Here is a 144,179-nt window from a genome sequence, read left to right on the forward strand (position 1 = left end):
ATAGTGTGACCAAGAGAATGGTAAAAAAAAAAAAATAAATCTATACTTACCTTCTGATGGCCTCGCAGTCTTGCTTCGCTCGGTGCTGACTGCCGGCAGCTCGCGGTACACTGAAGGACCTGCCGACGTCAGCGTTGCGTGACCCGTCACATGACTATGACGTCAGCACAGGTCCTTCAGTCCATCACAATCTGCCGGCATGAGAGGAGGAGAGCACCGCGGGCCGTCAGAAGGTAAATATAACATTTATTTTATTCTTTTTTTTTTACAGGTTCTATGGTACCTGGGTCCAGAGGAGTCTCCTGTCCTCCACACCCGGGTACCATCCGCACATTGAAACGCATGGATTCTGCATGTACAGATGCAGTGATGCGGATTCCATGCGTTTCAATGCAAGTCAATGGCGGCGAAAACGCTGCGCTTCCGCAAAATAATTGGTAATGCTGCGGATTTTTCCGCAATGATAATCCGCAGTGGAAATTTCCGCAGCATGTGCACAGCACAGCGGATTATCATTGGGGGACATGGCAGACCTTCTACCAAGCGTTTTTTAAAGAGTTTCTCCAGCGTTTTTGCCACAGCGGAAACGATTAAAAAACGCATCGTCAGCACACAGCCTAATATGTATTGGGCCCCTAATGAGCCCCACATGTAACCATAAGTGCAGAGATCCAGGGATCCCACGTGCTGCCACCACTCACCAGATACTGGTAAACTCCTCACGCCAAACCACAATCCACCGGTCACTCGTACGAGACACCACTTATACTACAGAGACACTTTTGTTTCAGTATTTTATACATAAATGTATTTAATATTTACAAAAAGTAACAAATGACAGAAAATGTTCAAAAACAAGATAAAAACAATAAGGGGGTCAAACACTGAGCGATTCCTGGTGGTAGCGAGACCTCCACCAGCTCCAGGGATGAGGGCAGAGAGGTCACTCCAATGTCCGCTCTCCACCTCGTGATGGACCTTTATCTGGAGATGCTCTGGTGCGGGGAATGAGCCTCCTCCATACACCCATAGGGAGAGCACAAAACCTCCAATATATAAATACTGAGGCCCCAGCATGGAGGAGGCTGCACGGACAGAGACCTCCTCATCCACCGATACCAGACACCAATGATATATACAGAGGGCGAGGGGTCTGCACCGGAGCTAAAGCCCGAGCCACAGAGGGCGAGGGGTCTGCACCGGAGCTAAAGCCCGAGCCACAGAGGGCGAGGGGTCTGCACCGGAGCTAAAGCCCGAGCCACAGAGGGCGAGGGGTCTGCACCGGAGCTAAAGCCCGAGCCACAGAGGGCGAGCGCTCAGGAATCACCGAGGATGGCCCCCGGGGGGCAGAATGCATCAGAGTGTGGAGAGGGTCTGCACCGGAGCTAAAGCCCGAGCCACAGAGGGCGAGGGGTCTGCACCGGAGCTAAAGCTCGAGCCACAGAGGGCGAGCGCTCAGGAATCACCGAGGATGGCCCCCGGGGGGCAGAATGCATCAGAGGGTGGAGAGGGTCTGCACCGGCGCTAAAGCCCGAGCCACAGAGGGCGAGGCGTCTGCACCGGAGCTAAAGCCCGAGCCACAGAGGGCGAGCGCTCAGGAATCACCGAGGATGGCCCCCGGGGGGGAGAGTGTATCACAAGGGGTGGAGAGGGTCTGCACCGGAGCTAAAGCCCGAGCCACAGAGGGCGAGCGCGTGGAGAGGGTCAGCACGACCAGAACGGCAGCAGTCCAAATCCCCCAAGTGCAGTGAAATGGTGAAAAAGCACCATCCCGCCATTTTATGGCATTCATTGTATGGTAAAAATTACCCAACAGCGTGATCCTCCAGACCGGTGCGAGTACAGCGAGGCCACAATTATTTCATTTTCTTCATATTTTATTAGTTAAAAAAAAATCAAAACTTTAAAATAAAAAAAAATAAAAAAACACCCTATTTGGCCGCCACATATTTATTTTTTTCCGTTTCAGGATCTTTTTATAATTTATCAATTACATTTGCAGCGTTACCAAACAAGCTATTTGTTTTATTTTTACACTTTTTTTCTATTTACATTTTGGGGTTAAAATGTTATTTTTTATATTTTTAAAAATATTTTTCAATGTTTTTTTTTTTTTACACTTTTTTTTGGTCCTTTAGGAACTGAACATGCGATCACATGAAGGCTTATACACATCACTACTGTAGTATTGCAGTGTACAGTGTCATCACCAATCTGCTAGAAGGCCACAGGCTGGATGTGGATGATACCACGGAGTCCTCCAGAAGACCACGGCTGCCATGAAAACCTGTGATCATCAGGCCAGTGGCTGGTTGGGAAGAAAGTCCAGGGCCTGACAGCCGTCAGCTTAGCGGCCTTTGAAACACTGCTGTCATACTTGACCGCGGCATTTAAAGATGGAACACTGACGCGATCATAGCTGGCTCCGATCACATCTGATACTCTCGGATGCCGGTTGTGTAATGCAGCTGGCACCCGCATGGGGCAGAGCGGGCTCAGCTCCTGAGCCGACTCCATATAGTGACAGCGCTCGCCTGCTGTATATGTACGGTGGCTGCTGCCAAGCGATTGATAGTGTCGCACAGGAGAGGTTTGGGAGAATGGGAGAACACTTATAGCGACAGATCAGTGTCTGTGCAGCAAATGTGGATATGAATAAAATATCCTAATAATCACATTGTCTCCAGCAATAATTATACACATTATATTCTCACAGTCAGCTACATCATAGAACAGGAGCGAGGACGACTCCCCCGGGATGGCGAGGACGACTCCCCCGGGATGGCGAGGACGACTCCCCCGGGATGGCGAGGACGACTCCCCCGGGATGGCGAGGACGACTCCCCCGGGATGGCGAGGACGACTCCCCCGGGATGGCGAGGACGACTCCCCCGGGATGGCGAGGACGACTCCCCCGGGATGGCGAAGACGACTCCCCCGGGATGGCGAAGACGACTCCCCCGGGATGGCGAGGATGACTCTCCCGGGATGGCGAGGACGACTCCCTTGCAAATGGCGAGGGAACAGAGGACGACTTCCTTTCAATGGCGCAGTCACCAGAGACGAGTCTTGTTTTCGAGGCTGGGAGCGGAGGACGATTCCCGTGTGCTACAGATGCCACCAAAGTGCAGAAGTGCCGCCCAGGTGGATAGACTCCCATGACTTAGGGATCAGTCAGAATCCTCGGCAGGAATGATTGACACACGTCGGTTCTCAGTGTCCGTCTCACCTGACACATATTAGATTCCCGTGGAGGGGAGTGCCAGGTTTTCCTTCCGACCTCGATAGAATACAGAAGACTCCGGATAGGAGGTCCGGTCTTCTCCTCATGAGGACGCGTGGGGGAGTCCATCGCCCATATCACATTCTCAGCACATGATCACTATCCTCTGCAGCCCGAGTCCCGGATCACCGGCTCCGGTGCGGCCGTTACCACAGATTGCGGGAATCCTTCATAATTTATATTAAAAAAAAACAGCAACAAAATGGTTGAGATCAATGGTATAAAAGTATCCACGTAAAAATGTCACAAAGCGACGGAAGCAGAGAAACGTTCAGGGAATAAGTGCAGGAAGGCGCCCGCTCCCCGGCCGCTGGAGGCGATAAAATACATTGTGCTCCGGAATCTCCTTACAGGGGATAAACATGGCGAGACCCTCCAGGATAGAGACGATAGGAGCCTGGGGAGAAATGTCACAAATTATAACCAGCGAAAACATCAATGTCCCCCAACATAAGATCCATATCGTGATCTCCTCTGATCCTCTTACAGCTGCCATCAGAATTATCTGCCCCCCACCACCCACACAGGATACACCCCCATTGTAAATCCAGATTATTCTACCGACTCTTGCAGTCTCAGGAATATTCAACGCTTCATGACCAGCATCTTCAGTATTTAGTAGAGCCCCTCTGGCTGCTATGATCTGCTGCCCCTCTGGCTGTTATGATCTGCTGCCCCTCTGGCTGTTATGATCTGCTCCCCCTCTAGCTGCTATGACCTGCTGCCCCTCTGGCTGCTATGACCTGCAGCCCCTCTGGCTGCTATGACCTGCAGCCCCTCTGGCTGTTATGACCTGCTGCCCCTCTAGCTGCTATGACCTGCAGCCCTTCTGGCTGTTATGACCTGCTGCCCCTCTGGCTGTTATGACCTGCTGCCCCTCTGGCTGTTATGACCTGCTGCCCCTCTGGCTGTTATGACCTGCTGCCCCTCTGGCTGTTATGACCTGCTGCCCCTCTGGCTGTTATGACCTGCTGCCCCTCTGGCTGTTATGATCTGCTGCCCCTATGGCTGTTATGATCTGCTGCCCCTCTGGCTGTTATGATCTGCTGCCCCTCTGGCTGTTATGATCTGCTGCCCCTCTGGCTGTTATGATCTGCTGCCCTTCTGGCTGTTATGACCTGCTGCAGACATGTTGCTTTCCTGAGGAATATCAGCTCTCTCCTCATGGGTCATGGCTCTCAGGTCACTAAAATTCTTGGATTTTTACAAAATTTGTGCAATAATCTCTTCTCTTCACATTTTGTGTGAAAGGAGAAAATTCCAGAAGATACAGCAGCATCGAATGTTCCCAGAGATACCGCCGGGAGCAGAGGTCACATAGGAGCCCGGGCGACACTACCTGGACAAGGCAGGAAGAGGCGGTCACACGCTGAGGAGGCCGGTGCGCAATACCGCCAGTGACTGCAGAAGACCGGCAGCAGACCTGGTGGCAGCAAAAATGCTTTGCAAACCTTATCCCAGCATTTCTATGAGAATTTGGAAGATCTGTGCAGATGATCGGGAATTTTCCTGACAGGATTTCATGTGCGTTTAACTAAGCATCGCGTCCATTCTCTCTGCGGATTTGCCTGTGTTTTTCCTATGCAATGCATTGGAAAAAAATCCATCAAAAACGCGCTGAATTCCCGCAGCATTTCTGTTGCCAAGAGGTGCAGAACTTTGCGGAAACACTGCAGAAATTTCTGCAAGCAAATACTGATCGTGCGCACATTTCCTAAGGGCATGTTCACACACGTTGTGTTTTTATCTTCCGCTAACTTTTCTCTGGCAGGAAAACAGCGGCGTTAAAAATGCAGGTTTTGTTGCGGTTTTTTGTTGCGTTTTTTGACCACCCATTACTTCCTATGGGTGAAAAAATGCGGCAAAAACGCTGAAAGAAGTGACACGCTCTATTTTCCAAAACAACCAAGTCACAACATAAGTAGCAAAAAAAACCAACATGTGTGAACAGAGAATTCTAGTTTCTCATCGACTTTGCTGGTACTGCAAAACGCAGCTGAAAATTTGCATAAAAATCTGCTGCAAAATACGCTGCAAAACCCAAAGTGTGTGAACATACCCTAAGGAGTATACACTGGAGGTCTCCATGTCTGAACTCCAGGACGTCCCTTTTATTGATTCAAAACACAAGAAATGTCAACTCCAATGTGCTCAAACCTCAGAGATAATCACAGAGATTCTGGGACTCTGTGAAACAATGAAAAAAAGGAACGGTACAAGTCTATGGATCAGAGGAGCCTGGAGATGGAGCAAAGTAGCATCGGCTGGAAAGAACACCCTGTGTACAGTGAAGCATGACGGGGGCTCGGTGATGTCTACCGTGAAGCACAACGGGGGCTCGGTGATGTCTACCGTGAAGCATGACGGGGGCTCGGTGATGTCTACCGTGAAGCATGACGGGGGCTCGGTGATGTCTACCATGAAGCACGACGGGGGCTCTGTGATGTCTACCGTGAAGCATGACGGGGGCTCGGTGATGTCTACCGTGAAGCATGACGGGGGCTCGGTGATGTCTACCGTGAAGCATGACGGGGGCTCGGTGATGTCTACCGTGAAGCATGACGGGGGCTCGGTGATGTCTACCGTGAAGCATGACGGGGGCTCGGTGATGTCTACCGTGAAGCATGACGGGGGCTCGGTGATGTCTACCGTGAAGCATGACGGGGGCTCGGTGATGTCTACAGTGGAGCATGGTTGTGGTTAGGGTATATTAGTGACCTTGAGGCCACCCACTCCGCCATTATGACTAGAAAGAAACAGCAGCCCCCCTAATCTGCCTGATCCAGGACATGTACGCTACATCTCAAACACATCACCGGCGCCATCCTGAGGACAGAACCAGATTATCTGACACATTAATATAAAAGGGGATTAGGACGCGCAGATCACCGCATACAAGGATCTGGAGATCACAGGCTGTTTTGTCATCTCTTACCTTCTACATTTTCGATGTGTTGGTCTCATCTTCCTTTTCTGCAGAATCTTGAGGTTCTAGAAAGTGAAAGACACGAACAAGTCATAATATCTGGGAGTCTCGTGTGGGGTCTGCACTAATTCAGGGTTATCTTCCTACCATAATGCCTCATTATTTTACCATAAGCACCTTTCATACACAAAAGCCAGAAGGGTAGATACAGCGCAAAAGTCTTAGACAGGTGTAGAAAAAAGGCTGCAGACATAGAAGGGTTAATAGTTTATTTTTATCAATTAACAAAATACCACGTGAATGCAGAGAAATGTAAATCCCATCAGGATCTGGTGACTGCCCGTCGTCTCCCTCATCAATATCTCTGAATCACTCTCTGAATCCCTCCTCCCTCTTACAGACATAAATTCCTTACACGATGCAGATGCTGCTTTATAAAACACAACAGCTGCAGCTCTTCAATCGATCGCCCCCTCACAAATACCAAAGCTTGTACAATCAGCAGGCAACACTGGCACAAGAGCCTGACTAAAGAACTGAGACAGGCCTCCAGGGTTGCTGAACGGAGATGGAAAAGGTCCCACTACCACGAGCACTTCATCGCATTCAAACAGTCCCTCACTACTTTCAAGTCCACACTCACTACAGCAAAACAAAGCTACTTCTCATCTCTCATATCCTCCCTGTCTCACAACCCTAAACAGTTATTCAGTACTTTCAATTATCTCCTCCGCCCCCCAGCTCCTCCTCCCTCTCCACTCATCTCAGCTGAAGACTTTGCTTCATTCTTCAAGTAGAAGATTGACAACATAAGGCAAAGCTTTGGCCATAAGTCCCCACAGCCCCTTCTCATAACTACTCAGCTCTCCTCCCTCCTCCAAAACCAGCTTCTCTGCCATCATGGAAGATCAACTTTCTTCCTTACTCTCCAAATCACACCGAACCACCTTTGAACATGACCCAATTCTGTCCCTCCTCATCCCAAACTTTACCGCAGTTTTCATCCCAACACTAACACACCTCTTCAACCTGTCACTAACAAATGGCGTCTTCCCCTCATGCTTCAAACATGCCTCAATCACATCCATTCCCTAAAAGCCCTCCCTTGACCCATCCTCTCTGTCTAGCCATCGCCCCATATCACTTCTCCCCTATGCCTCCAAACTACAGGTCCTCCCACCTCTACTCCTGCTTCCTCTACTAACCGCCAAATCCAAGCGACACTACTCTGTCCTCCTCCTCCTGGACCTGTCATCTGCCTTCGACACAGTAGACCATTCCCTCTTACTACAGACTCTCTCATCTCTCGGCATCACAGACTTGGCCCTATCTTGGATCTCCTCATACATAACAGACAGGACATTCAGCGTCTCCCACTCTTATACCACCTCCTCGTTTCGCCTCCTATCTGTCGGTGTCCCCAAAGGTTCAGTTCTAGGTCCTCTGCTCTTCTCCATCTACACCTTTGGACTGGGACAGCTCATAGAGTCTCATGGCTTTCATTATCACCTCTATGCTGATGACACACAGATCTACCTCTCTGGACCTGATATCACCTCCTTACTAACCAGAGTCCCACAATGTCTGTCCGCCATCTCATCCTTCTCTGCTAGATTTCTAAAACTTAATAAGGATAAAATTGAATTCATCATCTTTCCACCATCTCACTCAACCCCCCACCTGACATATCCATCAACGTCAATGGCTGCCCACTCTCCCCAGTCCCTCAAGCTCGCTGCCTCGGGGTAACCCTGGACTCTGATCTCTCCTTCAAACCTCATATCCAAGCCCTTTCCACTTTCTGCCGACTCCAACTCAAAAATATCTCCTGGATCCGCACATTCCTAAACCATGAATCTGCAAAAATACTAGTGCACGCCCTCATCATCTCCCGCCTCGACTACTGCAACCTCCTGCTCTGTGGCCTCCCCTCTAACACTCTCGCACCCCTGCGATCTATCCTAAACTCTGCTGCCCGACTAATCCACCTGTCCCCCCGCTATTCCCCGGCCTCTCCTCTCTGTCAATCTCTTCACTGGCTCCCCATTGCCCAGAGACTCCAGTTCAAAACCCTAACCATGGCATACAAAGCCATTCACAACCTGTCTCCTCCATATATCTGTGACCTAGTCTCCCGGTACATACCTGCACGCAGCCTCCGATCCTCACAAGATCTCCTGCTCTACTCCCCTCTTATCTCCTCTTCCCACAATCACATACAAGATTTCTCCCGTACATCCTGGTGACCGCCCGTCTTCATCATCAGTATCTGTTGACCGCCCATCACCTCCATCATCAGTATCTGGTGACCGCCCATCATCTCCATCATCAGTATCTGGTGACTGCCCGTCCCCTCACTCAGCAGTATCTGGTGACCGCCCGTCACCTCCATCATCAGTATCTGGTGACAGCCCGTCGCCTCCATCATCAGTATCTGGTGACCGCCCGTCGCCTCTGTCCTCAGGTTTTGGTGACCGCCCGTCGCCTCCATCATCAGTATCTGGTGACCGCCCATCGCCTCTGTTCTCAGTATCTGGTGACTGCCTGTCCCCTCCATCATCAGTATCTGGTGACCGTCCGTCTTCATCATCAGTATGTGGTGACTGCCCGTCACCTCCATCATCAGTATCTGGTGACCGACTGTCACCTCCATCATCAGTATCTGGTGACCGCCCATCACCTCCATCATCAGTATCTGGTGACCGCCCGTCACCTCCATCATCAGTATCTGGTGACCGCCCGTCGCCTCTGTCCTCAGGTTCTGGTGTCCGCCCATCACCTCCATCATCAGTATCTGGTGACCGCCCATCGCCTCTGTTCTCAGTATCTGGTGACTGCCTGTCCCCTCCATCATCAGTATCTGGTGACCGCCTGTCCCCTCCATCATCAGTATCTGGTGACCGCCTGTCCCCTCCATCATCAGTATCTGGTGACCGCCTGTCCCCTCCATCATCAGTATCTGGTGGCCGCCCGTCACCTCCATCATCAGTATCTGGTGACCGCCCATCACCTCCATCATCAGTATCTGGTGACTGCCTGTCCCCTCCATCATCAGTATCTGGTGACTGCCTGTCCCCTCCATCATCAGTATCTGGTGACTGCCTGTCCCCTCCATCATCAGTATCTGGTGACCGCCTGTCCCCTCCATCATCAGTATCTGGTGACCGCCTGTCCCCTCCATCATCAGTATCTGGTGACCGCCCGTCTCCTCCATCATCAGTATCTGGTGACCGCCCGTCGCCTCCATCATCAGTATCTGGTGACCGCCCATCGCCTCTGTTCTCAGTATCTGGTGACTGCCTGTCCCCTCCATCATCAGTATCTGGTGACCGTCCGTCTTCATCATCAGTATGTGGTGACTGCCCGTCACCTCCATCATCAGTATCTGGTGACCGACTGTCACCTCCATCATCAGTATCTGGTGACCGCCCATCACCTCCATCATCAGTATCTGGTGACCGCCCGTCACCTCCATCATCAGTATCTGTTGACAGCCCGTCGCCTCCATCATCAGTATCTGGTGACCGCCCGTCGCCTCTGTCCTCAGGTTCTGGTGTCCGCCCATCACCTCCATCATCAGTATCTGGTGACCGCCCATCGCCTCTGTTCTCAGTATCTGGTGACTGCCTGTCCCCTCCATCATCAGTATCTGGTGACCGCCTGTCCCCTCCATCATCAGTATCTGGTGACCGCCTGTCCCCTCCATCATCAGTATCTGGTGACCGCCTGTCCCCTCCATCATCAGTATCTGGTGACCGCCTGTCCCCTCCATCATCAGTATCTGGTGGCCGCCCGTCACCTCCATCATCAGTATCTGGTGACCGCCCATCACCTCCATCATCAGTATCTGGTGACTGCCTGTCCCCTCCATCATCAGTATCTGGTGACTGCCTGTCCCCTCCATCATCAGTATCTGGTGACCGCCTGTCCCCTCCATCATCAGTATCTGGTGACTGCCTGTCCCCTCCATCATCAGTATCTGGTGACTGCCTGTCCCCTCCATCATCAGTATCTGGTGACCGCCTGTCCCCTCCATCATCAGTATCTGGTGACCGCCTGTCCCCTCCATCATCAGTATCTGGTGGCCGCCCGTCACCTCCATCATCAGTATCTGGTGACCGCCCATCACCTCCATCATCAGTATCTGGTGACTGCCTGTCCCCTCCATCATCAGTATCTGGTGACTGCCTGTCCCCTCCATCATCAGTATCTGGTGACCGCCTGTCCCCTCCATCATCAGTATCTGGTGACCGCCTGTCCCCTCCATCATCAGTATCTGGTGGCCGCCCGTCACCTCCATCATCAGTATCTGGTGACCGCCCTTCAACTTCATGACTTCTTCTGGTCACTTGCACAATCAGGGGATTTTGTGGATTATAGTGGGGTGTAAGAGGGGCCAATTACACCAAACAGTTAAGTGGAAACACAATCATTAACTGAAACAGAAATAATAGTGTAGGAGGCTTAACACTGGGTGAGGAACAGCCAAACTCTGCTACAACAGGTGAGGATGTGGAAGAAAGATTCATATCAAGAGTCATACACCATGACAACAACGAGCACCCCAACAAGACATAATGTAATTATACTGCATTAACGAGGACTCTCCGAGGCAAAGAGGTCACAGTAGACCGAGGTTTCAAGGGTTGTTCAAGCTCTGCTGCTGAATTTTGAGAGTAGACGCAGTAATCGGACAAGGAAACACAGTTCTCCGTAGACAAAAGGAAGGGGCAGATGTACAACCATAATGCGTGATCAGGAGACATAATCTTTCCCTCTCGATCCTAATCATAGCTTCAGAAATGAACTTATTTACATAAGTGTTTATCTCATTCTCGTAAAAGCATCAGGAGTCGTCCTGAAACCATCGTCGTTTCCTGCTGTGACCGACTCCGGAGCTCGATCACTCCACAGATGAATGGTTCTCAGGATGACGGCGCAGTCAGACGGCCATGTCACCTGGATCAAGATCAGACCGCAGTGCACGGACTGGCCGGCGGTTCACCAGACCCGAGCGTGACGGCTGCACAGGACTACATGGAGAGGTCACACTCAGGTCGGGAGAGCCACCGGCCAGTCCGTGCACTGCATCCTGGTCTCGCACCGATTTATATGGCCGTCTGACTGCGCCCTCATGTCGTACTGTCTCCTCTGGAGATTGAACCAGTCTTTCCCCAGGTGGAGGGAGCGCCCCTTGTCCTTTCAGGGGGTTTTACATAAAACAACTTTTGACCATATTTTTTACGCAGGCCGTTTATGGACTTGTAGAGGTTAATCATGTCGGCCCATCTCTTCTCAAGGCTGAGGAGCAGTGATGACGGTGGAGGTCCGGCAGGTCTGGAGAGCGGCACCATAATGAGGGTCTGCAGGAGCAGTGATGACGGTGGAGGTCCGGCAGGTCTGGAGAGCGGCACCATAATGAGGGTCTGCAGGAGCAGTGATGACGGTGGAGGTCCGGCAGGTCTGGAGAGCGGCACCATAATGAGGGTCTGCAGGAGCAGTGATGACAGTGGAGGTCCGGCAGGTCTGGAGAGCGGCACAATAATGAGGGTCTGCAGGAGCAGTGATGACAGGCGAGGTCCGGCAGGTCTGGAGAGCGGCACCATAATGAGGGTCTGCAGGAGCAGTGATGACGGCGGAGGTCCGGCAGGTCTGGAGAGCGGCACAATAATGAGGGTCTGCAGGAGCAGTGATGACGGTGGAGGTCCGGCAGGTCTGGAGAGCGGCACCATAATTAGGGTCTGCAGGAGCAGTGATGACGGTGGAGGTCCGGCAGGTCTGGAGAGCGGCACAATAATGAGGGTCTGCAGGAGCAGTGATGACGGTGGAGGTCCGGCAGGTCTGGAGAGCGGCACAATAATGAGGGTCTGCAGGAGCAGTGATGACGGTGGAGGTCCGGCAGGTCTGGAGAGCGGCACCATAATGAGGGTCTGCAGGAGCAGTGATGACGGTGGAGGTCCGGCAGGTCTGGAGAGCGGCACCATAATGAGGGTCTGCAGGAGCAGTGATGACGGTGGAGGTCCGGCACCATAATGAGGGTCTGCAGGAGCAGTGATGACGGTGGAGGTCCGGCAGGTCTGGAGAGCGGCACCATAATGAGGGTCTGCAGGAGCAGTGATGACGGTGGAGGTCCGGCAGGTCTGGAGAGCGGCACCATAATGAGGGTCTGCAGGAGCAGTGATGACAGTGGAGGTCCGGCAGGTCTGGAGAGCGGCACAATAATGAGGGTCTGCAGGAGCAGTGATGACGGTGGAGGTCCGGCAGGTCTGGAGAGCGGCACCATAATGAGGGTCTGCAGGAGCAGTGATGACGGTGGAGGTCCGGCAGGTCTGGAGAGCGGCACAATAATGAGGGTCTGCAGGAGCAGTGATGACGGTGGAGGTCCGGCAGGTCTGGAGAGCGGCACAATAATGAGGGTCTGCAGGAGCAGTGATGACGGTGGAGGTCCGGCAGGTCTGGAGAGCGGCACCATAATGAGGGTCTGCAGGAGCAGTGATGACGGTGGAGGTCCGGCAGGTCTGGAGAGCGGCACAATAATGAGGGTCTGCAGGAGCAGTGGTGACGGCGGAGGTCCGGCAGGTCTGGAGAGCGGCTCAACAATGAGGGTCTGCAGGAGCAGTGATGACGGTGGAGGTCCTGCAAGTATGGAGAGCGGCACCATAATGAGGGTCTGCAGGAGCAGTGATGACGGTGGAGGTCCGGCAGGTCTGGAGAGCGCCACAATAATGAGGGTCTGCAGGAGCAGTGATGACGGTGGAGGTCCGGCAGGTCTGGAGAGCGCCACAATAATGAGGGTCTGCAGGAGCAGTGATGACGGTGGAGGTCTGGCAGGTCTGGAGAGCGCCACAGTAATGATGGTCTGCAGGAGCAGTGATGACGGTAGAGGTCCGGCAGGTCTGGGGTTTTGGGCAGATACAATTGTGGATTAGGTCTGGATTAATGGTGTCCTCAAAGTTGAGAAATCCCGGCAGACACTGATCCATCATGTAATATCATCAGGAGGCGTCGGATTTATTCTGCAGCTGGACAACCACCCCCAACGTCCAGTCAGCGTCGTTAAGTATTGTCCTGGGGGTGATGATTTCTGAGCCCTGATCTCACATCATCCCGTCTGTCTGGGATCACATGAAGAGACAGAAGGATTCGCACAAGCCTCATACACAGAAGATCTGGGGTCAGGTCTCCAAGATGTTTGGAATAACGTCTATATATGAAGCTTCTTACCTTGCAGCATTTTCCACGCCTGCCTAAAACTTTTTCAAAGCACTGTATAATACACAGCCCGATGTCTGAACGGTATATAGGATATCCAGTGTATACACATGAGGGGGATTAGGACGCGCCGATCGCCGCATACGATGGGATGGAGATCGCAGGAGGGGATCACAACTCCCCACGTTTTCTTATACACAGGTTTATTTCCTTTGTTTGTTTTGGAACAGCACAAAAAACTAAGAAAAAAGAGGCAAATGGGACAAAATTATAAACAAAATCCCAAAAATGGCCGGACAAAACTGCCCCCTCCTTAACATTTGTTTGCGCCCTTTGGAATAAACTACTCCAGGTCTCATATGTGAAGACGTCTTCTCCCAACAGCAGCAATTGTAAGATCTCTGCGCAGGTGATCAATGGGATTTAGATCCGGACTCATTGCTGCCGGACTCTCCAGCGCTTTGTTTCCATCCATTTCTGGGGGCTTCTTGAAGTATGTTTGAGGTCATTGTCCTGCTGGAAGACTCATGACCTAGGACGCACACCCAGCTTTCTGACACTGGGCACTACATTGCCACCCAAAATGCTTTGGTAATCTTCAGATTTCATGATGCCATTCACACAGTCAAGGCCCCCAATGCCAGAGGCGGCAAAACAACCCCAAAACATCTGTGACCCTCCACCATATTTGACTGTAGGAACTGTGCTCTTTTCTTTGTAGACCTCATTCTGTTTTTGGTAAACAGTAGAATGATGTGCTTTACCACAAAGCTCTATCTTGGTCTGATCTGTCCACAAGATGCTTTCTCAGAAGAATTTTGGTTACTCAAATACATTTGGCAAACTGCAGTCTAGCTTTTTTATGTCTCTGTGTCAGCAGTGGGGTCCTCCGGGGTCTCCTGCCATAGCGTTTCATTTCATTCACATGTGGACGGATAGTTCGTGCTGACACTGATGCGCGCTGAGCCTGCAGGACAGCTTGAATTTCTTTGGATCTTGATTGGGGCTTATCCACCACCAGACTATCTTGCGGTGCAACCTTTCATCAATTTTTATCTGCTGTCCACGTCCAGGTAGATTAGCTACAGTGCCATGGGTTGTAACCATCTTGATTATGTTGTGCAACGTGGACAAAGGAACATCAAGATCTCTGGAGATAAACTTGTAACCTTGAGCTGTTCAACAATTTGGGTTCTCAAGTCCTCAGACAGTTCTCCACTCCTCATTCTGTTTTCCATACTTAGTGTGGCACACACAGACACACAATGCAAAGATTGAGTCAACTTCTCCCCTTTTATCTGGTTTCAGGTGTGATTTTCATATTGCCCACACCTGTTACTTGCCATAGGTGAGTGTGAACGAGCATCACGTGCTGGAAACAAAGTTGTTTACCCACAATTTTGGAAAGGTGCCAACAATTCTGTCCGGCCCATTTTTGGAGTTTTGTGTGAAATTATGTCCAATTTGCCTTTTTTTCTCAGTTTTTTTTGTGTTGTTCGAATACACACAAAGGAAATAATCATGTGTATAACAAAACGTGGGGAATTGTGATAATGTTCTGGGAGAAATACTTCATTTTCTGGAACAATTTGAAGGGTGCCCACACATTCGGCTGTGACTGTAGGGGGATTAGGACGTGCCGATCACCACATATAATAGGATGGGGATCGCTCGCTGTTTCACCGTCTCTCACCTTCCACATTTCCGTTCTTCTGGATTTTGGGCTCCTCTTCTTTTTGTGCAGAATCCTGAGCTCCTAGGAGGAGAAAGACAAGATAGGTGATAATGTCTGGGGGTCTCGTCTGGGGTCTGCACTTATACAGCCATAAAAATCGACAAGAAGCAACATGAACATAAACCCTGCTGTAAATAAATAAAAAGTGCATTTAAATAAAATAGGGCTCTTAGTATCACTGTTTTTGATCAAAAATAGTATATAAGCCATCCCACCACGACAAGGTGAACCCGTTCGGGATAGTCCTACACTGTCTAATATTAAAAACTTTACCATGTGTCAAAATTGACCTCTGTGTGAATAAGGGCAGACAAAGGACTGTGGCGTCCCTTCCTAGAGCTGGATTATACATTTAAAGCTTCCCTAGGCTGGTGTTCACAGTTTGGGACTCCGTCCTTTGTCTGCCTTTATCCACACACTGAGTCGCCCCGCTGCAGAGCCCGACGCGCGCCCCGCTGCAGAGCCAGACGTGCGCCCCGCGGCAGAACATGGCGATGAAATTTTTTTTTAAAGAAAAAAAGCATTTTTACTGTGTGATAGCAGCAAAACCTAAAAAAAAAAAACATAAATCTGGTATTGCTGTAATAGCACCGACCCAAAGAAATACTGCCTCATCACTTATACCGCACAGTGAACGATGGAAAAATAAAAATACGAACTATTCTTGTACTGCTGTCTATATGTTCATTCCACCTCACAAAAATCGGAATAAGGCTCGGCTCACATTTATCCTGCACTCTCCGCTGAGCGCTTACGTTGGGGTTTCCGTGTAAATTCTCCAAAACCGCAATTCAGACAAAAAAAAACAGATGGAGCCACTCACATGAGGCCGATGGAGTCCCTTTGGACTGGTCTCTGTTCCGGCGGCATCCCATCATTTAAGGGCTTTTTTTTAGCGCACAAGTGTGGACGACCACAGATCTGTGCACGCCTGATGGAGACCACCGGAGCAGAAGCCCAAAGTGTCTCCATCTGCCTCATTATGGTGGGTGGTTCCGTCTGAATCGCATTTTTGTGGGATTTACACAGAAACCCCGACGCAAATGCTCCGTGTAGAACAGAAGAAGGTGATTCAGTCTTATTCTGGAAGTGATCGAAAATTATATACCCCAAAATGTTACAAATAAAACTCTTAATTGATCCCGCACAAAACCAGCCCCCGCTCAGGTCCCTCATCTGTCACTGGTACTATAGGGGGTCCCACGTTACTTGTAGAACAAAGACTCTGGAAAAGCGACAGCTCACACCACCACAAATAAAATCCAGTGAATTCTGCGCTCCCAAATCCAAATGCCCCCTCCTTCTGAGCCCGACTGTGCCTAAACCACAGCTAGCGGCCACATGTTTGGCATTATTGTAGCGGGGAGAGCACTTAATTTACAGGATGTGTGTCACCAGGAGAAATGTATGGGGAGGCTACAATACATGGGCACTAAACTGGCATATTTGCAATTCTCCAGAATAAAGCCCTGCGTGGATGTTACATAATAGTCACCGCAACTGTAGAAAAATTCATTGAGATGTGTAATTTCTACAATGGGGTCACTTTGGGGGGTTTTCTGCTGATCTGGCACCTCAGGGGCTCCGCAAATGTCGTCCACAAACTATTCTACCAAAATCTATGATCCAAAAGCCAAATAGCGCTCGTTCCTTCTCCGCCCTAACGTATGGCCTAACAGTAATTTCTGATGACATATGAGGCATCATCGCGATGGGGAGAAATAGCATAACAAATTATGGGGTCCGTTATCTCTACATTTTCGTGAAAAAAAATGAAAATGTTCAATATGACGACCTAATGTTATCAAATTCTGTGTCGTACCTCTGGGTTCAAAATGCTCACTATAACCCTGGATAAAATCCTTGAGGGGTGTAGTTTCCAAAATGGGGACACTTGTGGGGGGTTTCCACTATTTAGGCACATCAGGGGCTCTTCAAACGCGACATGACACCCGCAGACCATTCCATCAAAGTCTGCGTTCCAAACGGCACTCGTTCCTTTCCAAGCCCTGCCGTGCACCCAAACAATAGTTGTCCCCTACATATGGGGTAACCCCGTACACAGGAGCAATTGCACAACAAATTTTGAGGTCCATTTTCTCTTGGCACCCTTGTGAAAATAAAAAAAATTGGGGCTAAAAGTTAATTTTTGTAGGAAAAATTATTTATTTTTTATTTTACCGGCTCTACTTTATAAACTTCTGTGAAGCACTTGGGGGTTCAAGGTGCTCAGCAGATATATAGATACATTCCTTGAGGGGTGTAGGTTCCAAAATGGGGTCACTTGTGGGGGGTTTCCACTGTTTAGGCACATCAGGGGCTCTTCAAACGCAATATGGCGTCCGCTCTCGATTACAGCCATTTTTGCATTCAAAAAGTCAAACGAGCTCTGCCGTGCGCCCAAACAGTGGTTTGCCCCCACATACGGGGTATTGGCGTGCTCAGTATAAATTGCTCAACAAATTTTGGGGTCTATTTTCTCTCGTCAGCCTTGTGAAAATAAAAAAAAATTGTATCAGAAGTAAACATTTTGTGAAAAAAAGTTAAATGTTCATTTTTTCCTTCCATGTTTCAGTTCCTGTGAAACACCTGAAGGGTTAAGAAACTTCTTGAATGCGGTTTTGAGCACCTTGAGGGGTGCAGTTTTTAGAATGGTGTCACTTTTGGGTATTTTCTGTCATATAGACCCCTCAACGTCACTTCAAACGTGAGGTGGTCAGTAAAAAAATGGTTTTGTAAATTTTGTTGGAAAAATGAGAAATCGCTGGTCAACTTTTAACCCTTATAAACTTCAAAAAAAAAAAATTTGGTTCAAAAATTGTGCTGATGTAAAGCAGACATGTGGGAAATGTTATTTATTAACTATTTTGTGTGACGTATCTCTCTGATGTAAGAATTTGAGCTTGAGAATTAAAGTTTTTTTCCAAATTTCTGATTTTTTTTCACAAATAAACAATTCATATTGAAGAAATATTTTCACTACCATGAAGTACGAGGAGATTGAGATCACACACTGTTTCACAGTCTCTCACCTTCTGAATTTTTGTTGTTCTGGATTTTGGGTTCCTCTTCAGTTTTTGCAGAATCCTGAGCTCCTAGGAGACGAAGGATGGGGATAAATTATAATATCTGAGGTCTGCACTTTTACTGCCTAAACTATGATGGAATCACTGACTGGGTGGATCAGGGAAATGCGGTAGATATACTATATCTCGATAAACTTGCATTTGATAAATTATCTCATACTATCCTTATTGAAAAAATGACCAAGTATGGGATTGACAAGGCGACGGTTAGGTGGATTCATAACTGGCTCAGTGATCGTACTCAGAGAGTGGTAATAAATCATTGCACATCCAATTAGAAAAGTGTTACAAGACGGGTACCACAAAGATCTGTCCTGGCCTCAGTGTTGTTCAACATTTTTATAAATGATCTAGATAAGGAAACTGAAGGTAAACTAATCACATTTGCAGATGATGCAAAGCTAGGAGGGATAGCTAATACTAGAGAAGACAGAGAAAGGATTCAGAAGGATCTAGATAAGCTTGGACAATGGGCAGTGACCAACAATAGTATGTAACAGGGAGAAATGCAAGATCCTACATCTGGGAAAGAAAAAGAAAAATTACATCTACAGAATGGGAGGAATAGAACGAAGCAACAGCACGTGTGAAAAAGACTTAGGTATACTAATAGATCATAGACTGCACATGAGTCAACAGTGTGATGCAGCAGCAAAAAAGGCAAATACAATTCTGGGATGTATTAACAGAAGCATAGAGTCTAGATCACGTGAAGTAATTATCCCCTCTACTCCTCCTTGGTTAGACCTCATCTGGATACTGTGTCCAGTTCTGGGAGGTATTAGGAGAAGCACAGAGTCTAGATCACGTGAAGTAATTATCCCCCTCTACTCCTCTTTGGTCAGACCTCATCTGGATACTCTGTCCAGTTCTGGGAAGTATTAGGAGAAGCATAGAGTCTAGATCACAAGAAGTAATTATCCCCCTCTACTCCTCCTTGGTCAGACCTCATCTGGATACTGTGCCCAGTTCTGGGAGGTATTAGGAGAAGCATAGAGTCTAGATCACGTGAAGTCATTATCCCCTCTACTCCTCCTTGGTCAGACCTCATCTGGATACTGTGTCCAGTTCTGGGAGGTATTAGGAGAAGCATAGAGTCTAGATCACGTGAAGTAATTATCCCCTCTACTCCTCCTTGGTCAGACCTCATCTGGATACTGTGTCCAGTTCTGGGAGGTATTAGGAGAAGCATAGAGTCTAGATCACGTGAAGTCATTATTCCCTCTACTCCTCCTTGGTCAGACCTCATCTGGATACTGTGTCCAGTTCTGGGAGGTATTAGGAGAAGCATAGAGTCTAGATCACGTGAAGTAATTATCCCCTCTACTCCTCCTTGGTCAGACCTCATCTGGATACTGTGTCCAGTTCTGGGAGGTATTAGGAGAAGCATAGAGTCTAGATCACGTGAAGTAAATATCCCCCTCTACTCCTGCTTGGTCAGACCTCATCTGGATACTGTGTCCAGTTCTGGGAGGTATTAGGAGACGCATAGAGTCTAGATCACGTAAAGTAATTACCCCCTCTACTCCTCCTTGGTCAGACCTCATCTGGATACTGTGTCCAGTTCTGGGAGGTATTAGGAGAAGCATAGAGTCTAGATCACGTGAAGTCATTATCCCCCTCTACTCCTCCTTGGTCAGACCTCATCTGGATACTGTGCCCAATTCTGGGAGGTATTAGGCGAAGCATAGAGTTTAGATCACGTGAAGTAATTATCCCTCTCTACTCCTCCTTGGTCAGACCTCATCTGGAAACTGTGCCCAGTTCAGGGAGGTATTAGGAGAAGCATCGAGTCTAGATCACGTGAAGTCATTATCCCCCTCTACTCCTCCTTGGTCAGACCTCATCTGGATACGGTGTCCAGTTCTGGGAGGTATTAGGAGAAGCATAGAGTCTAGATCACGTGAAGTCATTATCCCCCTCTACTCCTCCTTGGTCAGACCTCATCTGGATACTGTGCCCAGTTCTGGGAGGTATTAGGCGAAGCATAGAGTCTAGATCACGTGAAGTAATTATCCCTCTCTACTCCTCCTTGGTCAGACCTCATCTGGATACTGTGTCCAGTTCTGGGAGGTATTAGGAGAAGCATGGAGTCTAGATCACGTGAAGTAATTATCCCCTCTACTCCTGCTTGGTCAGACCTCATCTGGATACTGTGTCCAGTTCTGGGAGGTATTAGGAGAAGCATAGAGTCTAGATCACGTGAAGTAATTACCCCCTCTACTCCTCCTTGGTCAGACCTCATCTGGATACTGTGTCCAGTTCTGGGAGGTATTAGGAGAAGCATAGAGTCTAGATCACGTGAAGTAATTATCCCCTCTACTCCTCCTTGGTCAGACCTCATCTGGATACTGTGTCCAGTTCTGGGAGGTATTAGGAGAAGCATAGAGTCTAGATCACGTGAAGTAATTATCCCCTCTACTCCTCCTTGGTCAGACCTCATCTGGATACTGAGTCCAGTTCTGGGAGGTATTAGGAGAAGCATAGAGTCTAGATCACGTGAAGTAATTACCCCCTCTACTCCTCCTTGGTCAGACCTCATCTGGATACTGTGTCCAGTTCTGGGAGGTATTAGGAGAAGCATAGAGTCTAGATCACGTGAAGTAATTATCCCCCTCTACTCCTGCTTGGTCAGACCTCATCTGGATACTGAGTCCAGTTCTGGGAGGTATTAGGAGAAGCATAGAGTCTAGATCACGTGAAGTAATTATCCCCTCTACTCCTCCTTGGTCAGACCTCATCTGGATACTGAGTCCAGTTCTGGGAGGTATTAGGAGAAGCATAGAGTCTAGATCACGTGAAGTAATTATCCCCCTCTACTCCTGCTTGGTCAGACCTCATCTGGATACTGTGTCCAGTTCTGGGAGGTATTAGGAGAAGCATAGAGTCTAGATCACGTGAAGTAATTATCCCCCTCTACTCCTCCTTGGTCAGACCTCATCTGGATACTGTGTCCAGTTCTGGGAGGTATTAGGAGAAGCACAGAGTCTAGATCACGTGAAGTAATTATCCCTCTCTACTCCTCCTTGGTCAGACCTCATCTGGATACTGTGTCCAGTTCTGGGAGGTATTAGGAGAAGCATAGAGTCTAGATCACGTGAAGTAATTACCCCCTCTACTCCTCCTTGGTCAGACCTCATCTGGATACTGTGTCCAGTTCTGGGAGGTATTAGGAGAAGCATAGAGTCTAGATCACGTGAAGTAATTACCCCCTCTAGTCCTCCTTGGTCAGACCTCATCTGGATACTGTGCCCAGTTCTGGGAGGTATTAGGAGAAGCATAGAGTCTAGATCACGTGAAGTAATTATCCCCTCTACTCCTCCTTGGTCAGACCTCATCTGGATACTGTGTCCAGTTCTGGGAGGTATTAGGAGAAGCATAGAGTCTAGATCACGTGAAGTCATTATCCCCCTCTACTCCTCCTTGATCAGACCTCATCTGGATACTGTGCCCAGTTCTGGGAGGTATTAGGCGAAGCATAGAGTCTAGATCACGTGAAGTAATTATCCCTCTCTACTCCTCCTTGGTCAGACCTCATCTGGATACTGTGCCCAGTTCAGGGAGGTATTAGGAGAAGCATAGAGTCTAGATCACGTGAAGTCATTATCCCCTCTACTCCTGCTTGGTCAGACCTCATCTGGATACTGTGTCCAGTTCTGGGAGGTATTAGGAGAAGCATAGAGTCTAGATCACGTGAAGTAATTATCCCCCTCTACTACTCCTTGGTCAGACCTCATCTGGATACTGTGTCCAGTTCTGGGAGGTATTAGGAGAAGCACAGAGTCTAGATCACGTGAAGTAATTATCCCTCTCTACTCCTCCTTGGTCAGACCTCATCTGGATACTGTGTCCAGTTCTGGGAGGTATTAGGAGAAGCATAGAGTCTAGATCACGTGAAGTAATTACCCCCTCTACTCCTCCTTGGTCAGACCTCATCTGGATACTGTGTCCAGTTCTGGGAGGTATTAGGAGAAGCATGGAGTCTAGATCACGTGAAGTAATTATCCCCCTCTACTCCTCCTTGGTCAGACCTCATCTGGATACTGTGTCCAGTTCTGGGAGGTATTAGGAGAAGCATAGAGTCTAGATCACGTGAAGTAATTATCCCCCTCTACTCCTCCTTGGTCAGACCTCATCTGGATACTGTGTCCAGTTCTGGGAGGTATTAGGAGAAGCACAGAGTCTAGATCACGTGAAGTAATTATCCCTCTCTACTCCTCCTTGGTCAGACCTCATCTGGATACTGTGTCCAGTTCTGGGAGGTATTAGGAGAAGCATAGAGTCTAGATCACGTGAAGTAATTACCCCCTCTACTCCTCCTTGGTCAGACCTCATCTGGATACTGTGTCCAGTTCTGGGAGGTATTAGGAGAAACATGGAGTCTAGATCATGTGAAGTAATTATCCCCCTCTACTCCTCCTTGGTCAGACCTCATCTGGATACTGTGTCCAGTTCTGGGAGGTATTAGGAGAAGCATAGAGTCTAGATCACGTGAAGTAATTATCCCCTCTACTCCTCCTTGGTCAGAACTCATCTGGATACTGTGCCCAGTTCTGGGAGGTATTAGGAGAAGCATGGAGTCTAGATCACGTGAAGTAATTATCCCCCTCTACTCCTCCTTGGTCAGACCTCATCTGGATACTGTGTCCAGTTCTGGGAGGTATTAGGAGAAGCATAGAGTCTAGATCACGTGAAGTAATTATCCACCTCTACTCCTCCTTGGTCAGACCTCATCTGGATACTGTGTCCAGTTCTGGGAGGTATTAGGAGAAGCATAGAGTCTAGATCACGTGAAGTAATTATCCCCCTCTACTCCTCCTTGGTCAGACCTCATCTGGATACTGTGTCCAGTTCTGGGAGGTATTAGGAGAAGCATGGAGTCTAGATCATGTGAAGTAATTATCCCCCTCTACTCCTCCTTGGTCAGACCTCATCTGGATACTGTGTCCAGTTCTGGGAGGTATTAGGAGAAGCATAGAGTCTAGATCACGTGAAGTAATTATCCCCTCTACTCCTCCTTGGTCAGAACTCATCTGGATACTGTGCCCAGTTCTGGGAGGTATTAGGAGAAGCATGGAGTCTAGATCACGTGAAGTAATTATCCCCCTCTACTCCTCCTTGGTCAGACCTCATCTGGATACTGTGTCCAGTTCTGGGAGGTATTAGGAGAAGCATAGAGTCTAGATCACGTGAAGTCATTATCCCCTCTACTCCTCCTTGGTCAGACCTCATCTGGATACTGTGTCCAGTTCTGGGAGGTATTAGGAGAAGCATGGAGTCTAGATCACGTGAAGTAATTATCCCCCTCTACTCCTCCTTGGTCAGACCTCATCTGGATACTGTGTCCAGTTCTGGGAGGTATTAGGAGAAGCATAGAGTCTAGATCACGTGAAGTAATTATCCCCTCTACTCCTCCTTGGTCAGACCTCATCTGGATACTGTGTCCAGTTCTGGGAGGTATTAGGAGAAGCATGGAGTCTAGATCACGTGAAGTAATTATCCCCCTCTACTCCTCCTTGGTCAGACCTCATCTGGATACTGTGTCCAGTTCTGGGAGGTATTAGGAGAAGCATAGAGTCTAGATCACGTGAAGTAATTATCCCCTCTACTCCTCCTTGGTCAGACCTCATCTGGATACTGTGTCCAGTTCTGGGAGGTATTAGGAGAAGCATAGAGTCTAGATCACGTGAAGTAATTATCCTCCTCTACTCCTCCTTGGTCAGACCTCATCTGGATACTGTGTCCAGTTCTGGGAGGTATTAGGAGAAGCATAGAGTCTAGATCACGTGAAGTAATTATCCCCTCTACTCCTCCTTGGTCAGACCTCATCTGGATACTGTGTCCAGTTCTGGGAGGTATTAGGAGAAGCATAGAGTCTAGATCACGTGAAGTAATTATCCCCCTCTACTCCTCCTTGGTCAGACCTCATCTGGATACTGTGTCCAGTTCTGGGAGGTATTAGGAGAAGCATAGAGTCTAGATCACGTGAAGTAATTATCCCCCTCTACTCCTCCTTGGTCAGACCTCATCTGGATACTGTGTCCAGTTCTGGGAGGTATTAGGAGAAGCATAGAGTCTAGATCACGTGAAGTAATTATCCCCCTCTACTCCTCCTTGGTCAGACCTCATCTGGATACTGTTTCCAGTTCTGGGAGGTATTAGGAGAAGCATAGAGTCTAGATCACGTGAAGTCATTATCCCCCTCTACTCCTCCTTGGTCAGACCTCATCTGGATACTGTGTCCAGTTCTGGGAGGTATTAGGAGAAGCATAGAGTCTAGATCACGTGAAGTAATTATCCCCTCTACTCCTCCTTGGTCAGACCTCATCTGGATACTGTGTCCAGTTCTGGGAGGTATTAGGAGAAGCATAGAGTCTAGATCACGTGAAGTCATTATCCCCCTCTACTCCTCCTTGGTCAGACCTCATCTGGATACTGTTTCCAGTTCTGGGAGGTATTAGGAGAAGCATAGAGTCTAGATCACGTGAAGTCATTATCCCCCTCTACTCCTCCTTGGTCAGACCTCATCTGGATACTGTGCCCAGTTCTGGGAGGTATTAGGAGAAGCATAGAGTCTAGATCACGTGAAGTCATTATCCCCCTCTACTCCTCCTTGGTCAGACCTCATCTGGATACTGTGTCCAGTTCTGGGAGGTATTAGGAGAAGCATAGAGTCTAGATCACGTGAAGTCATTATCCCCTCTACTCCTCCTTGGTCAGACCTCATCTGGATACTGTGTCCAGTTCTGGGAGGTATTAGGAGAAGCATAGAGTCTAGATCACGTGAAGTCATTATCCCCTCTACTCCTCCTTGGTCAGACCTCATCTGGATACTGTGCCCAGTTCTGGGAGGTATTAGGCGAAGCATAGAGTCTAGATCACGTGAAGTAATTATCCCTCTCTACTCCTCCTTGGTCAGACCTCATCTGGATACTGTGCCCAGTTCAGGGAGGTATTAGGAGAAGCATAGAGTCTAGATCACGTGAAGTCATTATCCCCCTCTACTCCTCCTTGGTCAGACCTCATCTGGATACTGTGTCCAGTTCTGGGAGGTATTAGGAGAAGCATGGAGTCTAGATCACGTGAAGTAATTATCCCCTCTACTCCTGCTTGGTCAGACCTCATCTGGATACTGTGTCCAGTTCTGGGAGGTATTAGGAGAAGCATAGAGTCTAGATCACGTGAAGTAATTATCCTCCTCTACTCCTCCTTGGTCAGACCTCATCTGGATACTGTGTCCAGTTCTGGGAGGTATTAGGAGAAGCATAGAGTCTAGATCACGTGAAGTAATTATCCCCCTCTACTACTCCTTGGTCAGACCTCATCTGGATACTGTGTCCAGTTCTGGGAGGTATTAGGAGAAGCACAGAGTCTAGATCACGTGAAGTAATTATCCCTCTCTACTCCTCCTTGGTCAGACCTCATCTGGATACTGTGTCCAGTTCTGGGAGGTATTAGGAGAAGCATAGAGTCTAGATCACGTGAAGTAATTACCCCCTCTACTCCTCCTTGGTCAGACCTCATCTGGATACTGTGTCCAGTTCTGGGAGGTATTAGGAGAAGCATGGAGTCTAGATCACGTGAAGTAATTATCCCCCTCTACTCCTCCTTGGTCAGACCTCATCTGGATACTGTGTCCAGTTCTGGGAGGTATTAGGAGAAGCATAGAGTCTAGATCACGTGAAGTAATTATCCCCCTCTACTCCTCCTTGGTCAGACCTCATCTGGATACTGTGTCCAGTTCTGGGAGGTATTAGGAGAAGCACAGAGTCTAGATCACGTGAAGTAATTATCCCTCTCTACTCCTCCTTGGTCAGACCTCATCTGGATACTGTGTCCAGTTCTGGGAGGTATTAGGAGAAGCATAGAGTCTAGATCACGTGAAGTAATTACCCCCTCTACTCCTCCTTGGTCAGACCTCATCTGGATACTGTGTCCAGTTCTGGGAGGTATTAGGAGAAACATGGAGTCTAGATCATGTGAAGTAATTATCCCCCTCTACTCCTCCTTGGTCAGACCTCATCTGGATACTGTGTCCAGTTCTGGGAGGTATTAGGAGAAGCATAGAGTCTAGATCACGTGAAGTAATTATCCCCTCTACTCCTCCTTGGTCAGAACTCATCTGGATACTGTGCCCAGTTCTGGGAGGTATTAGGAGAAGCATGGAGTCTAGATCACGTGAAGTAATTATCCCCCTCTACTCCTCCTTGGTCAGACCTCATCTGGATACTGTGTCCAGTTCTGGGAGGTATTAGGAGAAGCATAGAGTCTAGATCACGTGAAGTAATTATCCACCTCTACTCCTCCTTGGTCAGACCTCATCTGGATACTGTGTCCAGTTCTGGGAGGTATTAGGAGAAGCATAGAGTCTAGATCACGTGAAGTAATTATCCCCCTCTACTCCTCCTTGGTCAGACCTCATCTGGATACTGTGTCCAGTTCTGGGAGGTATTAGGAGAAGCATGGAGTCTAGATCATGTGAAGTAATTATCCCCCTCTACTCCTCCTTGGTCAGACCTCATCTGGATACTGTGTCCAGTTCTGGGAGGTATTAGGAGAAGCATAGAGTCTAGATCACGTGAAGTAATTATCCCCTCTACTCCTCCTTGGTCAGAACTCATCTGGATACTGTGCCCAGTTCTGGGAGGTATTAGGAGAAGCATGGAGTCTAGATCACGTGAAGTAATTATCCCCCTCTACTCCTCCTTGGTCAGACCTCATCTGGATACTGTGTCCAGTTCTGGGAGGTATTAGGAGAAGCATAGAGTCTAGATCACGTGAAGTCATTATCCCCTCTACTCCTCCTTGGTCAGACCTCATCTGGATACTGTGTCCAGTTCTGGGAGGTATTAGGAGAAGCATGGAGTCTAGATCACGTGAAGTAATTATCCCCCTCTACTCCTCCTTGGTCAGACCTCATCTGGATACTGTGTCCAGTTCTGGGAGGTATTAGGAGAAGCATAGAGTCTAGATCACGTGAAGTAATTATCCCCTCTACTCCTCCTTGGTCAGACCTCATCTGGATACTGTGTCCAGTTCTGGGAGGTATTAGGAGAAGCATGGAGTCTAGATCACGTGAAGTAATTATCCCCCTCTACTCCTCCTTGGTCAGACCTCATCTGGATACTGTGTCCAGTTCTGGGAGGTATTAGGAGAAGCATAGAGTCTAGATCACGTGAAGTAATTATCCCCTCTACTCCTCCTTGGTCAGACCTCATCTGGATACTGTGTCCAGTTCTGGGAGGTATTAGGAGAAGCATAGAGTCTAGATCACGTGAAGTAATTATCCTCCTCTACTCCTCCTTGGTCAGACCTCATCTGGATACTGTGTCCAGTTCTGGGAGGTATTAGGAGAAGCATAGAGTCTAGATCACGTGAAGTAATTATCCCCTCTACTCCTCCTTGGTCAGACCTCATCTGGATACTGTGTCCAGTTCTGGGAGGTATTAGGAGAAGCATAGAGTCTAGATCACGTGAAGTAATTATCCCCCTCTACTCCTCCTTGGTCAGACCTCATCTGGATACTGTGTCCAGTTCTGGGAGGTATTAGGAGAAGCATAGAGTCTAGATCACGTGAAGTAATTATCCCCCTCTACTCCTCCTTGGTCAGACCTCATCTGGATACTGTGTCCAGTTCTGGGAGGTATTAGGAGAAGCATAGAGTCTAGATCACGTGAAGTAATTATCCCCCTCTACTCCTCCTTGGTCAGACCTCATCTGGATACTGTTTCCAGTTCTGGGAGGTATTAGGAGAAGCATAGAGTCTAGATCACGTGAAGTCATTATCCCCCTCTACTCCTCCTTGGTCAGACCTCATCTGGATACTGTGTCCAGTTCTGGGAGGTATTAGGAGAAGCATAGAGTCTAGATCACGTGAAGTAATTATCCCCTCTACTCCTCCTTGGTCAGACCTCATCTGGATACTGTGTCCAGTTCTGGGAGGTATTAGGAGAAGCATAGAGTCTAGATCACGTGAAGTCATTATCCCCCTCTACTCCTCCTTGGTCAGACCTCATCTGGATACTGTTTCCAGTTCTGGGAGGTATTAGGAGAAGCATAGAGTCTAGATCACGTGAAGTCATTATCCCCCTCTACTCCTCCTTGGTCAGACCTCATCTGGATACTGTGCCCAGTTCTGGGAGGTATTAGGAGAAGCATAGAGTCTAGATCACGTGAAGTCATTATCCCCCTCTACTCCTCCTTGGTCAGACCTCATCTGGATACTGTGTCCAGTTCTGGGAGGTATTAGGAGAAGCATAGAGTCTAGATCACGTGAAGTCATTATCCCCTCTACTCCTCCTTGGTCAGACCTCATCTGGATACTGTGTCCAGTTCTGGGAGGTATTAGGAGAAGCATAGAGTCTAGATCACGTGAAGTCATTATCCCCTCTACTCCTCCTTGGTCAGACCTCATCTGGATACTGTGCCCAGTTCTGGGAGGTATTAGGCGAAGCATAGAGTCTAGATCACGTGAAGTAATTATCCCTCTCTACTCCTCCTTGGTCAGACCTCATCTGGATACTGTGCCCAGTTCAGGGAGGTATTAGGAGAAGCATAGAGTCTAGATCACGTGAAGTCATTATCCCCCTCTACTCCTCCTTGGTCAGACCTCATCTGGATACTGTGTCCAGTTCTGGGAGGTATTAGGAGAAGCATGGAGTCTAGATCACGTGAAGTAATTATCCCCTCTACTCCTGCTTGGTCAGACCTCATCTGGATACTGTGTCCAGTTCTGGGAGGTATTAGGAGAAGCATAGAGTCTAGATCACGTGAAGTAATTATCCTCCTCTACTCCTCCTTGGTCAGACCTCATCTGGATACTGTGTCCAGTTCTGGGAGGTATTAGGAGAAGCATAGAGTCTAGATCACGTGAAGTAATTATCCCCCTCTACTCCTCCTTGGTCAGACCTCATCTGGATACTGTGTCCAGTTCTGGGAGGTATTAGGAGAAGCACAGAGTCTAGATCACGTGAAGTAATTATCCCTCTCTACTCCTCCTTGGTCAGACCTCATCTGGATACTGTGTCCAGTTCTGGGAGGTATTAGGAGAAGCATAGAGTCTAGATCACGTGAAGTAATTACCCCCTCTACTCCTCCTTGGTCAGACCTCATCTGGATACTGTGCCCAGTTCTGGGAGGTATTAGGAGAAGCATAGAGTCTAGATCACGTGAAGTAATTATCCCTCTCTACTCCTCCTTGGTCAGACCTCATCTGGATACTGTGTCCAGTTCTGGGAGGTATTAGGAGAAGCATAGAGTCTAGATCACGTGAAGTAATTATCCCCTCTACTCCTCCTTGGTCAGAACTCATCTGGATACTGTGCCCAGTTCTGGGAGGTATTAGGAGAAGCATGGAGTCTAGATCACGTGAAGTAATTATCCCCCTCTACTCCTCCTTGGTCAGACCTCATCTGGATACTGTGTCCAGTTCTGGGAGGTATTAGGAGAAGCATAGAGTCTAGATCACGTGAAGTAATTATCCCCCTCTACTCCTCCTTGGTCAGACCTCATCTGGATACTGTGTCCAGTTCTGGGAGGTATTAGGAGAAGCATAGAGTCTAGATCACGTGAAGTAATTATCCTCCTCTACTCCTCCTTGGTCAGACCTCATCTGGATACTGTGTCCAGTTCTGGGAGGTATTAGGAGAAGCATAGAGTCTAGATCACGTGAAGTAATTATCCCCTCTACTCCTCCTTGGTCAGACCTCATCTGGATACTGTGTCCAGTTCTGGGAGGTATTAGGAGAAGCATAGAGTCTAGATCACGTGAAGTAATTATCCCCCTCTACTCCTCCTTGGTCAGACCTCATCTGGATACTGTTTCCAGTTCTGGGAGGTATTAGGAGAAGCATAGAGTCTAGATCACGTGAAGTCATTATCCCCCTCTACTCCTCCTTGGTCAGACCTCATCTGGATACTGTGTCCAGTTCTGGGAGGTATTAGGAGAAGCATAGAGTCTAGATCACGTGAAGTAATTATCCCCTCTACTCCTCCTTGGTCAGACCTCATCTGGATACTGTGTCCAGTTCTGGGAGGTATTAGGAGAAGCATAGAGTCTAGATCACGTGAAGTAATTATCCCCTCTACTCCTCCTTGGTTAGACCTCACCTGGATACTGTGTCCAGTTCTGGGAGGTATTAGGAGAAGCATAGAGTCTAGATCACGTGAAGTCATTATCCCCTCTACTCCTCCTTGGTCAGACCTCATCTGGATACTGTGTCCAGTTCTGGGAGGTATTAGGAGAAGCATAGAGTCTAGATCACGTGAAGTAATTATCCCCTCTACTCCTCCTTGGTCAGACCTCATCTGGATGCTGTGTCCAGTTCTGGGAGGTATTAGGAGAAGCATAGAGTCTAGATCACGTGAAGTAATTATCCCCTCTACTCCTCCTTGGTCAGACCTCATCTGGATACTGTGTCCAGTTCTGGGAGGTATTAGGAGAAGCATAGAGTCTAGATCACGTTAAGTAATTATCCCCTCTACTCCTACTTGGTTAGACCTCACCTGGATACTGTGTCCAGTTCTGGGAGGTATTAGGAGAAGCATGGAGTCTAGATCACGTGAAGTAATTATCCCCCTCTACTCCTCCTTGGTCAGACCTCATCTGGATACTGTATCCAGTTCTGGGAGGTATTAGGAGAAGCATAGAGTCTAGATCACGTGAAGTAATTATCCCCCTCTACTCCTCCTTGGTCAGACCTCATCTGGATACTGTGTCCAGTTCTGGGAGGTATTAGGAGAAGCATAGAGTCTAGATCACGTGAAGTAATTATCCTCCTCTACTCCTCCTTGGTCAGACCTCATCTGGATACTGTGTCCAGTTCTGGGAGGTATTAGGAGAAGCATAGAGTCTAGATCACGTGAAGTAATTATCCCCTCTACTCCTCCTTGGTCAGACCTCATCTGGATACTGTGTCCAGTTCTGGGAGGTATTAGGAGAAGCATAGAGTCTAGATCACGTGAAGTCATTATCCCCCTCTACTCCTCCTTGGTCAGACCTCATCTGGATACTGTGTCCAGTTCTGGGAGGTATTAGGAGAAGCATAGAGTCTAGATCACGTGAAGTAATTATCCCCTCTACTCCTTGGTCAGACCTCATCTGGATACTGTGTCCAGTTCTGGGAGGTATTAGGAGAAGCATAGAGTCTAGATCACGTGAAGTAATTATCCCCCTCTACTCCTCCTTGGTTAGACCTCATCTGGATACTGTGTCCAGTTCTGGGAGGTATTAGGAGAAGCATGGAGTCTAGATCACGTGAAGTAATTATCCCCTCTACTCCTCCTTGGTCAGACCTCATCTGGATACTGTGTCCAGTTCTGGGAGGTATTAGGAGAAGCATAGAGTCTAGATCACGTGAAGTCATTATCCCCCTCTACTGCTCCTTGGTCAGACCTCATCTGGATACTGTGTCCAGTTCTGGGAGGTATTAGGAGAAGCATAGAGTCTAGATCACGTGAAGTAATTATCCCCCTCTACTCCTCCTTGGTCAGACCTCATCTGGATACTGTGTCCAGTTCTGGGAGGTATTAGGAGAAGCATAGAGTCTAGATCACGTGAAGTAATTATCCCCCTCTACTCCTCCTTGGTTAGACCTCATCTGGATACTGTGTCCAGTTCTGGGAGGTATTAGGAGAAGCATAGAGTCTAGATCACGTGAAGTAATTATCCCCTCTACTCCTCCTTGGTCAGACCTCATCTGGATACTGTGTCCAGTTCTGGGAGGTATTAGGAGAAGCATAGAGTCTAGATCACGTGAAGTAATTATCCCCTCTACTCCTACTTGGTCAGACCTCATCTGGATACTGTGCCCAGTTCTGGGAGGTATTAGGAGAAGCATAGAGTCTAGATCATGTGAAGTCATTATCCCTCTCTACTCCTCCTTGGTCAGACCTCATCTGGATACTGTGTCCAGTTCTGGGAGGTATTAGGAGAAGCATAGAGTCTAGATCACGTGAAGTAATTATCCCCTCTACTCCTCCTTGGTCAAACATCATCTGGATACTGCGTCCAGTTCTGGGAGGTATTAGGAGAAGCATAGAGTCTAGATCACGTGAAGTAATTATCCCCTCTACTCCTCCTTGGTCAGACCTCATCTGGATACTGCGTCCAGTTCTGGGCACCACAGTGTAAAAAGAGACATCAAAAATCTGGAGCAAGTTCTGTGGCCACAGTGTGCAGGCTACTAGGGAGAATGAATGGTCACTGCTCCCCACGCACGTCGTCCTGACGTGGGGAACAATGACTATTCCGGCACAGCAGATCAATGTGTGAGGGAGCATGGCAGGGACGCCACGTGCGGCTCACACAGTGAGATCCCTGTCGGCAGCAGAGCCGGATGCGGCACTGGAGGAGAGAGGAGGGGAGTAGGATTGTTTATTTTTTTTTGGGTGCAGGGTGAGAGGGATCCTGGAGGGGGGGCAAGCATACCAGGATGAGGGGGCCATACATACAGGGATGAAGGGTGCCATACATACCAGGAAGAGGGATGAAGGTGCCAAACATACTAGAAAGAGGGATGAGGGGGACATACATACCAGGATGGTGGATTGGGTGCAATGCATACCAGGATGGGAATGAGGGGGGCCATGCATACAAGGATGGTGGATTGGGGTGCCATGCATACCAGGATGGAGGATGAGGGGGCCATGCATACCAGGATGGTGGATTGGGTGCAATGCATACCAGGATGGGAATGAGGGGGGCCATGCATACAAGGATGGTGGATTGGGGTGCCATGCATACCAGGATGGAGGATGAGGGGGCCATGCATACCAGGATGGTGGATTGGGGTACCATGCATACCAGGATGGTGGATTGGGGTGCCATGCATACCAGGATGGTGGATTGTGGTGCCATGCATACCAGGATGGTGGATTGGGGTGCCATGCATACCAGGATGGTGGATTGGGGTGCCATGCATACCAGGATGGTGGACTGGGGTGCCATGCATACCAGGATGGTGGACTGGGGTGCCATGCATACCAGGATGGGGATGAGGGTGGCCATGCATACAAGGATGGTGGATTGGGGTGCCATGCATACCAGGATGGAGGATGAGGGGGCCATGCATACCAGGATGGTGGATTGGGGTACCATGCATACCAGGATGGTGGATTGGGGTGCCATGCATACCAGGATGGTGGATTGTGGTGCCATGCATACCAGGATGGTGGATTGGGGTGCCATGCATACCAGGATGGTGGATTGGGGTGCCATGCATACCAGGATGGTGGACTGGGGTGCCATGCATACCAGGATGGGGATGAGGGCCACTTATTACAGGAAGGAGGGGTCCATATACATACTAGGATGGGGGATATTAACATAATTGGGGGGCATTACCCATATAACAGTGTTAGCAGCAGACCCCTTCCCCCTTAACAGGGCATTATGACCACATTTTTTGCTTAAATTTTTTTTCTATTTTCCTCCTCTAAAACCTATGTGCATCTTATAGTCCGAAAAATACGATAATAGTAGTCTACAAATATCTGAAGGGCTGTCACACTGTAGAGGGATCATCTTTATTCTCATTTGCACAGGGAAAGACTAGAAGCAATGGGATGAAACTAAATGGGAGGAGACACAGATTAGATATTAGAAAAAACTTTTTGACAGTTAGGGTGATCAATGAGTGGAACAGGCTGCCACGAGAGGTGGTGAGTTCCCCGTCAATGGACGTCTTCAAACAGAGGCTGGACAGACATCTGTCTGAGATGGTTCAGTGACTCCAGCAGTGAGCAGGGGGTGGACACGAGGACCCTGGAGGTCCCTCCAACTAGAACATTTTATGATTAATCCCTCAGTATATCACCACCAGCGACTTCTATAGAGCAACAGCAAAGTAAAGGGAGGAATAAAAGCAGGAGGCCGCGAGGGGGGGCATGTGCGTGTGTGTATATATATATATTTATTAACCAATGAAGGCCTGGACTTGGAGTCATCCCCAAAATTAAAGAGGAAAAACGCACTACAGGCTGATCCAACTTTGATCTAATGTCCTTATAACAAGTCGCAATGAGGCTGAGTATTGTGTGTGGCCTCCACGTGCCTGTATGACCTCCCTACAACGCCTGGGCATGCTCGTGATGAGGCTGAGTATTGTGTGTGGCCTCCACGTGCCTGTATGACCTCCCTACAACGCCTGGGCATGCTCCTGATGAGGCTGAGTATTGTGTGTGGCCTCCACGTGCCTGTATGACCTCCCTACAACGCCTGGGCATGCTTCTGATGAGGCTGAGCATTGTGTCTGGCCTCCACGTGCCTGTATGACCCCCCTACAACGCCTGGGCATGCTCCTGATGAGGCTGAGTATTGTGTGAGGCCTCCACGTGCCTGTATGACCTCCCTACAACGCCTGGGCATACTCCTGATGAGGCTGAGTATTGTGTGTGGCCTCCACGTGCCTGTATGACCTCCCTACAACGCCTGGGCATGCTCCTGATGAGGCTGAGTATTGTGTGAGGCCTCCACGTGCCTGTATGACCTCCCTACAACGCCTGGGCATACTCCTGATGAGGCTGAGTATTGTGTGTGGCCTCCACGTGCCTGTATGACCTCCCTACAACGCCTGGGCATGCTCCTGATGAGGCTGAGTATTGTGTGTGGCCTCCACGTGCCTGTATGACCTCCCTACAACGCCTGGGCATGCTCCTGATGAGGCTGAGTATTGTGTGTGGCCTCCACGTGCCTGTATGACCTCCCTACAACGCCTGGGCATGCTCCTGATGAGGCTGAGTATTGTGTGTGGCCTCCACGTGCCTGTATGACCTCCCTACAACGCCTGGGCATGCTCCTGATGAGGCTGAGTATTGTGTGTGGCCTCCACGTGCCTGTATGACCTCCCTACAACGCCTGGGCATGCTCCTGATGAGGCTGAGTATTGTGTGTGGCCTCCACGTGCCTGTATGACCTCCCTACAACGCCTGGGCATGCTCCTGATGAGGCTGAGTATTGTGTGTGGCCTCCACGTGCCTGTATGACCTCCCTACAACGCCTGGGCATGCTCCTGATGAGGCTGAGTATTGTGTGTGGCCTCCACGTGCCTGTATGACCTCCCTACAACGCCTGGGTATGCTCCTGATGAGGCTGAGTATTGTGTGTGGCCTCCACGTGCCTGTATGACCTCCCTACAACGCCTGGGCATGCTCCTGATGAGGCTGAGTATTGTGTGAGGCCTCCACGTGCCTGTATGACCTCCCTACAACGCCTGGGCATACTCCTGATGAGGCTGAGTATTGTGTGTGGCCTCCACGTGCCTGTATGACCTCCCTACAACGCCTGGGCATGCTCCTGATGAGGCTGAGTATTGTGTGTGGCCTCCACGTGCCTGTATGACCTCCCTACAACGCCTGGGCATGCTCCTGATGAGGCTGAGTATTGTGTGTGGCCTCCACGTGCCTGTATGACCTCCCTACAATGCCTGGGCATGCTCCTGATGAGGCTGAGTATTGTGTGTGGCCTCCACGTGCCTGTATGACCTCCCTACAACGCCTGGGCATGCTCCTGATGAGGCTGAGTATTGTGTGTGGCCTCCACGTGCCTGTATGACCTCCCTACAACGCCTGGGCATGCTCCTGATGAGGCTGAGTATTGTGTGTGGCCTCCACGTGCCTGTATGACCTCCCTACAACGCCTGGGCATGCTCCTGATGAGGCTGAGTATTGTGTGTGGCCTCCACGTGCCTGTATGACCTCCCTACAACGCCTGGGCATGCTCCTGATGAGGCTGAGTATTGTGTGTGGCCTCCACGTGCCTGTATGACCTCCCTACAACGCCTGGACATGCTCCTGATGAGGCTGAGTATTGTGTGTGGCCTCCAAGTGCCTGTATGACCTCCCTACAACGCCTGGGCATGCTCCTGATGAGGCTGAGTATTGTGTGTGGCCTCCACGTGCCTGTATGACCTCCCTACAACGCCTGGGCATGCTCCTGATGAGGTTGAGTATTGTGTGTGGCCTCCACGTGCCTGTATGACCTCCCTACAACGCCTGGGCATGCTCCTGATGAGGCTGAGTATTGTGTGTGGCCTCCACGTGCCTGTATGACCCCCCTACAACGCCTGGGCATGCTCCTGATGAGGCTCAGTATTGTGTGTGGCCTCCACGTGCCTGTATGACCCCCCTACAACGCCTGGGCATGCTCCTGATGAGGCTGAGTATTGTGTGTGGCCTCCACGTGCCTGTATGACCTCCCTACAACGCCTGGGCATGCTCCTGATGAGGCTGAGTATTGTGTGTGGCCTCCACGTGCCTGTATGACCTCCCTACAACGCCTGGGCATGCTCCTGATGAGGCTGAGTATTGTGTGTGGCCTCCACGTGCCTGTATGACCTCCCTACAACGCCTGGGCATGCTCCTGATGAGGCTGAGTATTGTGTGTGGCCTCCACGTGCCTGTATGACCTCCCTACAACGCCTGGGCATGCTCCTGATGAGGCTGAGTATTGTGTGTGGCCTCCACGTGCCTGTATGACCTCCCTACAACGCCTGGGCATGCTCCTGATGAGGCTGAGTATTGTGTGTGGCCTCCACGTGCCTGTATGACCTCCCTACAACGCCTGGGCATGCTCCTGATGAGGCTGAGTATTGTGTGTGGCCTCCACGTGCCTGTATAACCTCCCTACAACGCCTGGGCATGCTCCTGATGAGGCTGAGTATTGTGTGTGGCCTCCACGTGCCTGTATGACCTCCCTACAACGCCTGGGCATGCTCCTGATGAGGCTGAGTATTGTGTGTGGCCTCGACGTGCCTGTATGACCTCCCTACAATGCCTGGGCATGCTCCTGATGAGGCTGAGTATTGTGTGTGGCCTCCACGTGCCTGTATGACCTCCCTACAATGCCTGGGCATGCTCCTGATGAGGCTGAGTATTGTGTGTGGCCTCCACGTGCCTGTATGACCTCCCTACAACGCCTGGGCATGCTCCTGATGAGGCTGAGTATTGTGTGTGGCCTCCACGTGCCTGTATGACCTCCCTACAACGCCTGGGTATGCTCCTGATGAGGCTGAGTATTGTGTGTGGCCTCCACGTGCCTGTATGACCTCCCTACAACGCCTGGGCATGCTCCTGATGAGGCTGAGTATTGTGTGAGGCCTCCACGTGCCTGTATGACCTTCCTACAACGCCTGGGCATACTCCTGATGAGGCTGAGTATTGTGTGTGGCCTCCACGTGCCTGTATGACCTCCCTACAACGCCTGGGCATGCTCCTGATGAGGCTGAGTATTGTGTGTGGCCTCCACGTGCCTGTATGACCTCCCTACAACGCCTGGGCATGCTCCTGATGAGGCTGAGTATTGTGTGTGGCCTCCACGTGCCTGTATGACCTCCCTACAATGCCTGGGCATGCTCCTGATGAGGCTGAGTATTGTGTGTGGCCTCCACGTGCCTGTATGACCTCCCTACAACGCCTGGGCATGCTCCTGATGAGGCTGAGTATTGTGTGTGGCCTCCACGTGCCTGTATGACCTCCCTACAACGCCTGGGCATGCTCCTGATGAGGCTGAGTATTGTGTGTGGCCTCCACGTGCCTGTATGACCTCCCTACAACGCCTGGGCATGCTCCTGATGAGGCTGAGTATTGTGTGTGGCCTCCACGTGCCTGTATGACCTCCCTACAACGCCTGGGCATGCTCCTGATGAGGCTGAGTATTGTGTGTGGCCTCCACGTGCCTGTATGACCTCCCTACAACGCCTGGGCATGCTCCTGATGACGCTGAGTATTGTGTGTGGCCTCCAAGTGCCTGTATGACCTCCCTACAACGCCTGGGCATGCTCCTGATGAGGCTGAGTATTGTGTGTGGCCTCCACGTGCCTGTATGACCTCCCTACAACGCCTGGGCATGCTCCTGATGAGGCTGAGTATTGTGTGTGGCCTCCAAGTGCCTGTATGACCTCCCTACAACGCCTGGGCATGCTCCTGATGAGGCTGAGTATTGTGTGTGGCCTCCACGTGCCTGTATGACCTCCCTACAACGCCTGGGCATGCTCCTGATGAGGCTGAGTATTGTGTGTGGCCTCCACGTGCCTGTATGACCTCCCTACAACGCCTGGGCATGCTCCTGATGAGGCTGAGTATTGTGTGTGGCCTCCACGTGCCTGTATGACCTCCCTACAACGCCTGGGCATGCTCCTGATGAGGCTGAGTATTGTGTGTGGCCTCCACGTGCCTGTATGACCTCCCTACAACGCCTGGGCATGCTCCTGATGAGGCTGAGTATTGTGTGTGGCCTCCACGTGCCTGTATGACCTCCCTACAACGCCTGGGCATGCTCCTGATGAGGCTGAGTATTGTGTGTGGCCTCCACGTGCCTGTATGACCTCCCTACAACGCCTGGGTATGCTCCTGATGAGGCTGAGTATTGTGTGTGGCCTCCACGTGCCTGTATGACCTCCCTACAACGCCTGGGCATGCTCCTGATGAGGCTGAGTATTGTGTGAGGCCTCCACGTGCCTGTATGACCTCCCTACAACGCCTGGGCATGCTCCTGATGAGGCTGAGTATTGTGTGTGGCCTCCACGTGCCTGTATGACCTCCCTAAAACGCCTGGGCATGCTCCTGATGAGGCTGAGTATTGTGTGTGGCCTCCACGTGCCTGTATGACCTCCCTACAACGCCTGGGCATGCTCCTGATGAGGCTGAGTATTGTGTGTGGCCTCCACGTGCCTGTATGACCTCCCTAAAACGCCTGGGCATGCTCCTGATGAGGCTGAGTATTGTGTGTGGCCTCCACGTGCCTGTATGACCTCCCTACAACGCCTGGGCATGCTCCTGATGAGGCTGAGTAATGTGTGTGGCCTCCACGTGCCTGTATGACCTCCCTACAACGCCTGGGCATGCTCCTGATGAGGCTGAGTATTGTGTGTGGCCTTCACGTGCCTGTATGACCTCCCTACAACGCCTGGGCATGCTCCTGATGAGGCTGAGTATTGTGTGTGACCTCCACGTGCCTGTATGACCTCCCTACAACACCTGGGAATGCTCCTGATGAGGCTGAGAATTGTGTGTGGCCTCCACGTGCCTGTATGACCTCCCTACAACGCCTGGGCTTGCTCCTGATGAGGCTGAGTATTGTGTGTGGCCTCCACGTGCCTGTATGACCTCCCTACAACGCCTGGGCATGCTCCTGATGAGGCTGAGTATTGTGTGTGGCCTCCACGTGCCTGTATGACCTCCCTACAAAGCCTGGGAATGCTCCTGATGAGGCTGACTATTGTGTGTGGCCTCCACATGCCTGTATGACCTCCATACAACGCCTGGGAATGCTCCTGGTGAGGCTGAGTATTGTGTGTGGCCTCCACGTGCCTGTATGACCTCCCTACAACGCCTGGGCATGCTCCTGATGAGGCTGAGTATTGTGTGTGGCCTCCACGTGCCTGTATGACCTCCCTACAACGCCTGGGCATGCTCCTGATGAGGCTGACTATTGTGTGTGGCCTCCACATGCCTGTATGACCTCCCTACAACGCCTGGGAATGCTCCTGGTGAGGCTGAGTATTGTGTGTGGCCTCCACGTGCCTGTATGACCTCCCTACAACGCGTGGGCATGCTCCTGATGAGGCTGAGTATTGTGTGTGGCCTCCACGTGCCTGTATGACTTCCCTACAACGCCTGGGCATGCTCCTGATGAGGCTGAGTATTGTGTGTGGCCTCCACGTGCCTGTATGACCTCCCTACAACGCCTGGGCATGCTCCTGATGAGGCTTAGTATTGTGTGTGGCCTCCACGTGCCTGTATGACCTCCCTACAACGCCTGGGCATGCTTCTGATGAGGCTGAATATTGTGTGTGGCCTCCACGTGCCTGTATGACCTCCCTACAATGCCTGGGCATGCTCCTGATGAGGCTGAGTAATGTGTGTGGCCTCCACGTGCCTGTATGACCTCCCTATAACGCCTGGGCATGCTCCTGATGAGGCTGAGTATTGTGTGTGGCCTCCACGTGCCTGTATGACCTCCCTACAACGCCTGGGCATGCTCCTGATGAGGCTGAGTATTGTGTGTGGCCTCCACGTGCCTGTATGACCTCCCTACAACACCTGGGCATGCTCCTGATGAGGCTGAGTATTGTGTGTGACCTCCACGTGCCTGTATGACCTCCCTACAACGCCTGGGCATGCTCCTGATGAGGCTGAGTATTGTGTGTGACCTCCACGTGCCTGTATGACCTCCCTACAACGCCTGGGCATGCTCCTGATGAGGATGAGTATTGTGTGTGGCCTCCACGTGCCTGTATGACCTCCCTACAATGCCTGGACATGCTCCTGATGAGGCTTAGTATTGTGTGTGGCCTCCACGTGCCTGTATGACCTCCCTACAACGCCTGGGCATGCTCCTGATGAGGCTGAGTATTGTGTGTGGCCTCCACGTGCCTGTATGACCTCCCTACAACGCCTGGGCATGCTCCTGATGAGGCTGAGTATTGTGTGTGGCCTCCACGTGCCTGTATGACCTCCCTACAACGCCTGGGCATGCTCCTGATGAGGCTGAGTATTGTGTGTGGCCTCCACGTGCCTGTATGACCTCCCTACAATGCTTGGGCATGCTCCTGATGAGGCTGAGTATTGTGTGTGGCCTCTACGTGCCTGTATGACCTCCCTACAACGCCTGGGCATGCTTCTGATGAGGCTGAATATTGTGTGTGGCCTACACGTGCCTGTATGACCTCCCTACAACGCCTGGGCATGCTCCTGATGAGGCTGAATATTGTGTGTGGCCTACACGTGCCTGTATGACCTCCCTACAACGCCTGGGCATGCTCCTGATGAGGCTGAATATTGTGTGTGGCCTACACGTGCCTGTATGACCTCCCTACAACGCCTGGGCATGCTTCTGATGAGGCTGAATATTGTGTGTGGCCTACACGTGCCTGTATGACCTCCCTACAACGCCTGGGCATGCTCCTGATGAGGCTGAATATTGTGTGTGGCCTCCACGTGCCTGTATGACCTCCCTACAATGCCTGGGCATGCTCCTGATGAGGCTGAGTATTGTGTGTGGCCTCCACGTGCCTGTATGACCTCCCTACAACGCCTGGGCATGCTCCTGATGAGGCTGAGTATTGTGTGTGGCCTCCACGTGCCTGTATGACCTCCCTACAACGCCTGGACATGCTCCTGATGAGGCTTAGTATTGTGTGTGGCCTCCACGTGCCTGTATGACCTCCCTACAACGCCTGGGCATGCTCCTGATGAGGCTGAGTATTGTGTGTGGCCACCACGTGCCTGTATGACCTCCCTACAACGCCTGGGCATGCTCCTGATGAGGCTGAGTATTGTGTGTGGCCTCCACGTGCCTGTATGACCTCCCTACAATGCTTGGGCATGCTCCTGATGAGGCTGAGTATTGTGTGTGGCCTCCACGTGCCTGTATGACCTCCCTACAACGCCTGGGCATGCTCCTGATGAGGCTGAGTATTGTGTGTGGCCTCCACGTGCCTCTATGATCTCCCTACAACGCCTGGGCATGCTTCTGATGAGGCTGAGCATTGTGTCTGGCCTCCACGTGCCTGTATGACCTCCCTACAACGCCTGCGCATGCTCCTGATGAGGCTGAGTATTGTGTGTGGCCTCCACGTGCCTGTATGACCTCCCTACAACGCCTGGGCATGCTCCTGATGAGGCTGAGTATTGTGTGTGGCCTCCACGTGCCTGTATGACCTCCATACAACGCCTGGGCATGCTCCTGATGAGGCTGAGTATTGTGTGTGGCCTCCACGTGCCTGTATGACCTCCCTACAACGCCTGGGAATGATCCTGATGAGGCTGAGTATTGTGTGTGGCCTCCACGTGCCTGTATGACCTCCCTACAACACCTGGGCATGCTCCTGATGAGGCTGAGTATTGTGTGTGGCCTCCACGTGCCTGTATGACCTCCATACAACGCCTGGGCATGCTCCTGATGAGGCTGAGTATTGTGTGTGGCCTCCACGTGCCTGTATGACCTCCCTACAACGCCTGGGAATGATCCTGATGAGGCTGAGTATTGTGTGTGGCCTCCACGTGCCTGTATGATCTCCCTACAACGCCTTGGCATGCTCCTGATGAGGCTGAGTATTGTGTGTGGCCTCCACGTGCCTGTATGACCTCCCTACAACGCCTGGGAATGATCCTGATGAGGCTGAGTATTGTGTGTGGCCTCCACGTGCCTGTATGATCTCCCTACAACGCCTTGGCATGCTCCTGATGAGGCTGAGTATTGTGTGTGGCCTCCACGTGCCTGTATGACCTCCCTACAACGCCTGGGCATGCTCCTGATGAGGCTGAGTATTGTGTGTGGCCTCCACGTGCCTGTATGATCTCCCTACAACGCCTGGGCATGCTCCTGATGAGGCTGAGTATTGTGTGTGGCCTCCACGTGCCTGTATGACCTCCCTACAACGCCTGGGCATGCTCCTGATGAGGCTGAGTATTGTGTGTGGCCTCCACGTGCCTGTATGACCTCCATACAACGCCTGGGCATGCTCCTGATGAGGCTGAGTATTGTGTGTGGCCTCCACGTGCCTGTATGACCTCCCTACAACGCCTGGGAATGATCCTGATGAGGCCGAGTATTGTGTGTGGCCTCCACGTGCCTGTATGATCTCCCTACAACGCCATGGCATGCTCCTGATGAGGCTGAGTATTGTGTGTGGCCTCCACGTGCCTGTATGACCTCCCTACAACGCCTGGGCATGCTCCTGATGAGGCTGAGTATTGTGTGTGGCCTCCACATGCCTGTATGACCTCCCTACAACGCCTGGGCATGCTCCTGATGAGGCTGAGTATTGTCTGTGGCCTCCACGTGCCTGTATGACCTCCCTACAACGCTTGGGCATGCTCCTGATGAGGCTGAGTATTGTGTGTGGCCTCCACGTGCCTGTATGACCTCCCTACAATGACTGGGCATGCTCCTGATGAGGCTGAGTATTGTGTGTGGCCTCCACGTGCCTGTATGACCTCCCTACAAAGCCTGGGCATGCTCCTGATGAGGCTGAGTATTTTGTGTGGCCTCCACGTGCCTGTATGACCTCCCTACAACGCCTGGGCATGCTCCTGATGAGGCTGAGTATTGTGTGTGACCTCCACGTGCCTGTATGATCTCCCTACAACGCCTGGGCATGCTCCTGATGAGGCTGATTATTGTGTGTGGCCTCCACGTGTCTGTATGACCTCCCTACTATGCCTGGGCATGCTCCTGATGAGGCTGAGTATTGTGTGTGGCCTCCACGTGCCTGTATGACCTCCCTACAACGCCTGGGCATGCTCCTGATGAGGCTGAGTATTGTGTGTGGCCTCCACGTGCCTGTATGACCTCCCTATAACGCCTGGACATGCTCCTGATGAGGCTGAGTATTGTGTGTGGCCTCCACGTGTCTGTATGACCTACCTACAACGCCTGGGCATGCTCCTGATGAGGCTGAGTATTGTGTGTGGCCTCCACGTGCCTGTATGACCTCCCTACCACGCCTGGGCATGCTCCTGATGAGGCTGAATATTGTGTGTGGCCTCCATGTGCCTGTATGACTTCCCTACAACGCCTGGGCATGCTCCTGATGAGGCTGAGTATTGTGTGTGGCCTCCACGTGCCTGTATGACCTCCCTACAACGCCTGGGCATGCTCCTGATGAGGCTCAGTATTGTGTGTGGCCTCCACGTGCCTGTATGACCTCCCTACAACGCCTGGGCATGCTCCTTATGAGGCTGAGTATTGTGTGTGGCCTCCACGTGCCTGTATGACCTCCCTACAACGCCTGGGCATGCTCCTGATGAGGCTGAGTATTGTGTGTGGCCTCCACGTGCCTGTATGACCTCCCTACAACGCCTGGGCATGCTCATGATGAGGCTGAGTATTGTGTGTGGCCTCCACGTGCCTGTATGACCTCCCTACAACGCCTGGGCATGCTCCTGATGAGGCTGAGTATTGTGTGTGGCCTCCACGTGCCTGTATGACCTCCCTACAACGCCTGGGCATGCTCATGATGAGGCTGAGTATTGTGTGTGGCCTCCACGTGCCTGTATGACCTCCCTACAACGCCTGGGCATGCTCCTGATGAGGATGAGTATTGTGTGTGGCCTCCACGTGCCTGTATGACCCCCCTACAACGCCTGGGCATGCTCCTGATGAGGCTGAGTATTGTGTGTGGCCTCCACGTGCCTGTATGACCTCCCTACAACACCTGGGCATGCTCCTGATGAGGCTGAGTAATGTGTGTGACCTCCACGTGCCTGTATGACCTCCCTACAACACCTGGGCATGCTCCTGATGAGGCTCAGTATTGTGTGTGACCTCCACGTGCCTGTATGACCTCCCTACAACGCCTGGGCATGCTCCTGATGAGGCTGAGTATTGTGTGTGGCCTCCACGTGCCTGTATGACCTCCCTACAACACCTGGGCTTGCTCCTGATGAGGCTGAGTATTGTGTGTGGCCTCCACGTGCCTGTATGACCTCCCTACAACGCCTGGGCATCCTCCTGATGAGGCTGAGTATTGTGTGTGGCCTCCACGTGCCTGTATGACCTCCCTACAACGCCTGGGCATGCTCCTGATGAGGCTGAGTATTGTGTGTGGCCTCCACGTGCCTGTATGACCTCCCTACAAAGCCTGGGAATGCTCCTGATGAGGCTGACTATTGTGTGTGGCCTCCACATGCCTGTATGACCTCCCTACAACGCCTGGGAATGCTCCTGGTGAGGCTGAGTATTGTGTGTGGCCTCCACGTGCCTGTATGACCTCCCTACAACGCCTGGGCTTGCTCCTGATGAGGCTGAGTATTGTGTGTGGCCTCCACGTGCCTGTATGACCTCCCTACAACGCCTGGGCATGCTCCTGATGAGGCTGAGTATTGTGTGTGGCCTCCACGTGCCTGTATGACCTCCCTACAACGCCTGGGCATGCTCCTGATGAGGCTGACTATTGTGTGTGGCCTCCACATGCCTGTATGACCTCCCTACAACGCCTGGGAATGCTCCTGGTGAGGCTGAGTATTGTGTGTGGCCTCCACGTGCCTGTATGACCTCCCTACAACGCCTGGGAATGCTCCTGATGAGGCTGACTATTGTGTGTGGCCTCCACATGCCTGTATGACCTCCCTACAACGCCTGGGAATGCTCCTGGTGAGGCTGAGTATTGTGTGTGGCCTCCACGTGCCTGTATGACCTCCCTACAACGCCTGGGCTTGCTCCTGATGAGGCTGAGTATTGTGTGTGGCCTCCACGTGCCTGTATGACCTCCCTACAATGCCTGGGCATGCTCCTGATGAGGCTGAGTATTGTGTGTGGCCTCCACGTGCCTGTATGACCTCCCTACAACGCCTGGGCATGCTCCTGATGAGGCTGACTATTGTGTGTGGCCTCCACATGCCTGTATGACCTCCCTACAACGCCTGGGAATGCTCCTGGTGAGGCTGAGTATTGTGTGTGGCCTCCACGTGCCTGTATGACCTCCCTACAACACCTGGGCATGCTCCTGATGAGGCTGAGTATTGTGTGTGACCTCCACGTGCCTGTATGACCTCCCTACAACACCTGGGCATGCTCCTGATGAGGCTGAGTATTGTGTGTGGCCTCCACGTGCCTGTATGACCTCCCTACAAAGCCTGGGAATGCTCCTGATGAGGCTGACTATTGTGTGTGGCCTCCACATGCCTGTATGACCTCCATACAACGCCTGGGAATGCTCCTGGTGAGGCTGAGTATTGTGTGTGGCCTCCACGTGCCTGTATGACCTCCCTTCAACGCCTGGGCATGCTCCTGATGAGGCTGAGTATTGTGTGTGGCCTCCACGTGCCTGTATGACCTCCCTAAAACGCCTGGGCATGCTCCTGATGAGGCTGAGTATTGTGTGTGGCCTCCACGTGCCTGTATGACCTCCCTACAACGAATGGGCATGCTCCTGATGAGGCTGAGTATTGTGTGTGACCTCCACGTGCCTGTATGACCTCCCTACAACGCCTGGGCATGCTCCTGATGAGGCTCAGTATTGTGTGTGGCCTCCACGTGCCTGTATGACCTCCCTACAACGCCTGGGCATGCTCCTGATGAGGCTGAGTATTGTGTGTGGCCTCCACGTGCCTGTATGACCTCCCTACAACACCTGGGCATGCTCCTGATGAGGCTGAGTATTGTGTGTGACCTCCACGTGCCTGTATGACCTCCCTACAACGCCTGGGCATGCTCCTGATGAGGCTGAGTATTGTGTGTGACCTCCACGTGCCTGTATGACCTCCCTACAACGCCTGGGCATGCTCCTGATGAGGATGAGTATTGTGTGTGGCCTCCACGTGCCTGTATGACCTCCCTACAATGCCTGGACATGCTCCTGATGAGGCTTAGTATTGTGTGTGGCCTCCACGTGCCTGTATGACCTCCCTACAACGCCTGGGCATGCTCCTGATGAGGCTGAGTATTGTGTGTGGCCTCCACGTGCCTGTATGACCTCCCTACAACGCCTGGGCATGCTCCTGATGAGGCTGAGTATTGTGTGTGGCCTCCACGTGCCTGTATGACCTCCCTACAACACCTGGGCATGCTCCTGATGAGGCTGAGTATTGTGTGTGGCCTCCACGTGCCTGTATGACCTCCCTACAATGCTTGGGCATGCTCCTGATGAGGCTGAGTATTGTGTGTGGCCTCCACGTGCCTGTATGACCTCCCTACAACGCCTGGGCATGCTTCTGATGAGGCTGAATATTGTGTGTGGCCTACACGTGCCTGTATGACCTCCCTACAACGCCTGGGCATGCTTCTGATGAGGCTGAGTATTGTGTGTGACCTCCACGTGCCTGTATGACCTCCCTACAACGCCTGGGCATGCTTCTGATGAGGCTGAATATTGTGTGTGGCCTCCACGTGCCTGTATGTCCTCCCTACAACGCCTGGGCATGCTTCTGATGAGGCTGAATATTGTGTGTGGCCTACACGTGCCTGTATGACCTCCCTACAACGCCTGGGCATGCTCCTGATGAGGCTGAATATTGTGTGTGGCCTCCACGTGCCTGTATGACCTCCCTACAATGCTTGGGCATGCTCCTGATGAGGCTTAGTATTGTGTGTGGCCTCCACGTGCCTGTATGACCTCCCTACAACGCCTGGGCATGCTCCTGATGAGGCTGAGTATTGTGTGTGGCCACCACGTGCCTGTATGACCTCCCTACAACGCCTGGGCATGCTCCTGATGAGGCTGAGTATTGTGTGTGGCCTCCACGTGCCTGTATGACCTCCCTACAATGCTTGGGCATGCTCCTGATGAGGCTGAGTATTGTGTGTGGCCTCCACGTGCCTGTATGACCTCCCTACAACGCCTGGGCATGCTCCTGATGAGGCTGAGTATTGTGTGTGGCCTCCACGTGCCTGTATGACCTCCCTACAACGCCTGGGCATGCTCCTGATGAGGCTGAGTATTGTGTGTGGCCTCCACGTGCCTCTATGATCTCCCTACAACGCCTGGGCATGCTTCTGATGAGGCTGAGCATTGTGTCTGGCCTCCTCGTGCCTGTATGACCTCCCTACAACGCCTGGGCATGCTCCTGATGAGGCTGAGTATTGTGTGTGGCCTCCACGTGCCTGTATGACCTCCATACAACGCCTGGGCATGCTCCTGATGAGGCTGAGTATTGTGTGTGGCCTCCACGTGCCTGTATGACCTCCCTACAACGCCTGGGAATGATCCTGATGAGGCTGAGTATTGTGTGTGGCCTCCACGTGCCTGTATGACCTCCCTACAACACCTGGGCATGCTCCTGATGAGGCTGAGTATTGTTTGTGGCCTCCACGTGCCTGTATGACCTCCATACAACGCCTGGGCATGCTCCTGATGAGGCTGAGTATTGTGTGTGGCCTCCACGTGCCTGTATGACCTCCCTACAACGCCTGGGAATGATCCTGATGAGGCTGAGTATTGTGTGTGGCCTCCACGTGCCTGTATGATCTCCCTACAACGCCTTGGCATGCTCCTGATGAGGCTGAGTATTGTGTGTGGCCTCCACGTGCCTGTATGACCTCCCTACAACGCCTGGGCATGCTCCTGATGAGGCTGAGTATTGTGTGTGGCCTCCACGTGCCTGTATGACCTCCATACAACGCCTGGGCATGCTCCTGATGAGGCTGAGTATTGTGTGTGGCCTCCACGTGCCTGTATGACCTCCCTACAACGCCTGGGAATGATCCTGATGAGGCCGAGTATTGTGTGTGGCCTCCACGTGCCTGTATGATCTCCCTACAACGCCTTGGCATGCTCCTGATGAGGCTGAGTATTGTGTGTGGCCTCCACGTGCCTGTATGACCTCCCTACAACGCCTGGGCATGCTCCTGATGAGGCTGAGTATTGTGTGTGGCCTCCACGTGCCTGTATGACCTCCCTACAACGCCTGGGCATGCTCCTGATGAGGCTGAGTATTGTGTGTGGCCTCCACATGCCTGTATGACCTCCCTACAACGCCTGGGCATGCTCCTGATGAGGCTGAGTATTGTCTGTGGCCTCCACGTGCCTGTATGACCTCCCTACAACGCTTGGCCATGCTCCTGATGAGGCTGAGTATTGTGTGTGGCCTCCACGTGCCTGTATGACCTCCCTACAATGACTGGGCATGCTCCTGATGAGGCTGAGTATTGTGTGTGGCCTCCACGTGCCTGTATGACCTCCCTACAACGCCTGGGCATGCTCCTGATGAGGCTGAGTATTTTGTGTGGCCTCCACGTGCCTGTATGACCTCCCTACAACGCCTGGGCATGCTCCTGATGAGGCTGAGTATTGTGTGTGACCTCCACGTGCCTGTATGATCTCCCTACAACGCCTGGGCATGCTCCTGATGAGGCTGATTATTGTGTGTGGCCTCCACGTGCCTGTATGACCTCCCTACTATGCCTGGGCATGCTCCTGATGAGGCTGAGTATTGTGTGTGGCCTCCACGTGCCTGTATGACCTCCCTACAACGCCTGGGCATGCTCCTGATGAGGCTGAGTATTGTGTGTGGCCTCCACGTGCCTGTATGACCTCCCTATAACGCCTGGACATGCTCCTGATGAGGCTGAGTATTGTGTGTGGCCTCCACGTGTCTGTATGACCTACCTACAACGCCTGGGCATGCTCCTGATGAGGCTGAGTATTGTGTGTGGCCTCCACGTGCCTGTATGACCTCCCTACAACGCCTGGGCATGCTCCTGATGAGGCTGAGTATTGTGTGTGGCCTCCATGTGCCTGTATGACTTCCCTACAACGCCTGGGCATGCTCCTGATGAGGCTGAGTATTGTGTGTGGCCTCCACGTGCCTGTATGACCTCCCTACAACGCCTGGGCATGCTCCTGATGAGGCTCAGTATTGTGTGTGGCCTCCACGTGCCTGTATGACCTCCCTACAACGCCTGGGCATGCTCCTTATGAGGCTGAGTATTGTGTGTGGCCTCCACGTGCCTGTATGACCTCCCTACAACGCCTGGGCATGCTCCTGATGAGGCTGAGTATTGTGTGTGGCCTCCACGTGCCTGTATGACCTCCCTCCAACGCCTGAGCATGCTCCTGATGAGGCTGAGTATTGTGTGTGGCCTCCACGTGCCTGTATGACCTCCCTACAACGCCTGGGCATGCTCATGATGAGGCTGAGTATTGTGTGTGGCCTCCACGTGCCTGTATGACCTCCCTACAACGCCTGGGCATGCTCATGATGAGGCTGAGTATTGTGTGTGGCCTCCACGTGCCTGTATGACCTCCCTACAACGCCTGGGCATGCTCCTGATGAGGATGAGTATTGTGTGTGGCCTCCACGTGCCTGTATGACCCCCCTACAACGCCTGGGCATGCTCCTGATGAGGCTCAGTATTGTGTGTGACCTCCACGTGCCTGTATGACCTCCCTACAACGCCTGGGCATGCTCCTGATGAGGCTGAGTATTGTGTGTGGCCTCCACGTGCCTGTATGACCTCCCTACAACACCTGGGCTTGCTCCTGATGAGGCTGAGTATTGTGTGTGGCCTCCACGTGCCTGTATGACCTCCCTACAACGCCTGGGCATCCTCCTGATGAGGCTGAGTATTGTGTGTGGCCTCCACGTGCCTGTATGACCTCCCTACAACGCCTGGGCATGCTCCTGATGAGGCTGAGTATTGTGTGTGGCCTACACGTGCCTGTATGACCTCCCTACAAAGCCTGGGAATGCTCCTGATGAGGCTGACTATTGTGTGTGGCCTCCACATGCCTGTATGACCTCCCTACAACGCCTGGGAATGCTCCTGGTGAGGCTGAGTATTGTGTGTGGCCTCCACGTGCCTGTATGACCTCCCTACAACGCCTGGGCTTGCTCCTGATGAGGCTGAGTATTGTGTGTGGCCTCCACGTGCCTGTATGACCTCCCTACAACGCCTGGGCATGCTCCTGATGAGGCTGAGTATTGTGTGTGGCCTCCACGTGCCTGTATGACCTCCCTACAACGCCTGGGCATGCTCCTGATGAGGCTGACTATTGTGTGTGGCCTCCACATGCCTGTATGACCTCCCTACAACGCCTGGGAATGCTCCTGGTGAGGCTGAGTATTGTGTGTGGCCTCCACGTGCCTGTATGACCTCCCTACAACGCCTGGGCATGCTCCTGATGAGGCTGAGTATTGTGTGTGGCCTCCACGTGCCTGTATGACCTCCCTACAACGCCTGGGCTTGCTCCTGATGAGGCTGAGTATTGTGTGTGGCCTCCACGTGCCTGTATGACCTCCCTACAACGCCTGGGCATGCTCCTGATGAGGCTGAGCATTGTGTGTGGCCTCCACGTGCCTGTATGACCTCCCTACAACGCCTGGGCATGCTCCTGATGAGGCTGAGTATTGTGTGTGGCCTCCACGTGCCTGTATGACCTCCCTACAACGCCTGGGCATGCTCCTGATGAGGCTGAGTATTGTGTGTGGCCTCCACATGCCTGTATGACCTCCCTACAACGCCTGGGAATGCTCCTGATGAGGCTGAGTATTGTGTGTGGCCTCCACGTGCCTGTATGACCTCCCTACAACGCCTGGGAATGCTCCTGATGAGGCTGAGTATTGTGTGTGGCCTCCACGTGCCTGTATGACCTCCCTACAACGCCTGGGCATGCTTCTGATGAGGCTGAGTATTGTGTGTGGCCTCCACGTGCCTGTATGACCTCCCTACAACGCCTGGGCATGCTCCTGATGAGGCTGAGTATTGTGTGTGGCCTCCACGTGCCTGTATGATCTCCCTACAACGCCTGGGCATGCTCCTGATGAGGCTGAGTATTGTGTGTGGCCTCCACGTGCCTGTATGACCTCCCTACAACGCCTGGGCATGCTCCTGATGAGGCTGAGTATTGTGTGTGGCCTCCACGTGCCTGTATGACCTCCCTACAACGCCTGGGCATGCTCCTGATGAGGCTGAGTATTGTGTGTGGCCTCCACGTGCCTGTATGACCTCCCTACAACGCCTGGGCATGCCGCTGATGAGGCTGAGTATTGTGTGTGGCCTCCACATGTCTGTATGACCTCCCTACAACGCCTGGGCATGCTCCTGATGAGGTTGCGGATGGTCTCCTGTGGGATCTCCTCCCAGACCTGGACTAAAGCATCCGCCAACTCCTGGACAGTCTGTGGTGCAACGTGATGTTGGTGGATGGAGGGAGACATGATGTCCCAGATGTGCTCAATCGGATTCAGGTCTGGGGAACGGGCGGCCAGTCCATAGCTTCAATGCCTTCATCTTGCAGGACCTGCTGACACACTCCAGCCACATGAGGTCTGGCATTGTCCTGCATTAGGAGGAACCCAGGGCCAACCGCACCAGCATATGGTCTCACAAAGGGTCTGAGGAGCTCATCTCGGTACCTAATGGCAGTCAGGCTACCTCTGGCGAGCACATGGAGGGCTGTGCGGCCCTCCAAAGAAATGCCACCCCACACCATTACTGACCCACTGCCAAACCGGTCATGCTGAAGGATGTTGCAGGCAGCAGATCGCTCTCCACGGCGTCTCCAGACTCTGTCACGTCTGTCACATGTGCTCAGTGTGAACCTGCTTTCATCTGTGAAGAGCACAGGGCATCAGTGGTGACTTTGCCAATCCTGGTGTTCTGTGGCAAATGCCAAGCGTCCTGCAAGGTGTTGGGCTGTGGCTGTGAGCACAACCCCCATCTGTGGACGTCGGGCCCTCATACCACCCTCATGGAGTCGGTTTCTAACCGTTTGTGCAGACACTGCACATTTGTGGCCTGCTGGAGGTCATTTTGCAGGGCTCTGGCAGTGCTCTTCCTGTTCCTCCTTGCACAAAGGCGGAGGTAGCGGTCCTGCTGCGGGGTTGTTGTTCTCCTACGGCCCCCTCCACGTCTCCTGGTGTACTGGCCTGTCTCCTGGTAGCGCCTCCAGCCTCTGGACAGAACCACTCCTTTATTGAGGGGGTCTTGATAATTGCCAATAATTTCCATCTATTGTCTGTTCCATTTGCACAACAGCAGGTGACATTGATTGTCAATCAGTGTTGCTTCCTAAGTGACAGTTTGATTTCACAGAAGTTTCATTTACTTGGAGTTATATTCTGTTGTTTAAGTGTTCCCTTTATTTTTGAGCAGTGTATATATATACTGTATATTATACGGTCTGATGGACGGAAGGGGGGTGTGTGCTTATTATAACATATGTGTGTATGATAGTATATATTGTTTCTTCCTCTATGACTTTCATTTTCCGTCCCCTTGTCCCTTGTTTTTTGCAGGACAAGTTGTGGTTATCGTCATTCGTACTGAAAAAAATGGCAAGAAATTCAGAGTGCGGTGAGAGAAGGGCAATTGCAGGTTTCTTTCTCACGGCCCTTATTGTGGGGTAACTGACGCCCCCGCAGATTCTCCAGCTCAGTGCGATTACAGCGAGACCAAACTTCGAGGGTTTTTACACATTTCAGTGCTTTAACACCTTCTAGCTGTTGTTGCTGTTCTCGCAGAGCCGGGTCTTTGACCTCTGCCGTGGATGCGGGGGGCCCGGCTTGCTTTGTCCGCGCGGAGCTGCAGTATACAGTGTGATGGACGTTGTGCCATGGGCCCAGCCCTGTGCTGCGGTGGTCTGGCTGCCATGGTAACCCAGTACGACCATTATGGGGGGGTGTGGGAGCCGATGCATGAGCTCATTAGCAATCACACTCATAAATGGCGCTGAGCTGCAGAGATCGGGCGTATGACACCGCTCCTGAGCGCGCCGCGTGCTCCCCGGCTGCGACGTACGGTTACGTCAGGGGGGCGTGAAACGGTTAAACGTGTTCAGCATTTACCCCAGAGGACGAATTTATGGGAAGTGGATTCTCTGCCGTCTCAAGGAGGATTAGGATCTATGAAACACTTTATAGAAATCTGCAGAAGAGCGACTGGATATGGGAGATCCAATATGGAGAGCGCCTCACACTGTCCTGCTGTGCAGAGCCGCTGGGGACCCCAGGAACAAGAGCGTTACACCCCCGGACAGCGGCTCCTCCAAAGGGTCAGGGTCCGGCCGTACAGCGCATAAAAAGGGGCAGCTCCCACCTCCCTCCCCCGGGGATCACAGAGCCATACATCCTGAGTCTTTGAGGGCAGCTGCAGACCACCCCCAGGGCTCCGCGCCGCACACCACCCCCGGGGCTCCGCGCCGCACACCACCCCCGGGGCTCCGCACCGCACACCACCCCCGGGGCTCCGCACCGCACACCACCCCCGGGGCTCCGCACCGCACACCACCCCCGGGGCTCCGCGCCGCACACCACCCCCGGGGCTCCGCTGGGTACACATATATGTATTTTTATCACTCCATTCCCCTATTTTCAGCTTTCTCCCCTTTCATGTTGGCCATTTCTAGCAGTCTTGGCTGTGAAGGGGACGGGCAGGCTCGGATGTGTGCAGGTCACAGAGGCAGTGAGAGTGGTGATGGGCCGGGGTCACACAGTCTCAGGGGTCTGTATTGAGGGTCTGGTCAGGGGTGTGAGGACTGGGTTCTGCATTATCTGACATACAGTTACAGGGGGCTTCTGGTCACCGCACTGCGGAGTGGTCCGGTCTATCAGACGCTCACCTGCTCCTTTTTCTACCTTCCGGTCCTGTCCGTCATTCTCAGGATCCTCAGGGTCTAGGAGGCGACAAACAGAGATAATTATTAGTTAAGTTACTGCAGGATCCAGCACCATCCACAGCACGGGAGACGGGCGGAGGCACAGGCCATCGCAAGCCCACCATCGCAGAAGGGACCTGGCTTAGCCAATATAATGCCGGCCAGCCCCCTCCACAGGCATCTGGGGTCACGTACTGACACAGGAAACGCTCTCCAGTGACTCTGCAGGCAGGGGGTGGAGCTTCCATCATGGGACCAAGTCTCTGAGTGCAGAGCTCCGTATAGCCCCGCCCACAACACTGACTGCAGAGCTCTGTATAGCCCTGCCCACACCCCTGACTGCAGAGCTCTGTATAGCCCCGCCCACACCACTGACTGCAGAGCTCTGTAGAGCCCCGCCCACAACACTGACTGCAGAGCTCTGAAGAGCCCCGCCCACAACACTGACTGCAGAGCTCTGAAGAGCCCCGCCCACAACACTGACTGCAGAGCTCTGTATAGCCCCGCCCACACCCCTGACTGCAGAGCTCTGTATAGCCCCGCCCACACCCCTGACTGCAGAGCTCTGTATAGCACCGCCCACACCACTGACTGCAGAGCTCTGTAGAGCCCCGCCCACAACACTGACTGCAGAGCTCTGTAGAGCCCCGCCCACAACACTGACTGCAGAGCTCTGTAGAGCCCCGCCCACACCACTGACTGCAGAGCTCTGTAGAGCCCCGCCCACACCACTGACAGCAGAGCTCTGTAGAGCCCCGCCCACAACACTGACAGCAGAGCTCTGTAGAGCCCCGCCCACAACACTGACTGCAGAGCTCTGTAGAGCCCCGCCCACAACACTGACTGCAGAGCTCTGTAGAGCCCCGTCCACAACACTGACTGCAGAGCTCTGTAGAGCCCCGCCCACAACACTGACTGCAGAGCTCTGTAGAACCCCGTCCACAACACTGACTGCAGAGCTCTGTATAGCCCTGCCCACACCCCTGACTGTAGAGCTCTGTATAGCCCCGCCCACACCACTGACTGCAGAGCTCTGTAGAGCCCCGCCACAACACTGACTGCAGAGCTCTGTAGAGCCCCGTCCACACCACTGACTGCAGAGCTCTGTATAGCCCCGCCCACACCACTGACAGCAGAGCTCTGTAGAGCCCCGCCCACAACACTGACTGCAGAGCTCTGTAGAGCCCCGCCCACAACACTGACTGCAGAGCTCTGTATAACCCCGTCCACACCCCTGACTGCAGGGCTCTGTATAGCCCCGCCCACACCACTGACTGCAGAGCTCTGTATAACCCCATCCACACCGACTGCAGAGCTCTGTATAGCTCCGCCCACAACACTGACTGCAGAGCTCTGTATAGCCCCGCCCACACCACTGACTGCAGAGCTCTGTATAGCCCCGCCCACACCACTGACTGCAGAGCTCTGTATAGCCCTGCCCACACCCCAGACTGGCAGCTGTCCGTATAGCCCCGCCCTCACATCCCTGGAGGTGTTTGAACATATCCTTTCATTGCCGATTTCTCCTGTAACTGGTATATTCGCCCCAGTTACAATGGAAATTCAGCCTCCTGCCAGCACTGCAGAGCCGAGCCGGTCATTAGGACCCAGCAGCTCCTGCTCGCTCCATCACCCAGTGATCACATGACTGCTGGGTCCGGAGGGAGAGGCACTGCCAGCACCTTCTATGCACTGTACAGATATGTGCTGCTCAGCGCTGTGTATACAGCCATCAGGAAGGCAGAGGTGGTGATAAACATGTCTGCCTTCTGTCTGACAGCCGGCCCTGCAGCCGACCCCCCCGCAGCCAAAGCTACCGCAGCCGACCCCCCGTGACCATCGCTCGCAGCCAACCCCCCCGCAGCCGAACCCACCGCAGCCGAACCCACAGCAACCTTCCCTTGCAGCCAACCCCCTGCAGCTCCACCATCACAGGCATGGAGCTTAATGTGACTGGCAAAACATCAGTGCACAAAGAAGTGCGGACCACCCGGACATGTAAAGTCTATGGGCCGCCGGACTGGTCAAAGGATGTTACTGTTGTAACAAGCGATCACCCACAGCAGGGGGGCGTATTAAACCGGACGACAAATGAGACCCCTCCAGCGACTGACTAGGCCCCTCCTAGCGACTGACGAGATCCCCCCCAGCGACTGAAGAGATCCCCCTCCAACCACTGACGAGACCCCCCCCAGCGACTGACAAGACACCCCCCCAGCGACTGAAGAGATCCCCCTCCAACCACTGACGAGACCCCCCCCAGCGAATGACGAGACCCCCCCAGCAACTGATGAGACCCCCCCCCAGCGACTGACGAGACCCCCCCGCGCAGCCTGAATAGCGACTTGTGTCAGCCACCTCCATTACTCACCTGTAGTCGGCACGCGCTGTCCATCCTGACCGCAAAGTCCCTGAAGAAGCTTCTCTAGAAACCAACAAAGGAGAAAGAAATCAGAAAATCTGGACGTGATCTCAGAGCCGGAGGGGCGACACCGGGACACCGGGGCAGCGAGACACCGAGACACCGGGACACCGAGACACCGGGACAGCGAGACAGCGGGACAGCGGGACAGCAGGACAGCAGGACAGCGGGACAGCGAGACAGCGGGACACCGAGACAGAGAGACACCGGGACAGCGAGACAGCGGGACACCGGGGCAGCGAGACACGCCTGCAGCCAATGAAGACGGACGTTTTATTATAGGGGCACTATCAGGCTATTAATGGGGTCCTAGGGCTGTTCACTACGGCAGCTCTACTACAGGGGCACAACCAGTCTATTACGGGGTTAATGGGGCCGCTCTATTATAGGGGCATTACCACTATTTTGGGGATACTATGGCAGGATATTTTTGAGGGGCACTGTCAAGCTACCATGGGGGTCCTGTTGCCCCTCATTATAGGGGCACTATGACTGGCTCTTGTACAGATGGTATATACAGTGCAGGGCAGATACGGGAGCTGTATACTCACTTTTATATAACACAAACAGCACAATGATGATGAGGATCAGCGTCACCAAGACGGCAATGAAGATGCGTAATCTCCAGTGATAGTCTGTGGGATAGAACAGATTAGTGATTAGCGATGAGATGAGACCCCCTTTTTGGGTTATTACCTTTATTCGGGGGTATAATGATATCCTGCAGGTCACGCTGCTCCTTCATCCTTGAATTTCATGACATTCACATATAATAGTGATACAGGCGATCGGGCGCGGAGATTTTTTGGAATCGCAGTAAAATCTATTGTTCGTTGCCGACATTGGGGGACGCAGGAACCATGGGTTATATGCTGCCACCTGGAGGCTGACACTGAGAATACATCTTAGAGAGCAGACTCCCCCACCAGCTGACACCCCGGGCAGCAGACGCCCCGCTATTCAGTTAGTGCAGCAGCCATGGGAGGACGTAAAGCGGTCCCTGCCATCCCTCAGGTTACTACCCAAGCAGCTGCCGTCCCCTTCTAAGGCTTTCATCCCTAGACGTAAAGGAAAGAGCTCCACAAAGAGATGGACAGAAGACTAAGTGGTGGCCGTATGGGAGAGAAGAACGGAAGAAGCCTGGAGGAGGATCGCTCAAACCGAGCCAGATCTTCCACATCGGCAGATGGAAACCAGAGAACAAGTGTAGCCCTAGAGGAGGTCTGACCTCTGCCGGAGCATAATGGGAAGACCCACAAGGCAACCGGACGTCCTAACGGACCTGCGAGCCACGGCAGAGGTGCACCACTTCAGCTATGTCAAATTGTGTAAGAATCTCTCCGGAAGAGGAGACTAAGTACCTAAAGGAAGAAGTAGGGAGAAGCCCAATCTCCTCATTAAGGAGAGAACCACCCTAAGGTGAAAGGATGAAGCTGAACACAAGGCCAGTCTGTCCTGGAGGAGGAGAGAGACAGGCGAGAGCCCCCTAGAGTGGTAAAAATCACCCTGCGAGAGAGTCCGGATGGAGAGACATCACTGACCAGGACCAAAGGAGAAGACTGAAGGATCTCCAAGACCAGAAGGAGGTCCTTGTTCCTTAATCCTAATCCATGAGGCCTGGAGCTTTCAGAACTGCGGACCCAGCGGTGCTGCCGCTAAATTAAAGTTGGGTAGAAGAGGAGACCATTGGGAAAGGTTTATCTGGATGCTATGGGTGGTGCCCCGGGCCCATGCAATGGAGAGCAGGAGCTCTGGACTCAGTCTGAAGAATCCTGAGATCAGCAGACATCAACATCGTCAGTCTAAACTAGAGGAGACTCCTGTCCTGATAGGGAACGACCAAGAGTCCTGACCTCCGACCTGACCTCTGACCTGTCACCTACAGGGGAAAGAAGGAAGTAGGCTTTAGCCTGTGTAATCAAGGCTAAGAGAGGTCCGCTCCTCACACCCATGTCTGTTTCCGAATCACTCCAAGTAAACTGTATACCCGGGTGTCGGCTGCCCGGGAGGACGCAGCTGTTTTTTATTTCTCAGATGTATTCTTAGTGTCAGCCTCCAGGTGGCAGCATATAACCCATGGCTCCTGTACGCCCAATGAAGGGACCCAGAAATATTGATCTTGTTCAAACTTTTCTATTTAAACCTAAATTTTAATTTGTGGGTGGAGCTTAATAGAAGGGGTGTGGCCATCAACCGCCCAACAAATCAACTACAATCTACCCCAGAAAGTGGCGTCAATTATAATCCGATGCACGGGGGCCTGAAGATGAGCAGCTGATGAAGTGGTGCGCTACACAACCACTGGGCTCATTACCCTCACAGTGGAAGCCTGGACTAACACCTCATTAATGGTTGCTGTGATCCTGAGCCCCCTCGGCCACCTCCGCACCTTGCTGTGATCCGGAGCCCCCTCAGCCACCTCCACACCTTGCTGGGATCCTGAGCCCCCTCAGCCACCTCCACACCTCGCTGTGATCCTGAGCCCCCTCGGCCACCTCCGCACCTTGCTGTGATCCTGAGCCCCCTCGACCACCTCCGCACCCTGCTGTGATCCTGAACCCCCTCGGCCACCTCCACACCTTGCTGGGATTCTGAGCCCCCTCAGCCACCTCCACACCTTGCTGGGATTCTGAGCCCCACCTCAGCCGCCTCCACACCTTGCTGGGATCCTGAGCCCCACCTCAGCCGCCTCCACACCTTGCTGGGATCCTGAGCCCCCTCAGCCACCTCCACACCTTGCTGGGATCCTGAGCCCCCTCAGCCACCTCCACACCTTGCTGTGATCCTGAGCCCCCTCGGCCACCTCCGCACCTTGCTGGGATCCTGAGCCCCCTCAGCCACCTCCACACCTTACTGTGATCCTGAGCCCCCTCGGCCACCTCCACACCTTGCTGGGATCCTGAGCCCCGTCGGCCACCTCCACACCTTGCTGGGATCCTGAGCCCCCTCCGCCACCTCCACACCTTGCTGGGAACCTGAGCCCCTCAGCCACCTCCACACCTTGCTAGAATCCTGAGCTCTCTCAGCCGCCTCCACACCTTGCTGGGATCCTGAGCCCCCTCAGCCACCTCCACACCTTGCTGGGAACCTGAGCCCCCTCAGCCACCTCCACACCTCGCTGTGATCCTGAGCCCCCTCAGCCACCTCCACATCTTGCTGGGATCCTGAGCCCCCTCAGCCACCTCCACACCTCGCTGTGATCCTGAGCCCCCTCAGTCACCTCCACACCTTGCTGGGATCCTGAGCCCCGTCGGCCACCTCCACACCTTGCTGGGACCCTGAGCCCCCTCAGCCACCTCCACACATTACTGTGATCCTGAGCCCCCTCAGCCACCTTCACACATTACTGTGATCCTGAGCCCCCTCAGCCACCTCCACACCTTGCTGGGATCCTGAGCCCCCTCAGCCACCTCCACACATTACTGTGATCCTGAGCCCCCTCAGCCACCTCCACACCTTGCTGGGATCCTGAACCCCCTCGGCCACCTCCACACCTTGCTGGGATCCTGAGCCCCCTCAGCCACCTCCACACCTTGCTGGGATCCTGAGCCCCCTCAGCCACCTCCACACCTTGCTGGGATCCTGAGCCCCCTCAGCCACCTCCACACCTTGCTGGGATCCTGAACCCCCTCGGCCACCTCCACACCTTGCTGGGATCCTGAACCCCCTCAGCCACCTCCACACCTTGCTGGGATCCTGAGCCCCCTCAGCCACCTCCACACCTTGCTGGGATCCTGAGCCCCCTCAGCCACCTCCACACCTTGCTGGGATCCTGAGCCCCCTCGGCCACCTCCGCACCTTGCTGTGATCCTGAACCCCCTCAGCCGCCTCCACACCTTGCTGTGATCCTGAGCCCCCTCAGCCAAATCCACACCTTGCTGTGATCCTGAGCCCCCTCAGCCACCTCCACACCTTGCTGTGATCCTGAGCCCCCTCAGCCACCTCCACACCTTGCTGTGATCCTGAGCCCCCTCGGCCACCTCCGCACCTTGCTGGGATCCTGAGCCCCCTCAGCCACCTCCACACCTTGCTGGGATCCTGAGCCCCCTCAGCCACCTCCACACCTTGCTGGGATCCTGAGCCCCCTCGGCCACCTCCACACCTTGCTGTGATCCTGAGCCCCCTCGGCCACCTCCACACCTTGCTGTGATCCTGAGCCCCCTCGGCCACCTCCACACCTTGCTGGGATCCTGAGCCCCGTCGGCCACCTCCACACCTTGCTGGGATCCTGAGCCCCCTCCGCCACCTCCACACCTTGCTGGGAACCTGAGCCCCCTCAGCCACTTCCACACCTTGCTGGGATCCTGAGCCCCCCCTCAGCCGCCTCCACACCTTGCTGGGATCCTGAGCCCCCTCAGCCACCTCCACACCTTGCTGGGAACCTGAGCCCCCTCAGCCACCTCCGCACCTTGCTGGGATCCTGAGCCCCCTCAGCCACCTCCACACCTCGCTGTGATCCTGAGCCCCCTCAGCCACCTCCACATCTTGCTGGGATCCTGAGCCCCCTCAACCACCTCCACACCTCGCTGTGATCCTGAGCCCCCTCAGTCACCTCCACACCTTGCTGGGATCCTGAGCCCCGTCGGCCACCTCCACACCTTGCTGGGACCCTGAGCCCCCTCAGCCACCTCCACACATTACTGTGATCCTGAGCCCCCTCAGCCACCTTCACACATTACTGTGATCCTGAGCCCCCTCAGCCACCTCCACACCTTGCTGGGATCCTGAGCCCCCTCAGCCACCTCCACACATTACTGTGATCCTGAGCCCCCTCAGCCACCTCCACACCTTGCTGGGAACTTGAGCCCCCTCAGCCACCTAAACACCTTGCTGGGATCCTGAGCCCAATCAGCCCCCTCCACACCTTGCTGGGATCCTGAGCCCCCTCAGCCACCTCCACACCTTGCTGGGAACCTGAGCCCCCTCAGCCACCTCCACACCTTGCTGGGATCCTGAGCCCCCTCAGCCACCTCCACACCTTGCTGGGAACCTGAGCCCCATCAGCCACCTCCACACCTTGCTGGGATCCTGAGCCCCCTCAGCCACCTCCACACCTTGCTGGGAACCTGAGCCCCCTCAGCCACCTCCGCACTTTGCTGGGATCCTGAGCCCCCTCAGCCACCTCCACACCTCGCTGTGATCCTGAGCCCCCTCAGCCACCTCCACACCTCGCTGTGATCCTGAGCCCCCTCAGCCACCTCCACACCTTGCTGGGATCCTGAGCCCCCTCAGCCACCTCCACACCTCGCTGTGATCCTGAGCCCCCTCAGCCACCTCCACATCTTGCTGGGATCCTGAGCCCCCTCAACCACCTCCACACCTCGCTGTGATCCTGAGCCCCCTCAGTCACCTCCACACCTTGCTGGGATCCTGAGCCCCGTCGGCCACCTCCACACCTTGCTGGGACCCTGAGCCCCCTCAGCCACCTCCACACATTACTGTGATCCTGAGCCCCCTCAGCCACCTTCACACATTACTGTGATCCTGAGCCCCCTCAGCCACCTCCACACCTTGCTGGGATCCTGAGCCCCCTCAGCCACCTCCACACATTACTGTGATCCTGAGCCCCCTCAGCCACCTCCACACCTTGCTGGGAACTTGAGCCCCCTCAGCCACCTAAACACCTTGCTGGGATGATCCTGAGCCCAATCAGCCCCCTCCACACCTTGCTGGGATCCTGAGCCCCCTCAGCCACCTCCACACCTTGCTGGGAACCTGAGCCCCCTCAGCCACCTCCACACCTTGCTGGGATCCTGAGCCCCCTCAGCCACCTCCACACCTTGCTGGGAACCTGAGCCCCATCAGCCACCTCCACACCTTGCTGGGATCCTGAGCCCCCTCAGCCACCTCCACACCTTGCTGGGAACCTGAGCCCCCTCAGCCACCTCCGCACTTTGCTGGGATCCTGAGCCCCCTCAGCCACCTCCACACCTCGCTGTGATCCTGAGCCCCCTCAGCCACCTCCACACCTCGCTGTGATCCTGAGCCCCCTCAGCCACCTCCACATCTTGCTGGGATCCTAAGCCCCCTCAGCCACCTCCACACCTCGCTGTGATCCTGAGCCCCCTCAGTCACCTCCACACCTTGCTGGGACCCTGAGCCCCCTCAGCCACCTCCACACATTACTATGATCCTGAGCCCCCTCAGCCACCTCCACACATTACTGTGATCCTGAGCCCCCTCAGCCACCTCCACACCTTGCTGGGATCCTGAGCCCCCTCAGCCACCTCCACACCTTGCTGGGAACCTGAGCCCCATCAGCCACCTCCACACCTTGCTGGGAACCTGAGCCCCATCAGCCACCTCCACACCTTGCTGGGATCCTGAGCCCAATCAGCCCCCTCCACACCTTGCTGGGATCCTGAGCCCCCTCAGCCACCTCCACACCTTGCTGGGAACCTGAGCCCCCTCAGCCACCTCCACACCTTGCTGGGATCCTGAGCCCCCTATGCCACCTCCACACCTTGCTGGGACCCTGAGCCCCCTCAGCCACCTCCACACATTACTGTGATCCTGAGCCCCCTCAGCCACCTTCACACATTACTGTGATCCTGAGCCCCCTCAGCCACCTCCACACCTTGCTGGGATCCTGAGCCCCCTCAGCCACCTCCACACATTACTGTGATCCTGAGCCCCCTCAGCCACCTCCACACCTTGCTGGGAACTTGAGCCCCCTCAGCCACCTAAACACCTTGCTGGGATCCTGAGCCCAATCAGCCCCCTCCACACCTTGCTGGGATCCTGAGCCCCCTCAGCCACCTCCACACCTTGCTGGGATCCTGAGCCCCCTCAGCCACCTCCACACCTTGCTGGGATCCTGAGCCCCCTCAGCCACCTCCACACCTTGCTGGGATCCTGAGCCCCCTCGGCCACCTCCGCACCTTGCTGTGATCCTGAACCCCCTCAGCCGCCTCCACACCTTGCTGTGATCCTGAGCCCCCTCAGCCAAATCCACACCTTGCTGTGATCCTGAGCCCCCTCAGCCACCTCCACACCTTGCTGTGATCCTGAGCCCCCTCAGCCACCTCCACACCTTGCTGTGATCCTGAGCCCCCTCAGCCACCTCCACACCTTGCTGGGATCCTGAGCCCCCTCGGCCACCTCCGCACCTTGCTGGGATCCTGAGCCCCCTCAGCCACCTCCACACCTTGCTGGGATCCTGAGCCCCCTCAGCCACCTCCACACCTTGCTGGGATCCTGAGCCCCCTCGGCCACCTCCACACCTTGCTGTGATCCTGAGCCCCCTCGGCCACCTCCACACCTTGCTGTGATCCTGAGCCCCCTCGGCCACCTCCACACCTTGCTGGGATCCTGAGCCCCGTCGGCCACCTCCACACCTTGCTGGGATCCTGAGCCCCCTCCGCCACCTCCACACCTTGCTGGGAACCTGAGCCCCCTCAGCCACATCCACACCTTGCTGGGATCCTGAGCCCCCCCTCAGCCGCCTCCACACCTTGCTGGGATCCTGAGCCCCCTCAGCCACCTCCACACCTTGCTGGGAACCTGAGCCCCCTCAGCCACCTCCGCACCTTGCTGGGATCCTGAGCCCCCTCAGCCACCTCCACACCTCGCTGTGATCCTGAGCCCCCTCAGCCACCTCCACATCTTGCTGGGATCCTGAGCCCCCTCAACCACCTCCACACCTCGCTGTGATCCTGAGCCCCCTCAGTCACCTCCACACCTTGCTGGGATCCTGAGCCCCGTCGGCCACCTCCACACCTTGCTGGGACCCTGAGCCCCCTCAGCCACCTCCACACATTACTGTGATCCTGAGCCCCCTCAGCCACCTTCACACATTACTGTGATCCTGAGCCCCCTCAGCCACCTCCACACCTTGCTGGGATCCTGAGCCCCCTCAGCCACCTCCACACATTACTGTGATCCTGAGCCCCCTCAGCCACCTCCACACCTTGCTGGGAACTTGAGCCCCCTCAGCCACCTAAACACCTTGCTGGGATCCTGAGCCCAATCAGCCCCCTCCACACCTTGCTGGGATCCTGAGCCCCCTCAGCCACCTCCACACCTTGCTGGGAACCTGAGCCCCCTCAGCCACCTCCACACCTTGCTGGGATCCTGAGCCCCCTCAGCCACCTCCACACCTTGCTGGGAACCTGAGCCCCATCAGCCACCTCCACACCTTGCTGGGATCCTGAGCCCCCTCAGCCACCTCCACACCTTGCTGGGAACCTGAGCCCCCTCAGCCACCTCCGCACTTTGCTGGGATCCTGAGCCCCCTCAGCCACCTCCACACCTCGCTGTGATCCTGAGCCCCCTCAGCCACCTCCACATCTTGCTGGGATCCTAAGCCCCCTCAGCCACCTCCACACCTCGCTGTGATCCTGAGCCCCCTCAGTCACCTCCACACCTTGCTGGGACCCTGAGCCCCCTCAGCCACCTCCACACATTACTATGATCCTGAGCCCCCTCAGCCACCTCCACACATTACTGTGATCCTGAGCCCCCTCAGCCACCTCCACACCTTGCTGGGATCCTGAGCCCCCTCAGCCACCTCCACACCTTGCTGGGAACCTGAGCCCCATCAGCCACCTCCACACCTTGCTGGGAACCTGAGCCCCATCAGCCACCTCCACACCTTGCTGGGATCCTGAGCCCAATCAGCCCCCTCCACACCTTGCTGGGATCCTGAGCCCCCTCAGCCACCTCCACACCTTGCTGGGAACCTGAGCCCCCTCAGCCACCTCCACACCTTGCTGGGATCCTGAGCCCCCTATGCCACCTCCACACCTTGCTGGGATCCTGAGCCCCCTCAGCCACCTCCACACCTTGCTGGGAACCTGAGCCCCATCAGCCACCTCCACACCTTGCTGGGATCCTGAGCCCCCTCAGCCACCTCCACACCTTGCTGGGATCCTGAGCCCCCTCAGCCACCTCCACACCTTGCTGGGATCCTGAGCCCAATCAGCCCCCTCCACACCTTGCTGGGATCCTGAGCCCCCTCAGCCACCTCCACACCTTGCTGGGAACCTGAGCCCCCTCAGCCACCTCCACACCTTGCTGGGATCCTGAGCCCCTTCAGCCACCTCCACACCTCGCTGTGATCCTGAGCCCCCTCAGCCACCTCCACACCTTGCTGGGATCCTGAGCCCCCTCAGCCACCTCCACACCTCGCTGTGATCCTGAGCCCCCCCCTCAGTCACCTCCACACCTTGCTGGGATCCTGAGCCCCGTCGGCCACCTCCACACCTTGCTGGGACCCTGGGACCCTGAGCCCCCTCAGCCACCTCCACACATTACTGTGATCCTGAGCCCCCTCAGCCACCTCCACACATTACTGTGATCCTGAGCCCCCTCAGCCACCTCCACACCTTGCTGGGATCCTGAGCCCCCTCAGCCACCTCCACACATTACTGTGATCCTGAGCCCCATCAGCCACGTCCACACCTTGCTGGGAACCTGAGCCCCCTCAGCCACCACCACACCTTGCTGGGATCCTGAGCCCCTTCGGCCACCTCCACACATTACTGTGATCCTGAGCCCCCTCAGCCACCTCCACACCTTGCTGGGAACCTGAGCCCCCTAGGCCACCTCAACACCTTGCTGGGATCCTGAGCCCCCTCCACACATTACTGTGATCCTGAGCCCCATCAGCCACCTCCACACCTTGCTGGGATCCTGAGCCCTCTCAGCCACCTCCACACCTTGCTGGGATCCTGAGCCCCCTCAGCCACCTCCACACTTTGCTGGGATCCTGAGCCCCCTCAGCCACCTCCACACCTTGCTGGGATTCTGAGCCCCCTCAGCCACCTCCACACCTTGCTGGGATTCTGAGCCCCCTCAGCCACCTCCACACCTTGCTGGGATTCTGAGCCCCCTCAGCCACCTCCACACCTTGCTGTGATCCTGAGCCCCCTCAGCCACCTCCACACCTTGCTGGGAACCTGAGCCCCCTCAGCCACCTCCACACCTTGCTGGGATCCTGAGCCCCTTCAGCCACCTCCACACCTCGCTGTGATCCTGAGCCCCCTCAGCCACCTCCACACCTTGCTGGGATCCTGAGCCCCCTCAGCCACCTCCACACCTCGCTGTGATCCTGAGCCCCCCCCTCAGTCACCTCCACACCTTGCTGGGATCCTGAGCCCCGTCGGCCACCTCCACACCTTGCTGGGACCCTGGGACCCTGAGCCCCCTCAGCCACCTCCACACATTACTGTGATCCTGAGCCCCCTCAGCCACCTCCACACATTACTGTGATCCTGAGCCCCCTCAGCCACCTCCACACCTTGCTGGGATCCTGAGCCCCCTCAGCCACCTCCACACATTACTGTGATCCTGAGCCCCATCAGCCACGTCCACACCTTGCTGGGAACCTGAGCCCCCTCAGCCACCACCACACCTTGCTGGGATCCTGAGCCCCTTCGGCCACCTCCACACATTACTGTGATCCTGAGCCCCCTCAGCCACCTCCACACCTTGCTGGGAACCTGAGCCCCCTAGGCCACCTCAACACCTTGCTGGGATCCTGAGCCCCCTCCACACATTACTGTGATCCTGAGCCCCATCAGCCACCTCCACACCTTGCTGGGATCCTGAGCCCTCTCAGCCACCTCCACACCTTGCTGGGATCCTGAGCCCCCTCAGCCACCTCCACACTTTGCTGGGATCCTGAGCCCCCTCAGCCACCTCCACACCTTGCTGGGATTCTGAGCCCCCTCAGCCACCTCCACACCTTGCTGGGATTCTGAGCCCCCTCAGCCACCTCCACACCTTGCTGGGATTCTGAGCCCCCTCAGCCACCTCCACACCTTGCTGTGATCCTGAGCCCCCTCAGCCACCTCCACACATTAGTGTGATCCTGAGCACCCTCAGCCACCTCCACACCTTGCTGGGAACCTGAGCCCCCCCCCTCAGCCGCCTCCACACCTTGCTGGGACCCTGGGACCCTGAGCCCCCTCAGCCACCTCCACACATTACTGTGATCCTGAGCCCCCTCAGCCACCTCCACACATTACTGTGATCCTGAGCCCCCTCAGCCACCTCCACACCTTGCTGGGAACCTGAGCCCCCTCAGCCACCACCACACATTACTGTGATCCTGAGCCCCATCAGCCACCTCCACACCTTGCTGGGATCCTGAGCCCCCTCAGCCACCTCCACACCTTGCTGGGATCCTGAGCCCCCTCAGCCACCTCCACACATTACTGTGATCCTGAGCCCCATCAGCCACCTCCACACCTTGCTGGGATCCTGAGCCCCCTCAGCCACCTCCACACCTTGCTGGGATTCTGAGCCCCACCTCAGCCGCCTCCACACCTTGCTGGGATCCTGAGCCCCACCTCAGCCGCCTCCACACCTTGCTGGGATCCTGAGCCCCCTCAGCCACCTCCACACCTTGCTGGGAACCTGAGCCCCCTCAGCCACCTCCACACCTTGCTGGGATCCTGAGCCCCCTCAGCCACCTCCACACATTACTGTGATCCGGAGCCCCCTCAGCCACCTCCACACCGTGCTGGGATCCTGAGCCCCCTCAGCCACCTCCACACCTTGCTGGGATCCTGAGCCCCCTCAGCCACCTCCACACCTTGCTGGGATCCTGAGCCCCCTCAGCCACCTCCACACCTTGCTGGGATCCTGAGCCCCCTCAGCCACCTCCACACCTTGCTGGGATCCTGAGCCCCATCAGCCACCTCCACACCTTGCTGGGATCCTGAGCCCCATCAGCCACCTCCACACCTTGCTGGGATCCTGAGCCCCCTCAGCCACCTCCACACCTTGCTGGGATCCTGAGACCCCTCAACCACCTCCACACCTTGCTGGGATCCTGAGCCCCCTCAGTCACCTCCACACCTTGCTGGGATCCTGAGCCCCTTCAGCCACCTCCACACCTTGCTGGGATCCTGAGCCCCCTCAGCCACCTCTACACCTTGCTGGGATCCTGAGCCCCCTCAGCCACCTCCGCACCTTGCTGAGATCCTGAGCCCCCGCAGCCACCTCCGCACCTTGCTGAGATCCTGAGCCCCTGCAGCCACCTCCGCACCTTGCTGTGATCCTGAGCCCCCTCGGCCACCTCCACACCTTGCTGGGACCCTGAGCCCCTGCGGCCACCTCCACACCTTGCTGTGATCCTGAGCCAACTCGGCCACCTCCACACCTTGCTAGGATCCTGAGCCCCCTCGGCCACCTCCACACCTTGCTCGAATCCTGAGCCCCCTCAGCCACCTCCACACCTTGCTGGGACCCTGAGCCCCCTCGGCCACCTCCACACCTTGCTGGGACCCTGAGCCCCCTCAGCCACCTCCACACCTTGCTGGGATCCTGAGCCCCCTCGGCCACCTCCACACCTTGCTGGGACCCTGGGACCCTGAGCCCACTCGGCCACCTCTACACCTTGCTGGGACCCTGAGCCCCCTCAGCCACCTCCACACCTTGCTGGGACCCTGAGCCCCCTCGGCCACCTCTACACCTTGCTGGGATCCTGAGCCCCCTCCACACCTTGCTGGGATCCTGAGCCCCCTCGGCCACGTCCACACCTTGCTGGGACCCTGGGACCCTGAGCCCCCTCGGCCACCTCTACACCTTGCTGGGACCCTGAGCCCCCTCGGCCACCTCCACACCTTGCTGGGATCCTGAGCCCCCTCAGCCACCTCCACACCTTGCTGGGATCCTGAGCCCCCTCAGCCACCTCCACACCTTGCTGGGATCCTGAGCCCCCTCAGCCACCTCCACACCTTGCTGGGATCCTGAGCCCCCTCAGCCACCTCCACACCTTGCTGGGATCCTGAGCCCCCTCAGTCACCTCTACACCTTGCTGGGATCCTGAGCCAACTCAGCCAACTCGGCCACCTCCACACCTTGCTAGGATCCTGAGCCCCCTCAGCCACCTCCACACCTTGCTGGGATTCTGAGCCCCCTCAGCCACCTCCACACCTTGCTGGGATTCTGAGCCCCCTCAGCCACCTCCACACCTTGCTGGGATTCTGAGCCCCCTCAACCACCTCCACACCTTGCTGTGATCCTGAGCCCCCTCAGCCACCTCCACACATTAGTGTGATCCTGAGCACCCTCAGCCACCTACACACCTTGCTGGGAACCTGAGCCCCCCCCCTCAGCCGCCTCCACACCTTGCTGGGACCCTGGGACCCTGAGCCCCCTCAGCCACCTCCACACATTACTGTGATCCTGAGCCCCCTCAGCCACCTCCACACATTACTGTGATCCTGAGCCCCCTCAGCCACCTCCACACCTTGCTGGGAACCTGAGCCCCCTCAGCCACCACCACACATTACTGTGATCCTGAGCCCCATCAGCCACCTCCACACCTTGCTGGGATCCTGAGCCCCCTCAGCCACCTCCACACCTTGCTGGGATCCTGAGCCCCCTCAGCCACCTCCACACATTACTGTGATCCTGAGCCCCATCAGCCACCTCCACACCTTGCTGGGATCCTGAGCCCCCTCAGCCACCTCCACACCTTGCTGGGATCCTGAGCCCCCTCAGCCACCTCCACACCTTGCTGGGATCCTGAGCCCCCTCAGCCACCTCCACACCTTGCTGGGATTCTGAGCCCCCTCAGCCACCTCCACACCTTGCTGGGATTCTGAGCCCCCTCAGCCACCTCCACACCTTGCTGGGATTCTGAGCCCCCTCAGCCACCTCCACACCTTGCTGGGATTCTGAGCCCCCTCAGCCACCTCCACACCTTGCTGGGATTCTGAGCCCCCTCAGCCACCTCCACACATTAGTGTGATCCTGAGCACCCTCAGCCACCTACACACCTTGCTGGGATCCAGAGCCCCCTCGGCCACCTCCACACCTTGCTGGGATTCTGAGCCCCCTCAGCCACCTCCACACCTTGCTGGGATTCTGAGCCCCACCTCAGCCGCCTCCACACCTTGCTGGGATCCTGAGCCCCACCTCAGCCGCCTCCACACCTTGCTGGGATCCTGAGCCCCCTCAGCCACCTCCACACCTTGCTGGGAACCTGAGCCCCCTCAGCCACCTCCACACCTTGCTGGGATCCTGAGCCCCCTCAGCCACCTCCACACATTACTGTGATCCGGAGCCCCCTCAGCCACCTCCACACCGTGCTGGGATCCTGAGCCCCCTCAGCCACCTCCACACCTTGCTGGGATCCTGAGCCCCCTCAGCCACCTCCACACCTTGCTGGGATCCTGAGCCCCCTCAGCCACCTCCACACCTTGCTGGGATCCTGAGCCCCCTCAGCCACCTCCACACCTTGCTGGGATCCTGAGCCCCATCAGCCACCTCCACACCTTGCTGGGATCCTGAGCCCCCTCAGCCACCTCCACACCTTGCTGGGATCCTGAGACCCCTCAACCACCTCCACACCTTGCTGGGATCCTGAGCCCCCTCAGTCACCTCCACACCTTGCTGGGATCCTGAGCCCCTTCAGCCACCTCCACACCTTGCTGGGATCCTGAGCCCCCTCAGCCACCTCTACACCTTGCTGGGATCCTGAGCCCCCTCAGCCACCTCCGCACCTTGCTGAGATCCTGAGCCCCCGCAGCCACCTCCGCACCTTGCTGAGATCCTGAGCCCCTGCAGCCACCTCCGCACCTTGCTGTGATCCTGAGCCCCCTCGGCCACCTCCACACCTTGCTGGGACCCTGAGCCCCTGCGGCCACCTCCACACCTTGCTGTGATCCTGAGCCAACTCGGCCACCTCCACACCTTGCTAGGATCCTGAGCCCCCTCGGCCACCTCCACACCTTGCTCGAATCCTGAGCCCCCTCAGCCACCTCCACACCTTGCTGGGACCCTGAGCCCCCTCGGCCACCTCCACACCTTGCTGGGACCCTGAGCCCCCTCAGCCACCTCCACACCTTGCTGGGATCCTGAGCCCCCTCGGCCACCTCCACACCTTGCTGGGACCCTGGGACCCTGAGCCCACTCGGCCACCTCTACACCTTGCTGGGACCCTGAGCCCCCTCAGCCACCTCCACACCTTGCTGGGACCCTGAGCCCCCTCGGCCACCTCTACACCTTGCTGGGATCCTGAGCCCCCTCCACACCTTGCTGGGATCCTGAGCCCCCTCGGCCACGTCCACACCTTGCTGGGACCCTGGGACCCTGAGCCCCCTCGGCCACCTCTACACCTTGCTGGGACCCTGAGCCCCCTCGGCCACCTCCACACCTTGCTGGGATCCTGAGCCCCCTCAGCCACCTCCACACCTTGCTGGGATCCTGAGCCCCCTCAGCCACCTCCACACCTTGCTGGGATCCTGAGCCCCCTCAGCCACCTCCACACCTTGCTGGGATCCTGAGCCCCCTCAGCCACCTCCACACCTTGCTGGGATCCTGAGCCCCCTCAGTCACCTCTACACCTTGCTGGGATCCTGAGCCCCCTCAGCCACCTCCGCACCTTGCTGAGATCCTGAGCCCCCGCAGCCACCTCCGGATCTTGCTGAGATCCTGAGCCCCTGCAGCCACCTCCGCACCTTGCTAGGACCCTGAGACCCTGCGGCCACCTCCACACCTTGCTGTGATCCTGAGCCAACTCAGCCAACTCGGCCACCTCCACACCTTGCTAGGATCCTGAGCCCCCTCAGCCACCTCCACACCTTGCTGGGATCCTGAGCCCCCTCAGCCACCTCCACACCTTGCTGGGACCCTGAGCCCCCTCGGCCACCTCCACACCTTGCTGGGATCCTGAGCTCCCTCAGCCACCTCCGCACCTTTCTGGGATCCTGAGCCCCCTCAGCCACCTCCGCACCTTGCTGGGATCCTGAGCCCCCGCGGCCACCTCCGCACCTTGCTGGGATCCTGAGCCCCTGCGGCCACCTCCGCACCTTGCTGGGACCTTGAGCCCCTGCGGCCACCTCCGCACCTTGCTCTGATCCTGAGCCCCCTCGGCCACCTCCACACCTTGCTGGGATCCTGAGCCCCCTCAGCCACCTCCACAACTTGCTGGGATCCTGAGCCCCCTCAGCAACCTCCACACCTTGCTGGGATCCTGAGCCCCCTCAGCCACCTCCACACATTACTGTGATCCTGAGCCCTCTCAGCCACCTCCACAACTTGCTGGGATCCTGAGCCCTCTCAGCCACCTCCACAACTTGCTGGGATCCTGAGCCCCCTCAGCCACCTCCACACCTTGCTGTGATCCTGAGCCCCCTCAGCCACCTCCACACCTTGCTGGGATCCTGAGCCCCCTCAGCCACCTCCACACCTTGCTGGGATCCTGAGCCCCCTCAGCCACCTCCACACCTTGCTGTGATCCTGAGCCCCTGCGGCCACCTCCGCACCTTGCTGTGATCCTGAGCCCCCTCCGCACCTTGCTGGGACCCTGAGCCCCTGCGGCCACCTCCGCACCTTGCTGTGATCCTGAGCCCCCGCGGCCACCTCCGCACCTTGTTGTGATCCTGAGCCCCCGCGGCCACCTCCGCACCTTGCTGAGATCCTGAGCCCCTGCAGCCACCTCCGCACCTTGCTGGGACCTTGAGCCCCTGCGGCCACCTCCGCACCTTGCTGTGATCCTGAGCCCACTCGGCAACCTCCACACCTTGCTGGGACCCTGAGCCCCTGCGGCCACCTCCACACCTTGCTGTGATTCTGAGCCCCCTCGGCCACCTCCACACCTTGCTAGGATCCTGAGCCCCCTCAGCCACCTCCACACCTTGCTGGGATCCTGAGCCCCCTCAGCCACCTCCACACCTTGCTGGGATCCTGAGCCCCCTCAGCCACCTCCGCACCTTGCTGTGATCCTGAGCCCCTGCAGCCACCTCCACACCTTGCTGTGATCCTGAGCCTCCTCGGCCACCTCTGCACCTTGCTGGGATCCTGAGTCCCTGCGGCCACCTCCGCACCTTGCTGGGATCCTGAGCCCCCTCGGCCACCTCCGCACCTTGCTGTGATCCTGAGCCCCTGCGGCCACCTCCACACCTTGCTGGGATCCTGAGTCCCTGCGGCCACCTCCGCACCTTGCTGGGATCCTGAGCCCCCTCAGCCACCTCCGCACCTTGCTGGGATCCTGAGCGCCCACGGCCACCTCCGCACCTTGCTGTGATCCTGAGCCCCTGCGGCCACCTCCACACCTTGCTGTGATCCTGAGCCCCCTCAGCCACCTCCGCACCTTGCTGTGATCCTGAGCCCCTGCAGCCATCTCCGCACCTTGCTGTGATCCTGAGCCCCTGCAGCCATCTCCGCACCTTGTTGTGATCCTGAGCCCCTGCAGCCATCTCCGCATCTTGCTGTGATCCTGAGCCCCCTCGGCCACCTCCACACCTTGCTGTGATCCTGAGCGCCTGCAGCCATCTCCGCACCTTGCTGTGATCCTGAGCCCCCTCGGCCACCTCCGCACCTTACTGTGATCCTGAGCCCCCTCGGCCACCTCCGCACCTTGCTGTGATCCTGAGCCCCCTCGGCCACCTCCGCACCTTGCTGTGATCCTGAGCCCCCTCAGCCACCTCCACACCTCGCTATGATCCTGAGCCCCCTCAGCCACCTCCACACCTTGCTGGGATCCTGAGCCCCCTCAGCCACCTCCACACCTTGCTGTGATCCTGAGCCCCCTCGGCCACCTCCACACCTTGCTGTGATCCTGAGCCCCTGCAGCCACCTCCGCACATTACTGTGATCCTGAGCCCCTGCGGCCACCTCCGCACCTTGCTGGGATCCTGAGCCCCCTCAGCCACCTCCACACCTTGCTGTGATCCTGAGCCCCTGCAGCCATCTCCGCACCTTGCTGTGATCCTGAGCCCCCTCGGCCACCTCCGCACCTTGCTGTGATCCTGAGCCCCTGCGGCCACCTCCACACCTTGCTGGGATCCTGAGCCCCCTCAGCCACCTCCACACCTTGCTGTGATCCTGAGCCCCTGCAGCCATCTCCGCACCTTGCTGTGATCCTGAGCCCCCTCAGCCACCTCCACACATTACTGTGATCCTGAGCCCCCTCGGCCACCTCCGCACCTTGCTGTGATCCTGAGCCCCTGCGGCCACCACCGCACCTTGCTGTGATCCTGAGCCCCTGCAGCCATCTCCGCACCTTGCTGTGATCCTGAGCCCCCGCGGCCCCCTCCACACCTTGCTGTGATCCTGAGCCCCCTCAGCCACCTCCACACCTTGCTGTGATCCTGAGCCCCTGCAGCCATCTCCGCACCTTGCTGTGATCCTGAGCCCCCTCAGCCACCTCTGCATCTTGCTGTGATCCTGAGCCCCTGCAGCCATCTCCGCACCTTGCTGGGATCCTGAGCCCCCGCGGCCCCTTCCACACCTTGCTGTGATCCTGAGCCCCCGCGGTCCCCTCCACACCTTGTTGTGATCCTGAGCTCCTGCAGCCATCTCCGCACCTTGCTGTGATCCTGAGCCCCCTCGGCCACCTCCGCACCTTGCTGTGATCCTGAGCCCCCTCGGCCACCTCCACACCTTGCTGTGATCCTGAGCCCCCTCGGCCACCTCCACACCTTGCTGTGATCCTGAGCCCCCTCGGCCACCTCCACACCTTGCTGTGATCCTGAGCCCCCTCGGCCACTTCCGCACCAGGCTGCCAGCACTGCTGAAGTCTCCCCTTTGCCCGGACATTAGCTCTGTCCATGATTGTGATAAAAGTCACAACAGTGCGATATTGCAGTGGCAGATTAGCTTGGTAAATGGCTGACCCCTAATCAGAGCGCAGAGACCCCCCCCCCCGGGTGTTAAACACATATATCGTGTATACACCATTCACTGCCTCTAGATCACAGGAGACTGTCTGGGCTGGATACGACTGTAGCGAACCCTCAGCTGTGAGCAGTGTTGATTCTTCCCATTATGTAAGGCTATGTGCCCACGATGCAGAAATGCTGCAGATTTTTTCCGCTTCTCCCTGGCAGAAAATACGCATGCGGTTTTTACAAGCGTTTTTCCAGCCAGGTAGAAGCGTTTGTCGAGCGTTTTTTGCAGCATTTCTGCATGCGGGTTATCAAGGACTTTTCCAAGCGATTTTAGCATCACTTGGAAAAGTGCTTGACAACTTGGTCACACTATATAAATCCATGTAACCAGCAACCGGCAACCGGCATATATAGTGTGACCAAGTAATAGTTAAAAAAAAAAAAAAAAAAAAAAAAGAGTAAGAATGGTGAAAAATAAAAAAAAAGGATTATACTTACCTTCCGATGTCCTCCCGGTGTTTTCTCTGTTGCGTCCGGTGTCTTGGGCGGCTCGCGGTGTTGTGAAGGAGCTGCGGTGATGTCATGTGACAGGTCACATGACTCAATGATGTCATGGCAGGTCCTTCACACCACCGCGACCCATACAGCAAACCAGACGGAGGAGAGAAAACTCCGGGAGGACATCGGTAGGTGAGTATAATATTTATTTTTTATTTTATTCTTTTTTTACAGGTTCTATGGTACCCGGGTCTGGATGAGAGTCTCCTGTCCTCCACACCCGGGTACCATCCGCACATTGAAACGTGTGATATCCATTTGTGCAGATGTAGTGATGCGGATGTCACGAGGTCCAATGTAAGTCAATGGCGGCGATTGCGCTGTGTGTCCGCAAAATTAATGGACATGCTGAGGATTGTTCCGCAATGATAATCCGCAGCGGAAACTTCCGCAGCATGTGCACAGCACAGCGGATTATCATTGGGGACCATGGGGCACGTGTTACCAAGATGTTTTTTAAACGTTTTCGCTGCGGAAATTCCACGGCAAAAAAACATAGTGGGCACACAGCCTAACAATGGAGGATGGTTCTCGCGGTGACAGATGACTCATGTATCACAGTCGCAGACCTTTCTAGGACACATTCAGACCATGTTTGGCTCTCGCTGCAGGAGCCGCATCTTTACATTATTCTTATTGTCTTCTTTTTACCAATATCGGATGAGATCAATGCAAAAATAATAGAAAGAAATGTGGGTTTTTCTTCTCATCTTTCTTCTGACTACACTGGAGCAGTAGAATACGTTGTATAATGTGTTCCCTTCTCTGGAAAATCATTTTTATACATTTTTCCCCAATGGGGACGGGGTAGTAACAGCGATTGGAGCTTTATTTTCCCTGTATTTCACACATTGCACCACCAGAAGCTCGGTGCAGCGCTGGCGCCTGTAGACCGCCATACACACTCACCTGGTGTTCGGGGGGGCACAATGATGGTGGCATTACTGCTGGAGACCTCATTACTGGCGATACACCACAGAGTCTGCGGCTTTTCCCCCATGGACACGGTGAGGTTCTGCTGGACAGACAGGCGGTGACTGACGTTTCGCCATTCATACTGCGCGGGTTCAGCACCATCCGAGGAGCAGGAGCACCGCAGCGTAACGTTGTTCCCCACAGTCGTGTTCAGTACAGAGACGTTACACACCGGATCTGGAGAAGACAAGGAAAGAAAGGGATCAGCTCCCGCTAACCACAAGTACCGCGCCCAGCGGAGGAGCCGCAACTGAGGAGCCGTCGTCAGACAGTGCGGTGAAGCCACGCGCCACGGCTCCTGTCCACAGAATGGAGGCCGCCCTCTAACACACTGGAGGTGACCGTGGAGGCTAGGACGCGTCTAACAAGGGCATGTCATCCTGTATCCATGTACCCCCCACCCCCTATCGTGTCACCAGGGGGTCCTCAATCAGCTCGCTTACAATTCCTCGTTCTCGGCAGCACGCGGTCAAGTGTATGTGCTGCCGAGAATTGTGATATTCTCGGTGTACACAAGCAACTATCGATTGTGGGCTGATGGGCTAACAGGTCATGAAATGGCCGATGATGGCTCCGCTCATCTGCAACCGACTGTGGTCACTTAGTGCCTGAGGTTGGGCTGAGCAGACACAGTCTCCAAGCCCCCTCCCTCCCCCCGCAACAGCCCAGCCTCCGAGCCCCCTCCCTCCCCCCGCAACAGCCCAGCCTCCGAGCCCCCTCCCTCCCCCCGCGAGAGCCCACCCTCAGAGCCCCCCCTCCCCCTCCCCTGCACGAGAGCCCACCCTCAGAGCCCCCCCGCGAGAGCCCAGCCTCAGAGCCCCCCCGCGAGAGCCCAGCCTCAGAGCCCCCCCGCGAGAGCCCAGCCTCAGAGCCCCCCCGCGAGAGCCCAGCCTCAGAGCCCCCCCTCCCCCTCCCCTGCACGAGAGCCCACCCTCAGAGCCCCCCCGCGAGAGCCCAGCCTCAGAGCCCCCCCGCGAGAGCCCAGCCTCAGAGCCCCCCCGCGAGAGCCCAGCCTCAGAGCCCCCCCGCGAGAGCCCAGCCTCAGAGCCCCCCCCGCGAGAGCCCAGCCTCAGAGCCCCCCCGCGAGAGCCCAGCCTCAGAGCCCCCCCTACCCGCGAGAGCCCAGCCTCAGAACCCCCCCTACCCGCGAGAGCCCAGCCTCAGAGCCGCCCCTCCCCGCGAGAGCCCAGCCTCAGAGCCCCCCTCCCCGCGAGAGCCCAACCTCAGAGCCACCCCTCCCCCTCCCCCCGGGAGAGCCCAGCCTCAGAACCCCCCCTACCCGCGAGAGCCCAGCCTCAGAGCCGCCCCTCCCCGCGAGAGCCCAACCTCAGAGCCCCACCTCCCCGCGAGAGCCCAGCCTCAGAGCCACCCCTCCCCCTCCCCCCGGGAGAGCCCAGCCTCAGAGCCCCCCCTCCCCGCGAGAGCCCAGCCTCAGAGCCCCCCTCCCTGCGAGAGCCCAACCTCAGAGCCCCACCTCCCCGCGAGAGCCCAGCCTCAGAGCCCCCCTCCCTGCGAGAGCCCGACCTCAGAGCCCCCCCCCCCCCCGGGAGAGCCCAGCCTCAGAGCCCCCCCGGGAGAGCCCAGCCTCAGAGACACCCCCCCCCCCCCGGGAGAGCCCAGCCTCAGAGCCCCCCCTCCCCGCGAGAGCCCAGCCTCAGAGCCCCCCTCCCTGCGAGAGCCCAACCTCAAAGTCCCACCTCCCCGCGAGAGCCCAGCCTCAGAGCCCCCCTCCCCCTCCCCCCGGGAGAGCCCAGCCTCAGAGCCCCCCCTCCCCCTCCCCCCGGGAGAGCCCAGCCTCAGAGCCCCCCCTCCCCCTCCCCCCGGGAGAGCCCAGCCTCAGAGCCACCCCTCCCCCTCCCCCCGGGAGAGCCCAGCCTCAGAGACACCCCTCCCCCCCGGGAGAGCCCAGCCTCAGAGACACCCCTCCCCCCCCGGGAGAGCCCAGCCTCAGAGCCACCCCTCCCCCCCCCCGGGAGAGCCCAGCCTCAGAGCCACCCCTCCCCCCCCCCGGGAGAGCCCAGCCTCAGAGCCCCCCCCCCCCCCCGGGAGAGCCCAGCCTCAGAGCCCCCCCCCCCCCCCCCCGGGAGAGCCCAGCCTCAGAGACACCCCCCCCCCCCCCCGGGAGAGCCCAGCCTCAGAGCCCCCCCTCCCCGCGAGAGCCCAGCCTCAGAGCCCCCCTCCCTGCGAGAGCCCAACCTCAAAGTCCCACCTCCCCGCGAGAGCCCAGCCTCAGAGCCCCCCTCCCCCTCCCCCCGGGAGAGCCCAGCCTCAGAGCCCCCCCTCCCCCTCCCCCCGGGAGAGCCCAGCCTCAGAGCCACCCCTCCCCCTCCCCCCGGGAGAGCCCAGCCTCAGAGCCACCCCTCCCCCTCCCCCCGGGAGAGCCCAGCCTCAGAGACACCCCTCCCCCCCCGGGAGAGCCCAGCCTCAGAGACACCCCTCCCCCCCGGGAGAGCCCAGCCTCAGAGCCCCCCCTCCCCCCCCGGGAGAGCCCAGCCTCAGAGCCCCCCCTCCCCCTCCCCCCGGGAGAGCCCAGCCTCAGAGCCCCCCCTCCCCCTCCCCCCGGGAGAGCCCAGCCTCAGAGCCACCCCTCCCCCTCCCCCCGGGAGAGCCCAGCCTCAGAGCCACCCCTCCCCCTCCCCCCGGGAGAGCCCAGCCTCAGAGACACCCCTCCCCCCCCGGGAGAGCCCAGCCTCAGAGACACCCCTCCCCCCCCGGGAGAGCCCAGCCTCAGAGCCACCCCTCCCCCCCCCCCGGGAGAGCCCAGCCTCAGAGACACCCCTCCCCCCCCCCGGGAGAGCCCAGCCTCAGAGACACCCCTCCCCCCCGGGAGAGCCCAGCCTCAGAGACACCCCTCCCCCCCGGGAGAGCCCAGCCTCAGAGACACCCCTCCCCCCCGGGAGAGCCCAGCCTCAGAGACACCCCTCCCCCCCCGGGAGAGCCCAGCCTCAGAGCCACCCCTCCCCGCGAGAGCCCAGCCTCAGAGCCACCCCTCCCCCTCCCCCCGGGAGAGCCCAGCCTCAGAGCCACCCCTCCCCCGCGAGAGCCCAGCCTCAGAGCCCCCCCTCCCCCTCCCCCCCACGAGAGCCCAGCCTCAGAGCCCCCCCTCCCCCTCCCCCCGGGAGAGCCCAGCCTCAGAGCCCCCCCCCCCCTCCCCCCGGGAGAGCCCAGCCTCAGAGCCCCCCCCCCCCCCTCTCCCCGGGAGAGCCCAGCCTCAGAGACCCCCCCCCCTCCCCCCGGGAGAGCCCAGCCTCAGAGACACCCCTCCCCTCCCCCCGGGAGAGCCCAGCCTCAGAGACACCCCTCCCCCCCCCGGGAGAGCCCAGCCTCAGAGCCCCCCCTCCCCCTCCCCCCGGGAGAGCCCAGCCTCAGAGCCCCCCCCCCCGGGAGAGCCCAGCCCCAGAGACACCCCTCCCCCCCCCGGGAGAGCCCAGCCTCAGAGACACCCCTCCCCCCCCGGGAGAGCCCAGCCTCAGAGCCCCCCCCCGGGAGAGCCCAGCCTCCGAGCCTCACTGGACCAGGCCTAAGAAACAGAGACCCTAGCTGAAGATGAAGATGAGACTGGAATATTCCAATCATGTGGTCGTGTTCTGACCCAGTTCCTGCATCCCCCCCATCCACATCTTCTGCGTAACGGCCTCTTGAACTTTATATTAATTATCACCGACGTTTTACATGTGAATCTCTCAGCTCTGCGCCCACGACTCCTTAATGCGGCCGGTGTAAGAAGGTGTAAGAGGGTAACACTGCTGAGGGCGGCTTTAATGGGATAAACAGGGCTTGTTTGAGGTTTAGATCTTCTTCTCATCATTGTTTGCCTTACCCTCCGGTTGTTTCATACACTACAGAACAGCAGTATACAGTATAACTGGAGGTCCCTATAGGTGGCAGCCATGGGGACCACCCCCTGGAGTACATGGATGCCCCTGTCAGGGTGGGCATGTATGGAGCAGACTCTGGAGCTCAGCCCGCTCCATAAAGGGCACATGCCATCTGTGATACACAGCCAGCATCTGCCGATAATAGGGGTGGGGAGGGCAAGGCATTGTGGGGTGGGCACACTGATACAATCTGTCAGGAAGAGGATAAGAACACAACGGTCCTTAATCATCTTTTGAACGCGATCCTTGTACCGGCTCCAGACAATTCCAACATCTGTCCCCGAGACACACGTCACACGGCTCAGCACCGCCATAAAAGTGTTACCTCCCCCAAACACAGAGGAGGGGCAGGTCTCCCAGATGTGGCCCTACGCCATCCAGACTGGCGGATTGGCATCCTTAAGGATACCCTCATCACGGCACTCGCTACCCTGGATAAACACACCCTTACCACCATGAAAGTTCTCCCTTTTCCCCTCCTGACACTGCCAGGCAGTGTGGGACATGGTGGTTCTTACAAAACCTCATCCAGAACAGGCCCTAGCCCCCACTATTCAACAACCCAGCTGCCTGACCTGATGGTGTCAGACTTGGTGAAAAAGGCTTACTAATGGCTTACAGGTTCCACCATATTCTATCTTCTCCGGGGATGTGCCTGTCATGGCGAACCTAGACCCCACTCTGCTCTTATGTAAACTCCACCAAACCCAAAACCCAGAAACTGACTCTGCGCCTCTTCAGCCCCGAGCTCCTTCCCCCACACGCTCCCGTTCATATAGAATACGTCTGGAGGCGTCCATGGACTCCCCACCCCGACCTATGGCAACAAATGGGAATTCATGGGTGGACTCCCAATCCGAGACGAGGATGGGAAAAAGATATTTCTCCAGCCCCACCCAATGGCCCTCGTCCCACCCAATGGCCCTCGTCCCACCCAATGGCCCTCGTCCCAACTGTACCATCTCGAGAATCTTCTTGTCTGGTGCCAAAACGCAAGAGTGGGGACAGCGCTTCACATAGGATTGGACGGTCTCCCCCCTCAATACCTTATGGATGGATATTTCTTTATTTATATACTCACGACAGAAAAGAAGCCAATATCAGGAACATGAGCACGAGGAGGAAAGAGACGAGCGTCATATCCAGTCGTCGGGATCTCAGTGTCTCTTACAGACTACAGGAAAGGGATAACCGGAGAAAATTGACCCCAAAATCTATTACACAATTTCCCCCCCGAGTGCGCCAATACATCATATGTGGTCAGAAACTACTTTTCCACCACAATGCAAAGGGAAGGAGCGCCATATTGTAGGGCACATTTTGCTGATATGGTTTGCGGGTCCCAAGTCACATGGCCAGAGCTCCCCCATAAGTGACCCCTTTCAAAAACTACACCCCTCAGTGAATTCATCTAGGGGTGCCATCACCCCATTCTGAACGGTAGCTCTTATTTTTCGGCTGACGGAGGCGGCTTGTTTTTTGCGGGAGGACGTGACACTTTCATAGATACCATTTCTATTTACATACGAGTTTTTGATTCGTGTTTTATTCCACTTTTCCTGGAGCAGAATGATGAAATAGATAAGTTTTGCCGCAGTTTTTCTTTTTTTTACGGTGTTCTCTGCAGGGGTTACATAGTGTGACAGTTTCACAGGTCAGGTCATTCTGGATGCAGCGATAAAACTTTTTTTGGACTTTTTTTTTCAGTCTACTTTTGTTTTTACAAAAATATATGTATTTACTGGTGTCTTTTTTTTGCGGGTTTTTTCTATATTTTAAAAAAAAAAATTTTTAAAACTTATCCTTTTGTTTTTTACTTGCCTTTTGTCTGATCACAGGTTTAACACGTTGCAGTATGCACATGGCAATACAGGAGAACAGAACGCGTGTTATCCTGCCTAACAGGCCACCGTACTTGGCAGCCCACAACAACAATATTTCACCTCCGTTTGCAATTACTATCATTGGCTCCCCGCGATTGCGTTGTGGGGGTGCCAATGAGCTGAGAGAGGAGTCCTCCCCCTCTCACAATGTTAGGAGCCCGGCTATCAGCTCGGCAGCTCCACTGTCCACAAAATTATCGGGATGTCCTGGTACGTCCAATGTCAGGACAGGGTTAATCCCTTTCTGACGTGAGCTGTAATAATACGTCCCTGTGCCCCGGGCTTTAATGACTAGGTACGTATTATTACGTCTCACGGGCGACCGCCGCTGTGTGTCACCTGGTTCTGACAGCTGACACCCGGCACTCAGTGCCAGGAGCGGTGCCCATACAGCTCCCGGCACTTTAACCACCTAAATGCTGCGATCGTCCCGCAAAAAACAAGCCGCCATACAGCGTAATCAGCCAAAAAATAAAAAAGTTATAGCTCCCAGAATAAAACGATACAAAAAAATATATATTTTTCTAAAAAAATAGTTTTTATTGTGTAAAAGCGCCAAAACATAAAAAAAGATATAACTGTGGTACCGTTGTAAACGGACTGACAAGAAAAATAAAGCTGCCTTATCAATTTTACCACACAAAGAAAAGGCATAAAAAAAAACAATTCCTAAATTGTTGATCTTTGTTTATTCTGCCTCCCAAAAATGTGAATAGAAAGCGATCAAAAAATGTCACGTGCCTGAAAATGGCACCAATAACCAAATCAACGGCAAAAAACAAACCCTTACATGACTGCCGGCCAAAATATGGAAAAATTATAGCTCTCAAAATATGGCGATGCAAAAACTAGTGTTTGCAACAAAAAAAAAAAAAAATGTTTTTTAGTGTGTGACAGCTGTCAATCATAAAAACTCGATATAAATCCGGCATCACTGTAATCGTACCGACCCGAAGAATAAAGTCGTCTAATCACTTATACCGCATGAGGAACGGAGGAAAAAATAAAACCAATTATTCACCTGCTGTTGCTTTGTTCATTCTGCCTCCCAAACATCGCAGTATGGCTCGGTGCGCATTTATCCTGCGCTCTGCACTAAGCGCATACACCGGGGTTTCCGTGTAAGTCTCTGAAATGCGTGATTCAGATGGAAACCCCAGCGGAAAATTCCCTATAATTAGGCAGATGGAGGCACCGTGGACGCCACCTGGACTGTGTCGGCGGTGTCCGTCTTTTTAATAGGCGTGCATAAAAGTGCAGTTGGCCACAGTTTTGTGAACCTCTGGAAAAAAAAGGACATAGCTGAACGGAGTCCAGAATAAGACCGGTTTCACACATCCTGATATTTCGGGCACCGGAAAAAACAGTACCGGAAATATCCATGTCCGTGTGCACCTGTATGGCATACCTGTGGCAACCGTGTGCCGCATCAGGAGCACACGTACCGGCGCCTGGGAATTAGTGGTACAGTTAGTGCTGTTACCAAGTGCCGGGTGCTGAACGCTGCCCTCATCATTGTCCCCTGCCGGTGCTGCGATCAGGGCAAGCAAAGGACAATGTTGAGAGTAGTATTCTGCTCCCGCTGTGTCCTGGTGTAAAAATAAGAATAAAAATAAGAAAATCCTTATATTCTCCTGTCCGAACATGTTCCCCGCTGTAACCCACCTGACCGCTCACGCCGAGGAGCTAGGGAGAATGACTCGCTCCAGCGAGCGGGCCCCGGAGCTGCGCTCAGCGAGCGGTGTCCTGTCACTCACTGAGCTCAGCGCAGAGCAAGGGTCTGTGTTCTGCCCACGGACACACGGTCCATGAAAATACACTGACATGTACACAGACCGATTCATTTGAATGGGTCTACGTGTGTATGTGTCTCCGGTACGTGTGGAAACGGTCACCACACATACCGGAGATACGGACATGTGAAAGAGGCCTAAACTCTGCTGCCTCATTATAATGAATGGATCCCTCGGGGTTTCATCTGAATTACGTCACTCGGAGATTTAAATGGAAACCCCGAAATAAGTGCTCAGTGTAGAGCACAGGATAAATGGGAAAATTTTACATAACATTTTGTATCACAATAAAAGCTTCAACTCAATCCACAAAAAAAAAGCAAGACCCCACTCAGGTCCGTCATCTATTAACAAAAATATAGGGGCTTCCACATTACTTGTTGCACAACGGCTCTGGAAAAGCGAAATGGTCCTTGCCCCCCAAAAGAAATTCAGTAAATTCTGTGCTCCCAAATACAAATGCCCACCTCCAGTTTGAGCTCCAGTGTGCCTAAAGCACAGTTAGCGTCCACATGTTTGACATTTCTGTAGCAATGAGAGCTGCCTAATTTACGGGTGCATGTCTCCAGAAGCACGAGCTGGGCATAACTTACTGGCCACTACAATGTACTGGCCACTACAATGTACTGGCCACTACAACGGCAGTTTGCAATTTTTACTCAGCAACATCCACTGCTGCTTGTTTCTGTAGTTAAAACCCTCACCACACCTGTAGCTAAATTCCCAAAGGTGTATCATTTCCAAAATTGAGTCACTTGAGGGGGGATACTGCTCTTCTAGCACTTAGGGGCTCTGTATATGGAGTCTGCAAACTATTCTAGAAAAATCTGCTCTCCAGGAGCCATATAGTGCTCCATCCCTCCCGAGTCTCGAAGTGTGGCTAAGCAGTACTGTACAGCCCCATATGGGATATTTCTACATTCAGCAAAAATTGTGTGACAAATTTTGGTACCATTTTTACCCATTTCCCAGTGTGAAAATGTAGAATTTGGGGCTAAAACGAAACTTTGGTGGTAAAAATGTAATTATTCTTTCTTCACGGCCCAGTGGTGTAAAATTCTGTGAGGCACATGTGGTGTCAACATGCTCACTGCACCTCAAGATTAATTAATTGAGAGGTGTAGTTCGTAAAAAGGGGTCTCTTATGAGATGGGGGGGGGGGGGTTTCAGCTCAGGGGCTCAGCCAATGTGACATAGCACCAGCCCAGCAAAATCTGAACTCCAATATGGCGCTTCTTCCCTTCTGAGCTTTGCTCTGTGACTCAAAAGTAGTTTTCGACCACATATGGAATATCTGCGCGCTCAGGAGGAATTGCACAACAAATTTTGGGGTCCACTTTCTCCTGTTACCCTTGTTAAAATATTTTTTGGGGGGGGGCTAAAATAAAATTTTTGTGGAAAAAGTGTGTTTTTTATTTTCACAAGTCAACATTATAATTTTCTGTGAAGCCACATGGGGTTCAAGGTGCTCACCACACATCTAGCTTGGGGGTGGGGGTCTAGTTTCCAAAAAGAGGGCACTTGTGGGCATTTCCACTCTTTACGCACATCAGGGGTTCTGCAAACGTGACATGACGCCCGCAGACCATTCCATCACAGTCTGCGTTCCAAAACGTCACTCCTTCCCTTCCGAGCCCTGCCATGCACCCAAACAGTAGTTTTCTCCCACATAAGAGGCATCAACGTAATTAGGAGAAATTGCACAACAACTTTTGGTGTCCAATTTCTCCTGTTACCCTTGTGAAAATAAAAAGATTGAGGCTTAAAGATCATTTTTGTGGAAAAAAGGTGATTTTTTTTATTTTCACGGCTCTACATTAAAAACTTTAGTGAAACACTTGGGGGCTCAGAGTGCTCACCACACATCTAGATAAGCTCCTTAAGGGGTCTAGTTTCCAAAATGGGGTCACTTGTGGAGGGTTTCCACTGTTTAGGCACATCTGTCACGCAAGGTATGGGAAAGACTAAGTGCAACACGAAGGGAAGAGGGAGAGGAAACCCCAATACTAGGGAAAGGGGGAGTAGAGGCCCCTAGACAGATCTAATAACACCCTGCCTACCCTACCGTCCCCATATAGGTTCCACACCTATCGCCGAGCAGAGCCCTAAACCCTGTATATCCCTAGAGCTTGGCCCTAGATAGGGAGGGGTGAGCACTGGTCAGGCCCCACTACAAACTAAAGACAACAAGGCAGACAAGCAAAAGGGATTAACTTAAATTGAACAGACACCAGAGGAGTAATGACAACTGTCCTCCAAGGGCACCAGAGAAGAAGCCAGCCAACAGCTAGTGATCCAACAATGCCCAAAGGAACAAAGAAGTATCACTGGCAATTGCGTGGAGCAAATAGAGTTTTTGACACACCCTTGCATGGGAGTTAATCAGCAGCAGGAGGGAGGTCAACAAGGAAGAAGGATTAAGGTGTCTGCAATGCCAAGCGCAATGACCTTCTACAGCCAGATCCAGAGCGACTGTCTATTACACCTGACACACCTATGACAACATAAGGGGCTCGCCAACAGAAACATGGCGTCCGCTCTCAATTACAGCGAGTTTTGCGTGCTCCTCCCTTCCAAGCCCTGATGTGCACCCAAACAATGGTTTTCCCTCACATATGGGGCATCATCGAACTCAGGAGAAGTTGCATAACAACTTTTGGAGTCCAATTCTCTTGTGAAAATAAAAAAAATTGGGGCTAAAAGATCATTTTTGTGGAAAAAAAAGTGATTTTTTATTTTCACGGCTCTACGTTATAAACTTTTGTGAAACACTTGGGGGTTCAAAGTACGCACCACAGATCTAGATAAGTTCCTTAAGGGGTCTAGTTTCCAAAATGGTGTCACTTGTGGGAGGATTTCCACTGTTTAGGCACATCAGGGACTCTCCAAACGCGACATGCTGTCCGCTAATTATTCAAGCAAATTTTATATTCACAAAGTCAAATGGCGCTCCTTCCCTTGCGAACCCTGCCGTGCGCCCAAACAGTGGTTTTCCCTCATATATGGGGTATCAGCGCGCTTAAGAGAAATTGCACAATACATTTTGGGGTCCATTTTTTCCTGTTACCCTTGGAAAAATAAAAAAAAAATTGGGTCTAAAGTTAAATTTTTGTGAAAAAAAGTTAAATGTTCATTGTTTTCTTCCACATTCCTGTGAAGCACTTGAAGGGTTAATAAACTTCTTGAATGTGGTTTTGAGCATCTTGAGGGGTGCAGTTTTTAGAATGGTGTCACTTTTGGGTATTTTCTGTCATATAGGCCCTTCAAAGTGACGTGGTCCCTAAAAAAATGGTTTTGTAAATTTTGTTGGAAAAATGAGAAATCGCTGGTCAACTTTTAACCCTTATAAACTTCCTAACAAAAAAAAACTTTGGTTCCAAAATTGTGCTGATGTAAAGTAGACATGTGGGAAATGTTATTTATTAACTCTTTTGTGTGACAAATCTCTCTGATTAAAGGGCATGAAAATTCAAAGTTAGAAAATTGCAAAAATTTTCGACAAAATTTTCGATTTTTTCACAAATAAATGCAAGTACAATAAGTCACAAAAAAAAAAAATCTCAATCAGGGGGATCCGTTGAAGCGTTCTAGAGTTATTACCTCAAAGTGACAGTGGTCAGAATTGTAGAAATTGGCCTGGTCATTAAAATGCAAACAGCCTTCGGGGGTAAAGGGGTTAAAGATGTCACAAGTGCCAAAAATCAGCTAAAACCCCGATCATTGGCCCCTGTACACACACAGCAACTCATTCATCGGCTCATTGGATCAAATACAAGGACCCATAAGTGCCTCGGCAGCACAAATTCCCATGTGAACAGGTAATGTGCTGGTGACAATAACCAGCTAGTTTCCCCCATACAGTGAGTGTCGGCCCTTGAATAAGGATCACCGCGGCCCCGCACTCACCGAGCACCCGCACTCACCGCAGCCCCGCACTCACCGAGCACCCGTAGACTGAAGAAGATGTTCGTAAATATGCCATCGACCAGGAGCATGGCCTTGTATCTCCCGCTGTCCCCCGGAATCACGTCCAGGAGGGTGAAGGTCTTCTCCGCCAGATTTACGATAACCCTTTCCTTAATGTTATAGAACCTGTAGAAGTCCGGCTCCTTCCCCTCCTCCAGGTCCACGATCTTTATCTCATTCTTCAGCCAGTTGATCTCCGAAGGACGAACAATTACACTCGCTCTGAAGGTCACATTGCTGCCGGTGACTCCTGTAATCTGCTCCTCACCTAAAAGAAGAACATACAAGAGATCACAAATGTATCGACAAGCGACCATGGATGACCCCAGACTGTATGTGCGGATCTGACATTACTGATCCCGAGCTACATCCTGTATTATACCCCAGAGCTGCGCTCACTATTCTGCTGGTGCAGTCACTGTGTACATACATTACATTACTGATCCTGAGTTACATCCTGTATTATACCCCAGAGCTGCACTCACTACTCTGCTGGTGCAGTCACTGTGTACATACATTATATTACTGATCCTGAGTTACATCCTGTATTATACTCCAGAGCTGCACTCACTATTCTGCTGGTGCAGTCACTGTGTACATACATTATATTACTGATCCTGAGTTACATCCTGTATTATACTCCAGAGCTGCACTCACTATTCTGCTGGAGCAGTCACTGTGTACACACTGCAGAAGAGCGTGCACGGCAGAGTACAAAAGCACCGAGCTCCTGCAGAAGAGCGAGCACGGCAGCGTACAGAAGCACCGAGCTCCTGCAGAAGAGCGAACACGGCAGCGTACAGAAGCACCGAGCTCCTGCAGAAGAGCGTGCACGGCGGCGTACAGAAGCACCGAGCTCCTGCAGAAGAGCGTGCACGGCGGCGTACAAAAGCACCGAGCTCCTGCAGAAGAGCGAGCACGGCAGCGTACAGAAGCACCGAGCTCCTGCAGAAGAGCGAACACGGCAGCGTACAGAAGCACCGAGCTCCTGCAGAAGAGCGTGCATGGCGGCGTACAGAAGCACCGAGCTCCTGCAGAAGAGCGTGCACGGCAGCGTACAGAAGCACCGAGCTCCTGCAGAAGAGCGTGCACGGCAGCGTACAGAAGCACCGAGCTCCTGCAGAAGAGCGTGCACGGCAGCGTACAGAAGCACCGAGCTCCTGCAGAAGAGCGTGCACGGCGGCGTACAGAAGCACCGAGCTCCTGCAGAAGAGCGTGCACGGCGGCGTACAGAAGCACTGAGCTCCTGCAGAAGAGCGTGCACGGCGGCGTACAGAAGCACTGAGCTCCTGCAGAAGAGCGTGCACGGCGGCATACAGAAGCACCGAGCTCCTGCAGAAGAGCGTGCACGGTGGCGTACAGAAACACCGAGCTCCTGCAGAAGAGCGTGCACGGTGGCGTACAGAAACACCGAGCTCCTACAGAAGAGCGAGCACGGCGGCGTACAGAAACACCGAGCTCCTGCAGAAGAGCGAGCACGGCGGCGTACAGAAGCACCGAGCTCCTGCAGAAGAGCGTGCACGGCGGCGTACAGAAGAACCGAGCTCCGGCAGAAGAGCGAGCACGGCAGCGTACAGAAGCACCGAGCTCCTGCAGAAGAACGTGCACAGCGGCATACAGAAGCACCGAGCTCCTGCAGAAGAGCGTGCACGGCGGCGTACAGAAGCACCGAGCTCCGGCAGAAGAGCGAGCACGGCAGCGTACAGAAGCACCGAGCTCCTGCAGAAGAGCGAGCACGGCAGCGTACAGAAGCACCGAGCTCCTGCAGAAGAGCGTGCACGGCGGCGTACAGAAGCACCGAGCTCCTGCAGAAGAGCGTGCACGGCGGCGTACAGAAGAACCGAGCTCCGGCAGAAGAGCGAGCACGGCGGCGTACAGAAGCACCGAGCTCCGGCAGAAGAGCGAGCACGGCAGCGTACAGAAGCACCGAGCTCCGGCAGAAGAGCGAGCACGGCAGCGTACAGAAGCACCGAGCTCCGGCAGAAGAGCGAGCACGGCGGCGTACAGAAGCACCGAGCTCCGGCAGAAGAGCGAGCACGGCAGCGTACAGAAGCACCGAGCTCCGGCAGAAGAGCGTGCATGGCGGTGTCCTCACGCTGAAACTTTCTATTCAGCCCTCACAACACCGTGCGCTCATGCAAAAGCTGTGAGCACATGTCTGCTGAAGTGGGCGCTTCTGATCCATCTTTAGAGCGATCAGTGGGGGTCTCCGGTCCCGACTCCCACACATCTGCATGCTGTTTTATTAAAAAAAATATATATAAAAACTTGTGAAAAAGTAGGGACGACTAAATAGGTAACATGTGTCCCAAAAACATACACTTCTCCTTCATGCCAACTGTCTCTTCAAAGAGGAGGACTAGATCTCTAGCGCCCCCGATTGGAAGCAGCTATCCTTAAAGTCAGTATCATCCCTTTACCGAGCCTTGTGACACGACTTGCGCTTAAAGGGAAGGTGCTGCGATTTTTATATTAATTGATTATATAATCGATTATTTTTAATACAAAATTAAATTCACTGTTTTAACCATTTTATTATTATTCTTATTATTATTATTTTATTCAAACTACTGGGGTCTGCCATTTGCTGGTGCATTTGCCCCTGTGCATAGGACTCTTCAGTCGCTCTCTGACCGCATATGCTGCACTGAATCAGCCTTAGCTGTGACCTGAGCTCGCTCACTGGGCTGTCCAGGTCACAGCTATGGGAGGAGATCGGCGCCATCTTTTTGAAGCCCATAGCTGTGCTGTGAGCTCTAGTTTCCCCCTCTTACCGGGATGATGTCACAGCAGGGGGCGGGGCCTCCTCCCCCACCTGGATGCCGCCTTATGCTCAGCCTGCTGAAGACATAAGTGTGGACGAGGGAGGCGTGAGGGGCTGCATGATGGAGCCTGGAGACTGAGTAGGAGTGCTCTGAGGATGTATTTTGGGGGGCAAAGAAGCATGGATGATGTTACTATATGGGGGCTGCATGTTGGAGGATTGCACAGGGAAGGGGCTGCTGTTGAAGCATGGATTATGTACAGGGGCTGCGGTATGGGGTTGGTTATTAGGGGGCTTTCATAGGAAAAGAGTTGATTTTCCTTGTGTGGGGCTGCACGCTTTCGGGGTGTGTGGAAGGGGCTGATGATAATGACGTGGAATGCTGGGGGGGCTGTGCAGTAAAGGGGGGGATGCTACTTGAGCTGGGCTGCATGCTGGGGGCTATTCGAGAAAGGGGATAATGCTGAATGCTGGGAGGAAGGGAGGGTGATGCTCCTTGTGTGGGGCTGTATGTTGGGGGGCTGCGTGGGGAAGGGTTTTTGCATTTTTATTATCGCTTTTTGTAATATAAAAAGTTACACATAGCCCTGATTGTTCAGTTTTGATGGAAATCAACTCTTCCCGTACGTACACAAGTCTCAGCACTACCATTGTGAAGAGTAAATGAATATTCACTCTCCTCCATGCCCATAGGAGTGGAGTGAATATCCATGTTCTTTAATTTTACTTTAATTTTAAGACTGATGGTAACAATATGTGAATTTGAGACTGAAGTCATTACAGTTGATGTATTTTATAGGTTGCACTAGGTTTTCATGAAATATTTCAGTAGCTGCTCCCCCTAATGTTTAAAAGTAGAAATATCAAACTTTTAAAAACTACTTTTCATATTTACTTCATTAAAAACAAATATATCTTTTTTAAATTAAAACATTATTTTTTAGATTTTTTCAATAGTTGGAAAAACATATTTTTTTTTTTCATGGCACCTTCCCTTTAAAGCCAAAGCAGACCGTATTTGCAGAGATGTGTTTTGGGGAGTTAGCCCTTCATCAGTACAAAGCTATACCGTCTGGGTTCATTCCCGCTGAGCTTTTCTTGTCTGGACTCTGGTGCAGAAAAAGCCCAATATACAGTGGATACGGAAAGTATTCAGACCCGTTTAAATGTTTCATTGCAGCCATTTCGTAAATTCTAAAAAGTTCATTTTTTTCTCAGTAAAGTGCACTCTGCACCCCATCTTCACTGAAAAAAACAAATGTAGAAATTTTTGCAAATTTATTAAAACAGAAAAACTGAAATATCCCATGGTCATAAGTATTCAGACCCTTTGCTCAGACACTCATATATAAGTCACATGCTGTCCATTTCCTTGTGATCCTCCTTGAGATGGTTCTACTCCTTCATTGGAGTCCAGCTGTGTTTAATTAAACTGATAGGACTTGATTTGGAAAGGCACACACCTGTCTATATAAGACCCCACAGCTCACAGTGCATGTCAGACCAAAGGAGAATCATCAGCTCAAAGGAACTGCCCAAGGAGCTCAGAGACAGAATTGTGGCAAGGCCCAGATCTGGCCAAGGTTACAAAAGAATTTCTGCATTACTCAAGGTTCCTAAGAGCACAGTGGCCTCCATAATCCTTAAATGGAAGAAGTTTGGGACCACCAGAAGTCTTCCTAGACCTGGCCGTCCAGCCAAACTGAGCAATCATGGGAGAAGAGCCTTGGTGAGAGAGGTAAAGAAGAACCCCAAGATCACTGTGGCTTCACTCCTTTGTTATTTTAGCTGTGTGCTTAGGGTCATTGCTTCAGAACAACTCTGTGACCATTCTTAACCTAAACCCAATTGAGCATTTCTGGAGAGACCTGAAAATGGCCGTCCACCAACGTTCACCATCCAAACTGACAGAACTGGAGAGGATCTGCCAGGAAGAATGGCAGAGGATCCCCAAATCCAGGTGTGAAAAACTTGTTGCATCATTCCCAAGAAGACTCATGGCTGTACTAGCTCAAAAGGGGGCTTCTATTCAATACTGAGCAAAGGGTCTGAATACTTATGACCATGTGAGATTTCAGTTTTTCTTTTTTAATAAATTTGCAAAAATTTCTACATTTGTGTTTTTTTCAGTCCAGATGGGGCGCGGAGTGGACTTTACTGAGGAAAAAAAATGAACTTTTTAGAATTTACCAAATGGCTGCAATGAAACAAAGAGTGAAAAATGTAAAGGGGTCTGAACACTTTCCGTACTCACTGTACATGTAAAGTTTTGAGCGAAGAAAATGCCAGGAACATCTGGGGCATTTAAAGGGGAAATTAATGCAATGGTTCATAGTCGCACATTTTCCTGGAGCTGCTTCAATAAGCGGCATGTTACTCACTGGAGGAATCTGAGCCGAATCCACACGGATTAACCCCAAATCTCACCCACTCACTGAAGATTTCACCAACCAAAAAGAACAAAAGAGCCACAACAGGTTTCCACTTAAAGAGGTTGTCCACTACTATATAAAATGCCCCAATGTATTTAAACGGTGGAGATAAGGGCTTTTGTAAATACCTGGCTTGTTCTTTATTGTTGCCTGTGAGCGGCGCTATCGCTGACCGCTCACCAGGCATCACGTGACCCCGGCTGCAGACGGGCGTTACTCAGTGACGCGCTCCAGCTGGTTGATGGGGGAGCGCGCTTTCCCAATGAATGTAGGAGAGGGGCAAGCGCGCGGTAGATGCTGGGTGTGACCGGCGGTGAAACCTCGCCCACAGCCCATCACTCAGGGAGGAGCGCGCCACTGAGTCACGTGATGCCTGTGAGCGGCCAGCAATAGCACCGCTCACAGGCAATAAAGAACACGCAAGGTATTTACAAAAAACCCTTATCTCCACCGTTTAAAAACATTGGGGCATTTTATACAGTAGTGGACAACCTCTAAAGTCCTCAGTAAGACAAGATCTGACCAAGAGTGACAGAAGTCACGAGCCGGATAGGAGAAAGGAGGGCGGTCCCGCCGGAGCCAGGACCGGATGGGAAGAAGGAGGAGGGCGCTCCCGCCGGAGCCAGGACCGGATGGGAAGAAGGAGGGCGCTCCCGCCGGAGCCAGGACCGGATGGGAAGGAGGAGGAGGGCGCTCCCGCAGGAGCCAGGACCGGATGGGAAGAAGGAGGAGGGCGCTCCCGCCGGAGCCAGGACCGGATGGGAAGGAGGAGGAGGGCGCTCCCGCCGGAGCCAGGACCGGATGGGAAGGAGGAGGGCGCTCCCGCCGGAGCCAGGACCGGATGGGAAGGAGGAGGAGGGCGCTCCCGCCGGAGCCAGGACCGGATGGGAAGGAGGAGGGCGCTCCCGCCGGAGCCAGGACCGGATGGGAAGGAGGAGGAGGGCGCTCCCGCCGGAGCCAGGACCGGATGGGAAGGAGGAGGGCGCTCCCGCCGGAGCCAGGACCGGATGGGAAGGAGGAGGGCGCTCCCGCCGGAGCCAGGACCGGATGGGAAGGAGGAGGAGGGCGCTCCCGCCGGAGCCAGGACCGGATGGGAAGGAGGAGGAGGGCGCTCCCGCCGGAGCCAGGACCGGATGGGAAGGAGGAGGAGGGTGCTCCCGCCGGAGCCAGGACCGGATGGGAAGGAGGAGGAGGGTGCTCCCGCCAGAGCCAGGACCGGATGGGAAGGAGGAGGAGGGTGCTCCCGCCGGAGCCAGGACCGGATGGGAAGGAGGAGGAGGGCGCTCCCGCCGGAGCCAGGACCGGATGGGAAGGAGGAGGAGGGCGCTCCCGCCGGAGCCAGGACCGGATGGGAAGGAGGAGGAGGACGCTCCCGCCGGAGCCAGGACCGGATGGGAAGAAGGAGGAGGACGCTCCCGCCGGAGCCAGGACCGGATGGGAAGAAGGAGGAGGGCGCTCCCGCCGGAGCCAGGACCGGATGGGAAGGAGGAGGAGGGCGCTCCCGCCGGAGCCAGGACCGGATGGGAAGGAGGACGAGGGCGCTCCCGCAGGAGCCAGGACCGGATGGGAAGGAGGAGGAGGGCGCTCCCGCCGGAGCCAGGACCGGATGGGAAGGAGGAGGAGGGCGCTCCCGCAGGAGCCAGGACCGGATGGGAAGAAGGAGGACGAGGGCGCTCCCGCCGGAGCCGGGACCGGATGGGAAGGAGGAGGGCGCTCCCGCCGGAGCCAGGACCGGATGGGAAGGAGGAGGAGGAGGGCGCTCCCGCAGGAGCCAGGACCGGATGGGAAGAAGGAGGACGAGGCAATCCCGCCGGAGCCGGGACCGGATGGGAAGAAGGAGGACGAGGGCGCTCCCGCCGGAGCCAGGACCGGATGGGAAGGAGGAGGGCGCTCCCACCAGAGCCAGGACCGGATGGGAAGGAGGGCGCAGACGTCTGAAGGTCCTTGTTGACTTGTATGGACTCGCACCCCGTTGATTTGCCCGCAGACCTCACGGCCTTAAGGCTGATGTGAGGCCGGTAATGGCGCCAGTAGATGACATTATTTGGTGCTTATTTAAGGGACTGTTCACACCATCTGACAAGTGATTAGGAGATGTGATCTGGTCACGGAGGACGCAGGTCGTGGATCCTCACAGATTTGCCCACATTGTGTTTTTTTCAGCCTGTGCCGGTAGCTCGCCCATTGTGCGCAGATGCCACCCGGTACAGTAATGTCGTATGACAAGACCCACCCGAGTCCTCCTGATTACACGTCCTGTTCACGGATAGAACGTGTCCGAATCAGTCCGATCATGATCCAAGTCACAGGACTAATCAGCCGCACAGTCGGTGGTCCCAGCACACATTACATTTTTCCCAGGGTTGTAACGAGGCCGAACACTTGTAGGGTAAATTAACGGCAATATGTGGACAGAACCTCAATGCACCCCCCCCCCCCCTGTGTGTGTGAATGGGAGAGGCCTCTGGGGTTTGGGCCAGTGCGGGAGATACCACATTGAGAATCGGGGGAGGCCAGCTGTGTGCGCCTGAGGTAAATCCCGGTGACACGCCTGAGGTGACAGACACGGAGCTCCCCCGCGCTGACCGCCGTCTCCGGGGCGCTGCGGATACTGGACACCGGGCTCTACCTCAGGGCGCGGCGCCGTTCCGTCCCGCTGTCCCCTCCCCCCGGTCTCGTCCGTCACTCACCCCGGCACCGGGCGCAGACGCTCAGCAGCAGCAGGAGCACAGCCGCGGTCTCCATTCCCCGCATCGTGCGGCCTAGCTCCGTTACAGGACGGCGGCACCGCCCGGGGCAGGACACCGGAAGTTGAGCAAACCGAAACTGAAAGCTGCGGAGCTCATTACCGGATGCACAACCCGACCTGTACTGAGGCCTGGGGTTATAGGGGGGCTGCCCCTGACCTGTACTGAGACCTGGGGTTATAGGGGGGCTGCCCCTGACCTGTACTGAGACCTGGGGTTATAGGGGGGCTGACCTGTACTGAGGCCCCGAGTTATAGGGGGGCTGCCCCTGACCTGTACTGAGGCCTGGGGTTATAGGGGGGCTGACCTGTACTGAGGCCCCGAGTTATAGGGGGGCTGCCCCTGACCTGTACTGAGGGCCAGAGTTATAGGGGGGCTGCCCCTGACCTGTACTGAGGCCTGGGGTTATAGGGGGGCTATCCCTGACCTGTACTGAGACCTGGGGTTATAGGGGGCTATCCCTGACCTGTACTGAGGCCCCGAGTTATAGGGGGGCTGCCCCTGACCTGTACTGAGGCCTGGGGTTATAGGGGGGCTATCCCTGACCTGTACTGAGACCTGGGGTAATAGGGGGCTATCCCTGACCTGTACTGAGGCCCCGGGTTATAGGGGGCTATCCCTGACCTGTACTGAGGCCCCGGGTTATAGGGGGCTATCCCTGACCTGTACTGAGGCCCCGGGTTATAGGGGGCTATCCCTGACCTGTACTGAGGCCCCGGGTTATAGGGGGGCTGCCCCTGACCTGTACGGAGGCCTGGGGTTATAGGGGGCTATCCCTGACCTGTACTGAGACCTGGGGTAATAGGGGGCTATCCCTGACCTGTACTGAGGCCCCGAGTTATAGGGGGGCTGCCCCTGACCTGTACGGAGGCCTGGGGTTATAGGGGGCTATCCCTGACCTGTACTGAGGCCCCGGGTTATAGGGGGCTATCCCTGACCTGTACAGAGGCCCCGGGTTATAGGGGGGCTGCCCCTGACCTGTACTGAGGCCCCGGGTTATAGGGGGGCTATCCCTGACCTGTACTGAGGCCTGGGGTTATAGGGGGGCTATCCCTGACCTGTACTGAGGCCCCGGGTTATAGGGGGGCTGCCCCTGACCTGTACGGAGGCCTGGGGTTATAGGGGGCTATCCCTGACCTGTACTGAGGCCCCGGGTTATAGGGGGGCTGCCCCTGACCTGTGCTGTGGTCTGGGGTTATAGGGGGCTATCCCTGACCTGTACTGAGGCCCCGGGTTATAGGGGGGCTGCCCCTGACCTGTACTGAGACCTGGGGTAATAGGGGGCTATCCCTGACCTGTACTGAGGCCCCGGGTTATAGGGGGGCTGCCCCTGACCTGTACGGAGGCCTGGGGTTATAGGGGGCTATCCCTGACCTGTACTGAGGCCTGGGGTTATAGGGGGCTATCCCTGACCTGTACTGAGGCCCCGGGTTATAGGGGGGCTGCCCCTGACCTGTGCTGTGGTCTGGGGTTATAGGGGGGCTATCCCTGACCTGTACTGAGGCCTGGGGTTATAGGGGGGCTGCCCCTGACCTGTACTGAGGCCTGGGGTTATAGGGGGCTATCCCTGACCTGTACTGAGGCCTGAGGTAATAGGGGGGCTGCCCCTGACCTGTACTGAGGCCTGGGGTTATAGGGGGGCTGCCCCTGACCTGTACTGAGGCCTGGGGTTATAGGGGGGCTGACCTGTACTGAGGCCTGGGGTTATAGGGGGCTATCCCTGACCTGTACTGAGGACTGGGGTTATAGGGGGGCTATCCCTGACCTGTACTGAGGCCTGGGGTAATAGGGGGGCTGAACTGTACTGAGGCCTGGGGTTATAGGGGGGCTGCCCCTGACCTGTACTGAGGCCTGGGGTTATAGGGGGCTATCCCTGATCTATACTGAGGCCTGGTGTTATAGTATAGTATCAATCCAAATTGTTAGATATAACAGTTTTGTCCTGTACAAGGAGCGCTCCCTTTCCTCTAGTTCCAGGAGAAAGTTGTTGAGTGTCTCATCTTTGACTCGATGGCACAGGAGGAAGCCTTCGCTTCTGAGGATGTTCTGAGACTTGGAGAGCAACGTTTTCTTTGCCCCGTCCCTGCCACTCCCACCCAAAAATATCCCCAAAAAAGATGCCGTGTTTGCATCTCACCCCTTCCTCTTTTTGAGACCTACCACATATCTCACAATTATTAGGGGTTTGTGTTTTTTTTTAAAATAACATATTTTCTGCTTAGTGGGTCCCAGTAGAGGCATTTTAATGAAACAAGTAATGATGAGAATATTCTCATTGGTAAATCACATTTTACACCATTTCACAATTCCAGGACTTGATCAATCACATACCAAACTATTATTCAGACAAGTAATCTCCCACATAGGTAGGTATACCCCAGAAAGTGGACCCCACAAATGTTCTTGAAAAGTCAGGTCACCTGACAATTTCAGGACTTGATTACTCACATAAACATTTTTGACCATCTTAGTTTGCCTGTTTTTATGACTGTGTCTTGCTACACAATTTTTTTAAATTTATATTATTTATATTGGTTATATGAGCATGATCATTTTATTGGAAGATCTCTAATAATGAGGCTGTTCTGTACTTATACACTATGGGCTTTACTGCTTGGATCTTGACGAACCTCATGTACCGGACAATACTTTCAGAGTTCTGTAGGGGATTGGTTGTTTTGTGCACATAGCCGTTCCTACCTTGGCGGGCAGCAGCCTATTATAGTGTACCGTGTCTATTGGCACACTCCTCCCTCATATAGCGATTAATGGAGCTAAACAGACTTCTTATGACCAGACGCTTTGAGAGATAAACCTGTCATTCCAGCCCTGCTGGTGTTCTTTCATCTTTGGAACAAACTAAGGTTTTCTACATAGTTGGATACTTTTTGCCCTTCACTCCAGTACAGTTTATTCTTCCTGCTACAATATACCCAATTGCAAGACAAAGGTTTTGTTACAAGACCAAGTGTTATAATCAGCAAATGTGTTTTAATGGCTTGCCTACCTCTGTGAGCAATAATTCCTAGAAGAATTTTCTTGTTCGGTCAGTGTCTCTGTAACCCTTGAATGGGTCCTGGAAATCTGTCAATTTTACCGTAAAGACCAAATGGTGCACCATCTATTAACCCCTTTACCCCCGAGGGTGCTTTGCACGTTAATGACCAGGCCAATTTTTACAATTCTGACCACTGTCACTTTATGAGGTAATTACTCTGGAACGCTTCAAAGGATCCCCCTGATTCTGAGACTGTTTTTTTGTGACATATTGTACTTCATGATTGTGGTAAAATTTCTTCGATATCACTTGCGTTTATTTGTGAAAAAAAAATGGAAATTTGGCGAAAAGTTTGCAATTTTCAAAATTTGAAATTTTATGCCCTTAAATCAAAGAGATATGTCACACAAAATAGTTAATAAATAACATTTCCCACATGTCTACTTTACATCAGCACAATTTTGGAACCAAAATTTTTTTGGGTTAGGGAGCTATAAGGGTTAAAAGTTGACCAGCGATTTCTCATTTTTCCAACAAAATTTACAAAACCATTTTTTTAGTGACCACATCACATTTGAAGTCACTTTGAGGGGTCTATATGACAGAAAATACCCAAAAGTGACACCATTCTAAAAACTGCACCCATCAAGGTGCCCAAAACCACATTCAAGAACTTTATTAACCCTTCAGGTGCTTCACAGGAATTTTTGGAATGTGGAAGAAAAAAATGAACATTTAACTTTTTTCACAAAAATGTTACTTTAGACCCAATTTTTTTTATTTTCGCAGGGGTTACAGGAAAAAATGGACCACAAAATTTGTTGTGCAATTTCCCCTGGGCACGCAGATACACCATATGTGGGGGAAAACCACTGTTTGGGCGCAGGGCTCGGAAGGGAAGGAGCGCCATTTGACTTTTGATTGTAAAATTTGCTTGAATAATTAGCGGACGCCATGTTGCTTTTGGAGAGCCCCTGATGTGCCTAAACAGTGTAGCTCCCCCACAGGTGACCCCATTTTGGAAACTAGACCCCCCCCCCAAGGCACCTATCTAGGCATAGTGAGAACGTGGATCCCCCAGGTGCTTCACAAATTGATTCTTAAAAATGAAAAAGTGGAAAAAAAAACACTTTTTCATTTTTACGAATCAATTTGTGAAGCACCTGGGGGTTCCAAGTGCTCACTATGCATCTAGATAGGTGCCTTGGGTGGTCTAGTTTCCAAAATGGGGTCACTTGTGGGGGAGCTCCAATGTTTAGGCACACAGGGGCTCTCCAAACGCAACATGGTGTCCACTAACAATTTGAGCCGATTTTCCATGCAATTTGTTAGCGGACACCATGTCGCGTTTGGAGAGCCCGTGATGTGCCTAAACAGTGGAGCTCCCCCACAAGTGACCCCATTTTGGAAACTATACCCCTCAAGGATTTTATTAAGGAGTAAAGTGAACATTTTGAACCCAGAGGTACAACACAGAATTTGATAACATTAGGTCATCATATTGAATAAGTTGTCATTATTCTTGAGCGCAAGTACTCGCTATTTGAGTTTGCATCGGGTACTCAGGTATGCACCATGTATTACGGGTGCTCAAGTGAAATGCTCGAGTCCCCGCCCGCATGTTTCACGGTTATTAGACACCCCAAAAAAAACATGCGGGAATCGCTCGTGCATGGCAGGCAATCCCCGCGGGGGCTTTTTGGCCGCGAAGCATATGGGGCAGAGACTCGAGCATGGCACTCAAATACCCATGATACTCCGTGCATACCCGAGCACCCGATGCAAACTCAAGTAGCGAGCACGTGCGCTCAACACTAGTCGCCATATTGTCATTTTTTATTTATTTATTTTTACTTTTGAAAAAAAAAACAACCCCAACCCTAACATTTGCACAACCCCAACACCAGCCCTAGCGTTTATTTTTTACGCCGTTCCTCATGCGGTATAAGTGATGAGATTACTTTATTCTTCGGGTCGGTGTGATTACAGCGATACCAGAATCATATGGGGTTTTTATGATTGACAGCTGTCACGCACTAAAAGACACATATTTTGTAAAATCTAGTTTTTGCATCGCCATATTTTGGCCGACAGAGTCATGTGACGGCTTGTTTTTTGCGGGATGAGTTGACGTTGTTATTGGTGCCATTTTCAGGCACGTGACATTTTTTGATCGCTTTCTTTTCCGATTTTTCGAGGCAGAATAAACAAAAACCAACAATTCAGGAATTGTGTTTTTTTTTTTACATTTTTTTATTCTACTCTGCTTGTGGTAAAATTGATAAGGCAGCTTTATTCTTTGGATCAGTACATTAACAGCGGTACCACATTTATATAGTTTTTTTATGTTTTGGCGCTTTCACACAGTAAAAGCTATTTTATAGAAAAAAAATTTTTGCATCGCTTTATTCTGAGAGCTCTAACTTTTTGATTTTTCGGATGATGGAGCTGTATGGCGGCTTGTTTTTTGAGGGACGAGATGACGTTTTCAGCGGTACCATTTTTATTTATATTCGTCTTTTTGATCGTGTGTTATTCCATTTTTTGTTTGGCGGTATGATAAAGCATTGTTTTTTGCTTGTTTTTTTTTTACTGTGTTCACTGAAGGGGTTAACTAGTGGAACAGTTTTATAGGCCAGGTCGTTACGGACGCGGCGATACCAAATATGTGTACTTTTATTGTTTGTTTGGGTTTTTTTTTTCATAATAATATTTATTGATGGATACATTATATTTTTATTTTTAGTGGATTATTTTTTTTATTTTTTTTTTTAAATATTTTTACAATTTTTTTTTTTTATTTTTTTTTTTTTCACTTTTTGGGATTTTTTTTTACTTTGTCCCACTATGGGACTTTCACTTTTTTTATTCTGATCGCCTGCATGGCACAGGAATGCAGCACCATCCCTGTGCCATGCAGGCAGTCAGCGCTGGACAGGGAGAAGATAGTGTGGAGATGCACTGCGCATGTCCAAACAATCTTCCTGCTGTCTGGTGACCCGGATGTTGTCATGGCAACAACCGGGAAGCCGCGGCAGACAGCGCTGGAAGCCGGAAGAGGAGGTGAGTATCTGCGATCACCTCCCCTTGCCACCGCAATGCTGCGATCGGCTTCGATCGCAGCATCGCGGGGGTTAATGTGCTGGGAGCGGTGCGTGACCGCTCCCTGCACATAGTACCTGGTGTCAGCTGTGACAATCAGCTGACACCTGGCGGCGATCGCGTCCGCACAGCCTGTGTGCGCGCGCGATCGCGATGACGTACTAATACGAGTCAGGCTCTTAAAGCCCAGGGCACTGACGCGTATTAGTACGTCATGGGCTTTAAAGGGGTTAATATAGGCACAGCCGTGTGTCCAGTTGCTCACATTGGTGCCATATTGGATGTATTTCTGAACACTGAAAAACTAGTGCAATAAAATTTGAGGTGTGTTCGTCATGTATATAATGCAAAGTTATATTGTGGTCCCGTGTTAGCCAGAAAAATCGATGTAAATACTTTTATGACAAAAGTATTCAAAATCATGGATGCCTTTTCATGTACATCCTCCAATGTGGTGACATGATACAATGTACAAGGTGCCCGGAAGGAGTTTATATTGGAGAAACGATGCAAAAACTGCAAACGAGATTGAATTTACACAGACACACAATTAAGAATGAACTGGACACACCTGTGGGAAAACATTTCTCTGGCCGGGGACACTGTGTGAAAGAGCTAAAAGTTTTAATACTAAAAGGTCACTTCAAGGGCAACAGAGAAAGCCTATCAATTTGAATTCCCAAATTTTTCTATGTGCCCACGATGCAGAAATGAAGCAGAAAATTTCTGCAGCATTTCTGCATCTCCCTGGCAGAAAAAACGCATGCAGATTGTGCATGCGTTTTTCCTGCAGAATACATGCGGATCCACATGCGGGTTCACATGCTTTTCCGCATGCAGATTGACAAGCGCTTTCCAGGCGATAGCATCACTTGAAAAGTGCTTGACAACTAGGTCACACTATATAAATCCATGCAAACAGCATGGATTTATACAGTGTGAACCGTAAAAATTAAAACAAATAAAGCTATACTCACCCCCGAGGCCCCGGTGTGTGCAGCAGCGCTCGTTCCTGTCTGGTTCCCGGCTGCCGGCATATTGCGAGACAGAGCGGTGAAGGGCCTGCGGTCACATGACTGTGAGGTCACCGAAGGTCCTCAAGCGATGCCGGCATTCAGAGAGAAGCCGCCGGACAGGTGAATATAACTTTATTTGTTATTTTATTCTTTTTTCACAGGTACAATGGTACCCAGGTCTGGAGGAGAGTCTCCTCTCCTCCAGAACTGGGTACCATCCGCACATAGAAACGCATAGAAGCCGCTTGTAGAAATGTACAGTCGCGGTTTCTATGCGTTTCAATGCAAGTCATTGGCGGGAGTTCCGCTGCGCTACTGCAAAATTAAATGACATGCTGCGGATTTTTGTACGCAGCATAAACGCTGCGGAAAAATCCGCAGCATGTGCATAGAACATGCGGAATCCCCTTGGGGACCATGGGGTGCGGATTACCTAGCGTTTCACAAGCGTTTACGCTGCGGAAATTCCGCAGCATAAACGCTTGAAAAACGCTACGTGGGCACCCAGCCATAAGGATGTTCAATTCACTGACAACAGGGCTAAATCTAACACCTGGGTTTATGACTCACAACATGGACACAATTCACATCTCCAGTTAATTAAATGTTCCCAAGGCCTCTCATTTTGCAGCAAAAAAACTAATTTGATCTCCCTAACTTATCAGGTAGGAGGCATCACAACTTACACCTCGTGAACAAATGTCTTGTAACATCTCTGAAATGCTGGGCCTTTTGTCTTATGAATTCAGTTGTAATCTTGCATGACGAAGGAGCCCCTGTGCTCTGAAAGTTTGCATATATTTCTTTTTTCTGGTTAGCCAATAAAGGTATCACTGCGAGAATACTTTTGTCATTTTTGGCATAAAAGTATTTACATCGATAAGTGTGTTCCTCAGAACATATAAAAGAGACAGTGAAAAAATAGCAAATTGTAAATTTTCAAACTTGTGTTGCATCAACTGTGTAAAAAAAAAAATGGTGGAATCAAACTACTCACCAACTCCCTAGATAAATACATTGGGTATAATTTACAAAAATTACATTCATGGGGGATATCTGTTGCTCTTAAACCACACGGGCTTTGCAAATACAACAATCTATTCCAAATTTGTGATCCTAAAATCAAATATTGCTCCTTCCGCTCCGAGTCCTGCAGTTTGTTCTAACTTTTTGACTACATGTTGGGGTATCACCGCGCTCGTAAGAAAGTGGGTAACAAACTGTGGTGGCCACTTTTTGGTGTTACATCTTGAAAAAGTGAGAAATTTGGGACTAAAGCAAGATGTTAGAGGTAACATTTAAATTTTATTTTTTTTAATTCCACTCTGCATTAATTCCTGTGTAGCGCCTGAAGGGTTAATAAATTTATTGAATGTGTTTTGGGGACTTTGAGGGGTGCAGCTTTTAGAATGGTGTCCCTTTTGGGTATTTTCTTATATATAGGTATTTTTCACTACATTATATGATAGAATCGTCTCATTAAAAAAGAACGCATCCAGCAAGGTCGATGGAAACAAACAGTTAATGTTCATGCAAGGGTAGAACCGTACGAATATTTGTCAGGGGTCCCTAACCCCTCCAGTCTTGGCCAATTTTTATGTTCTCAGGTTTTTTTCTCTATTCTTCCAAGGGCAATAACTTTATGTCACCATTAGCTATAAAGAGCAGTGAGATTGCAATTCTGACATGTTTTTGGGGGTGGGGGTTGTTTTTATGGCGTTCATTGTATGACATTGTAGGTCAGTATTACTACGGGAGACCAAACTTGTCCAGTTTCTGTAGTATTTTAGTGGTAGTATTTTAGTTAAAAAAATGTAGAAATTTCTATAAAAAAAAATTTTTTTCATTTGTGTCATTTTCCAAGAACAGTAAATCTTTTTTTTGCCCTGATGGACCTGTGTGAGGGCTTGTTTTTTGCAGGGTGAGCTGACGTTTTTATTAATTATTTTTAATAGGAGGAAAGGGGATGATGCAAACTTTTTTTTTTTTCTTTTTTTTAACTATATATATATTTTTTTTCTTTTTCTAGTCTTTAGAGCAGGGGTGAGAAACCTTCTTTCTGCCAAAGGCCATTTGGATACTCAAGCCATCCTTCGGGGACCGGACAAATTGCACGCTATCTCTGCCCGCCAAGTCCGTCCTGACGCTGCCACTGGTGTCAGGACGTACTCTTTCATTGTACGCGCCTCATCATGCAGTAGTGGACATTGCGTGCACTTGCTCACAGAGCAAGGAGAAATTCAAAGGCCGGTGGCCATCAAAATAAAGCTGCCGGCCCAAGCCCTTTGGTCCCTAGAAATCTGCCCGGGGCCGATGAAAAGGTCATTGTGGAGCATAAATGGCCCTCGGGCCTGAAGTTCCTCACCCCTTATCGAAGTGCCATAATTTAGCAAAGTGCCCTGGCAGTTAGAAAATGGCAGTTGGACAGGGCAGGAGACAGGTAAGACATGCAAGACAAACCAACAAACTTGCTTACAGGTCATCTTTTTGGCAAACAGTATTCACCATTTGTATCTGTGCCATTTATTTTCTGGTTGCTACAATCATCCACATTCACCGTTCTCCCACAAATGCGGCACACTTCATCCATATTAATCCCTCACTCCTCTCTTCTCCTATGTACAGTTGTCATGCTCTCTTCACAATGTTATACCACGCAGATCCATTCATTCCCACCATACAACGCAGGAAACGCTCTCACAAATCACTCAATCATCTGTTCACTCTCTGTATCTTCCTTCTATTAGTCGCAGGTGATATTTCTCCCAACCCAGGACCCTCCAGTAATAATAACACTAACTCTTTCCCTGTTACATTCAGAAACCCTGCTAATCTCATTAATATTCCCTGCATATCTTCTGTCTCATTCAACTGTGCCCTTTGGAATGCACGCTCAGCTTGTAATAAACTCTCTTACATCCATGACTTTTTCCTCTCTAATTCCCTCAACCTTCTGGCTCTCACTGAAACCTGGATCCAGCAGTCGGACACCACCGCCGCTGCAGCTCTCTCCTATGGTGGCCTACATTTCTCTCATACCCCGCGACCTGACAACAGATCAGGTGGAGGTGTTGGTCTGCTTCTTTCAACAAAATGTACTTTTCAGGTTATCCCCCCTGTACCCTCCCTTATCTTCCCGTCCTTTGAGGCCCACACAGTCAGACTCTACCGGCCCTTCTCCCTGCGAGTGGCGGTTGTCTATCGCCCCCCAGGTCCCCCCCGTCAATTCCTGGATCACTTTGCTGCCTGGCTTACAAATTTTCTATCCTGCGACATCCCCACGATAATCATGGGAGACTTTAACATCCCAATTGGCGATCCTCTTTCCCCATCTGCCGCTCATCTTTTATCACTAACCTCCTCCTTCGGCCTTTCACAGCTTGCTAATTCTCCTACACATGAGGACGGGAACACATTGGACCTGATCTTCTCCCGGCTTTGCTCAGTACATGACTTTACTAACTCTCCCCTTCCACTCTCTGACCATAATCTTCTTTCATTCTCTGTCAAGAACTGTGACTCTACTCAAGACACTCCCACCGTCCACACTTATAGAAATTTACGCGCCATTAACACCCAGAAATTTATAAAAAGGTTGCAATCATCATTGGCCCCAATCTCCTCCCTCTCATGTCCCGACTCTGCATTGAAGCATTATAACAAAATAATACTATGCGCCCTGGATGAAGCCGCACCTCCTACACAAAGAACAATTCGGCATAGACGGCGACAACCCTGGCACACGCCTCAAACACGTCTTCTCCAGAGGTACTCCAGGTGCGCTGAACGGCTGTGGAGAAAATCAAATCTGCCCGAAGATTTCCTCCACTATAAATTTATGCTGAAAACATATAACTCTGCCCTTCACCTCTCCAAACAAACCTACTTTAACAACCTCATCATCTCACTTTCCAATAATCCTAAACGACTCTTTGACACGTTTCATTCTCTCCTCAATCAAACAGCACAGGCCCCGACCACCGACCTCAGCGCTGACGATCTGGCTAACTATTTCAAAGAAAAAATTGACCATATCCGACAGGAAATTTTCTCCCAATCCCCAAATGTTATGCATGCTCCCCCCCGCCACATTGCATCTTGCTCATTTTCTGACTTCGAACCAGTCACGGAAGATGAAGTGATCAGGCTCCTTGCATCTTCTCGCCCTACCACCTGCACCAGCGACCCTATTCCCTCACATCTCCTTCAGTCCCTTGCTCCAGCTGTCACCTCTCACCTAACTAAAATTTTCAACCTTTCCCTCTCATCTGGTATCTTTCCCTCTTCTTTTAAACACGCCAGCATACAACCATTACTTAAAAAACCATCCCTCGACCAGAACTGCACGGCCAACTACAGACCTGTTTCCAATCTTCCCTTTATCTCTAAACTGGAACGCCTGGTCCACTCCCGTCTCATCCGCTATCTCTCAGACAACTCTCTTCTTGACCCTTTACAATCTGGTTTCCGCTCTACATTCTACTGAAACTGCCCTCACTAAAGTCTCTAATGATCTACTAACAGCTAAATCTAATGGTCACTACTCCCTGCTGATTCTCCTGGATCTCTCTGCAGCATTCGACACTGTGGATCATCAGCTCCTCCTCACTATGCTCCGCACTATTGGCCTCAAGGACACGGTTCTCTCCTGGTTCTCCTCTTATCTCTCTGACCGCTCCTTCTGTGTCTTTTGCCGGCTCCTCCTCCTCCCTACTTCCTCTTACTGTCGGGGTTCCTCAAGGATCAGTCCTAGGCCCCCTTCTTTTCTCCTTATACACCGCTCCTATTGGACAAACAATCAGTAGATTCGGTTTTCAGTACCATCTCTATGCTGATGACACCCAATTATACACCTCTGCTCCGGACATCACCCCTGCATTACTACAAAAGACCAGTGATTGTCTTTCTGCTGTGTCTAACATTATGTCCTCCCTCTACCTAAAACTGAATCTGTCAAAAACTGAACTACTCGTCTTTCCTCCCTCCATTAATCTACCTGTGCCCGATATTGCCATCTCCGTTTGTGGCTCAACCATTACTCCCCAGCTACAAGCCCGCTGTCTTGGGGTCATTTTTGATTCAGATCTTTCTTTCACTCCTCACATCAAATCACTCGCTCGTTCATGTCATCTACACCTCAAAAACATCTCAAGAATCAGGACTTTTCTCACCTTTGACTCGGCAAAAACTCTTACTGTCGCTCTTATTCATTCTCGTCTTGACTATTGCAACGCTCTACTAATCGGTCTCCCTCTTACTAAACTCTCCCCTCTCCAATCCGTCCTGAACGCAGCAGCCAGGATCATATTCCTCGCCAACTGCTACACCGATGCCTCTTCCCTGTGCCAGTCATTGCATTGGTTGCCCATCCAATATAGAGTTCGTTTTAAACTTATCACGCTTACCCACAAAGCGCTCCATGCTTCAGTACCCCCCTACATCTCCTCCCTTGTCTCAGTCTACCACCCTACACGTGTCCTCCGTTCTGCAAATGACTTGAAACTAAAATCCTCCATAATCCGAACTTCCCACTCCCGTCTCCAAGATTTCTCGCGTGCTGCGCCAATTCTCTGGAATGCACTACCCAGGACAGTTCGATTAATTCCCAATACCCACAGTTTCAAGCGAACCCTAAAAACACATTTCTTTAGACTGGCGTATCACCTAAACACACTCTGTCCATCCCAGCTTTCCCCCATATTAAAATCTTCTTCAACTTCGGGTTCAAACCAACCATGCACATAAAAGCCTCTGTCAGGACTGCACACATACTGGCTGGCGACCAGTCCATGTATTATTATTTATCCTATTCAGTATATCAAGGCTGCATTATACAATATATGTACTTTTTACCTTTTGTGTCTCCCCCACTTCCTCATAGACTGTAAGCTCGCGAGCAGGGCCCTCACTCCATTCGATATGAGATATGCTTATTCTGTATTGTCTGTATAAGTCCCCCCTAAAATTTGTAAAGTGCTGCGGAATATGTTGGCGCTATAAAAATAAACTATTATTATTATTATTATTACCCCTGCTTTAGAGACTTGAATCTGTTAGGATCTCCAATAATACATTATGCCATGCATGTTGCGGTAAAAATCAGTCTGTTTAGAAGGAATATTCAGCTGACCCACGTCTGCCATAGCATCCCAACAGCACCCCCCCAAATTAAGCCATGGGGGGTGATGGTCGCATGAAACCGTGCCCCCCAGTCGATATGCCTGTCACATCCGTGACATCTAAAGGCAGATCCTGGCTGTATTGCCACCATTATATGCCAGGAATAAGGCAGACTCTGCCTCTGAGCTCGCGCTATGCATCCACCCTCGATGTGCCGGACATTTACGGTGGATTTTGTGAAGGGGTTAAAAGCTAAGCAGGGGTGGGCAATCTGGTCAGAGTAGGAGGACTCGGCCTAAAGAGGCTGCTGCCTCTAGGGGTCTCAGCTGTGATGTGACTGGCTGGTACTGGCCCCCGGCATGGATGTGACTACAGTCATCATTTCGTAGTCATGAAGATGAAGGAAGACACAACTTCATTGTTCTCGACCCACCAGTATAATTTTATTATATAGATCTTTGCACCATCAGAGGATGGATAAAAGACTTCATAAGGAGATAAACTAAAGTGTTTTTTCATCACTAAAATAAAAAAAATCTTTGCAAATGTATTGCTGAGAATCATGTTGCCAAATCTGTAGATCTCTGCCTCCGACCCGGCGACAGCTCTGACCCAGTTATAGTGAGATCGGCATGCGGGTGAAGGTCATCATTCCCTTGTCGTCCAGGTCCTCAATGCTGGTTACATCTGGGAGGTCCGTGTACAGTAGCACTGGATGTTGGTTGACAGTGTCCTTGCTCTCTGATGACTGGCAGGTTTTCCTCATTCAAAATGGGATACAATAAAAGACTAGTTTTAGTAAGACGTATATTAACAAGATGCAAGCAGCAATATGCAACACTCCTTGTAATATTCCAGCAATCCATCCACCAATCCCTTTAAACCAATTAGCAGGATTTAAAAAGGAAAACGTATCAGACCACCAACTGTCTTTGGTCAATTCATTATGTTTGTTATTCTCTTCTCTGAGTTTCCTAATGTCTTCCATTTTAGTCTTTAACCATATGGTAGAGTCGGGGTCAATATAGTGACAACAGGCTGGACCTATAACCTGACACATCCCTCCTGGAGCTGCTGTCAAATAGTTCAGCACTAAAGTATGTTGATTGGCCACTATGATAAGCTGATTCTGCACCGCAACAGTAGTATTAATTACTTCCAATCATAGGCGGATTATAATGAGGGCAATCCGGGCTACTGCCTTGGGCCTCAGGTCTCCAGGGGGCCCGGGGCTCCGGGGGGCTATGGCAGGATTGCCCTCATCATATGTGTGGCCCCGCGGCACATACCGGCAGACAGTGGCGGGGGGGCCCGGACCACTCCCCCAGCAGCGGTGCACGGCCGCTGCTTCTTCTTCGGCCTGGCCAGCACTGCAGCAGTTAACTTCCCTGTGTGCTGGCCCGGCCGCGTCACTGTTAGGAGACACAGCCCTGTGCGCGGCCGTGTCTCCTAGCTGTGATGTCACGCAGTGCGCGCCCGGCCTACACTGCTACTTACCACCGGAGAGGAGCAGGAGCCAGAAGGACTGGAGCCGAGCCGGGGGATGGCGAGTGTGTGTGAGAGTGTGTATGTATGAGAGTGAGTGTGTGTGTGTGTGTGTGTGTGTGTGTATGTATGTATGTATGTGTGTGCAGGCAGATATCATTGTGTGATGTCTGTTTATATGTATTTTTGTGTTTCAAATGTGTTTATGCGTGTATGTATATGTCTGTATATGTTTGTGTGCGTGACTGCGTGCGGCCTCCTGCTGAGTATAGATGGCTACGTGCGGCCTCCCGCTGTCTCTGGGGGGGCGCCGTGAGGCCTCCCGCTGTGTATAGATGGCACCATGCGGCTCCCTGCCGTGTATAAATGGCTCCGTGCGGCCTCCCGCTGTGTATAGATGGCGCCGTGAGGCCTCCCGCTGTGTATAGATGGCACCATGCGGCTCCCTGCTGTGTATAGATGGCTCCGTGCGGCCTCCTGCTGTGTATAGATGGCTCCGTGCGGCCTCCCGCTGTGTATAGATGGCGCCGTGCGGCCTCCCGCTGTGTATAAATGGCTACGTGCGGCCTCCCGCTGTGTATAGATGGCTACGTGCGGCCTCCCGCTGTGTATAGATGGCTACGTGCGGCCTCCCGCTGTGTATAGATGGCTACGTGCGGCCTCCCGCTGTGTATAGATGGCTCCGTGCGGCCTCCCGCTGTGTATAGTTGGCTACATGCGGCCTCCCTCTGTGTATAGATGGCTCCGTGCGCCCTCCCGCTGTGTATAGATGGCTACGTGCGGCCTCTCGCTGTGTATAGATGGCTACGTGCGGCCTCCCGCTGTGTATAGATGGCACCGTGCGGCTCCCTGCTGTGTATAGATGGCTACTTGCGGCCTCCCGCTGTGTATAGATGGCTCCGTGCGGCCTCCTGCTGTGTACAGATGGCTCCGTGCGGCCTCCTGCTGTGTATAGATGGCTCCGTGTGGCCTCCCGCTGTGTATAGATGGCTCCGTGCGGCCTCCCGCTGTGTATAGATGGCTCCGTGCGGCCTCCTGCTGTGTATAGATGGCTCCGTGCGGCCTCCTGCTGTGTATAGATGGCTCCGTGCGGCCTCCCGCTGTGTATAGATGGCACCGTGCGGCTCCCTGCCGTGTATAGATGGCTACGTGCGGCCTCCCGCTGTCTCTGGGGGTGCGCCGTGAGGCCTCCCGCTGTGTATAGATGGCACCGTGCAGCCTCCCGCTGTGTATAGATGGCACCATGCGGCTCCCTGCTGTGTATAGATGGCTCCGTGCGGCCTCCCGCTTTGTATAGATGGCTCCGTGCGGCCTCCTGCTGTGTATAGATGGCTCCGTGCGGCCTCCTGCCGTGTATAGATGGCTACGTGCGGCCTCCTGCCGTGTATAGATGGCTACGTGCGGCCTCCTGACGTGTATAGATGGCTTCGTGCGGCCTCCCGCCGTGTATAGATGGCTATGTGCGGCCTCCTGCTGTGTATAGATGGCTACGTGTGCTCAATATTGAGTCATACAATTAATGTAAGGCGATGTGCCCACGATGCAGAAATGCTCCGGATTTTTTTTGAGCGTTTCTGCATCTCCCTGGCAGAAAAAAAGCATGCGGATTGTACGTGCGGATTGTACATGCGAATTGTACATGCGTTTTTCCTGCCAGGGACAAGCGGATGTGAAGCGTTCTTCACATGCATTTCCGCATGCGGGTTGACAATATACTCCAAATCTGGTCATCTAAGTAGTCAGTGACTTCCACTAATTTGTCCCACATTTGTGTTACCATAGGGTAGAGGAAGACAGTACTGGCTATCTTATTGGGTATACTCATTTGTACTAAATGAGGTCTTCCTGATGGGTGTGGGGTGTTGTCCTTGGCACGTTTATAGATGGCATGAAGAGGGATGGCTCTCATATCTACTTTACTATGGGGAATAAGATAAGTGTCTGGAGTTAGTCGGGCCAACGTACAAGTCCCCCTACTCCGACTGGGAGCCATTTGTACGCATTATTCCCACAGACCCAATATGTGGCTGATGGTGGATCCCATAAAGCAGAGTGCTGTAATACTAATTTATGTACCAAATCTGATGGTAATGAACTTGTTATTAAAAGGGTCAGTACTCTGTTGTGGGCTATTCCAGGTATTGCCTAGTTTAACCATACATATTATCATAAAACATCTCAGGATGGTTGACGTTTGCAGTGTGAAGCATGGATCCATGTTGACTTCCCTTCAAGTTTTACTGCTATTGGGGTTGTCAGGAGCACTTGGTATGGTCCGTCATACAGTGGTCCGTGCTTCCGAACATGCCTCTTCACATACACATAATCTCCAGGCTTGGGGGTATGACAACCTTCTGCATCAGCTGGATCTGGAATAGAAGATTATACTAACGCATGGGTGTTAGTTAAGGCTTTGGCAAGCTGAATCACATATTGCACAACATGATCTGTTTCTTCTGATAATTGTTGTGGGGTAAATCGAGCTATAGCTGGTTGTGACCCAAATAGTATCTCATAGGGTGACAGTTTGTGTTTCCCTATGGGGGTGGTGCGTATGTGATACAGTGCAATGGGGAGGAGCTCAGGCCACTGGGCCGTAGTCTCCTGCATCATTTTGGTTAATTGCCTTTTCAGTGTGCCATTCAATCTCTCCACCTTGCCACTTGACTGTGGATGATAAGGAATATGTAACGCCACTGTTGATCCGATCATGACAAGTATTTCTTGATACATGCATGAGGAAAAGGCTGGTTCTTGATCACTTTCGATAACTTCTGGGACTCCATACCGGCAAACAACTTCAGAGACCAGCTTCTTGGCGGTAGTTTTGGCAGTCATGTTTGGAACAGCGAATGCTTCAGGCCAACTGGAAAACATATCCACTACCACTAAGCAGTATTCATATCGTCCTGCTTTATTGAGCGTGATGTGATCAACTTGCAATCGTTGGAACGGATACTCTGGTTTGGCAAGGTGTTTTGTCGGTAGATTCTGTAATCTGCCTGGGTTGCAGGTTTGGCATATTGTGCAACCTTTGTTCTGTGCACTCAACACGGTGGAAATTCCTGGAGCCCAATAGAGTTTCTGTACCAGTACCAAAGCTTGATTCATCCCTCGATGTACCAGTCCATGGGCCCAGGCTGCAACGGCTGGATATAGGAGTCGAGGCAAACAATACAGTTGTTCCTTCTTCCATAGCCCATCTATCAACTTAGCACCACCCGCCTCCTTCCACGACTGGCGTTCTTCTTTAGAGACTTTCTGCTGTGTGGAGCGTAGCTTTGTGATTGGAGGGACCGGTTGATGCTCTTCTGCAGGTTGATCCTGGGTTGGCACGGAATTTAGCTGTTTGGTCTGTTGCCGCGTAACAGCCATGGACATGGATGTCTGGAGAAGAGCTGCTCGCTTAGCATGGAGATCAGCAAGTGCATTACCTCTTGCTTCAGGGGCATCTGGCCGGGTATGAGCTTTTACCTTTACGACAGCCAACTGTCTTGGTAGTTGCACCGCTTCCATCAATTGTCTGACGCTTTCAGCATTTTCCACAGGAGAACCTGCAGTCAGAGCTTTGAGCTCAGCTTCCTGTGCTGACATACTGGGAGGTAAGGCTGCAGCCTCTACCAATGTATCTTCAGTTGTGACAGCATATCCAGTATGAAACCAGCCAGAGTGTCTTCTTTTAATCATCATATAGGGGCTGCATCAGACGTGAGCCGTCTGGGATCCATTGTCTGCAATATGTACATAGTCCGAGGAACTGTTGCAGCTCTATGGGATCTTTTGGGAATGGTAGTGCGTAGATGGCTGTCTTCCTTTCTTCTGTGAGATGTCTGGCACCCTGAGTAAGGCGGTGGCCTAAGAAGACCACTTGACCGAGGCAAAACTGAAGTTTCGAGGCTGAGACTCAACAATTCAGTTTTGCTAGATGCTTGAGGAGGCTAACACTGGCCCTGATGGACACTTGCTCCGTGGGGGCACACAAAAGAAGATCATCCACGTATTGAAATAGTACTACCTCAGAGTTGTCCAGCTGCCACAGCAGCAGACAGCTAGACATGTTCTTTGCAAACTGATTAGGCAAAGATACCAGTGGAAATAAATGGCAGGGCTAGGGTTGGGACCGCATGAAGCTGTGATGCGTATGTTATGGTGTTTTGAATTGTTTCTGTGAGCAGGTGTTGTTACCTGGGTACATCCAGGGGATAATATTTTGGTCCCACTGCATGTATAACATACTGACATGATGATCTTCATCATACACATTCCGGGTGTGCCAAGATGGCCGCCACCAAAGGGACATGCGGTCAGAGGCTGGAGGTGATGCAATGGGTGTAGCAACATGGCCGCTGCAGGAAGGGTTGGAAGTTTGGGCCGACATAGGTATAACAGATGAGGATGGGGCACTAGGAGTGGCTTGGGTAGTAGCAAGGGGTGGGCCTCTTGGACGGGGCGCGTGACATGCAACACAATAATCTGCTGAATGGAATTTGTACAGGTCCACCCCCCCCCCCCCCCGTCTGCCATTATCGGGCGGTGGCTGGAGAGCAGTATCTTTGTAATACATATAACATGGCAGCTTTCCCTTATTGTCTGTATTTTCTTCCTCCATTCACCCTTTTTTTTTTTTTTGACAAATTCTCTGCTGTTCCGTATCAAGCCAAGGCTGTTTGCTATTCTAGCAGCTGTAACTTATCTGGTAGCTCGCATATTTCAGTTAACCGTTTAAGTTCCTCCACATACTTTTTTCCTTCTTTCGACAAACTCAGCGCAACCTTTTTTTCACATGCATTCACTTTTCAACATTCCATTATCTTCCTTGCTGCATTTAACATCTTGTACTGTAATCTACCGTACAACCCCCACAATGACATTACTCTTTTGGTTTTTCTACATATTTCCTTCCTCACAAATCTCATTTGTAACTTTCCGAAACTTTTCTAAACTTAAACACTTTCAGTGCATTCTTAAATGATCTTTTCCCCTCTCGACCGATCATGATAGACACTTTCTTTCTACTCCACGGAAACATTGATTAATCACTACTGCCTTCCAACTGACAAAAATCCTTAATTTTGTGCACAGCACGAGTCCGGCCGGACCTCCCAGCTGTTCCACTTAAGATAAATGACAGGGTCTCGACAATAAACTCTCTTTTTGATTCCTCAAAATCGTTCATGATCAAAAAGACTCTTACCGCATCTAGTCCATCCTGATGCCTGATTGACGTGTAAAGTGACTCAACGTCACAGGTCGCTGATATCTTTATCAATGTGCAATCCATCCATTTTGACCAGTACATCTCCAGTATCACGGATATATGAAGGAAGGGTTTCCACAATTGGCTTCAGAAAGCAATCAATCAACCTGCAAAGGGGTTCACAAAATTATTTAAACTCGAAACAATGGGGCGTCCGGGGGGGGGGGGGGTTCTGTGGATCTTTGTGAATCTTGGGAAGTAAGTAGATGGTGGATATTGTAGGATCTTTAAGTAAAAGTCAATCCATCTGATGTTTTGTAATAATCCTATTATTCACTGCCCTAGCCAACAAGTCATTCAACTGGGATTGATATGCATTCAGGGGGTTAAAGGTCATTTTTTTGTAGCAGGTTTCATTGTGAAGCTGCCTATACATTTCCCTCTCATACATTTTCACGGGCCAAAGAACCACATTACCTCCCTTATCAGAGGGTTTAATTACCACATTTTTCATTTCTTGGAGTTCCTTCAGTGCCACTCTCTGTGAGAGGTTGTCCCTAGTGAGAGATTCAGGGATTTTTTGAAGGTCTTGTGTTACCTGTTGTATAAATAGGTCCACTGGAGGGCAGATAGAAAATTGGGGGAACTTTTTAGATTTCGAGAATAGTGCCCATGGGTACTTACCACCTTCCTGTTCCTCCAGTAGTTCTTCCAAAATGTTCAATGCTTGTTTGAAGTAGAAAACATTTCCTCGTTGTTGTCCTTTGCAAAGATCCTCTTGTAGACCAATTTTCTCCCAAATAAAGGAAGATCTTTGATAACAGAAAATCAGTTAAACCTAGCAGCGGGAGAGAATGTTAAACCCAGGCTAAGTACATTGATTTGTTCCTGACTCAGTGACTCATCAGATAAATTGATTACCTTCAGGGACGTAGAGCCCTGATTATTAAAATTCCTCGAGTTCCAGTGTCTTCTGCTATACAACCGTATAGTGAATATTCGTTTTACGTTTCCTATTTCTGAGTGGATGCTCATTGGTGTTAGTAGCCCAAAACACTAGACTCCATACTTGTAGATGCTAAAGAAGTAGTGGATGAAGCACGGCGCACCTGTATAGTAGGCGTCTTCCATCTGTATAACTAGTTAGTCAGGAAATCAGATAGATCTCTCTGAAATTTTTTACTCTTAGATGCCTGTAGCTCCTTATCCCACTCGTCTAGTTTAGGATTTAATTCCTTTTGAAAATGACTCATTTCCTCAGTGGGTAATTCAGATGTCAGTTTCTGTTAGGAGAGTAGATATCTCCCAATTCTAATGAGGCAAGGGTCTGACAATTCAAAGATATTAAAAGTTCTAAAAACTTCATGGATGACGTAGGACACAACTCCTCCCATTTAATTTTAAAGTCATTATCTTCCACGGGGAATGCAGGGAAAACCTGAATGCGAAAACCACGTGGAATCATTTTAGCAGGGACATAATATTACAGTGACATTTTATTCCACCATATACGAGTGCGTTTCAAAAGAAGCCCCCTGAGTGCGACTCTCTGAGCCCTCCTGGCAACTGTATCAGACGTCTGTGGATTGGAATAATTGAATACATTATCCAGCTTAGACATCCAGGATTGGTCCCTTGACTTGAAATCCATAGTAAACATCAGGGTTTACAGATACTGGGAAAATATACAAAATTACTATTTACCAAAAACTGCAACGAATCCCGGATATATATAAGGTGTCCTAGAGGGCATTATTACCTATAACTACATCTAACAAATAAAAAAATGCCAGGACCAAAATACAGCCACATTGTTTAAAAAGATGTAAATTTTATTGAATAAAAGACAAAAACAAATATTATAAGAATCCAACAACAGGTGTAATGATGCACAGAAAGGTGAGCGAGCAACAGAGACCGCCCAATACTGTATCTACTGTAATTCTGTAGATACAAAGTGACATAGTGCTCAATACATCTCTGATCATATAGATAATACATCAAATATATATATAAAGAAAAGACAATATATATGTGTGCACTCAAAGTGAGTATATAATCAACATGATCATAAATCAGTATATTTGTGGATTAAACCTACATACATAATTGGGTGCTATCCCTCAGCTTTAAGCATATAAACAATCCATGAATATAGAGTAATATCGCCACCGCTCACTCACCAACAACCAATGCGCATTTCACAATAGCTTCATCAGGGAGGATTAGTGAGGGAACGAGCCCTCCGTAATAAAGGGCATCAAGCCAATCAAATACGTATATCTGGGGCGAGTACAGGTGCTGCATAGTAAAAAAACACGAACGTGTCCCAGGGTCACCTGACCGCCGCATCATGAGGTCCTTTCAGATACTAGTGGAAGGTTCTAACCATCGTGCCATAGGGCCATGTGACCACCGCATCATCAGATCACCTGACCACCGCATCATCAGATCACCTGACCACCGCATCATCAGATCACCTGACCTCCACATCATCAGATCACCTGACCTCCACATCATCAGATCACCTGACCACCGCATCATCAGATCACCTGACCTCCGCATCATCAGATCACCTGACCTCCACATCATCAGATCACCTGACCACCGCATCATCAGATCACCTGACCTCCGCATCATCAGATCACCTGACCACCGCATCATCAGATCACCTGACCTCCACATCATCAGATCACCTGACCTCCACATCATCAGATCACCTGACCACCGCATCATCAGATCACCTGACCTCCGCATCATCAGATCATCTGACCTCCACATCATCAGATCACCTGACCACCGCATCATCAGATCACCTGACCTCCGCATCATCAGATCACCAGACCACCGCATCATGCCACCTTGTTCTCCTATTCAGAGGGGACTTGAAAGTGCAGCCAACAACTGAACCGACTCCATAAATCTAGAAATGTGGTAACTTGATTAACCCCTTCACAATGGGATCATTTTCCATTTTTTTTTTCATTTTCATTCCCCCCTTCTTCCAAAAGCCATAACTTTTTTTAAAAAAAATTCTGCCCCCATAGATATATGAGGACTTTTTTTTTCTGGAACGAGTTGTATTTTGAGTGACACCATTCTACCACATAGCGTACTGGAAACTGGGAAAAAAAATCCAAGTGCATCAAAATTGCAAATACAGTGCTATTCCACTATATATTTTCTTTATAGTTTTTTTTTTTTAACCTTCTTCACTAAATGGTAAAAGTGACCAGGCAATATGATTCCCCAGGCGGCACGTTTTTGATGCGTTTTTGCACTTTTGCATTGCTTTCAACCGTGACAAATGCACTCACCGGGAAATGTCATTTTAACATTTTACAACCTTATCTGGCCATGTGGTGTGTGACACATCATCAGACACAGCCTGTTTCATTTATGATGGAGGGACACTGAAAGTCACAAAGCCTATTTTTATAGGGCCATCAAGCGGCCCTTACTATTCTTAAAAGGCCAGCAGTCGGCCCTCGCTATTGTTAGAGAGCCATCAGTCGGCTATGCTTTGTTTTTCCCATTATTAACGAGTGCGTCTCCTATACTGTTATTGCGTATGCAGTGACTGCAAGGGCTGCCAAAAATTTGGACGCAACCCAATACCCCTTTGAAGAGACATAGAGGAGGGCCTTAGTAAAAAAAATGTTCCCATTATAAAGGAGCTGGTCCCCTATAGTGGTAATGCCCATGCTGTGACTGCAAGGGCTGCAAAAATATGGGAGGAAGCCCACAAACAATTTAAAGACACATAGAGCTGGGCCACAGTATCAACATGTTCCCATTAGAAAGGAGAGGGTCTGCTATTCAGTTATAGGGTATGCAGTGAGTCCAACAGCTGCCAAAATTTAGGAAAAACCCCACTAACAATTTAACGACACATAGAGCAGGGCCACAGTAACGACATGTTCCCATTAGAAAGGAGAGGGTCTCCCATACTGTTTGCCTATGCAGTGAAGCAACGGCTGCCAAAAATTTGGTGCAACTCCAATGTCCCTTGCAAGAGACGTTGATATGGTACATATGGTGGTGGAGGATGCGGAGAAGGAGGAGGACAAGAGCAAATAGACAAAATCAGGAAGCGTGTACCCATGTCTGGGAGTGAAGACAGAGGTGTATGAAATAGAGTTACACCTCCCAAAAAAAAGACACTGGATTTGAGTTTATGTTACGCTGCTATCATTCGGTGGTGTTGAGAAGTCTGGCCCAATCCAGCCCTTGTTCATTTTTATAAGAGTCAGCCTGTCAGCATTTTCAGTTGACAGGCGGATGCGCCGATCAGTTATAATTCCCCCGGTGGCACTAAAAACCCGCTCTGATAAAACGCTGGCGGCAGGGTAGGCCAGGACCTCCAAGGCATAGAGAGACAGTTCATTCCAAGTGTCCAGCTTGGATACCCAATAATTAGAAGGCACAGAGGAATCACGGAGGGCATTGGTACGGTGGGCAAGGTACTCCCTCAGCATCTTCCGAAACTTTTCCCTCCTTGTGAGAATACCCTGCGCCTCAGGGCCTGTGTGATGGGAGGGTCTGAGAAAACTCCCAGAACTTTGACAGTGTTCCTCTGCCTCTGCTGGATTGGATTGTGTCTCTCTCGCCTGTACGCCTTGGTTGTCCATCAAACTGTGACCTCTGCCGCCAGCGTTTTCAGATGGGAATTTTTTCTGCAACAAGGGCCTTTTCATACTGCCCCATTATAATAGGCCTGTCCTGCGCAGGAATAAGAGACAGAAAGTTCTCCTTGTAGCGTGGGTCTAGAAATGTCACCAAACAATAATGACTGTCACCCAAAATTTGGACAACACAAGGGTCACGGGAAAGGCAGCGTAACCAAAACTTAGCCATGTGTGCCAGACTGCAAAGAGGCAAGACTTCCGTGTCCCCCAAGAGGATGACTGACCATGCTCTCCTCCTCATCCTCCTCCTCCATGTCCTCAGGCCATCCACGCTGAACAGACGGTATGACAGCTGTGCAGTTAGTACCGTCTATAGCGCATGAAACTAGCTCCTGTTCTTCCTCCTCCTCTTCCTTATTGTCCCCCAATCCACGTTGGGATGAGATGAGGCTGGGCTGTGTGTAATCACCCTGTATGGCTCCTTGCTCCATCTCATCGTACTTCGCTTGCAATGCATCCTCTTTGATTGTGAGCAGAGAGCGTTTCAGAAGACAGAGAAGTGGAAAGGTGATGCTAATTGTGGAGTCATCTCCGCTCACCATCCTGGTGGAGTCCTCAAAGTTTTGGAGGATGGTACATATGTTGGGGCAACCCTTATTGACCCAGGGCCTGCAATCCTCGGCGTCGGGAGGACATGTTCCGTCCCAAGGTCTGACTGGGTCCCGGCTTCCACTATATTAACCCAGTGTGCCATCAGCGAGATGTACCATCCCTGCCCACAAGCACTTGTCCACGTGTCCGTGGTTAGGTGGACTATCCCAGTAACTGCTTTGTTGAGGGCAGGTCTAATGTTGTGGGACACATGCTCGTGTAATGCGGGGATGGCACACCGGGAGAAATAGTGACGGCTGGGGACCGAGTACCGAGGGATGGCCGCCACCATCAAGTTAAAAGATTTCGAGCGCAAGCATTCTCAAAATGTGTGAATTTAGTAGTGTGGCCTGTGGGGCGTTGGCTGCATATTTGCGCTTTTGTTCCAAGGACTGGGGTAGGGACAACTGAACGCTGCGCTGGGACAAGAATGTGGACGTGCTTGCTGATGGTACTAGTTGAGAGTGTTCAACGATAGGTGCAGGGCAAGAGGCATCTTGGCATGCACCATGGACAAGGGATTGGCGTGCACGCACAACAGCAGAAGAAGCAGTGGTGTCACCTGCAGACCCTGTTGCTGGCCTGGCAGGTGGTGCAAATGGCCTTTTTGGGGTTATCTGCAGAGTCTTTAAAAAATAACCAGACTCGGGAAGATCTAACAGTTGTACTGGCAACTTCTATTGTGTTGGCGTTACGAGGAATGCTTTCCCGCCTTGTGTCTGCGACCACCACACTGCTTCTTCCTGCCTGTTGTGGTGCTACACCTCCCTCCCTCTGTGTGCTGCTGTCCTCGCTCTGTATGTCCTCCTGCCAGGTTGGGTCAGTTACTATATCATCCACCACCTCATCTTCCACTTCTGCACCCTGGTCCTCCTCATGACTTTCTGGCAATTGTGTCTCATCATCATCATCCACCTCTTGCGACAGTGTGACCGTGGCATCGGGCATCGCTACACGCGATCTCCTCTTGACTCACTTGAAGCTGGCCGGACGAGAGGCCGAATCTACAAATGGAAAAGTGAACAGCTCTTCAGAGTGTCCAAGTGTGGGATCAGTTGTCTCCGGGCACTCGGCATGGTGGGAGGAAGGAGGATCAGGGTGAGGAATATGCAGTCCAGACTCACGGCTACTGAGACTTGACCGTGTGGAAGACAGGGTGGTGGTGGTGGCTAAGTGACTGGAGCATTATCTGCTATCCAACCAATAACCTTATCACACTGCTCTGTGTTCAATAGTGGTGTTCTGTGGTCCCCTAGTAATTGGGACAGGAAGGTCGAGCGACAAGATGTGGGTGTTTGTTGTGGCACAATTTCAGCTTGGCCACGTCCTCGGCCTCTGCATGCACCATCACCATCACGTCCAGTTCCCCGTCCCTTGCCACGCACCTTGCCCATTTTAAATGGAGGACAATATTTTCCACGTTCACGAGAAATGGCTGATTTTGGAATGCAGTTATACACTGTGTGCAGAATTATTAGGCAAATGCGTATTTTGATCACATGATATTTTTTATACATGTCGTCCTACTCCAAGCTGCATAGGCTTGAGAGCCAACTACCAATTAAGTAAATCTGGTGATGTGCATCTCTGTAATGAGGAGGGGTGTTGACTAATGACATCAACACCCTATATAAGGTGTGCTTAATTATTAGGCAACTTCCTTTCCTTTGGCAAAATGGGTCAGAAGAGAGATTTGACGGGCTCTGAAAAGTCCAGTATTGTGAGCTGTCTTGCAGAGGGATTCAGCAGTCTTGAAATTTCCAAACTTTTGAAGCGTGATCACCGAACAATCAAGCGTTTCATGGCAAATAGCCAACAGGGTCGCAAGAAGCGTGTTGGCCAAAAAAGGCGCAAAATAACTGCCCATGAATTGAGGAAAATCAAGCGTGAAGCTGCCAAGATGCCATTCGCCACCAGTTTTGCCATATTTCAGAGCTGCAACGTTACTGGAGTATCAAAAAGCACAAGGTGTGCGATACTCAGGGACATGGCCAAGGTAAGGAAGGCTGAAAAACCACCAACTGTGAACAAGAAACATAAGAGAAAACGTCAAGAATGGGCCAAGAAATATCTTAAGACTGATTTTTCAAAGGTTTTATGGACTGATGAAATGAGAGTGACTCTGGATGGGCCAGATGGATGGGTCAGAAGCTGGATCAGTAAAGGGCAGAGAGCTCCACTCTGACTCAGACGCCAGCAAGGTGGAGGTGGGGTACTGGTATGGGCTGGGATCATCAAAGATGAACTTGTGGGACCTTTTCGGGTTGAGGATGGAGTGAAGCTCAACTCCCAGACCTACTGCCAGTTTCTGGAAGACAACTTCTTCAAGCAGTGGTACAGGAAGAAGTCAGTATCGTTCAAGAAAAACATGATTTTCATGCAGGACAATGCTCCAACACATGCATCCAACTACTTCACAGTGTGGCTGGCCAGTAAAGGTCTAAAAGAAGAAAAAATAATGACATGGCCCCCTTGTTCACCTGATCTGAACCCCATAGAGAACCTGTGGTCCATCATAAAATGTGAAAGCTACAGGGGGGGAAAACAGTACACCTCTGGGAGCAGTGTCTGGGAGGCTGTGGTGAGATCTACAGGGAGGGAAAACAGTACACCTCTGGGAGCAGTGTCTGGGAGGATGTGGTGGCTGCTGCACGCAATGTTGATCGAAAACAGATCAAGCAACTGACAGAATCTATGGATGGAGGCTGCTGAGGGTCATCATAAAGAAAGGGGGCTATACTCATCACTCATTTATTTGGTTTTTGTTTTTGCATGTCAGAAATGTTTATTTCTAAATTTTGTGCACTGATATTGGTTTACCTGGTGAAAATAAACATGTGAGATGGGATTATATTTGGTTTTTATTAAGTTGCCTAATAATTCTGCACAGTAATAGTTACCTGCACAAACAGATATCCTCTTAAGATAGCCAAATCTAAAAAAAAAACATTCCAACTTCCAAAAATATTAAGCTTGGATATTTATGAGTCTTTTCGGTTGATTGAGAACATAGTTGTTGAGCAATAATAAAAATAATCCTCTAAAATACAACTTGCCTAATAATTCTGCACACAGTGTATGTGATACCCCTGACAGAGAACCACGGTTTTAAATAGCAGGCCTGTAATTTACTAATATTATTCTACACGGAGACCTAGTGTGAATAGCTTGACCGACACACTGCAACAGAATGGAAAAGGAGGCCAATATTTTCCACGTTCAGTTCAAATTCCTGGATTTTTATATCGGAAATATGGAAATGTTCTGGCTGTATTCTGCAGTGAGAAAAAGCAAATGGAGCAGAAAAATGGTGTACTCTGGATTGCTTTTTAAGCAAATAACCAGAATTAAGATCAAAATAAAATTTGCCCTAGCTCCTGATATCTGGGTCTATGTCTAGAAATATCTGTAATTATTACAGCTGCAGCAGACAGGACGTTCAATGGACCCTCTTGTGCTGTATCATACACTGCAGTCTGCTACATACACTGCCTGCCTAGCACTGATTATATGCAGCTGGATTAGTCCTCAGAGGGACTGTTAGTTCAGATGGATATATATATATGTGTGTTGTGGAATACCTACACTAAAAGGACGTTCAATGGAGCCTCTTGTGCTGCATCATGCACTGCAGTCTGCCACATACACTGCCTCCCTGCCTAACTCCTGGACTGTTAGTTCAGTTGGATATATATATACAGTATGTTGTGGAATACCTATGTGGCGCCCCGAGGGTTCGGTTGCTACAGAGGTATTGCATCTCACCCAGAGGTGTGGTATCTCACTCTCAGGTAAGGATGGAGTGTGGCTCAGGACCCTAACACCCACATGCACTACACCACATTTCCGGGGAGCAGGGCGACAATGCTCCCAAGAGTGAGCACAACTGTCCCTGTCCCTGGCTGGAGTTGGGGGAGGGAACACCTAGAAAGGGGGAACCCAGTAGTGTGTGGGTGGGGAGAGTAGATCCCGGGTGCACTGTATAGAGGAGTATATAAGGTGGGCACCATCTTAGAGTAGCAGAGAAGAGAAGAGTGAAGAGAGAAGGAGGCTGGGAGCAGAGGCTCTGCATGGGCTCTGCTCCGCAGGCAGGCCAAATCTCAAGGCCTGGTCCTGGAGGAGAGGAGAGGAATGGAGGAAGCTCTAGGAGAAGACCGAAGGGACCCCAGGGGTGCGGACCGGCCAGCCGCCACCACCCACCCGCCGCTACCAGAGTAGGGGGGTCAGGCCAAGAAAAGGGAACCGGATCCCTCATCTAGTGGAGGAGAGCAACTACCCTCAGCTAGAAACCGGAGGTCCTAGCATTGTACATGCACGGCCCCTCACTACACCCGTTAGGAAGACACCACATAGGACCCAGAGAAACGGAACATACATTTGCCCGCCAAGGCCCTAGGCAGCTGGACAGAAACGTGGTCAATTGTGGGGTACGACAGGCCAGAGAAAGGACACACGAAGGGGGTCCTGAAAAGCGCTCCAAAGGTACCTGGGAGTTGGCCGAGTCCCTCACCTGGTGAGCACAGCACGACGTGGGCAGCCATTACCTGCAGAAGTGGCTTGGAGTGTAAAACTGTGAGTAAAGACCCTGGACTGCATCACTGGACTCTGTGTCATTACTGCTGCTCCTGCGCACCATCACCCCCACCATCTGCACTCACTGCCCTGAGGCTATACTCTTCCCGTGGGGAGTTATACTACCCTCTGCTGCACACATAACACCAGCCTCAGCGGTCTACCCGCAGCGGTGGTTTTCAGTGACCGCAATCCACGGGTGGCGTAGTCGGACATTTAAGTATTACAAGAACCAAAGAGACAGATCCGCCACTGGTTTGACCACCCTGAGCCACGGGACCGGGACGCCGCCATGGAGACTACAACCCCCAGCATTACACAGAGACCCGGCTCCGGGTATTCCCCTACACGCACGGCCCAGGGGGCGCGTCACCTACACTAACTATAAAGAAGCAAATCTCTCTACACTGTCTGATTCCGGAGTGACTGTGACGAGCATGGCGGCGCCAGGTCTGATATAGACCTGATGACGCTGTACGGCCAGCTAATCACTGTAATGCCACAACCAACATGGCTGCGGCATTACAGTGAGTCGCAGGCAATCCCTGCATGTTCATTGGCGCCCTAAAGAGCGACAAACATGCAGGAAGGAGACCCGAGCTCCCGCCGAGCAACCCGGAAATACTCGGTGAGCTTGTCGAGCACAGTGATGCTCAGGCGAGTACCGAGCAGTGGCGAGCACATTTGCTTATCACTACTGCTAACCCATCAACGTGGAAAAAAAACACTGAGGTCACATCCCAGCCGGGTAGTGGAGCGCACTATACAAGAAGGATGTGACGACAGTGTGCACTCCACGTGGACATTCAAGAGAATGCCAAGAGTGTGCAAAGCAGTCATCAAAGCAAAAGGTGGCTACTGTGGAGAACCTAGAATATAAGACATATTTTCAGTTGTTTCACACTTTTTTGGTAAGTATATAATTCCACATGTGGTAATTCATAGTTTTGATGCCTTCAGTGTGAATGTACAATTTTCAAAGTCATGAAAATACAGAAAAAAAACTTTAAATGAGAAGGTGTGTCCAAACTTTTGGTCTGTACTGTATGTATTCACCGATTTTGCTATGAAGCGCTTAACAATTTCTGGTGCAAGCAATTCCCTTCATAAGTCCCACGCTTAGTGACAGGACGTCCCCCTGTGTGAAATCTAATGTCACATGTCTGTCAGTATATACACTTTACCTTCTCTGAAAAGCCACAGAGGGTGCAACACCATTAACAAGAGGCACCACTAACCAAACACCACAAAGACCAAGGAGATCTCCAAACAACACCATGAAGACCAAGGAGATCTCCAAACAACACCATGAACACAAAGGAGATCTTCAAATAACAACATGAAGACCAAGGAGATCTCCAAACAACACCATGAACACCAAGGAGATCTCCAAATAACACCATGAAGACTAAAGAGATCTCCAAACAACACCATGAAGACCAAGGAGATCTCCAAACAACACCATGAAGACCAAGGAGATCTCCAAACAACACCATGAAGACCAAGGAGATCTCCAAACAACACCATGAAGACCAAAGAGATCTCCAAACAACACCATGAAGACCAAGGAGATCTCCAAACAACACCATGAAAACCAAGGAGATCTCCAAACAACACCATGAACACCAAGGAGATCTCCAAACAACACCATGAAGACCAAGAAGATCTCCAAACAACACCATAAAGACCAAGGAGATCTCCAAACAACACCATGAAGACCAAGAAGATCTCCAAACAACACCATAAAGACCAAGGAGATCTCCAAACAACACCATGAAGACCAAGGAGATCTCCAAACAACACCATGAAGACCAAGGGGATCTCCAAACAACACCATGAACACCAAGGAGATCTCCAAATAACACCATGAAGACCAAAGAGATCTCCAAACAACACCATGAAGACCAAGGAGATCTCCAAACAACACCATGAAGACCAAGGAGATCTCCAAACAACACCATGAAGACCAAGGAGATCTCCAAACAACACCATGAAGACCAAAGAGATCTCCAAACAACACCATGAAGACCAAGGAGATCTCCAAACAACACCATGAAAACCAAGGAGATCTCCAAACAACACCATGAACACCAAGGAGATCTCCAAACAACACCATGAACACCAAGGAGATCTCCAAACAACACCATGAAGACCAAGAAGATCTCCAAACAACACCATAAAGACCAAGGAGATCTCCAAACAACACCATGAAGACCAAGGAGATCTCCAAACAACACCATGAAGACCAAGGAGATCTGCAAACAACACCATGAAGACCAAGGAGATCTCCAAACAACACCATGAAGACCAAGGGGATCTCCAAACAACACCATGAACACCAAGGAGATCTCCAAATAACACCATGAAGACCAAAGAGATCTCCAAACAACACCATGAAGACCAAGGAGATCTCCAAACAACACCATGAAGACCAAGGAGATCTCCAAACAACACCATGAAGACCAAGGAGATCTCCAAACAACACCATGAAGACCAAGGGGATCTCCAAACAACACCATGAACACCAAGGAGATCTCCAAACAACACCATGAAGACCAAAGAGATCTCCAAACAACACCATGAAGACCAAGGAGATCTCCAAACAACACCAAGAAAACCAAGGAGATCTCCAAACAACACCATGAACACCAAGGAGATCTCCAAACAACACCATGAAGACCAAGAAGATCTCCAAACAACACCATAAAGACCAAGGAGATCTCCAAACAACACCATGAAGACCAAGGAGATCTCCAAACAACACCATGAAGACCAAGGAGATCTCCAAACAACACCATGAAGACCAAGGGGATCTCCAAACAACACCATGAACACCAAGGAGATCTCCAAATAACACCATGAAGACCAAAGAGATCTCCAAACAACACCATGAAGACCAAGGAGATCTCCAAACAACACCATGAAGACCAAGGAGATCTCCAAACAACACCATGAAGACCAAGGAGATCTCCAAACAACACCATGAAGACCAAGGGGATCTCCAAACAACACCATGAACACCAAGGAGATCTCCAAATAACACCATGAAGACCAAAGAGATCTCCAAACAACACCATGAAGACCAAGGAGATCTCCAAACAACACCATGAAGACCAAGGAGATCTCCAAACAACACCATGAAGACCAAGGAGATCTCCAAACAACACCATGAAGACCAAAGAGATCTCCAAACAACACCATGAAGACCAAGGAGATCTCCAAACAACACCATGAAAACCAAGGAGATCTCCAAACAACACCATGAACACCAAGGAGATCTCCAAACAACACCATGAAGACCAAGAAGATCTCCAAACAACACCATAAAGACCAAGGAGATCTCCAAACAACACCATGAAGACCAAGGAGATCTCCAAACAACACCATGAAGACCAAGGAGATCTCCAAACAACACCATGAAGACCAAGGGGATCTCGAAACAACACCATGAACACCAAGGAGATCTCCAAATAACACCATGAAGACCAAAGAGATCTCCAAACAACAACATGAAGACCAAGGAGATCTCCAAACAACACCATGAAGACCAAGGAGATCTCCAAACAACACCATGAAGACCAAGGAGATCTCCAAACAACACCATGAAGACCAAAGAGATCTCCAAACAACACCATGAAGACCAAGGAGATCTCCAAACAACACAATGAAAACCAAGGAGATCTCCAAACAACACCATGAACACCAAGGAGATCTCCAAACAACACCATGAAGACCAAGAAGATCTCCAAACAACACCATGAAGACCAAGGAGATCTCCAAACAACACCATGAAGAACAAGAAGATCTCCAAACAACACCATAAAGACCAAGGAGATCTCCAAACAACACCATGAAGACCAAGGAGATCTCCAAACAACACCATGAAGACCAAGGGGATCTCCAAACAACACCACGAACACCAAGGAGATCTCCAAACAACACCATGAAGACCAAAGAAATCTCCAAACAACACCATGAAGACCAAGGAGATCTCCAAACAGCACCATGAAGACCAAGGAGATCTCCAAACAACACCATGAAGACCAAGGAGATCTCCAAACAACACCATGAAGACCAAAGAGATCTCCAAACAACACCATGAAGACTAAGGAGATCTCCAAACAACACCATGAAAACCAAGGAGATCTCCAAACAACACCATGAACACCAAGGAGATCTCCAAACAACACCATGAAGACCAAGAAGATCTCCAAACAACACCATAAAGACCAAGGAGATCTCCAAACAACACCATGAAGACCAAGGAGATCTCCAAACAACACCATGAAGACCAAGGAGATCTCCAAACAACACCATGAAGACCAAGGAGATCTCCAAACAACACCATGAAGACCAAGGGGATCTCCAAACAACACCATGAACACCAAGGAGATCTCCAAATAACACCATGAAGACCAAAGAGATCTCCAAACAACACCATGAAGACCAAGGAGATCTCCAAACAACACCATGAAGACCAAGGAGATCTCCAAACAACACCATGAAGACCAAAGAGATCTCCAAACAACACCATGAAGACCAAGGGGATCTCCAAACAACACCATGAACACCAAGGAGATCTCCAAATAACACCATGAAGACCAAAGAGATCTCCAAACAACACCATGAAGACCAAGGAGATCTCCAAACAACACCATGAAGACCAAGGAGATCTCCAAACAACACCATGAAGACCAAGGAGATCTCCAAACAACACCATGAAGACCAAAGAGATCTCCAAACAACACCATGAAGACCAAGGAGATCTCCAAACAACACAGTGAAAACCAAGGAGATCTCCAAACAACACAGTGAAAACCAAGGAGATCTCCAAACAACACCATGAACACCAAGGAGATCTCCAAACAACACCATGAAGACCAAGAATATCTCCAAACAACACCATAAAGACCAAGGAGATCTCCAAACAGCACCATGAAGACCAAGAAGATCTCCAAACAACACCATAAAGACCAAGGAGATCTCCAAACAACACCATGAAGACCAAGGAGATCTCCAAACAACACCATGAAGACCAAGGGGATCTCCAAACAACACCATGAAGACCAAGGAGATCTCCAAACAACACCATGAAGACCAAGGAGATCTCCATACAACACCATGAAGACCAAGGAGATCTCCAAACAACACCATGAACACAAAGGAGATCTTCAAATAACAACATGAAGACCAAGGAGATCTCCAAATAACAACATGAAGACCAAGGAGATCTCCAAACAACACCATGAACACCAAGGAGATCTCCAAATAACACCATGAAGACTAAAGAGATCTCCAAACAACACCATGAAGACCAAGGAGATCTCCAAACAACACCATGAAGACCAAGGAGATCTCCAAACAACACCATGAAGACCAAGGAGATCTCCAAACAACACCATGAAGACCAAAGAGATCTCCAAACAACACCATGAAGACCAAGGAGATCTCCAAACAACACCATGAAAACCAAGGAGATCTCCAAACAACACCAAGGAGATCTCCAAACAACACCATGAAGACCAAGAAGATCTCCAAACAACACCATGAACACCAAGGAGATCTCCAAACAACGCCATGAAGACCAAGAAGATCTCCAAACAACACCATAAAGACCAAGGAGATCTCCAAACAACACCATGAAGACCAAGGAGATCTCCAAACAACACCATGAAGACCAAGGAGATCTCCAAACAACACCATGAACACCAAGGAGATCTCCAAACAACACCATGAAGACCAAGAAGATCTCCAAACAACACCATAAAGACCAAGGACATCTCCAAACAACACCATGAAGACCAAGGAGATCTCCAAACAACACCATGAAGACCAAGGAGATCTCCAAACAACACCATGAAGACCAAGGAGATCTCCAAACAACACCATGAAGACCAAGGGGATCTCCAAACAACACCATGAACACCAAGGAGATCTCCAAATAACACCATGAAGACCAAAGAGATCTCCAAACAACACCATGAAGACCAAGGAGATCTCCAAACAACACCATGAAGACCAAGGAGATCTCCAAACAACACCATGAAGACCAAAGAGATCTCCAAACAACACCATGAAGACCAAGGGGATCTCCAAACAACACCATGAACACCAAGGAGATCTCCAAATAACACCATGAAGACCAAAGAGATCTCCAAACAACACCATGAAGACCAAGGAGATCTCCAAACAACACCATGAAGACCAAGGAGATCTCCAAACAACACCATGAAGACCAAGGAGATCTCCAAACAACACCATGAAGACCAAAGAGATCTCCAAACAACACCATGAAGACCAAGGAGATCTCCAAACAACACAGTGAAAACCAAGGAGATCTCCAAACAACACAGTGAAAACCAAGGAGATCTCCAAACAACACCATGAACACCAAGGAGATCTCCAAACAACACCATGAAGACCAAGAATATCTCCAAACAACACCATAAAGACCAAGGAGATCTCCAAACAGCACCATGAAGACCAAGAAGATCTCCAAACAACACCATAAAGACCAAGGAGATCTCCAAACAACACCATGAAGACCAAGGAGATCTCCAAACAACACCATGAAGACCAAGGGGATCTCCAAACAACACCATGAAGACCAAGGAGATCTCCAAACAACACCATGAAGACCAAGGAGATCTCCAAACAACACCATGAAGACCAAGGAGATCTCCAAACAACACCATGAACACAAAGGAGATCTTCAAATAACAACATGAAGACCAAGGAGATCTCCAAATAACAACATGAAGACCAAGGAGATCTCCAAACAACACCATGAACACCAAGGAGATCTCCAAATAACACCATGAAGACTAAAGAGATCTCCAAACAACACCATGAAGACCAAGGAGATCTCCAAACAACACCATGAAGACCAAGGAGATCTCCAAACAACACCATGAAGACCAAGGAGATCTCCAAACAACACCATGAAGACCAAAGAGATCTCCAAACAACACCATGAAGACCAAGGAGATCTCCAAACAACACCATGAAAACCAAGGAGATCTCCAAACAACACCAAGGAGATCTCCAAACAACACCATGAAGACCAAGAAGATCTCCAAACAACACCATGAACACCAAGGAGATCTCCAAACAACGCCATGAAGACCAAGAAGATCTCCAAACAACACCATAAAGACCAAGGAGATCTCCAAACAACACCATGAAGACCAAGGAGATCTCCAAACAACACCATGAAGACCAAGGAGATCTCCAAACAACACCATGAAGACCAAAGAGATCTCCAAACAACACCATGAAGACCAAGGAGATCTCCAAACAACACCATGAAAACCAAGGAGATCTCCAAACAACACCATGAACACCAAGGAGATCTCCAAACAACACCATGAAGACCAAGAAGATCTCCAAACAACACCATAAAGACCAAGGAGATCTCCAAACAACACCATGAAGACCAAGGAGATCTCCAAACAACACCATGAAGACCAAGGAGATCTCCAAACAACACCATGAAGACCAAGGGGATCTCCAAACAACACCATGAACACCAAGGAGATCTCCAAATAACACCATGAAGACCAAAGAGATCTCCAAACAACACCATGAAGACCAAGGAGATCTCCAAACAACACCATGAAGACCAAGGAGATCTCCAAACAACACCATGAAGACCAAGGGGATCTCCAAACAACACCATGAACACCAAGGAGATCTCCAAATAACACCATGAAGACCAAAGAGATCTCCAAACAACACCATGAAGACCAAGGAGATCTCCAAACAACACCATGAAGACCAAGAAGATCTCCAAACAACACCATGAAGACCAAAGAGATCTCCAAACAACACCATGAAGACCAAGGAGATCTCCAAACAACACCATGAAGACCAAGGAGATCTCCAAACAACACCATGAACACCAAGGAGATCTCCAAACAACACCATGAAGACCAAGAAGATCTCCAAACAACACCATAAAGACCAAGGAGATCTCCAAACAACACCATGAAGACCAAGGAGATCTCCAAACAACACCATGAAGACCAAGGAGATCTCCAAACAACACCATGAAGACCAAGGAGATCTCCAAACAACACCATGAAGACCAAGGGGATCTCCAAACAACACCATGAACACCAAGGAGATCTCCAAATAACACCATGAAGACCAAAGAGATCTCCAAACAACACCATGAAGACCAAGGAGATCTCCAAACAACACCATGAAGACCAAGGAGATCTCCAAACAACACCATGAAGACCAAGGAGATCTCCAAACAACACCATGAAGACCAAAGAGATCTCCAAACAATACCATGAAGACCAAGGGGATCTCCAAACAACACCATGAACACCAAGGAGCTCTCCAAATAACACCATGAAGACCAAAGAGATCTCCAAACAACACCATGAAGACCAAGGAGATCTCCAAACAACACCATGAAGACCAAGGAGATCTCCAAACAACACCATGAAGACCAAGGAGATCTCCAAACAACACCATGAAGACCAAGGAGATCTCCAAACAACACCATGAAAACCAAGGAGATCTCCAAACAACACCATGAACACCAAGGAGATCTCCAAACAACACCATGAAGACCAAGAAGATCTCCAAACAACACCATAAAGACCAAGGAGATCTCCAAACAACACCATGAAGACCAAGGAGATCTCCAAACAACACCATGAAGACCAAGGAGATCTCCAAACAACACCGTGAAGACCAAGGGGATCTCCAAACAACACCATGAACACCAAGGAGATCTCCAAATAACACCATGAAGACCAAAGAGATCTCCAAACAACACCATGAAGACCAAGGAGATCTCCAAACAACACCATGAAGACCAAGGAGATCTCCAAACAACACCATGAAGACCAAGGAGATCTCCAAACAACACCATGAAGACCAAAGAGATCTCCAAACAACACCATGAAGACCAAGGAGATCTCCAAACAACACCATGAAAACCAAGGAGATCTCCAAACAACACCATGAACACCAAGGAGATCTCCAAACAACACCATGAAGACCAAGAAGATCTCCAAACAACACCATAAAGACCAAGGAGATCTCCAAACAACACCATGAAGACCAAGGAGATCTCCAAACAACACCATGAAGACCAAGGAGATCTCCAAACAACACCATGAAGACCAAGGGGATCTCCAAACAACACCATGAACACCAAGGAGATCTCCAAATAACACCATGAAGACCAAAGAGATCTCCAAACAACACCATGAAGACCAAGGAGATCTCCAAACAACACCATGAAGACCAAGGAGATCTCCAAACAACACCATGAAGACCAAGAAGATCTCCAAACAACACCATGAAGACCAAAGAGATCTCCAAACAACACCATGAAGACCAAGGAGATCTCCAAACAACACAATGAAAACCAAGGAGATCTCCAAACAACACCATGAACACCAAGGAGATCTCCAAACAACACCATGAAGACCAAGAAGATCTCCAAACAACACCATAAAGACCAAGGAGATCTCCAAACAACACCATGAAGAACAAGAAGATCTCCAAACAACACCATAAAGACCAAGGAGATCTCCAAACAACACCATGAAGACCAAGGAGATCTCCAAACAACACCATGAAGACCAAAGGGATCTCCAAAGAACACCATGAACACCAAGGAGATTTCCAAATAACACCATGAAGACCAAAGAGATCTCCAAACAACACCATGAAGACCAAGGAGATCTCCAAACAACACCATGAAGACCAAGGAGATCTCCAAACAACACCATGAAGACCAAGGAGATCTCCAAATAACACCATGAAGACCAAAGAGATCTCCAAACAACACCATGAAGACCAAGGAGATCTCCAGACAACACCATGAAGACCAAGGAGATCTCCAAACAACACCATGAAGACCAAGGAGATCTCCAAACAACACCATGAAGACCAAAGAGATCTCCAAACAACACCATGAAGACCAAGGAGATCTCCAAACAACACCATGAAAACCAAGGAGATCTCCAAACAACACCATGAACACCAAGGAGATCTCCAAACAACACCATGAAGACCAAGAAGATCTCCAAACAACACCATAAAGACCAAGGAGATCTCCAAACAACACCATGAAGACCAAGGAGATCTCCAAACAACACCATGAAGACCAAGGAGATCTCCAAACAACACCATGAAGACCAAGGAGATCTCCAAACAACACCATGAAGACCAAGGGGATCTCCAAACAACACCATGAACACCAAGGAGATCTCCAAATAACACCATGAAGACCAAAGAGATCTCCAAACAACACCATGAAGACCAAGGAGATCTCCAAACAACACCATGAAGACCAAGGAGATCTCCAAACAACACCATGAAGACCAAGGGGATCTCCAAACAACACCATGAAGACCAAGGAGATCTCCAAACAACACCATGAAGACCAAGGGGATCTCCAAACAACACCATGAACACCAAGGAGATCTCCAAATAACACCATGAAGACCAAAGAGATCTCCAAACAACACCATGAAGACCAAGGAGATCTCCAAACAACACTATGAAGACCAAGGAGATCTCCAAACAACACCATGAAGACCAAGGGGATCTCCAAACAACACCATGAACACCAAGGAGATCTCCAAATAACACCATGAAGACCAAAGAGATCTCCAAACAACACCATGAAGACCAAGGAGATCTCCAAACAACACCATGAAGACCAAGGAGATCTCCAAACAACACCATGAAGACCAAGGAGATCTCCAAACAACACCATGAAGACCAAAGAGATCTCCAAACAACACCATGAAGACCAAGGAGATCTCCAAACAACACCATGAACACCAAGGAGATCTCCAAATAACACCATGAAGACCAAGGAGATCTCCAAACAACACCATGAAGACCAAGGAGATCTCCAAACAACACCATGAAGACCAAAGAGATCTCCAAACAACACCATGAAGACCAAGGAGATCTCCAAACAACACCATGAAAACCAAGGAGATCTCCAAACAACACCATGAACAACAAGGAGATCTCCAAACAACACCATGAAGACCAAGAAGATCTCCAAACAACACCATAAAGACCAAGGAGATCTCCAAACAACACCATGAAGACCAAGGAGATCTCCAAACAACACCATGAAGACCAAGGAGATCTCCAAACAACACCATGAAGACCAAGGAGATCTCCAAACAACACCATGAAGACCAAGGGGATCTCCAAACAACACCATGAACACCAAGGAGATCTCCAAATAACACCATGAAGACCAAAGAGATCTCCAAACAACACCATGAAGACCAAGGAGATCTCCAAACAACACCATGAAGACCAAGGAGATCTCCAAACAACACCATGAAGACCAAGGAGATCTCCAAACAACACCATGAAGACCAAAGAGATCTCCAAACAACACCATGAAGACCAAGGGGATCTCCAAACAACACCATGAACACCAAGGAGATCTCCAAATAACACCATGAAGACCAAAGAGATCTCCAAACAACACCATGAAGACCAAGGAGATCTCCAAACAACACCATGAAGACCAAGGAGATCTCCAAACAACACCATGAAGACCAAGGGGATCTCCAAACAACACCATTAACAAGAGGCACCACTGACCAAACAACCAGATTGTGAGGTAGCAAAACACAAAAAATGCCAAGGGGGATAAATAGTTTTGCAAGCCACGGTGTGTGTGTGAATAAGTATAATACTGTGAGGAAGTGATAAAAGAGGCCCCATAACTTAACATAGTAACATAGTAACATAGTTTGTAAAGCCGAATAAAGACTTGCGTCCATCAAGTTCGACCTGTTAGTTCTGTAATTGCTAAAGTTGATCCAGAGGAGGCAAAAACCTCAAATGATTTGGCCAATCTTCACCTGAGGAAAAATTCCCTCCCGACTCTGAAACCAGCAGTCAGAATAAATCCCTGTATCAACCTACTATTTTATTCTATTTTTAAGTATATGCAGAAATCTGCCTGGTATCTAGAAATGCATCCAGTCCCCGCTTGAACTGGTTTAGTGAATCCGACATTACCGTCTCCTCACTCAGTGAATTCCATATTCTCACTGCTCTTACCGTAAAGAACCCCTTCCTATGCTGGTGCTGAAACCTTTTCTCTTCCAGTCTTAGTGAGTGCCCTCTTGTTACCGTAATATCCCTCCTTTTGAACAAATCCCGGGCAAGGTCTCTATACTGTCCCCTAACATATTTGTACACATTTATTATGTCCCCCCTCAACCTTCTCTTTTCCAGGCTGAATAGTCCTAGTTTTGCCAACCTCTCTGGGTATTGCAGTCCCTCCATTCCCTTTAGTAATTTTGTTGCCCTCCTTTGTACCTTTTCAAGCTCATTTATATCCTTTCTATATATTGGGGCCCATAACTGAGCACAGTATTCCAAGTGTGGTCTGACCAGTGCTTTGTACAGTGGAAGAACAATGTTCTCCTCCTTTGCAGCTATACCTCTTCTGATACATCCCATTACCCTGTTTGCCCTTACAGCAGCCGCCTGACTTTGGGCACTCCAATTTAGTTTGCTATCAATGAAGATGCCCAAGTCCTTCTCCATCTCTGAACGCCCCAATGATTTCCCATTCAGTGAGTACTGGTGACTTCCATTTTTCCTTCCCATATGTCTGACCTTACATTTCTCCTCGTTAAACCTCATTTGCCATTTAATGCTCCACCTACCCAGCTTATCCAAATCCCTCTGTAGGTCTGCACTGTCCTCTTTTGTATTAATTGTTTTACATAACTTTGTGTCATCTGTAAATATTGATATTTTACTATTTATCCCGTTGACTATGTCGTTAATAAAGATATTAAATAACATTGGGCCTAGTACAGACCCCTGTGGTACCCCACTAGTGACGCTTACCCAATCTGAGTATATTCCATTTATAACCACCCTCTGCCTTCTATCCTTTAGCCAGTTAGCTACCCACTTGCAGACATTTTCCCCCAGCCCCATCATTCTCATTTTGTATACCAACCTATTATGTGGCACGCTATCGAACGCTTTTGAGAAGTCGAGATACACGACATCCACTGGTTCCCCCTGATCTACTCAAGAGCTAACCTCCTCGTAGAAGTCAATCAGGTTTGTTTGGCAGGAGCGATTCCTCATGAATCCATGTTGGTTCGGGGTTAATAGATTATTAGCATCAAGATGCTCCATGATTGCCTCTTTAATGAAGCTTTCAAAAATTTTGCCCACAACGGACGTCAGACTCACCGGCCGATAGTTTCCGGCGTCACTTTTTGCTCCCTTTTTGAATATTGGCACTACATTCGCCTGTCGCCAATCAAGTGGCACAGACCCAGTCTCAACAGAGTCCTTAAATATAAGATATAACGGTCTGTCTATCACATTACTTAGTTCCCTTAGTACCCGTGGGTGTATGCCATCAGGTCCTGGTGATTTGGTTATTTTAATGTTACTGAGGCGTTTCTGTACCCCAGCTTGGGTTAGATTTGTCATACTTAGTGGAGGATTAAGCTTGTCACTTCTCATTTCTCCTGTTAGTTCTTTTTCCTTTGTGAAAGTTGCCAAAAAAAATTTATTTAATAGATTAGCTTTATCCTCATCTTTCTCTATGATTTTGCCTTCATCACTTTTTATCGGTCCAATATTATTCGATTTAATCCTTTTACTATTTATATAGGTAAAGAACAGTTTGGGATTTGATCTACTTTCCCTAGCAATACGTCTCTCTGTTTCCTCCTTCGCTATTTTTATTTGTTTTTTACAGGTTCTCGTTTTTTCCTTGTAACACATTAGTGCCTCCTTACTGTTTTCCTGTTTTAATCTCTTGAATGCCTCTTTTTTGCTATTTAACGCCCCTTTTACGTTCTTGTTCAACCATATTGGTTTCCTCTTATTTCTGGCCCTTTTATTCCCATACGGTATATACCTCTCGCACTGAGTATTCAGAATTCTTTTGAAGGTTTCCCATTTACTATTCGTATTCCTTTAAGAACTTTGTCCCAGTCTATAAGTTGAAGGTTTTCTATCAGCTGATCAAACTTCGCCCTCCTAAAGTTTAATGTTTTAGTTGTTCCCTTATTGATAACCCTACTGAAGGGCATTTTGAAGTCGATAATATTATGGTCGCTATTACCTAGGTGCCCCCCTATCTGTACCTCAGTTATTCTATCAGGCCTATTAGTCAATATTAAGTCCAACACGGCCTTCCCTCTCGTTGGTTCCTGCACTAGTTGGGAGAGATAATTATCCTTAATATTTGTCAAGAACCTTTTTCCTTTCTGCGATCTACAGGTTTCTGTTTCCCAGTCAATATCCGGGTAGTTGAAATCCCCCATTACAATCACCTCATTATGTTTTGCTACTTTGTCTATTTGTCCTAATAGCAGTTTCTCATTCTCCTCTGTTATATTGGGTGGCTTATAGCAGACCCCCAGTAATATTTTATTATTATTTTTTGCCCCCTCTATCTCTACCCACATGGACTCGACCCCCTCTTCTCCCTCTGCTATATCTTCCCTTAGTCTGGGCTTTAGACGTGACTTTACATATAAGCAGACTCCTCCGCCCTTCCCCTGTTTCCGGTCCCTTCTAAATAAACTATAATCTAATAAATTTACTGCCCATTCGTAGCTATCGTCTAGCCAAGTCTCTGTTATACCTACGATGTCATACCTCTCCTCCGATATAAGCGCCCGCAGCTCATCCGCCTTATTGGTCAGGCTTCTTGCGTTGGTCAGCATGCAAGATAAAACTTTGGGGTTATTTAGCATCCTATTCTTCTCTAACGATCTAACTGTACTATCCCCACCCCCCTCTCCACCCTCATTATATTCACTTCTCCCCTTCCCCCTTGCTTGCCTCACATCCCACCTATTTCCTTGGTTCCCCCCCCCCCCCCCCCGTCTCTAGTTTAAAAACTCCTCCAACCTATTAGCCATCTTCTTCCCCAGCACCGCTGCACCCTCCCCATTGAGGTGCAGCCCGTCCCTACGGTAGAGCCTGTAGTCGACCGCGAAGTCGGCCCAGTTCTCCATGAACCCAAACCCTTCTGCCTTGCACAAACTCTTTAGCCACTTATTCACCTGTAAAAGTATACACATAAATACCAATGCTCTGGACATAAGCCATCAAATCCCTATGCCCAGACAACCCCCTTAACTCTGGAGTATATTCACAAAACCAGGATATCTCCAAGAATTCTTGTAAATTTGGACTGGCAACTTTCCAGTATTCTCCACCCTATGTGACTCGCCCCCTGGGCCGTGGGGCACTCGGATCCGGGCAATTAGGGAAACGATGGGAGTAGTAGTGGCAACCCGGTTCCGTGGCTCAGGGTGGTCAGGCCAGTGGTAGTCCGTTATGTGTTATTGATAATGTCCGACTACGCCACCCGTGGATTGCGGTTATTAGGAACCGCTGCTGCATGCAGACCGCTGGGGCTGATGAGGTGTGCAGCTAGGGTAGTGTGACTCCCCACGGGAAGAGTGCGGCCCCAGGGCAGTGTAGTGGATGGTGGGAGTGATGGTAGTGAGAGTCCCAGTGCTGATAGTGCTGGAGGAGCAAGGAGCACACAGACAACAGGTTGCAGTCCAGGGTCTTTACTGAAACAGGTAAACTGACCCATAAACAGTCCCAGCTAGGAGGGGACCTGGATGTCTGAGAGCAATGGGGAAATTGGCCCTGGTCAGGGTGAGGGTGTAGGCCTACCGTGCTTTCTGTGCTCCTTCTGGCTATCTCCTCGTTATAGGGTAACAGCCCACGTTTCCGAGCTTTCCGTGTATTCTCGTCTGTATGGCCTGTGACGTGGGTTCCTTTCTGCTCCCAGCCTTGTACAGCTTTACTGGTCCCTTCGGTTGTGGCAGGGCCTCCAGGCTTCTTAGGCCAAGGAAAGTACAGTCCCTTGCGGGCTGGTTCTCTGCTGGGGGATGTGGAATCCTCCCAGCCTCAGACACCAAAGTCTGGTAAAATTAAGTCTTTTCTCTGCCAAGACAGGCTCTCTTCGCCTCTTGTCTCTGGCTTGTGGCTCTCCTACTGCCACACTTCCTCTTAGGTGCAATACAACTTTCTGTCCCTGCTCCACTCTGGGACACGTCTCAAAGCTGAGACAGGCAATCCAGTTCTCCCTAACCCTGTCCCCAGTACCAGCTTTTATAGGGGCAGCCTGCTCCCCCTACTGGCCTGAGACAGAAGGCATTGCATGCTAATGTTCCCCTGACCAGAGAACCTCCCCCTTGCTCTCAGACACAGCTTTATTACACTTGTGGCATCCAGGCCAGGGTGACACATTCCCCCCTAGTGAAATTTAGTACTCCGGGATTAAACAATAAACAAAGACAATATGCACAACAATAACACATTAATAGACAGACGACGCACAGATTGAGTTCTTTAGGTCACAGTGTGGTCTGTGACCGGGTGTCCATATCACCAAAACAACGGGGAGCCTTAACCAGGTGGGGGTCTGTCCTACCCCAAGTCCTTCACAGTCTTAGTTCATTCCTGGGTTAGGCTCCGAACGCAGTCCATACAAGGTCCCGGTTATAAAAAGTCCATAACCTGTGAGTCCTTACGGTAGCTGCAAGAAACTGAAACACAGAATTACCAAACATGCATGTAACTTGGCAAACAATTCAACATTTGGCAACAAGGTTATTTACAATTTAGTACACTCTATATTCTCCAGCGAGCGGGTATCTGCCCCTTTGTGCTCCTGGTTGACCTCCTTAACCCACTGTCTGGTGGTGGACTAACCTGGCTTTCCCCACTAGCGTTAGGGGTACAGCTACCAGCTTGGTGTACAGGTAGGGCAGGCAGCTGTCTGCGGGTCCTTTGGCTTACCGCAGGCATGGCAGGCTCACTGTCAGCAGAGGGTTGACTCTCTTGGGCTGCTGGTACAGGCTCTTCTGCCTCTGGAACCGCTTGCTCCTCTTCACCTTCCGGCTCTGGTGTTGGTTGTTGCTGTGCCGGTTGCAGGAAATGCAGGACAGGTACCACTATGGCATCATTTATGCGAGTCCAGGACTGAGGGAACTCTCCGAGAACGGTGCTGATCATTTCTTCCTTGTCCTCTGTGGGTTCAAGGTCACTCTGATCCTCTTCTGCACTACGGAGTTGCTCGGGGCACCTTTTGAGGTGGTCTCTGGAGACGGTACTAGTGGTTTCTCCTCCGTCCTTGGTGATTACGCACACCTTTGGGTTGTCGTGGTCAGACTGCAGTACGGTGTAGGGTTCCCTTTCCCACTGGTCGTCCAACTTATGTAGCCTTCTTTTTCGCTTTAGGACTTGCTCACCAGGTTCTAGGGGACTAGCAGGGGCGTGTTGATTGAAGAGTCTTTCTTGCTTCTCTCTCACCTGGGCCAGGCTCTTCTCCACACTCTCCTGTACCTTCTTGTACTGCAGTTGCCTTTCCGTATCCCAGTCCGCATCCGGGGAGGTGTCCTCAGGTATTAGGACTCCCATCTCCAGGTCTACGGGCAGCTTACCTGGTCTGGCTCGCATCAGGTAAGCCGGGGTGCAGTTTGTAGCGTTCACCGGGATATTGTTGTACATGTCTACCAGGTCCGGCAGTTTTTCTGGCCACAGGCTGCGTTCCTCCAGGGGCAACGTCTTCAGGAGATCAATGACTATATTGTTCATCTTCTCACACATCCCGTTGGTTTGGGGGTGGTAAGGTGTTGTACGAATCTTCTTACAGCCATAGAGGTTGCAGAACTCCTGGAAGATTTCAGCCTCGAACGCTGGACCCTGGTCTGTCAGGACCTGTTCCGGATACCCGTGTGGACGGCAGAAGTATTGCTGGAAGGCTCTGGCCGCTGTTTGGGCTGTCAAGTCCTTTACCGGGACCACCACTAGAAAACGGGAATAGTGGTCCACGATTGTCAGGGCATAGATGTATCCTGACCGGCTGGGAGCCAATTTGACATGGTCCAGAGCTACCAGCTCAAGAGGCTGCGTGGTGACGATGGGCCTCAAGGGTGTCTTTTGGCTGGCACGGTCCTTCCTCCTTAGGTGACAAGGGCCACAGTCTCTGCACCATTTTTCTACAGCTCCTCTCATGCCGACCCAAAAGAACCTTCCTCTTAGTAGGAACTCCAGTTTCTTCCAATTGAAGTGTCCCACTCTGTCATGGTAAGCCCCCAGGACCATAGCTGCATCTCGCCTTGGGA

General features: G+C 51.6%; 1 protein-coding gene and 1 long non-coding RNA gene across 2 annotated transcripts; both read right to left on the reverse strand.

Annotated features, from left to right (window-relative positions):
• Positions 1-793: 793 nt before the first annotated feature.
• Positions 794-96,368, reverse strand: LOC141241312 (uncharacterized). Its single transcript, XM_073668746.1, has 10 exons — positions 96,208-96,368; positions 88,296-88,589; positions 76,736-76,978; positions 57,251-57,334; positions 56,649-56,702; positions 54,242-54,295; positions 18,189-18,251; positions 15,115-15,177; positions 6,219-6,274; positions 794-3,680 (listed from the first exon to the last, which is right to left on the reverse strand). The coding sequence occupies exons 1-9, from the start codon at positions 96,269-96,271 to the stop codon at positions 6,222-6,224; spliced, it is 972 nt and encodes a 323-aa protein (XP_073524847.1). The 5' UTR covers positions 96,272-96,368; the 3' UTR covers positions 794-3,680; positions 6,219-6,221.
• Positions 96,369-109,933: 13,565 nt separating this feature from the next.
• LOC141253131 (uncharacterized) lies at positions 109,934-118,546 on the reverse strand. The gene is made up of 4 exons (XR_012314240.1): positions 118,366-118,546; positions 116,867-117,020; positions 116,180-116,349; positions 109,934-113,354 (listed from the first exon to the last, which is right to left on the reverse strand). It is a non-coding gene; the product is annotated as an uncharacterized lncRNA (long non-coding RNA).
• Between the last annotated feature and the right edge of the window lie 25,633 nt (positions 118,547-144,179).

Source organism: Phyllobates terribilis, unplaced genomic scaffold (genome assembly GCF_046119375.1).
Source record: "Phyllobates terribilis strain yellow unplaced genomic scaffold, ASM4611937v1 Scaffold_2__4_contigs__length_985480577, whole genome shotgun sequence".
Classification (NCBI taxonomy): Eukaryota; Metazoa; Chordata; class Amphibia; order Anura; family Dendrobatidae; genus Phyllobates; species Phyllobates terribilis.

What these genes read in the sequence shown, in the direction of transcription:
- LOC141241312 (XM_073668746.1), bottom strand. Translation starts at nt 96,271, where the DNA reads ATGCGGGGAATGGAGACCGCGGCTGTGCTCCTGCTGCTGCTGAGCGTC. An exon ending in CGTCTGCGCCCGGTGCCGGG is followed by an intron (nt 88,590 to 96,207) that starts GTGAGTGACGGA and finishes TTCTTCTTTTAG; the next exon opens with GTGAGGAGCAGATTACAGGA. An exon ending in TGTGCCCCCCCGAACACCAG is followed by an intron (nt 57,335 to 76,735) that starts GTGAGTGTGTAT and finishes TCTATCCCACAG; the next exon opens with ACTATCACTGGAGATTACGC.